The following is a 144,179-nucleotide window of genomic DNA, read 5'->3' as shown; positions in this document are numbered from 1 at the left end:
CTTTAATTCTCTCAAGTGGTCTTTCCTTTCATAGTTACGATTGGACCAGCAAAAAAAAAAAAAAAAAAAAAAAAAAAAAACCTACAACAAGGCTGTCCACTCCAAGACAGATGCGTCTTTATACCCGAGAATCGGAAAGAGACAATCTTGATCGTACTTTTGTGCAGGTATCCTCCAAACGTGTACTCTCTTTTGTGAGAGAAACTGTGAAATATGATTTGTCTGACAACTGTCTTGTACTTATCAATCGACCAGATTTTGTGGTTATGGCACCATTGTAGACGACATTTGGCATTAACATCTGTGACAAGTGGCTGGGGTATTAATACTATGTCGTAAATTTTCTGTTTATGAAGGTGCCTCCTAATTCTAATTATTGACACTGAAGTATCCAGATCCTAATTTAGCTCTGCGATCACTTTAGCTAACGTTAATTTTTAAACGTGACAATCTGCTTCAATGCCCATTGATCTCTTTCACTCAGCTAGCCCTTTCGACCACTATTTTACTTTGCCAAGCTTGTCTTACCCCGTTGTTCGTAAGCTGTCTTGACTTTAGTCATGCAATGACTAAAAGCTGGGGTGTTCCGCTCACAGTTCTCTCACAGTACAGCAGAGAGTTGGGAACTTTTGAGATATAATTTAAAATGATATGAATAGTGTCCTTATAAAAGCATAATGATTAGCTTATAATTTTTCCGAAGAAATATACATTTCTTTTTATGCACTGTATATATCCTGAAAATCCTGGACTGTATATACAACAATCAGTATTACTTATAGTTCAGAAATGCAAGTAGTGAAGTAATTAAAATTTCGTGGGGTAAATAGTTTTTTCTCTCTCTTAATTGTACTTTTAAAAAGTAAAAAATGATTTGCAAATGGTTTGATCCTAAATTTCTCAAATCCTTAAAAGACGTTGGAATTTTTAAAAAATTAGAAAATATAAGAAAAACTAAAATAAATTTAATTAAAATAGTTTTTAAAAATGCACTTTTATTGGCATCTTGAAGTTTATTATTTCTAAAATTCATTAACAGGTAGTGTCAAAGGTAGAAAATCGTTTCAAAATTTTGTTTAATTAATGATTGACTGATAGTTAAGCTCGGAAAACATTAAAATAGTATATTGTCGTATAAAATACACTATTGTACAGAATTTCAAATCTCTAAGAAGTTAATATGCTAGAAAGAGCATGTTGATGTAAAGAAATGTTGATTATAAAATTCCATCGTTATAAAAAGAAAAAGAGAAATAAAATAACAATTTTTAAAGTAGTAAATGTTTCAGAAATAAGTTTAGAAAAATTTAGCAATTCGGCAACCTCAAAGAATGATTTGGAACTAAATAAAAGTGTTATTCTTTGAATAACTAAATGTATGGCTCCTAGAACCATTACCTACGGTAGAAGAGAACTAGGCGCATGTTAGAGATCAGTTTGCTTTGGACAGGTCCGAAGTCAGGAGTGTAAGTACCCTTCTGAAGTTATGCAATTATAATTATTGCGGATGATTTCGAGGCCTATTGCATGCATTAGGACGCCAAAGGTTTATTTACTGCAAGCTTCTTCTTAAATTCAAATGTATTTTACACTTTTATTTTTACTTGTTATGTTACTCTTATTTCTGCCAATGATAAAAGAGAATCTTTGCATGAGTGAAAGTTCGAGAAATTTTAACCACTTGTAAAATAGAATAAAAATTTTAGTAACGTGAACAAAATTAGCAAAAAATAAATTTCCCACTTCCGAGGAATCTAGAATGCATTCTGTTGGTTTAAATGAGATAAAATTTAAGCTACAGATAATTCAAATGATGTATTTGACATTTATTAAATAAAAAATATTTAATGTACTTTATAAATGCTAAATAATATAAAAAAGCAGCATTAAAACTGCTGAATATGTTTCCTTCATGTTCTGCGATTATAATAATGTGTTGTAATCGCAAAATCATATTTTCCACAGCTAATCAAAGTAATGTTGTCTGAATAGCAAAGAAAAAGTGTTTAATGCTGTCCTTCAGATATGGCACAGAAGCTGGCCTTCGATGGTAGATATTATTTTTCAGTTAATTCTATAATCAAAAGTTGCTAGTGTAAATATTCGGCGAACCAGGAGGTCATGTTATTGGAATGGAAAATGATGGCTGATTACCTGTGCGTCTGTGAAATGCTGCTTTAGCAATTGTTTTAGACGACGATCAGTGCTAAGAAATGCGCTATTCTGCAAGAAAACGATATCTTAAAGACATCCATGTTGTTGAAAATGCGGGATAACAAAATCCCTCACATATCACGGTACTGTTATCCTGTGTTGTTCCATTTGCAATTATGTCTCCAAAAAATTACGATCTAAAGATAAAATTAGCGTAAAATCATAACATTCTGTCACGTTTTCAAGATGCAAAGGTTATTCTGTGTATTGTAAGGATTCTCAGCTGTCCAAATTCGACAATTTTGGTGTTACCTCTTCCATCGAGGCAAAAGTGAGCTTTGTCACGCCACAGAATGTTACATGGTCAAGTGACATCAACCATCATTCCAGCAAGAAACAGAAGAGCTAAAGTTTTATGAACTTCTGAATTCCCGCTCTGCAATAGGTGCAGTTTAATTTTGTAAGAATAAAAAAAGCACTGCAATATTTTTCGTAGTCTAATGCGGCATATCCAATACAAGAGAAACTACTGGAACATTTGCACTATCATTCAGCGATTGTCTGTTGATTTCAACGACAGTGGTAACCACATTTTCGCCGCTAGAAGACGGAATTTGATTTCCTCCCCCGCCTGCTTCTTAGATATCATCTTATCTACGGCACATGGAGACACTGAGACGCATCCTCTTCATGTGAGGGAATTCTTTTGCAGCTGCAATGAAGAGCTGCTGATTCTGAGACAACAATTTTGCCAGTAGCGCTTTTTCTTGGATGTTCAGAATAGGGATGACGAATATTTTCAGAGCGGTTATTACGTAACCAATATCAAAAAGTCACAAATACAAGTGATCAATACTTTTCAAAGAGAGGTGTGATTCAAATCCTTGATACGATCTTAATGATGATATTTCGATTACAGGTTTTGGATCACGATAGGAAGTAACAATCGATATCACTGAAATTTGCCGAAGCGGTGACTTCACTGGAAATTAACAATCGATACTATCTCTCCAATGGAAGCTCTCGAAAGAAATCTGTGATTGGATTGAAAAGTGAACGGACCGGTTATTGGAATTATCGTATCGTATCATTGAATTGCATATCACTGAAATTTATCGGAGCGGTGATTTCACCGGAAAGTGCGAAGTCACCGCTCCACTTTACGGGAGTGACCGATATTCGTATTTGATGATGCACTATTCCATACAGATAATTTTTAATTGCTCATGACATGATTGACTTTGATTACATGTACTCTGTTTACTGCTGGCGCCATCTATTGGTAGAATATAGGACTAAAGTAAACATTTTAAAGAAATGACATATATTTTTAACTCATCTTTTCCAGAAATTGGTTCACTCTAATAAATAAATTAAATAAATAGTTTTGAGGGAAAAAAAATTTTAGAAGTAAGCTGAAACAGATAAATTAATTCAATCACACGTTACTTAAATTAGTAAATTAAGTATTAATTACAATTAATAAATTTTATATTTAATATTAAGTAATAATTTTTAATTAATAATATGATTGAAATAACAGATATTTGGAACGCATATTTAAAAATAACAATAGCAATATTATTTGTTATTCAAAAAATCGTGGATTATGCATCTCTAGTTCAGAATCCGTCTTTTTTTAATTCAAAGAATAGTACTGATGCACACTCTGTAAAGAAAATGATATTTCACATTTTCAATATATGTCAATAAATATCATTTATGTTATAGCGGCATCTATTAGTGAATTTTTGGTACTGAAATGTTTTATTTAAAAAATGTCAAGCGCATTATTTCAATTATCTTCAGCTCACATTTTATCTGAAATGAACTGTAGAACGCCGTCTAGAGACTTTTTGAAGTAGGAAATTTCTTTCTTTCTAACTTTGTATATAAAAACTTTTAAAGTGCTATCATTGAATTTTCTGAAAATTTTGACGTCATTGTAGAGTATTAATCTTATTTAAACAGAATTCCATCAGTAGATATTTTTTTTGTTTCAAAACAAATTAAATACAACTGTAGAATTTTTATGCAGAAAAAACCCCCCGTATAAATAGAATATAATAGAACCGAATCAAAGATAAAGAAACTGAACTTGCGTGATTTTGAGTAAATTAATTGCCATCACCTTAAGGGAACAAGCATCGCTTCGTAAATAATTAAATAGCCTTTCTTTCTTAGTATGAAATTTATAAGGGGAGAGTACTGAAATCTTCAAATCATTCAGCTAAATCTTCATTAGGAGAGAGTATCGAAATTGTCCAATCATTCGATTAAAAGACTTAGATGCCTGAAATTAGGTATCCGAGATAAAAAAAAAAAAAAAAAAAATTCCTGACTAATTCAAATCAGACAGATATTAAAAAGGTTTTCAAACTCGCTCTATATTTTAACTTCTAAGAGTATCAATTAAATAGGAAACAAAATTCACATGCAATAAATGAAAATTTAGAAAGTATAAAATCTACAATTATAACAGAATTTAGTAAATGTAATATAAATTTAAATAAATATATATATGTGTATGTACTGACATTTTAAACTCTTAATTTAAACCAAATAAATTTCCAAAGCTTTATCTTAATTTAGCCCATATTAATTTCATTCTCTTATTTCCTGATCCAATTCCACTTTCTGTTCAATTAATTCAACTGAAGCTGTTTAAAAATGATGTGCCATCAGTTCCACGTGCCTAGCAAAAGTGGTCCCTTCGGTGCCCTTATCCAAGGTCAACACGAGTATTAAATTCACACGTGGCCGGAAATCCCATGTTATATAAGACTAGTGATCATTTGTTTTGGCTCTCCCTTATTTTTGCTTTTTTTTCCGTGCTATTGTGGATGTGCTCTGTCCGCGTCTGCTTGTAAATAAATTGCCTTCCAGGTATGGATTAAAATGAATTTTAAAATGTAAAATGTCTATTCCATGTCTTCGAACCTGCATTCTGCTTCAAACAAAATATGCTTACTTATATATATATATATATATATATATATATGTGTGTGTGTGTGTGTGTGTGTGTGTGTGTGTGTGTGTGTGGTGTTTATGTGTGTATCATAATATAGATTTAAGTATAATAATAAATTTTGTTGAGTAAAGTAGGAAATAATAATGCAAAATGCAATATAATAAATGTAATATTAGAAATGAAAATAATGATTCTAAAAATATAGGAGATAAATTTTTAAAAAAATAGATAAAATAAAAATAGAAAAATTGGTATTCGGTCTTAACACTAAAACTGTAGATTTTTTTAAATCAATTTTTCTGAGAAATCCTTCTGCTAGAATGTGTTTATCAACCAGTTTGCCTAAATACATGTAAACACAGTGATAAAAAAAAACAGAGATAGATAGATAAAAGTTAGTATATATTTACACTACAAGAATTGATAATTATGAGGCTATAATACAAATTATATTTAGAGGAGGAAATACTGAAGTTCGCATCGAAGAAAATGAACTTAATCAACGCGATTTGCTATATTTATTTTTATAATAAAATATCTCAGAACACAATTTAAGCAAAAATTAGACGCATTTAGTAGAAAAGTTTTTCAATTTTTTTTTATATATATATTATTTTTTCATATATGAATCAGATATTTATCGTGTATTTGTGAATCTTTTTTCTGAAATGATTATAATTACAGTCATAATTTGATAAAAAAAATAATTGAAATTCGAATGTGATCGTAAGAAGATCAATCATAGTTTTTCAGTTACATGGTTTAGTGTAGTGAATGGATTTTTTTCCCTATAAGCTCTTTACTAATAAAATACTTACTAATGAATACATGTATCTAAAGCAATTGATTTCAGGGCAGTTAAGCATAAAATTATTTGATGCATAAATTCTTTGCAAAAGTAATTTCTCAGTGATTGATTAATTTTTTTTATTTTTAAACAACTAAAAATATCAAAGAAAAAATTTCTTTGTTCAAACAATTTTTTTTTAGTTCTTTCATAATTTCTTCATTGGCGCTCATTAAATCGGTGTGTCCTCAGAAACTTCGTTATTTTAGTTGCAAAACATGTTTTGCATAATCTCCGTTGATCTTTATATATGAGTAAAGTAAAGACACGAATTCAATTTTCCAACAACATTGCGAAACGTTAGGTGTCGCTCCTTGACATACTTCGAGATGAGTAGAGTGGAGATATAAATGCTACGGACGTTTCAGCCACACACTAACAAGAATTGTACTTGACGAGTTTGGCATCACCATTTAGAAGACAAGGTCAAAGGTTGTTTGTTATCATGATGTTATGAGAAGATAAAATTTTTCAAACTGCACTCATGCAAACGTGATCGTTTCTCCCTGTTCGAAACATTTGTTGACAATTTTTTAGCTTGAAAAATAACATTCAAGATGAAGAAGGTTACAATCATCGGTTCCGGCAATTGGTAGGATTGTAGATTTAGTTTCTTTTTTCTGAATTTTTTGGTAGAATTATATTTACTAGAATTTATGAAAAATTCTTGTTTTATTTTTGTCAGCATTCTTCATACTGTCAAGTAATGAAATGCCATATTTTTACTTTTTAAATAATACTGCAATTTGTTTCCAACAAATAACTTAACAAAGTTTTATTGTATTTGCATTATACTACTATTTATTTATTTAATGACGATTAGAATGCATTTTATATTTAATAAGCAGTGTGCTTGAAATTTATATTGCATTATATTTACATTTTTTTTCCAGGGGTACCGCAATTGCAAGAATCGTTGCTAGTAATGTAAAAAATTTCGAAGAATTCGATAACACTGTAAATATGTATGTTTTTGAAGAAATGATTGATGGTAGAAAGTTGAGTGAAATTATCAATACTGAACATGAGAATGTGAAATATTTACCTGGTTTTAAAATTCCTGATAATGTTGTAAGTAGTCTTTCTTTCTTATATTTTGCCTTTTTAATTTGTTTTTTTAAAATTTCTGTTTCTGTACTACAAAGTAATTTTGAGTACATATGATGGTAATAATGAAATTGAATTTATGCATTTTCTACAATATGCTCAACATATATTTTTTGCCTATTTTAAAATAAAATTCAAAATGTGTTACTGTTTTATTATTGAATATATTTCAAAAATTGAGCTCTAAAAAAGGCTTTAAAGAATTTTTCTAGTTATTTTAAGTAGATGACCTAAATAATATTTTAGATCCGACTTATTTTGAAAATTCATTTATTTGTGAGTTATTTTTATATTATATTTTCTTTTCTGTTATTTCTTCATTTAAAATCATGAGTTGAATTTTCAGTGGCAATAAAATTCTTTAAAAGTGTGTTAATATCAACTTTGACATTGAGTTTAAATAATCAGCTTTGGCTTAAATCTAAATAATATTTGCATTTATTATTTTAAACACAAAGGTATTTCATTTAAACTAGTTATATATAGCGAATTAAATTAAATTATTTTGTAAATAAATAATCCCCTATCTTGAAATAGGTATACAATATAAAAATTATAAAGGTAGTTATTCAAGTTTAATTCTTAAAATAGATTTTACAAATTATTAAATGCTTTAATATTATACAATACAGAATATTTTAATTTATTATACTGTATATGATTAATGTTTCATTTGAAAGAGCAGTTTATGAATCCTTAATACATATTTATACTTATTATTAATAATAAATGAATTAACAAATAATATGTTTAAGCTTGTGGAAAATATTAATATTTTGCTTATAACTGACATCTAAATCTATTGTTGCTTATTTTTAGGTTGCTGTACCAGATCCAGTTGAAGCTGCTAGAGATGCTGATATTTTAGTGTGGGTTCTACCTCATAAGTTTGTTAGAGGAGCTGCTGCACCAATGGTTGGCAAAATCAAACCTAATGCTGTTGCTTTATCTTTAATTAAGGTGAGACAGGATATAAATTAACATCTTGACTCATTTTCCTTTCTTAGTGGATCTTAGATGTTATGTAATTCAATAAAGGAAATTATTTAAATTTTACTGTACTTTTTAAAGAATGAGAATTTTTTTTTTTTTTGATTATTCCCATGAAAGTAACATTTTAATTTCAAGTTTGTTTAAATTCATATTCTAGCAAATTTTATAAAATATTCAGTATTTCTTTTATAAATAAAAGAATTATTGAAGTAAAATTGAATATCCATAAAAATGATATTTTTGAAATAGGTATACAAATTTAATTATAAATTTGTCTGATATATAAAAGTTAGTTCCCTCCCTTTTTTTTAGCATAAGTAAAATCTCAGTTGTGATTTTATTTTTATATTGTAATGTTAAAATATAAATTATTTATAATATAAGTGTTATATTATAAATTATTGTAATATGAAATTAAAATTAAAAAATGAAATATTTCTCTGTTGCTTATTTCTGTGTAATATGTTGCTTTATGCTCTTCTATAAAATTTCTGATAGGAAAATGTTTCCAAACTAATAGGATTTTTTAAAAAAAAAATGAAATTGCTGAAATAACTGATATAAAAATGTTTGTTTAAAAGCAGCAGAATAGAGCATCACATTTATGATTGATAAAATAAAACAATGAAGGGACTAAAACTACCCATGTTTCAAATATAGAAAAAATTTAACCATTATTATTTTTATCATTTTTTTTTTCCCTTGATTGGATTCTAGAAGAATTTGCTCTATTGATTTTTGGCATTCTTAAGATAGGTTTGTTGATTTTTCTAGTTCTGATAGCAGTGTACTGATAATGATAAGAAAAAAAGCATTGATATGGAATAAGAATTGATAAGGAATAACAGTATTATAGTTAAAAGCATTCCAAGCCAATATTTTTTTTTATCAGACTTTTAATCTGAAGCTTGTAAAGTTCTTGAAAATAAATAACATTTTTAAAGCAGCTTTATTGTTTTGTATAAAAACAAAGTTTTAAGCAAGAATTTGGGCTGTTTTTTATTTCATGACCAAGCTCATTTATTTGTAGAAATAAATACAATGAATATTTTTAAAATGAAAGGCTTCTCTTAATTTCTGCAATAATTTATTAAAAGAAATTTGAAACAAACTATGTAGAAAATAAGTACATAATATAATGTAGTTCATTATACATTACCATAGTTTCTTAAATTTTTTTCCCCTCTGTACTGTTGAATAAAAAAGCATTATATAAAAATATGCTTTTTTTTTATTTTTATGTTCAGTATATGAAATACATTTTTTAAAATCGAAAAAATAATTTTTATTTTTATTTTTGTATGATGTTGAGAAGTATAATGTCAAAAACAGAACATTGGAATAAATTTCTATTCATTTAAGATTAATATAAAAATGTTAGCAATGATTTCACTATTGAAAATTATGCATTATAAGAAAATAGTTTGGAATGGCATAACTAGAATTTTAAAGGTGAATTGAAATCAGAATTCATTATCAAATATGATTTGTTTCAGAATGAGACCAGATTCAAAGCAAATAAAGGAGTATTAATAGACAATGAAATAAATGTATTCTGAAGGAATTTGATTTGGTAATTTTCAGGATATCATGCAAATAAACAATTAAGCATTCATAAAAGTGATCTTTACACTAATTTACGAATCATTTGGTATGTTTAACATATTTTATATTTTTGGGAGAGGTTCGCATTTTCTTAAAAGATTTTAGTTTGATTGAAAATAACTGTTAAAAGATACTGAGTATTTTAAACATTAGCATTTTTTGAAGAAAAACAAATTAACAATTCAATTTGTTTTATTTAGTTGAACAGTTAGGTTTTGTTTCCATTTGCAAAAAAAAATTAACTGCTTGCAGGGTTTTGATATAATTCCTGGAGGTGGAATTGCTCTCATATCAGATGTGCTACGAGATATGTTGAATATTGAAGTCAGTGTCATGATGGGTGCTAATTTGGCTGGGGAAGTGGCTGCTGGTAAATTCTGTGAATCCACAATAGGTATGATTGAAACAAATTCCAGATAAATTTTTCCTCAAACTTTTATAAATCTTCAATACTAATTTTTTACCAACTAATTTTTCAAATATGTTTTCTTCAAATTTTATGCTTAAAAGTTCAACATTTTTGAAGGGAAAAATAAGAAATGGTGATCCCCCCTAATATGAAATAATTTTTTATTTCTTATTTTCTCAGTTTTAAAATTTTTTATTTATCACTATTATTAAAAAAATATTTTACAAATTTTAACTAAAACACAGTTAAAATTTTTAATTATTAAAATATACAGTTTAAAATTATTAAATATTATTAATTAAAATACAAAATTGTGATTATGGATTAATCTATTGTCAAATTTTAAAATTTGTCAAATAAGTATGTTGGGATTATTCAACTTTTTTAATGGGAAAAACCTATGATGGTATAGGATCAGAGAATGAAAACAATAAAATTTCTATAAATCATTGAAGTCTCTTCAAATGATTTATAGAAATTTATGATTGTTCCATGAATTCATTTTATGAGGATGTAAAAATATTTTATTTGTATGTCAATGGAAAGATGTTGGCAAGTTCCCAAATTTTACCAATAAAATAGAACTTAAAAATTTCAAGCATTGTCTTTGAATTGCCTTTACACGTTGAATGATTACTAAAATATACCAGTTGGGATACCTTAATAATAAAGACTGACAGCAAGTGTCATTTATTTTGATGATGAATCACTCTGTGAAATGATCCTAAGGAATTGTATTAATACTCTTTATTTAAAGCCTTGAAATACAGATATATTTTATTCATTTCTTTTTCTAATAATGGAATGTAAGAGTTCCACATACAAAAAGTTTTCAGTTAAATTTCCTTACTATAGAATGCATTTTATTCTAAATAAAAAATTTTAAACAGTATTTTATTTTGTATAAAAATTTGCAAATGAAATTATTTAAAAAGTCTAAGTTTAAATTCTTTTTATTTGTTTATATGTATGTTTTCTTGTTTGAAATTTTTAGCGGTTTATTTATTGTTGAGTATTAAATATAAATATAAATCTTTAAAATATTCTTAAATTTACCAGAAATAAACTTTAAGCATAAATCTTTAGCATTAAAATTTTTCATTAAAACAATTAATAAGTTAAACTTCTATCTGTACTTTATAATGGGGATACTATTCAACTACAGTATTCTACAATTTACCTTAAAACTATTGGTAATATAATGCAGCGCCTTTAAGTAATCAAACTCTTTGTTCTTCTATCTCATTATTTCAATACGTCTAAAAGCTTTAAAATTTTCTTCTTTTTACACGAAAAGGATCAGATCTGATCTTTTTATTCTGATTTAAAATGCCTTTTTATTTTTATTATAAATATAATAGTTTAATAGCATCTGTTCATGATAAAATTAAAAATTACAATGATCAATATATGGCTTTAAATAATAAAATAATGGTATCAGTAGAAGAAATTTCACACCATATTATTTCGTAAAATTTCTGCTTTTGATTATTTTTTATCAATTGCACATTTTTTTACATTGGACAATTTTTTTTTAATGTTTATCCAAATTCATAGTTTTATTCATTAAAACTAACATTGATATATAATATGTTTTGATATATATTTGTGCATTTATCTCATATAAGTTCTTTCATTCACTATATATTATAATTAATTTAGTTTTATAAGTAAGTTTAGAATTTTTGAAATAAAAATTCTTTTCGTGTAAAGGATAATCATTTAATTCTGTTTTTTTTGTGTGTGTTTTTTTTACAATTTTAGGTTGTAAAAATCCCCAAACAGGACAAATGCTTAAGAATCTGATGCAGACTGATTATTTCAGAATTGCTGTAGTTGAAGATATTCCTACAATTGAAATATGTGGTGCTCTTAAGGTATTATTATTTTTAATTCTTAAGTAGCAGTTTTATTTGTTAGACGCTTAAGATGAATTTCCTTTATTTTCATTAATAAATCGGTTTGAAATGTGTTAGTTACTTCTTTCATTTATTGTTTATTCAGTATTATAATTTAAATCTATTTAAAAAAAGTTTGTTTTGTAAAAATAGAAACAAGTTTATTTTGTAGAATTACTTTACTTATTTTATAAAGATCTTATTTCTCTTTTTGAACTTTATAATTATAGAGAAGGTTTCCATGAAATGGTTTTTAGACAAATTTTTGCAGTACATATATTTTTTTCTGATCTTCATGAATTTATTGTGAATAATTAAAACGTATTTGTCAAAATAAGATAAATTATCTTACTATTTAAAGGAGCATATATATATATATATTGGTAAAAAGCATGAGATTTCAGCACTACACTTTGATTCTTTTTTTCCTCCTGGTGATAATTTTTGCTGCAGAATATAAGTTTGGTTCATAATAAAATTTATACAACTCTGTGTGCATCATGGTTAGCATGAAGAGAAATGTTTTCATAAGAGAGTCATTTAAATATAGTAAACAATAGATATTCCTTTAAAATAAATCTCCTTTGCATTGTGGAAGAAATGGATTATTATTCAAGCTATTATTAATTTCTTGATCATCCTACGAAGGGTTAGTCATTTTATTCATTTATACAATTAGTTGTAATTTATTTTCTCAAAATGTTGATATCATATCAGTTTGAGAAACTTATAATTCAAAATATGATTATTCATGAGAAATACTGTGTCCAATGAAATTTCCATGCAAAAGTATATATGTAGGGATTGTCCTTCATTAATTTGAATGAAAAAAAAACTTATTTATAAGCCTATATGGCTTCCTCTTCAAGATATATTGTCATTTTTTTCTTCTCTTTACTTTCCCACACTTCTCGTATTTCATTTCGGGGAATTTGTTGGGATATTTGTAAGTGTTTGCTATCCTCACTTCTTTGAGGAAATAGCTATCTAATAATTCAATTCATTATCTAAACAGATTTTTGGACAGTCTTTTTCTATACCCTGCATGTTAGTATTTATTTTTAGTTTTAGGGATGAGATGGATCCATTTATTTAAGAAAGATGATGCCCCTCCCCCAGCTGTTTATCAGAATGTATCTATAAATCATAAACTGTCTTGTTTGAAGATAATCAGATAATTTAGTGGAAATCTGACTCTGATTGTAATAATTTTTAAAAGCATTTGACGTAAAATTTTTTACTTCATCATATGTTCTGCAAGTATGTTATTTTATTGTATGATTGACATGCCCTTTTTTTTCATTCTTGGCTTCTTTTTATATATATTATTGAAATGATTAATGGAGAAAATAGTAATCCTAAAGTAGGACAATATAATTATTTCAAGTTTTATTTTGAATGAGTTAATTTTACTTGTTCTCTCTGTACTCCATTTGCACCCTCCTAACACTTTTCATGCATTTTTTGTTTTGTCTCTTGAAAATAGTTTCAGTTATATTGCTTCAAACCAATTATGTTTACAATAAACATGGCATTATGTTACTTTAAATTTTTTTTAGCATATTTATAGATTAATTGACTTTATATCAGAAAACAGTTAGGTATTTAAAAAAGTCGGAGTGGTGGCAGAAACAGTCTCCGAAAAAGTCTTATATTATAAAAGTAAAATTATCTTTACAAGAGTCAAAAGTGTATTTTAAAAAATCGTAATGAAGATGGAATGCAAAAGTTTGTATATATTGAAAATAATTTTCCCTCATAGCAGAAAATTTAAGGTATCTAAATATTCTTTTATATACTTCCTTGCTGCTCATGGTTTTTTAAAATTATGTTCACAGTGCTAAGTGAATAACACAGGGAAAAAAAAGCCCTCGTAGACTTAAAAAAAAATTCCCATTTTCACACACACACACACACACACACAAAAATAACGACTGAAGAGGAAAAGATAAAGCTTTAGTTTTAATTATGTAATTATATATAATAAGATATCCAATTGCCACCATTGTTTTTTTTTCTCTCTTCTCTTTGGTTAAATTGGCTTAACAACATTGTTATTCTGATATTGTTTAAATATGTGAAATCTGCATCTGGTTTTTACTTGTTCTTCATGTCTTTACAGAATATTGTTGCAGTTGCTGCAGGTATTGTGGATGGGCTAGAACTAGGTGATAATAGTAAAGCAGCTGTGATGAGGATTGGATTAATGGAGATGATTAACTATGCTAAAACATTTTACCCTGAATCCCAGCTGACTACTTTCTTTGAAAGCTGTGGAGTGGCTGATCTCATCACCACCTGTTATGGTGGACGGAATAGGAAGATAGCGGAAGCCTTTGTCAGAACTGGAAAGGCAAGCGTTTCAAGATATTCTTTGGAACATAGCATGTTTTATTAAGAAAAATCTTTGTAAGTATGCAGTTGTTATTAAAAGTTATTTATTTATTTTTTTAGAGTATGGAACAATTAGAAAAAGAAATGCTAAATGGTCAACGTATGCAAGGACCTCAAACTGCTGAAGAAGTCTACCTGATGCTTTCAACTAAAGGACTTCTAGAAAAGTGTGTATATTTATAATTGTACTTTATGAAAAAAAAAAAAAAAAAAGTATCATTAGATGTGTATTCAAAATAAGTCAAAAATTTTCAGAAACTTGTGATTTATTACTGTAGATATTTGTTTAATAGTTTGTAAAGCTTCACAATTTAGAGTATATTGAAATTTTTATAAGTGACTTTTATCAGTAGCTCTCTTAAATTCCTCTCTTATTTCTTAAAATGTTAAGGGAAATAAAAATTGCTGTATATGAATTTTTATTTGTTTAATTACAGATCAAGTCAATGAAATATTTTCAGTGTTTTATTGCAAATTTGGCAAACCATTTATGCTAAGAGCTGAATTCTTTTCTAATGCATAATAATTGTTTGTTTAATATATTATAACTTAAAGTTTTCTAACTTTAATAATGACTTCTGCGATGGTTGCGTTCAAATATTTGTAATGACATATTTACACAAGCATGACATCTTTTAACATTTTATTTGCTTTGTATACAGTGGTAACAGAAAACTGAAAGTAGCATTTATTTCTCTATATATTGTACTTACACATATGCTCTCAATTACAAAATTTCATTATACAAAATAGGCAGCTGTGTAAAAACAATTTGGTTTTTATGAAGCTAATAATTAAAAAATTACCATTTTTTTATGATCCTCACATTGAAACAATGTCAATTAATAAATTATTTTTCTTACATTCATCTATGCATACACAAAGTTTCAGCTTCTATCTAAAAAATTCCCAAAGATATATTCATTTTTTAAATTTAAAATGAGTAAATTTAAATGGTAATACTCATTTTAGAAATGCAAACTTATTCAATATTAAAAAAAAATTTCCACTTTTATTGATCCACAATTGCAATTTTCTTTTTATAAATAAAGAGAAATTGTAGAGTTAAGACATTTCAGAGAAGAATGATATCAAAATAAAATTATTTGCTTGTGATTTTGTGCATACTATTAAACTTTTCTAAATGAAGTATTTTGCTGACAAAGGAACACTTTGAAATGCTGATAATTTATATTGTCTGCAGTTATAATGCTGGCTTTGCTGCATAAGAATACTAATGTCATTTTTCAAATTCTCAGCATCCTTCCATGAATTATATTTATGGAATGATTCAGTATTTGCAAACTATAGGATCCTTACTTCCTCAAGGAGGATGTGGAATTATGTAATGATATATTAGAAATTGATATTTTAACTTATGTTACATTTATACTGGTTTGTCTTAATTTCTCTAGAATGAGTTTTTCCTTACAGAATTATTCTAGTTTGCTAACAGTTTGTGTAGAGTTCATTATTCCAATAGAAAATACTCAATGTAGTAATTGGTATTCATATGCTATTAATGGACTCCATAGATGCTACAATAAAAGTAATAACTGACATTTAGCATTTTGAAATTGGGATCTACTCTAAGTAGAATCAAACACTTTTTTTTTCCTATTAAATGTAATTTAGACAAATGAGCACTGCTTTGTTGAGTTGGATGAATCAATCATCAAAGCAACTTTTGAAATGATAAAATTCCATACCTCATATGAAAGGTTCATGATCATTGGCAGTTTTCTATAAATGTGTGGGGGGACATTTTCCAAAACTTATTTTTCAGTCCCATTTTATACAGCAGTATATTTAATTGCAACTGATATTTTTAGTTTGTTTTTAATAGCATCAGGTCTAAACTAATAATTAATACATGTGATTGCTGTTTAGATAGTGTTCGTTGTCGCCACACACCAGTTACAATATGATGACTGATGATGAATTTCCTAATTAATAGATAGGCTAACAAGTTTTTAATTTTCTTCTATATCACCAGTGTATGAAAGGGATTATGTTCAGTGTATAACATGCCTTTTGTAGATGCATTATAGCATATTTTTTTAGACGAATTCAGGAAATTTGTCTTAATATCACAAGTGATGAATTGAATCTCATCTATGAAAATATTGCTATAAGTTTCCAAATTTGTATAAGTGTTGAAGATGCTTAATTGGAATAAGTTTTGTTAACAAATTAATGTATTAGTTTGTCATTTTTAAGAATTAAGAAATGCATTAATTTCTGATTCTGCCCTTTTAATAATTTATTATGATATATATATATTAATTTTTGAATGTACTTCAAAAGATTCATTTAAACAATAATCTGTGAACATTTTTTTTATTGACAGTTTTACATTATGGGGACCATATAGAAATTTAATTTAGTAACATTTTACACTTCTACAAGTATTTTTCATATAATTACCTACTTTATGTAATAAAGTTTTGTTATTGGAAGTATATGTTTTATTGTAAGTCTAAGGAAATAAATGCTTGTTTAAAACTCCTTAAAGCAGTTAATGACTCTCAGCACTTACGTTTTTATGTATTATAAATGAAGTAACTAAAGTTATTTTAATAATTAAAAATTGTAAGTAATGAAGTAAAAGAAAAGAAGTTTGTTTGATTTACTCATTTTTTCAATTTGTGGTTCTTCATAAATTTTTTGTTGTCAAAAGCACTTTTACTCCTACCATTATTTTGAATACAAATTACTTTGATGTCATTGAAAAAGAATTCATATTCAGTATGGATGATGAGAATTTATTATGAGTTATTATTAAATAATTACAATTAGTAGTATTTATCGTGAAAATCAATATGTATATATTAAAAGTTGTAAAAAAATTGAAAATTATTTATTTTTTAATTTTCAATTAATTTATAATATACAAAATCTTCGTTAAAACTTTTTTGATTTATCAAGTGCAATTTGCTTAATCTTCAGACTTGTTTTCTCATTTAATAATACAATTGTCATTATTAAAACAACTCTTACTACTACTTCATTATTGTAATGATTTTTATAGCTGAGTACAAATTAATTTATACTCAGATGAAATATTATGAAAACTGAATATTACTATTGAATTGTTTTAAATGAAATATTATGAAAATTGAATACTACTATTGATAAGTATCTATCTAAATTATTGTAAAAAAAAAAAATTTTATTCTTGCATATTTTTTTCAGATTTCCATTGTTAGTTGCTGTTCATCGTATTTGCATTGGTGAGTTGCCAGCTACACGGCTAATTGATTGTGTCCGTTCCAAACTGTAAAATATTATTCCAGGTTAAAGATCTTGAAACTGTGCAAGATTTCACAAGGAGTCAAATTTATGTTGACATGTTATTTTTGTCTTTTTTAAAAATCATATAAATATTATTTACTAATTCATTTTCAACTTCAAATGACATCTCATTCTGTATCGAGAATGAAAATTTTTTCTTTACCTTTCTAAGACTATTCCTTATTTGTTTTTTTGTGTGTGAGTTCATGGATAGTTTTATTTTTATAATATTTTACTTTAGATGCTATAAAATATTGACCATTCATCCACTGGGCTTTAACCTAGAAATATGGTTTTTAAGTTTGAGTTCAGTGTGAATGTACTTTTTATTGTTTTATTTTTTGCATCACTGAAATATTTAATTCTTCAGTATGTTTAGACAATTACTTTGATGTAAATTATTCTAAGAGAATTTTAATATTGTTGAACATGTATTGTTGCTAAATATTGTAAAATCATAGGTTTATTCTTATTTTAAGCACAAATATTTATCATTGTGTTATGGAATTTGGCATGCTATTTATCTGATGTAAAAGGATTGCTAAGGAACTTTAAGTCATTTTTTTAAAATTAACAGACAAATGGTACTCAGAGTTCCATTTCAGTTTTATGGACTGTTAATTGTTACAATTTACACAAAGGTTTCACATTATAATGGTACCTGTTGTGTGTGAAGCTTTTTGTCTTGTTTAAATAGTTTTATTTTTGTGATCATGGATTCGAGTATTTTTAAATAAGGAAATTTAAAGGAATTTGTTTTAGTTATTGTAAGAGTATTTATTTTATGCTATAATGAATGTGCTTGGTTTATGTGTTGCAGTATTACATATCATTTTAAATTAACATTGTGCAATTTAAACTCTTTTATCGATGTATATTTGAATGTTTCCAATATTTATTAGTAAAACACTTCTTTTACTTGTAATTTTATTAGTGCAGCTTTCTGTATGTCAGTGTAGTCAATTATTTTTATAGGCTAATTAAAATAGATATCTTCATTAAGGGATTTTTTTTTAAAATATTGATATTGGCATAAGCATGAATTTTAACTTACAGCCTGTACCTTTCATTCTTATACCTGAATTATTTTTTAATGCAAATGTGAGAAATTAATTTAGATTCTTATCTGTAATGTTTCCTGTCCAGTATGCAACGAAACCTATTGCAAACCATGTTACTGCATATTGCTCATAGATACCTGTATATTTTCAACATTTTGAATTTTCCAGACTATTTTTCTACCTATTGTCCTTTCATCTCATTTTTTGTTGACTGTATTACGGCTAATAGTGGAAAGTAAATAGTAGATATGAAATATTATGTTCCATCCTAGTGCCATACATGCAATAATTTCATAGATCTCAATAGTCCTTTTGTACGGAATGAAGTTTATCTTGCCTGTTTAAGTAAATTGACGATTTTATGGAAATTAAAGAATAAAATCAGTTCAAAATTGTATTTTCAATTTTGAGTACTTTTTTTAAAAATTTAGAACTTGATTTCAAAATACAATTGGCATTCTTAAGAAAGATCCGATTTAAGATAACCATCCATTCATTCAACAGAAGATTTAAAATAGTGTACAGGGGAAAAAATGTTTATTGTACATTTTATAAAAACTAAGTTTTGTTATTGGTACTTACATATATAACTCTCCAAGGAACTTACATATATATTTCTCCAAGGAATATTTTGCAAATCTAGATTCTCATTATAAGATTAAATACTGTATTCCAATAATAATGGTAAATTTTAGTGTGCAGTTTTTAATTGAGAAATAAAATCCATGTAAAAATGCATTTTCATTGCAGTTGACTTAAAAGGCTAATAGTCTGAAACCTTTTAATTTTATAAATGCCGGAACGTAAGATTGAATAAGTATTGCAGAGTTAATCATCACTTTTTTTTAGAGATAACTCCTAAGCCCAATACTAGAAAATTATTTTTTCTTTGTATTCATATTCAATGATTATTTTCATACCTTTTAACATTCTGAGGTTATCTATATAAATAATATAATTAAAGCTAAAATATAAATATTTGCCTTTATTATAAAAAAGTCATCTAAAATGATGATGGAATTTGTTTTATTACATGAACAATTGCTTACAGACATGGCAATGATTCATACCATTTTTAATTCATTTAAATAATAAAATTTACATTTTTATTTTATAATGCAATTAAATTATAATACATCTATCAATACAGGATATAAAAACTACTTTAATATATCTATTTTGGAAAGCTTGTTTTATTAATAAACTAGTCACCTTTGGTGATCAAATGATTTCCCAGGAATATTTTGTACAAACTATTTCAATAAATCTTTTTTTGTGTAATTTGGTTTTAATAATTCTTCGAACAAAGTTTTTTAATTTTATAGACATGAACTTGTATATTATTTTAGAAACAGATCTTTCATTTGAGCTTTAATTTGAAACAGGAAAAGATTCAAATAACTTGTTTCTGAATTGAAATATGCTCAAAATATACTATAAGAAAAGTCATTCATCCATGAAAATATTTAGCATGGGAAAGTTGTTTTTTTTAATGTGTTTATTACCAAATTTGTTGTTTGATTTTTGTTTACCAGTTCAAAAAAAAAAAAAAAAAAAAAAGGTAAGTACAATAAAAAGCAAAGCTTAAAGAGAAATAATTTTTTTTTTATATCTAATCATATTAGAGAAAAGAATATTAAAATTATATAGGATATTTTGTTGACTGCACAAACACAATTAGTTGCTCATAAAATAATATATATATATTCTTTTTTTATCTGTAAAAACAAAATTGATTACTAATGCTCTGATATGCAGTAGAAATCATGATCTAATTCATACTGAGGTATATTCAGTAAATTATATATATATACTAGCCGCCTTTGGCGACCAGCCGGTTCGCCAATCTTAGTGTTCGTTAAAATTTTAATAATTAAATATTTTATGCAATTCCAACTTCTTTAGCAAAATATTTTATTCTTCAGCAAAATATTTTAAAACTTCAAATTTTGATAGTCATATAATTCACTCATAATATTATAAAGGCTTTCAGTCATAACGTGATATGTATCTCTCTAATTTTCTGTTACCCCTCGTAGAATTTATGCTTTAAATTAAAGTGTAAAGGATTAATCTGCAATTAATATAACAATATTTTTTACTGAAACAAAGCATTTTTTTAATAATATGATTACTGATAATAGAGTCACTGAGCGTTTAAACTTTATGGGCACTAAAGAATATCTTTCTTAATTTATGTAATATCTCAAGCATTTGTCAACAAAATTTTCTCAGATTCATCATGAATGGATCGATTCATTAACAATGTTTCATTTTAAATGCATCAAACACTCGGAAAATAAAATGAATCGTTTAAAATAATCTGTCGAAAACAGGTTTAAAAAAACTACTTAAAAAACGATGTACTTAAAACTATAAGCATATATAAAAAATATATATAACTAACATAAATACAATTTAATTACAAAAGCATGCAACTAACCTAAAAATAATTTAAATCATTGAAAACAGGTTAAAAAAAACTACTTAAAAAACGACGTACTTAAAACTATAAGCATATATAAAAAAAATATATATAACTAACATAAATACAATTTAATTACAAAAGCATGCAACTAACCTAAAAATAATTTAAATCATTGTAAACAGGTTAAAAAAAACTACTTAAAAAACGATGTACTTAAAACTATAAGCATATACAAAAAATATATAACATAAATACAATTTACTTACAAAAGCATACAACTAACCTAAAAGTAATTTAAATCGTCCGTTGATAATGGTTGCCATGCCAACGATCAGAACACAGTGCGCATGCGTGAATTTTCTTCGCCTTTTACGTAACGCAAATGCGTGAATTTTTCTACGCCAGTTGGGGTAACGCTATGAAGATTAGACATTTTTAATTTCCTTTATTCTGTGCTATTTTAATTCAAAAGTACTTCAGAATGAATCTGAAACATGGATTAATTAACAATGTTTAATTTTAAATGCATAAAACATTAAGAAAATAAACAGAATCGTTTGAAATAATCCGCCGAAAAATCTTAACCCTAGCCTCATTACTATTGGGAGAAAAAAAGAACTAAAGCCTAAATCATTTGGCGTTGGGGAAAATTGAAGATTTTTTTGGCGGAAAAGTTGGCGGTGGGGAAAATGGAAGATTTTTTTGGCGGGAAAGTTAGTTTTTAATTAATAATTGACTACCCCTAACATTTAGGGGGATGAAAAATAGATGTTGGCCGATTCTCATAGATACCGGATAAGCACAAAAAATTTCATCAAAATCGGTCAAGCCGTTTCGGAGGAGTATGGCAACGAAAACTGTGACACGAGAATTTTATATATTAGATTTTAATGAAGTGACTTAAAAAAATGTTCAACATTCTTCAATATGAGCCTAATTATTGGATTAAAAAACATTGCAATAATGTTTTCAACTAAGCACTTCTATTTTCTGTATAAAAGCAAGTTATATTAAAATAGAAATAAAAATTCTTGAAAGCAAAAAAGTATCTAATTATAATTTGTTTTTGAATGAAAAATTCATAGATATCTTAATAATAAAGCATTTGCTATATGGTGAAAATTCAGTAGATAATAGGGTCTAAGAATTTATAAAAATTTTTTTTAACTGTTAACTAAATTGAACAAGAACCATTACCTCTGTTTCATCTTAAAAAGTAAGACACATGCTAAAAAATAGTTCGAATGATTTTAAGAAATTCTAAACATATGCATTAAATCCATGCTCATATTCAACATCATAAAAAAAAAGGTTATGATTATAAATTGTGTCATGCACACAAGGAAAAGAAATAATTTACATGATGGTGCATCTTCATTTCCAAACTATGAATATTCCTTGTTGAAATTGAATAGTGTTTTCACTAGCTTACCTGTATATGGTTGTTATTTTTTGAAAGTCTGCATTTAACATTTTTCTTATTATATCCAATTTACTTAAAGCCAATAAACCTGTTTGAAGACTGTAGATTAAGCTTTTCACAATGAAATTTAAAATGTTTATCTAAGTCAGTAGTATTGCAATTCAACTAAAAAATATGAAACAAAATGTCATGTTACAAAAACAAGAATTTACATCAATATTTTTATAAGTTAAATGAACTGTTAAAATATGTAGAAAGATAATTCGTTTTCAGTACAATAATTATTTTAGGCATTTTAATTATAATAACATGCAAAAACATTGAAAGCAGATATGCCTCTGACTTACTGAATATTGTAATTAGTTCGAAATATTAACTACAAAATATATTTTATTATTAACACTTATTTATAAATTTAGAAAGAAATCTTTTTAACTGAGCTTCACCAAGTTTTCCTGACTGATTATTTCTAAGCAAATGTTCACAATACTATATAATTAAAACAAAAGAAAGTCCCAAAAAAAACAAACCACCAAAATTTGAAGAAATTTTGTATCAATGTGAAAGCTTGTGACCTCTAGATATGTCATTCCAAGTAAGTTTGTCAGATTTCTGTTATTCTGCTATTTTGGAGACAAATTTCAAAACATGCTTCAATGTACATTCTGCATGGAAAAAACTTACAGCAGAGTTCCTCAGCTGCAATCACTGAACCAATTTCAATTTTTTTTGTTTCATATGAAAACTCATTATCCCTAGATGCATCACCAAAAGTTGCTTGCAGCCTTTCTCATCATCTTAAAGGATATTGTGAAATAACTTGTGCCCTCAATCTTAATAATTGGCAATTTCTTTGAGGATTAGCTACTATTAATCACTATTATGCAATTCAAAACAATTCTTTTATTGTAGCAAATATAATTCATCAAAGATGATAGACTAAGTTAATCTAATACTAGCCACCTTCGATGGCCATATTAATTAAGGTAGTCATGTTGGCAAATTTTAATGAAATGCATCTTAATAATGGAAAGCAATATTTTCACTTATGATTGCATAATAATGATACTCATATTGTTTGGTTAGTTAATCTTGAAAGTAGTGAAAGAAATGATGGAGATGTTAGGGATGAAAATTGGCTTATTTCAGTTGTTGAGGGCTCTAAATTTTATTTTGCAATATCCCACAAAAATGAAATTCTTGATTGCATATCTAAGTATAATGAATTTTAATATGAAATAATAAAATCACTAAAATAGATACATTATATATTTTATGAAATGGATAAGACTGAAGAGTTCTAGCAATGCTTTTTTCCCTGAAAGAATCTAAAGCGAAGTAGTGTTTTTGAGATTTCTTTCCATTGACAGTAGTCAACAGCAAAAGATCATTATAGACATATCAAAGTGTAATAAACTTTCATGTGAAATAAAAATGGATGAAATCGGTACAGTAGGTATGGAACAGCTTCTTTGAATTTGCTGATAATTTAAATTGAAAGTTGAGCAAACAGCTGAAATAACAGTTAAAATATACACCTTCTTTGAGAGCTTCATGAAATCCCAAGCAAAATCCAAAATTCTCTATACAATTATAGAAATTCTAATTATACCATTTTTTCTTGTTATGCTATCATTATACTTAATAGTCACGCGATGTTTTACAAAGAATTAACTAGATATAACATAGTTAATAGTAAATTTTTAATACAATTTTCCTTTATAGTATTAATTAAAAAATTTAAACATTGAAAGGATCCTATTAAAAACAGACTTTCCCCACACACTACCTTTCCTATAGTACTACTAATTTAGTCTTAATTAAATAAGAAATTTCATATTCATAGATGTTTACCAGACTATTCAATAACACCTAGCCACCTATTAATAAAAAAGTAACATTTTACTTATATGGCTAAATAAATGCATCCACTTTTTCTTTGTATCTACTGGCATATATTTTTGAATAATATATATATAAGCATTAGTCAAATTTTTTAAGTCGAATTGTTCATTTTGAAATTTTTTGCTTCGATTTACTTTTGAGATTATATAAGGTAACTGAAAGCAATCTTCATTTTTTAAAATACATTTTCTAATTATTTTGATACATATTTATACAATAAAACTTAAAATGATTTTTTTTCATCAATGTTTTTAATAGAAATTTTTTAAGACCCTTGAAATAGCTTTCATCCAGTCAGTTTACTATTTTTAGATTAGTTTAAAAGAAAAAATGGAAATCTATCATTTAAATTTAGAGTGTTAAAAGATAAAAAATATTTGATGAAATTTACCCTTTTTGTTTTGTCAATAAGATTTCTTTATCATTTAAAAAATTCTGACTGCTCCCATCATCAATCAAATAAATTTTATTATTTTTTCTTGAATGACTGTTTACAAAAATTACATCACTGAAGTATAGAAACAATCTACAACTACATTACTTCAGTTTTGATAGATATTTCAATATCAATTTAAACTAAAAATGTTGATGCCAAAAAAAAAAAAAAACTTACGCTTGCATAAAGTATTTAACATTCTAATTTTTAAAAAAATATATAATAAAATAAAGGAGCATTTTCAGCAACTTTAATGGTTAGCCCGGCACAACATTTTTAGTTAAAACAAAATATTATAAAACCTTTTCAAGTAATCTTTCCTGATTTTTAAACTTTTGTCATGATTTGTTTAGTATAAGTCTAACTATCTACACTTATCCTGAGTTTTCAAATCATAGAAATCTATGTTGAATTAAATAAAATTAATTTAGTCAATAATTACAAATATTTAATTATTTAAGGAAACAATCATTCTATTGCAAAGAAATGTGAACTAAAAAATGTTATGTTATTGATAAATTGTACATTTTGATACAAAATATATTAGAATATACACAAGCAAATTCTCAGGTTTTTGTTGTTTTTTTACATGTGAATATGCTACGACAAAGAGAAAGATAATATAGTGAGGTACAACATTTTATAGTTGAAGAAAAATCCATAGTTCTTATAAAACAGTAATTTCTTTATATTTGAACAATGACAATGTACAAAGACACATTACATAACACAAAATAAACTAAATGCTTGTGCGGTGAAATGCTGTCCTCAAGAAGAATCTGAACTGTCTGACTGAGATTCAGCTTCTTCAACAGGAAAAGGTCGCTTGTTCTCCAGCTTAGCTTTGATATTATGCAATCTTTGCAGAATAGAGGCATAATCGAATTTGCCTCGCCTCTCACCAAATGGATCCTAAAGAGAGAGTGAGTGAGAGAGAGAGAGAGAGAGAGAGAGAAATTTCCTATTGAAAATCTGATATTACTTTACAAAATAAAAAGTACAGAAATTTGTTTATTATATAGCAAGTTCTTATAAATTTCTAGATAGTAATTTCATTTATGATTACCAGTTTCAATAATATAAATTAATTATTCACTTTAAAATACCTTTAGTTTTTGTAAAATTTACATCAAAAATACTAAGTTTAAAAAAATATTTGTTATTAATTTCTTATTTTAATCTTTAACAGCAGGATAACGATAAATAACAGAAATAAGAAAAATAATAAACATTGGCAAATCATTACATATTGTTTTTCATAGTAGAAATTTCTACAAGATTTTGATTTTGAGAAATGGCAATAGTTTTAAGTTAAATTTTGCCTTTTCTTTTCAGCTTAATGGACTAATTTGTGGTACATTTTGAAATTAGCAATGATAAAAGATAATATACATTTATATATTACAACTCGCATGTCTGCTTTTGATTTAAAATTCTAATATTTATTTATATATTAGTTTGTGAAATGTAACTTGAAACATTTTCAATCCTGTTATGTGAAATATTTTATTTTATCCATTTTAACTGGAAACTAACATTTTGTTGGCATCGAGCACTAGCAAATTCCAACAAACATAGTGATAACGGCAATATTCATTGTTTTTTTTTTTTTTTTTTTTTTTTTTTGTCTAAGAACATTAGGAAATGGAATAAGACTATTGCAAAGTTTGAAGTTCAGTTGATATTTATGATTTTTTAATTGTGTTTTCATATAATAAATATCGGAATCAATACTCACCATCATTGGTTGTTTAGTTAAATGGAGATTAGCCTTGGCACATGATTCATAATAATCATAAAATTCTGGAAATGATTTTTCCATGATATCTCTGAAATATAAAACATCATAATGTATTTTAAATGAAAAAATATTAGTTACAACATTTTATAATAATGAAACATATAAGTGTTTTTTCCCTTGAGAGCTTTTAATATTACTTGAGATTTGATCAAATAATTGTCATAATCAAAAAGCAATTATAAGTATAGTTTTAATAAATTCAAATTCCTTTGTTAATTGGAAAAGGAATGCTTCAAACTTAATATCCTCAACTTTTATTCTTTTAACTATCAGAGTTTTTAGGAATTTCATTAAAACCTATATTTCCCAAATAATATAATTTTTTCTTTCAAATTAGAGAATCCAAACAAATAAATCAATTTAATTAAGATAACTTTTCTTAGAACATATTAAGCCTCACACAAGCAGTTCTATTTACCCAATCAAACTATATTTATAAAATGAATTAAACTTTACAAACTGGCATAAAAAAATTGTAATTTATTTTATATTCTAATAATATTATATAAGTTACTCTCTAAATAATGACAAAAAAATTACAATTTTATCTCATCATTTATGGTTTAAATCAGAATTTCTAACTTTCCAAGTTTAATAACCAGTTCTTAAATACCAGAAAAAGGATTGTAAATCATTTCACATTTATGAGAAAGATAAGTAAACTGATATAAGTTGAATAAAATTAAAATGATAAACAGTAAAAAAACTACTTACATAAATCTTTATACAAAGGGGGGGAAATGAGGAAATTTTCTTGTTTTTATAGTAATGACAAAAGTTTTTGTCATTACTATAAAAACAAGAAAATTTCTAATTACCTGAGTGGTTGGGGACAATTTCTGGAATCCCCAGTATTGCCTTCAAGCATATCGCAAACAGCTACACGCAGTGTTTCATGTTTTATAATTTGATTATACCGTGCACTGTCTCCTGGATTCCTTTCCTACAAAAAGTACAAACTTATTACAATGAAAGAAGGAAATAAAAACTATTAAGTATATCCACACACTTGTTAGTGAAATATTCAAAGGTATTAAAATAAAACTTTTCAAAATTATTTCTACACTGAAAAAGACAGTACAGGTTAGCATTAAATATATGAATTTTATAAAAGTTTTTGCATTATGAAATTCAGTTAAGATTAATTTCTATTATGTCAGTAATGAATGATCGTCCATTTTACTTTTAAAAAGAAAGTAAGAATAACTTCAAAGACACCATAGTTGTAAATTTTCAATGGAAAAATACATAACTCTAATATAAAATTCTGATCTAAGACATTAGATTTCCATAAAATCTCCAAGTAAAAGATTTAAATTAGATTATATTTTAAAATTATGAACTGATGCTTGTACTAACATTCATTTTTCAAACTAACTTAACAAATAAGCAATATCTATTGAACTGAAACACAAATTTTTTATCATTTATACATAAATCATTAACATGTAAGAATTTTTTCAAAAATCTACTATTTTCATTTGATACATCTTGCTAAGAACAATGGAAAATCATATAAATAAGTTTAAAACTGCAGTTTAAAAAAAAAAAGAAATGTAATATTTTTAATTAAGCTAATTAATTATTTTTGTAGCCAAATAATGAAGATTTTATAAGAAGCCACTGTAAAAGTTTTGAAAAGTATTTTAGCATTTCAGTGATTCCACGCTTTAAGAAGTCGTACTCTAAACAAAACCAATATTAGTTACTAGCAGAACCAGAAATTTAGAAGTTATATAGGATAATACAAATATAGCCTGACAAATAGTAAATGATATACATACACTTATCATTGATATTTCTTGATTCAAAGTAACATTAAGAAATAGTAAGAAAAAACATAAGTGCATTATAATATAGCTTTTTTTTTTATGAGGAAATTGATTTACTTTATTGGAAATATATGTTTTAATGTTTCTTTCTAAATGAATTTATTTTCCTTTTAATCACTTATCAAATAATTTCCCTGTTTGCTAAATAATAATAATAATAAAAAAAGATTAAGAATTTATTGTATGCAATATTACAATTTTTTAAATAAAAAATTCAATTTCATATATTTTACTTGGATTCAAAAATTAATATTTTGCCATTTTTCTTATTTGTTAAGCAAATTATTAATTACAATTACTAAAACATTACCTTTTCAAAACCTGGTTCATTAAAATATGGCTTTTCATTCATAAGAGATTGAATAGAGAGTAGGACACTTGATAAACTTTGAGCTGGGCTCCAGGATGGGCCAGACCATGTTCTGTAAGAATTTTTGAAAAGATAACTTTAGACAAATGAATCAAATATATATTTAAAATTATTTTTTTTTTCAAAAAGTTGCAAAATACAGGGGGAAATGACAAGGAGATTCCACTTACCCTAAAATACTTAAGCAGACTTTACCATTTTTATAAAGATTGGGATTGAATCTAACTTTTCCCTCACCAGTGGTCATTATTTTAACCCTTGGTGGTCGTATGGGATAATCTGGAGGGCATCGAATTAATAAATAAAAGAAACCACCTTCATAGGGAGTATCAAAGGAACCTGTCAGTAATGCATGAATCTGCAATTAAATAAAATGCCAATAATTAGTTGCATTTATTAACTTTTTTCAAATTTACTTAAGAGAATCCTAGAAATAATTAATCAATATAAAAAGATTATAAACTCTTTGCAGTTCTTGGAACAGAAGTTAATCTCTTCTTTGATCCATTATTTCAAGCAATTTCATAGACCAAAAATTTACTCCTTTCCATAAAAGCTTACAGTCATTAACACTGTACAAATAAGTATGGCAAATGTAAGCCTTAATATTATTAAAAAAATCATACACTTTTCAATGCAAGTTGAATTTGAGAAAAAAAAAAAAAATGTAAAGTTTAATATTTAATAGATCTTTGGATAAAATCTATCATAGATTTTTTTTTAGACAGATTATTATGCAGTATTCAATCATTTTTAAGGGAAAAAAAAATTCTTAAATATATTTTACTTTTAATTTTAAGTCCCAGTAAGGAGATATGAAAACTCATATTTAGAATTATTCTTGCTGAAGTTTCTTGTTCTAAGATGCCAAGAAAAATATCAATAGCATCTACACATGTAAAAAAGAAAATAATATAAATTTACAAATTTTCTGAAATTTCTAAAAATTTTATGGCAAAACAAACCGAATTGCGATAACAACTGAAAATGTGAAACATTTTGAAGAAGTTAATATGAATGTACAAATATTTAATAAAAAATTTATTATGTCTCATTATAATGTAGCAGTTTTTTTTTTAAATTTTTTAAAAGCATTTTTATCTATTTTACAAAGCAATAATCCAAACATTTTATATCCTAAATTATAAAATACATGGTTGGAACTGCATTTTAAATCATTGCCTAGAATGATTCCCAAAATCATTAGAATGTTATTTTCCCATTTGAAACAGTGAGCTATACGATTGATATGAAGTTCTGAAAGAGAGATTAAGAACACAATAGTGACATCAGAAATGGACATTCAGCACTTGTAACAGCATACTTATTACTTCAATAAAATTTTGTTACCAAGCAGTGACAGAAATTATATTCCATCAAATACTAGCAATGCTTATTCATGGAACCAATTTATTAAAAAAAAAGAAATACTCACAAATGCTAGTACTAAAAAGAGAAAATTGAATTTTGAAATAATAGAAATATATATATGCATTCATATTTTATTTGCAACTGGCAAAGGTACAACTGTAGCTTTACTGTTAAAGAGGAGAGAGAATATTTATATAAGAATGGCAATTGCTACATATTTCAGAACCAAAAACAGTAATACAGCAGAATGCAAGTTATAATGTGTACTTGTTAGATTTGAGTGCAATTTTATTATCTAATAAATATTTTTAAAGCCTTCTAACTGAATGAAACAGCTAAAGTCACAAGAAATCAACATACACGATGAAAATATTCTTATTTACATTAGTTTCTTTAAAATTAAATGATATGTAATTGCATTTGTTACTCAACTGTTTTTTAATCTCGATGAAGCAATTTTGATATCAAAAACAAACTTTGTTCCAAAATGTAATTTAAACAGGAATAATTAAAATGCATTTTATAGAATTATTAAATTAGGACATAAAAAAAATTTCATAAAATAATATAATACTTGCACACATTTAGACTGATACCCCCTTCCCCATCTTCCTCAAAAGCATTAAAAGATTTTCCATAATTTTTATACAGAAACAAACAAGAGATGCATCAAAATTCCATAAATAAAATCAGAAACCTAAATAATAACATACCAAAGTCATATCACTCTCATCAGGTACAATAAACATTCCTGGAGGAGGCTCATTATAAATAGACATCATATCTCTGAAGAGGGGAAAAAATGAGAAAGAAAATCTTAAATATTGCTTGTATATAAGAGATACTATAAAACAAACCATGATACATTTAACAGTATAAGAATAATATTTAAGCATTTGGTAACGAAAATACATCTATTTCATAAAGCTGAATGTTTGCATGCATTTTTACAAAAAAAAAAAAAAAAAAAAAAAAAAGAATCACATTTTTAATTTCAAGATAAAAAAAAAAAATCATTCCATTATAATGTGTAAATTTCAGAATCTAAAATGTTTTCTAAAGGTAACTCCAGTCAACAATAAAAAGAAGGCCATGAGTGAAGGTAAAAATGATTAAATTTCTACACATTTTAGGACTTCAAAATGCCATACAATAAAAATTAAAAAAACTTTTAATACAAAGAATATTCATAATTAATGCTTAAAATAAATATTTTGTTAAAAATTCCTAAATTACAGTAAAATATTTTTTTTAAAAATAGATAAGAATTTTTCAATACAAAGGCAAAGTTCTCACTCATATTCAAGGGGAGAGATGAGAAAGATTCAAGGACCATGAAATTATAAAAAATGCAAATGATAAATTTAAATGAAACATTTTAACTATTAACATTCAAATATGTTATTATTTTCTAACTTATTGTTTTAAATATTTATGTGAGATGTATGAAGATGTTAAGATGTATTGAAAACCTCTGCTCTTCTCTGTCTTTTCAACTATTTTGTCCTCAAAGTTATGTAGATGTTGCTATGTTATGTCCTCAAAGATTTCTTCCATTTTCACACTTTTTTTTATTTTAAACCTTTAAAGTTTACTGGAAAATATTTCTTAACTTTCAAATAATTATCTTTGTTTATCAATGCTTTTAATACATTTAAAACAGACATTTAAATATATATATATATATATAGTCATAGTGCTTCTGTAGCTTGAAAATTTTATGCTCTACAGTATCTTTCAATTCTTTAAAAACCGCATGCTTAGCAATGCAACTTCCTCTTTAAGGCTTTCAGTATTTTTTTAATTATTATTTAAATGAAATACCCTTTCAGAGGATAGTTCCCTTTTCCTGTCACTGGATAGCACCATTATAATTTTAATTAAATCCCCACACTTTTTGATTAGATTTCTGGCCTACAAAATATTTTTATAAAAATATCAGCTTTTCACATTTTAAGCCATATCATTCAAAAATCACTGAATTCAACTAAAATAAGACCATATACTTCTTTTTGCATCACTTGCAATTAGTACAAGCATAAATAATCCTATTATAGCAGGAATAGGTTTGTTTGGCCATTCTCCTAAGCCCAAATAATTTACATATCTGATAACATATAGTTAAAAAGGGACTTAATTAAAACTCTACAAATGTAGATCTAGACAGAGCAGTTTCTCTTGGCTGCTTTTCTGAATGTTTTCCCTCTTTTTCTACTTCTGATTAGGAAGATTTTTAGCATTCTGTCTATATTTTTATCCTAAGCTAAATTGACCAAAGTATAACTGATATTAACAAATAAATTTTTTACGACTCCACAAGCTTTCAAATTATCAGTGAACACTGCTAAAGCAGATAAGATTCTTTAGAAGAATGTTAAAAATAGATGAAATTTTTTTTGTGCATGACAAGAAATATCTCAGTTTGATATGTAGTTTGAAAAATGTTAGAACTTTGCTATCATTTGTAATAAATTTACGATTCAGAATTTTATAAAGGAAACTTCCCCTTTTCAACATAGAATAGTAAGTTATTCCACATTTTAAATGCTTATTAAGCTGCACTCTCTTGGCAGTTGATTATGCAAAAATATTTGGAAAGTTTCACACTCTCTGAAAATCTAAGAAAGTCCTCTGTTCTCATTGGTGAAACACTGAATAAGTAATAAACATCAGATAAGAATAAATAAAATACTGTTACTATTTTGCAACATTTAAATGAATTGCCAACAGATTACAGGCTACAATTATTTATGTTTACTAATAACGCTGAAAACTTTTCTTGTATTTTTTCAATCAAAGAATTTCCAATTTGCTGATGGACTGTTCAGCGTGATCTATACAACTTTTCTAAAATCCAATTTTTCATAGAATTACAAAACTATAAAATATATATATCTTTGGAATAATCCATAAAAATTGAAGCCATGCATCTGGTTTCAACCCCCCTTCCACCCCTCTATTTCAAACACTGAATATGCAATTCCATCTGTTTTATTTCAGGGATTAATTGACTAAAAAAGGGAAAAAAGTAGAAATAAATAAATTGGAATGAAAGAAAAACATGTGAAAAATAGATATTAAATAGTCAATGTACAGAAAAAATTATCAAAATACAGCTCAATTGGCTTTTATATTCATTTCAAAATATTTATGAAAGTAAGAAATCAATAGCATATGATTTTTATAAAGACATGTTAAGATGTATATTGCCAGGGCAAATTTATATATAAAGGGTTAGCAAGAAATAATTTTCTATTTCAGAGTAACTAGAATCCATCATATTGGCCCAAATGGGATAAAATTTGAACTACATATAATTCAAATGAGGTGTTAGACATTTGTTAAAAAAAATATTAGTACAAAAATTCACCATTTGATGGTGCTATACCACAAATGATACATTGAATATGATTAACATAATTTGTGTTTCAACACATGCTTATTAGTTTTATTCTTTGGATAAAAAGAAGGTAGATTCTGCACAAGCATTAGTTAGTTCTCGGAACAATGTGCCTACACTGCAAGAAAAAGCACTACTGGTAAAAATATGCTACCAGATTTTGTGATCTCTGTTAAAGCTCTAAAAGAATTCCATTGTATGAAATGCATAAAAACTTCTTCAAATATAGTAAAACAAGATTTAAGTTTTTAAGAACTAGGAGATCTTATCAGATCACTCACAAAGTCTGTTTTTAATGGATTCTTATGGAATACAATTTTATTAAATGTATTATTAAATGTTCTATTAAATTTCTGTTTTAAAGCACTTTTCTCTAAAGTGCTGTATTGCAATACCCATAATATAAATTCATTTAAGAAGATGTCAAAGCTTTTTTTAATATACTTCCATAAAAATTAATCTCAACTTTTATATTAGAAAACTCTTATTAAAGTGAAATACCATCATGTCATAATAAACTTTAGAATTGAAAGTTTTTTTTAAAAATTGTAGTTAAAAAGCAATTTTATCACTAATCTTTGATTGCTTTTTGATTTTAGCATGAAACGCCTTGTTAAAAAGCTATTATCAGTTGTATTTACATTTAAAATCAAAATACCAATTCATATGAAATTAGAAGTGGAAATAGCAGAGTGAGAGATACATTCTTCTTATATCTATCTTCCAAGGAAAGGAATTATCTTCATTTTCTAAATTTCTGATAGGGATTTCCACTCCCCTCCCATTTTCTTACAGTAAAGATAAATTAATTTTTATTGAAGAAGTTCATACAGAAATGAAGGATATTTTTTTCTTATGCCTCCTTTTACCAGGAAAGAATATTGAATTTACGAATCAATACGCACTTAAATCAATATGTATAATTGTCCATCGTCCGTAATGCCAGAGTGTCCCTGTATATATTTGGTATACATCATTATCAGAAGAAAAAAAATTCAATTTCTGTTTTGATATTAAGGAAATTTGCCATGCCCTTTTTTAAATGTTAAAACTGAGTGGTTTATTTATGTTCAAATAAAGATAAGCATGAATATAAATTAATTATGCAATCATAAAATCCCCATTCTATTTGTACTTTTTAAGCTGAACTTCAGCAAATGTCAACAAACTGAGGTCTGGAATTTTTATTATATTATGCTGCTAAATTATACCTTCATTTCAAAGCCTATTAGTTATTATTTCAAATATTTCCTTTCAGTATTTTTAATTAGTTTGCATTGGGCAATGTCTTTTTTTCTGTTAGTAGATTATGCGATTTTAGTGATTGGTTTTAAATTAAATGTCCATGAAAATTATTTACATAGATTATACTTCAAGAGAAAAAATAGTTGGCAAGAAAGAAAATTGTACAATGAAGGGTAAGACTAAGTCAGATCCGAAGTATTATTCACAGGATAACAGCCTGTCTACACAGACACACTTTCTAATGACATAATGAAACTTAAATAAAATTAGTCAATTGTTATACTTGATCTAAAAACCTATTAAATTTGAGAATTGTCTTTATATCACTATAAAAGGAAATTTGATTTTACATTTCAATGATCATCTTTCAAACTCACATTTTCATGCACTAAGAAATGAAACAATTGTTTCTGTAAAACAAATAACAAAATGAAAAATGATTTTTATTTTCAAATTTCCTATTTTCTAAAGATTTTTGTTTTGATGTCAAAGGAATGACCAAGTTTTTTTTTTCTTTTCTATTTTTAAACTTTAAAAAATCTCTTTAATGCAGAGTTTAAAAAAAGAAATACAGCGACTGATATTTCTTAATTCAGCCTTTAGCTTACGGGCAGTTACAATGGTAATATGAGAATTTTTTTTAACTTTCCTTACAGGTTGGTACAACCTCTGTACCAGCAACGAGTTTGGATTTCATTCCCCCACTTGAATCTTTCCAGCGGAACCCTAATTTCTTTATAAAATCTGTTCCCTATTATGGCATAGACCATAGGATCAGGAGATTTCATCAAGCAGTTGTTATAATGACTGTTGGCACTAATGAGCTTTGTGAACCATGTTTTGGAGACATTTTTTTAAAGTAACATTCCTAGGGGGCTATGGAATGTGTTAGAATAATTTCATTTGTGAGTAGTACTGGATTGAAAATGTTACTGAAATTTTTAATAGGTATTAAAAAAGTTCCTTAATTTTTTAACTTAATAAAATTTGTAACTTTAGTGTAATATTGTTTACAGTTTGGCCCATCTAATTGAATGTTAAATATTTAAATCAAGAATTACTTACAATTTCTTATCTGATGCAATGGTGTCATGAAGGGAATCGACACCCTAGACAAAAGGTTATTTCGCTGCCAGTCCTCATAAATGATGCAGAAAATCTAAATGGTACTTGGGATTGATTTTTTTCGCTCATTCACTATATTTTACATTGAAAAGCACTCTGTTTTGTCTTCATGCTCCCTTCTCATGTCTGGAGCCACAAGCACATATACTTCCCAGCCACTGTGGTACAAGTCTGACACAGTATTAAAGAATTGACTTGTTTGCAATTTTTTCCAGCTTTAAATTTTAATACATGAACTCAATATATTCCTTCTAAAAATACATTTTAGTTTTAATTTTTAAATAAGTTCTCACCTTCATCATTATTTTTCATTATTTATGAAAACGATTTATTTAATAATTTACAATTAATCATTCATCAAAAGTTAGAATTATAATTTTAAAATATTGAAAAAGATTAAAAAATCTATCAAAAATATTTTGTAGTTTTTCTGTGTGTTTAATATCAGAAGAGAAATATTAAAATGTTTATGCCTTCATTTGAGTTCACTGAAAAGTTACTAGACACTCAAATTATTCCGGAAATATTTGTATTGAAATGAAGCAAAACAAACTAGCTGCATAAAAAAGTCGGGAATTCTAGCTTTGAATTCTTCTGATTTTTAACCATTTCTGAAAGATAATCAAACTCATCTGCTAGTAAAAATATTAACATTTAATAATGAATGCTGATCATTTTGAATGTCAACGAAAAAAAAAATGACACTAACACACTTTTTAATGCAATATTGTCGCAATCAAATCTTATGTATCAAATTTTAAGTCAATCATATTTAATCTTACTTTGGTTAAATCGTCTTAAATCTGTCAATTATTTATATATTAGCAACTCTCTTTTCCAGAAAAATAATTTCTTTTTATAATTTAGTTACTGATTGTTTGCAAAAGTGAGTATATTTTTCAAAAATCTACACTAAAACGTGTAACTGAAATTCTCAGCAAAAAATAAGTTTTCAATATAAATTTTAAGCGTGGACAATATAATGGAAAACATTACTAGCAATTTTTACTACAAAAGGTTCAAACTATGTTAGAATAAAAATCATATTTGATTTCTATGTGCACATTATATTAGTATTAAAACTTTCAAAGATGCTTTTACTTCACAAAATATATCAGCACTGTTATCTGTGAGATGCACAAAAGGATGTGAATATTTTTAAAAAGAAAATATAAACAATTAGGATCTTTAGTACATTATATATAAATAGCTACATTTTATCAAAACTGATGAATTAGAAGTATAACAATAAAATAAAGTTTACAATGATGTGTTCAAGCATTATAAGAACTAAATTTACAGTTACAGTAATGCTTGAGAAATTTATTTAACTTTAAATATGATTAAAAAATTGATAAAATTTTGCTTCATGTGCTAAATAACTATACAGCAGATAATACCTATTTGCAATTCATTTAGTATCGTAATATTTAATTCCTTATTTTTCTTCTACAAAATTGGTAGACCAATGCTTCAGGAAAAATCTAAACAAAATTTCGATAAAAAGCTTTTTCTAGAATTCAGACGCTGCGAAATAGCAAAAACGTAACCTGGTTACTATGGGAAGGACAAATGATCCATTAACACTACAGGTGGACGAAGTCGAAGAGGTTATTTTCAACAAACACTTTTAAAAGAAGAGGAAAGCCTTTTCTAGTTTTTCTCACTGAATACACATATATATAGTAACTTTTCAGAATTTGGGTCAAAGCAATCTAATGCTTGCACACTTTTGAAAAAGTAATATTTTCATTTTAATGGTTAGCAACTCATAAGAAAATGCATCATTCAGAATATATAAATTTGAGGCAAATAAAATAGATGCTAGAAAATCTAATTTATCTACAGCCATAAGTTGTTACAAATTTGCTATATTCAATTAAAAAAAATGTCAAAATAATGCTATATTTAATTCATCTGCATTTTTTCAAAGTAGATATAAAAGAAGAAATTCAATTTTATATGATAAAACAAAAGTAATTTTGCATATACATTTAAAAGAAGAAAAATGGATTCAATTAAAAGGTGGTCTAAAATTATTTTTACAAATATTTTTTTAGTAAACATTATTCAACAAATAAATAACATCATATAATACAAAATATTCCACAAACTCTTAAGCAATTAAATCAAATATAAAATGGCACCAATTCTTTTTTGGGTAATCTAAGCATTAAATTTAAAATATCTTTTGAATACTTCAGTTTTCATTGAAATTTTCTTTATGTTTAGAATAACATAACTATGTTATTCTAAACTTAATGAATTCATTTTTTTAATGAACTTTAGAATAACATTCTATGTTATATAACTTATTCAAAAACTATGTAATTCTTAAAAAATGAAAGGTAATAAAAGTAGTTTTTACAAAATTGCTAGTTTATGCGAAATTTTACACATGGAAGTCATTTGAAGGCTTATCAAATTCTTTATTTATTGAAATCGATCACATGCACTATTAAGAAACTAACGTTTTCGCAATGTTTACTTTTGCACGAATATGTTTATCGCAATCACGTTATTTTTGTCTCAGTTTCAGATCATAATATGAACTTTTGAACACTGTACAATTAGGTTATTTATGAAATGACGCGTTAAGTCTGTAGTTAATTCATAAATAGCAATAAGAATGGCTAATCAAATAATATGGATCGCAAGCTAAATTTAAAGATATATTTTAGCAAGCAAAAAATATTAATTTCTAGCAGATAAAATTACCTTTTTATTCGCATCAAACACTGGGGTGATGGGGTTTCTTTCCCCCAGTCAACACTCATAGTTGGGTCCCATCTTATACTCTCTGAAAAACCAAAAGTTGCACTTAGAACAGTGCTTGAAGTTCCTGAAACATTCACTACCATAACATCACCTTCTTCGTTACTTTCGGCCATTTTCAATTTACAGATAGAAAATCGATTTCTAATCTGACATTTACCATCCCCAACTTAAGACAATACAAGAACTACAAACACCATCATAGTTTCCTGAGTTGAGTTGTTGCACCTTAGATTGCACCTTGTTTGCTATATTCGATCTAAAGTCAAAATAAATTTTTTTTCAAAATTCTAGTATTCTACTATCAAAATTATCTATTATTTAAAGAATCCATTTTCAAATAAATATTCAGGGTATCGTTATTCAAAAAATTATGAAAAAAATTATTCCATGTGACTTGACAAACAAAAATGAAGTGAAACAGGTAGTTTATTTATCTCAATTGGTAAACAAAACTTTCGCGGTCAGAGTTTAAATCTACCCAATTCATTGTTTCTTTCTTTGTCCTTTTATATATTTCTTCAAAATGGATGTAGAATCTACAAAAGCGGAAGAGGAAGCGCGAAAAAGGAGAGAACGACTTAAGAATCTTCGAAATAGAATCTCTGAGAATCAGAATGGCGAAGATGAAAATGTGGATGAAGCTCTTCCAAAGTAAATATGAAATTTTATTAACACAAACAAATAAAAAGTTTAATCTTACATTCAACTTACGAAGAAGAGAGCTCACGTATAGATTTAAATAAAAGTATTTTGTACCGAAAATTTTATGAACAATTCATTAAATAACGTGTCATTTTGATAATTTAAGAATTGTGTTGTTTTTGATGGGTGATATATTTGCTATTGGGTTAAATTTCTCAACTAATTTTATATTCTTCGGACAATGCATGTTTGATTATTTAGAATTTATATACAGCAGTTTTTCATGAGTATCAATTTTAACATTGTATAATTCTGAATAATTGATCATAACAAAAATATGTTATTAAGAAATTATTTTGTTTTCAAAAAATGTTTATATGGATTTTATGTATATAAAAATTACAAAGCAGATAATTGTAAATGCTTAATATTTGCTTTATACTAGAATTGTTGGCGATATATTTTGAAATCTGATTGTTCTGTTTTTATTCTTTGAAAAAGATGTCTAAATAAACGGCTCAGATAAGATTTTACTTTTGAGCATGAAAAGTATATTTATTTGAAGTCTGTTTTTAACAACATTTAAGATGAAAATTATTCTTTACAAAAATATTCAATTCAAAAATTGTTGGAATGCAGTAAATTGCCACTGAATGTGATCACATCTGAATTTTTTAAAAATTGATAACATCTAACAATGGATAAAAACAATTGAATTGGGTAAAATCAACTTTATTTATATCACATCAGGAAAAAAAAGCACTTACCTCATAGCTGTCTATAATATATTAAAAAAACAATAAAAAATTTATAGCTTATTGACAATTATTCCTAAACCATCCTTATATATTATTCATATGTGCATAATTAAAAAAAAAATTATTGGATAATGTTACAAGTGAAGTTTTAGAATATCAAGTACTTGACTCACTTTAGCCTTCATTCAAGGGCATTCTTCAAATCATTTATCCCTGTCAAAATCATCACCATTTATTGGTTTGTAATGATCACAAAAAAGTTATGATTCTTCAAAATCTTATAATAAACTGAGACTATGAAATTTTCAACTGGTCCACAATATTCTGTCGACTCATTTTAGGTAGATTTTCATCACTGTGAAGAATGTATGTTTCCATTTTGTATTTGACCTTCAAATCATTTTTTTTCAGTAAATTTTCTTCCATAATTCATTGGTGTATAACAGTGGTTTATGCTTATTTGACAGATTTCAAATCAGACCTGTCTGCATAGTTATGCCCTTAAACTAATCTAGACTACTCTAGGCCAGACAAAAGAATGTAAACCCTATCTTATAGTAAAAAGTTATTCTTAAATGTTTCCTTATAAGTTGAGCAAGAAATTCCATGACCATCAATCATTAAAGCTTGTTGACACCAAATCATTGACCAATTCTCTATAACATTAAATAATATAATGATCACAAAAAATGAAATATTTTGTATACTTTTAAATACATCAGTTCAGGATTAAAGAATTTTGATAATATTAAATGAATGATAACATCATCACTATCACATTATGTAACATCTACTGCATAAAAAAACACAACTAAGCAATATTTCATTTGTTATGAATCAAATCTACAATTCACTTTGGTGGAGGTCTAAATGTCATTTCCTATAAAGGGGAGAAAAAACAATATTTCATTTGCAGCAATTTTTATTTTCTTAAATCTTTAGGATGGAAAAAGTTGTTTTATTTACTAAAGAAATGAAATTATGCGAATAGAATTATGAGGAATCCTAGCTTATATAGCAGAAATATGGATGCAGTGAAACTAACAATTCCTTTTTATTAACAACACTGAAATCATCAATGCTTGTATGCAAGCTAATTGCTTTATCAAAATTTATTTAAATAACAATGTCCCTGAAGGTATCCCATTTTTGTCTTCCTTATAACAGGGGTGTTTGTGCTCCGGGGAAACCCCGGAATTCCGGGGATTTTGAACTTCGATACCCGGAAATTCCGGGGATCGTCGTTCAAAAGGAAGTAGGAATAATAATGAATTATTTATTTTGATCTGGGCGATTTTGTTTGCTTTGAAAGCAGAAAACGCAAGGTCAGCGTGTGTGGTGAAAACTTTTCCTTTCTTTCTCCAAAGGCAGTGATAATGCGTGAAAAGGGGGAAAAAACTTCTTTTTTGTTCTTTCCTTATTGCGAGTTATGACTCATTCCCCCGTTTCTCGGACATTCTCTTCTGGATTCTTTTCGGCAAGTAGGCGCGGCAGAAAAAAAAGGGAGAGACTTCGCGACCAGATGTGCGATCACGTGACTCTGGGTTCAAAGGTCTTATCTCTCCTGGCGTGGCGCCAATAAGTAGAGAAGGGGGATTTTTCGCCGTATTAGCTATTTGTCATTGATCGCTTCGCAACTTTTTTTTTCTCCGCTGTGTAAAATTTTCGTTTCATTTATTGATGCACGTGTAAATTTTTCGTTTCTCTTATTGAAATATTTTTTTATTTATGTACGCAAGAGAATTTTACTTTGAAATTTCAGCATATGAAACAGAAATTACCCCTTAAAAATTCATATCTAATTAGTTTTACAGCATTAGATTCAGAGCTAAGAGGTAAAACCAGTACAATATTAGCTTTTGAAAAATTATCATCTTTTATGTCCCATATTTTTAGTGATAATGAAAAGTCAAAAGTAGAAGCTGAAATAAGGTTATACCAGAGTGATATTGATATCACCAAAGAAATGCTCTACACATCTGATGAAAGTGGAAATCAAGTCAAGTGTACAATTGATAAATATTGGTCTAAAGTTTTTAATTTAAAAGATGATTTCACAAATGATTATAAGTATCCTACATTGGCTAAATTGGTCAAAGCCTGCCTTAGCTGCTTCCATGGCCCATTAGTGGAAAGTGCATTCAACTTAATGGATACACTTGTCACTGACTATAGAACCTCTCTTAAGATTGATTCCCTAGATGCAGTGCAGACTATTAAATATGATTTAATGGCTTCTAAAGAAACCTCATGTGAAAAATATGGCTCAAAAAATCCAATGACTGATCCAATTCACAAAGATCTCTTACTGAATATGAACAGAAGTTGGAAAACATATCAAGAGGACTTAAAAACATGTATTTCAGATGAGTCACCTATAAAAGTCTCTGAAAAACCTTCTACATTAGCAGAAAAGCAAACTGCTTCTACCTCTGCATGTGCAGTTCTCGAGGAAATTTCTTCAACTGTAAATGAGGAAAATAAAAGTCAATCTTCCTGCAATTATGAAGTTCACCACAAAAGAAAGACAAGCCCACAAACATCAGCAAATAAAAAAAAGCAGCAGAAATTAGATAATTTTTTTAAAGAATTAATTCAGGTAATTTAAAATATTTGCATAAAATGTAGTAGTTTATATGTTTGAAAATTTATGGTTATTAATTTTGCAAAAAAAGTAATTCATTGAACTTTTATAATTAGGTCATTCAATATTTCATAATTGTAATTTTTCATTTCTCCCCCCCCCCCTTCTCGAAACTCCAAAATGCCGGTTGTAAGTCCGTAAAAGTTTCAGGGGATTTTTTGGGGTCCCACAAACACCCCTGTTATAAAAAGACCAACATTTAGGATCAGCCATTCTTTTTCTTAGAATGATTGAATTTGACAGCTCTTTCCAAAAAACAGGACATTAAATCTTTGGTCTAGATAATATACCAGCCAAACTTCTTAAATCTTTTTCCTCATACTAAATGTTTCTTTCCTTGATATTTTTATAATTTGTAGGGACAAGACCTTTTTCTTCTAGAATGGCATACAAATAATCCACTTCTAACACCAGGTACACTGAGCTCTTCAGTAAATGCATATTGACAGTTTTAGATAGGATTATGTTTCTGCATTGCTGCACTCTTGCTTTGTTCTGTTTTTGTAAGAATGATTCTACAATCAATTTCTCTCAGCTGTTTCCAAAATAAAACCACTCAAATCATGTAGGTTTATATTGCTGAAAGACTATTACATTTTACAATCTGTTATCTACCACAAAATAATATCTACTTTTGCTAAAGAAGAATTCACCATCATACTAATCTGGAGTATTAAATTACCTTAATAACTTAGTATGGATTGACAGTCTCAGAATAAAAATTGTATCATCTAGGATTTATGGGCAGTACTATCAGAGTATATTTGATTTCATTGCTGTTTGTAATGTTGTAATAAAGTTTATCAAGTAAACTATCAAATAAAGAGGATTCATTCTAAAGATTACTAAAGTGAATGTTCTTCGTGTAGTTGTATTCACTATTATTATATATGAATGATATTTTTAAAATGTTCTCTAGCACGTGCTCTTAGGTTTATATTGATAACATGTTTTTCTTAGTATTAAAGTCAAGCTTTCTGCAATTTATCCTCAAACTTCAAATAATAACTGCAGAAATTGTACAAAGCATGGCACTTTACAGTTTCTCTAGAAAATTCACAGGAAACAATTATTCTATTAGAAAAGAACATTTATTTTACAATTTTGAGTATAACAACATTATTATTTTGCGAAAATCTGTAATAAACTTATTCGGATTGTAACTTTTTACAAACTTCTCCTTCAAACATCACTTCATCAATTTTTCAATCATAGATTCTGAAACAATTAAATGCTATTCCTTGGACCATAGTATCTAGCTGGAGATCTTTTTTGGAAGCTGCCATAGTTTATATATAGCTAATTCAACCATAGAAGCAGACTTGAATTTGGATATCCTGTCTTGAAACCACAAGCCAAACTGTTCAACATGTTCCAAGTATTGTTTAGTTTGCACTCTAACTGGCTACTGGTTTACCTTATTGAGCCACAATTACATTATTATAGAAATGTCTTTTTATAACTATTTTCATCCCCTGTTCAGCAGAATTTTCATTAAGCATATTTTTTTTTGATTATACTCATTTTTAGTTACTTAACTCCATTCAAGAAGCAGCTCTCTACATCTCAAGTATGTCATTTCTCTAAAGTTACAATTTGAAGACTAGCTTCATATAATGAATGTGAAAATATCATTCCAGTTTCTTTTCCAACTACCAATATCATTATGTTTTCTAATTCGCTGGTTTTATTTTCCAAGAAGAAAGTTCTTCTGAATAATGTTATTATAAGCAATTTTTAAGAGCAAAAGGACAGATTTTTGATGGATAAAGTTTAAATGTGTTTCAGTAATGTTATTCAACTTACAGATAAATGTTTATTTGCAACTATATATTTCAAAATAGGAGAAAAAGTTGTAAAAATAAACTTTAGTATGGACATTATCTTCTTATGTGAAGTAATTGCTACTCTTTTAGTTTTTAGCCATTTCTGCAAAATCAAAGAGACTGTTATCCTATAAGATGGTCTTAATTTGTCACTAGAACAACAATCTCAAATTTTCCATATCATTGGCTTACTTTATCATATTTCAAAATAAGTAGTGGGATATTCTCTTTCTATCAATTTTGTAAAAACACTTTTGGCCATAAAAATATTAACGAAAATGAATCAGGTGATTCACTGTTATGAAATAGCCACAACTTGCTGATACTACATTAGATTTCACATGAAGATATAACAATCTCAATATCCAAAACAAACTTTTAAAATAGGATCACAGGAATGATTCTCAAGTCTTTAGTCAATTGTTTGCCATCTTCATTTGCTTCTAACAAAATACTATTTATTCCCAGTAAACAAAAAATTGAATATCATCCTTGCTTATTTCCAAGCAAAAATATTATCTTTAAACTGAAGACAATATAAAACATTACCCAAGTTCTTTTATGTCCCTTCTGTAAGTAGTGTGAAACAGAAGACCACATACTTTAATCCTGTCTCAAGTAGGAAAATCTGAGAAACCAACACTGGGATGAGACAGGAATTATTCCAGTTTCAACTTTTTTGTTTGTTGGCTTTTCAACTAAATTGTGTCTAACAACTACGAATTCAATTCTATGTTGAGCAACTTGAAACATATTTGCAATATTAGAGACAATTATCATATATTCTTTGTCATTAGTTGTCGATACAGAATGACTGAAAATATCATATCTAGACATGACCATTAACATTGCAGAAAGCAGTTAAATTTTTATAGTTTCATATTTCTCTCATTTTAGTGTAGATTTTGTCATTTTATATGTTTTATCAAAACGAATGTAGAATCTATAAAAGCTGTATAGGAAGTGCAAAAATGAAGAGAATCTTCACACTAGAATTTCCAAAAATCATAATTGTGAAGGTGAGAGTGTGCATAAAACTCTCCCAAAACAAATATAAAATCATATTAACACTAATAAATAAAAAGCATAGTCTTATTCTCAACTTATCTTGGAATTTAAATAAATCTATCTTACTTAGAAATTTTATAAACTGTTCATTAAATAAGCAATATTTAGAAACATGATCAGATAGCTAATATGTAATTATATAAATATTAAAAGCAATATTAACCTTTAAAAATTTTTAAGAAACTCTTGTGCAAATAATGGCTAATTCCTATTATTTACCTTAAAATATAATTATTAGTGATATATTAACACATTTTTATGTGTGGTAATCCCATTTTTATTTTTTAATTAGTGTCAAAATAAATTAAACTGATAAATTTCTATTTTGTGCAAGAAGTGGAATTTTATTTATTTGAAGTCTAGAGGCAGCTAATTGAAGTTTTAGAAAGAAAGAAAAAAAATGCTTTATGCTCTGATGCTGTAATTCTGAATCGTTGAGTGGTAAATGTGGTCACCAAAGGGGGAAAAAATTAGAAAACATCAATATCTGCTAATGTTTTCAAGAAGTGGAAATCGACAAATCTGAGCTATGATGTTGGTATTTATAAGAAAATAATTTGTAGTGTTGGAAAAGAAAAACCAGCTATCCATGTAAAAATATCTTCAAAAAAATTAATAAACTTGTTAATTAGTTCAAATCATTTAGTGCAAAAATTAAGTGATGTGAGTGGTATTGTTTTTTTTTTTTTTTTTTTTTTTTTTTTTTTAAATTTGAAAAGCTGTTTGAATATGATTTTTAAAATTTGTAATTAAAAATCAGTCTGAAATATATATATATATATATATATATATATATATATATATATATATATATATATATATATATATATATATATATATATATATATATATATATATATATATATATATATATTTCAGTTTATATATTATTGTTAGAAGCTTTTCTGATAAAATGGCATGTGTCTGAAACAAATCTGTAGAAAATGAATCATTTAGTGAAGTGTACATTTTTGTTGAAATAAACAGGAAAAATATAGGATAAAATGAACAGTTGGGTCAAAAGAACAGTCTACAGAAAAACAGACAGTAACTTTAAAATTTACTATTTTATTGGCAGTCTGATTTTTTTTTCTTGTGTTTTACTTATATAAACAATATTTTTAACTAATTTTTTTTTTTTTGATTTTGTAATATTTTTTTAGTATAAATTGGCATACTGAATTTATGTTTGGCTAAGTCTATGGAACTTGAATGTTTAATTTATTCTACCATTTATGCCATTCAAAATTTTTGAAAATCTGATGACACATTATCTACTCTTATTCCGAAGCAATATATTTCTATATCTAGGTATATTATTTTTATTTTAACTGTTTAAGTAAAATGAGCAGAAGGAATGTAAAATGAACATAGTGTTAGACTTAGCTGCTGGCATCTGCTTAGATAATGGTTAATAATTTTTATGTTATTTTTGAGAAGCAGGGGATATATGTATATATTGTGATAAAATTATGATTTTATTTTCCACATTAAATAAATCTAGTTATCTTATTATCATTTTTACTCAAATATAGGAAGATTTAAACAATATATATATTATGAATTTTAATGAGCAGCAATTTAGCTCAAAAACATAAGTACTTTTCCCAAATTATTTAATTGGGAAATTGGGTATTATACTGTATTATTTTCCTGTCTACAGCTATAATTCAAAAAACTTAATTTTTCTCACAGCATGCATGTATCTCCATTCTAATCTTCTTTATCTTTACTTAATTTATATTCATCACTCTGATGTAATTTTAAAATATATTGCATTTTTCAATTTTGGGGGGAAAAAATGTTGACAGAAATTTCGGAGAAGTGGTTTCATGATAGTAAATTACAGTATGTTTCTAAAACTGTTTTCCCTACCCATTCAAAGCAGATGACTGAAAAATTCTCTTCCAAAATTATATGAAAGATTTTCAAGATTTATCCAGTCAATAAAGCTGATATAGACAATCAAATAGTATTAAAATATTATACAACTTCTTTTAACTTCAAAGGAGATAGTGACAACCTCCTCTGTTTCAAGGGAAGGGAAGTAACTTTTCTGTTGTTTCAAAAGCCCTTGAAAAAATTAAAACTGGCTGTTCTTTCAACATTATCACTTCCTGTACTGAATAGAACAAACATTTCATGGAGGAATTTGAAAGCAAAAAGAAAATATGTACAGGCTAAAGTAAGTGGTTATTGTGTACTAGTGAAGAAATTATGGCAAAAAATGAATCAGAACTTTTTTTGATCTGTCACATATTTAACATTTCAAAAAAGGCATAGATAATGGAAAGAAAAAAATAAAAGAACATAAAATTGGAAGAGGATCGATGCGACAAGATCAATTTCTCTCAATTTCAATACCTCTCATGTACTTTATCTTATCCAAAAGGAAGGCTATGATAAGTTCTTTCATATATTCCTGCTTAAAATTTTATTTTATATAGAACAATTTTTTCTCAAACTATATTTATTAGGAAGTATTTTTTCACCGATTTTTTTTATCATCAATTTAGAAGATACATGAACCGGAAGAGCTATTTGTTATGAGACTGTCTCTATTAAAAATGTAATGTTAAAAATGTACATCATGTACACAGTAAAACTTAAGTGAGGCAATTATAATAACATGTCATTAATGCTGTACAATTTGGTGATATTATGGCTATGAAGTTATATATAAACGGTTTATCGGAACTCAACTATATCCTTGATGAACAGGCTGGTCATTTGAGACGGCTAATAAATTTTTGAATTTTCAGATGATATAATTTTCATTTTTGTGATGTAATATTTTCGGATGTTTTCAACAGAAATTGACATTGTTTAATTTAATTTAAATTTTAAAATAATAATTCAAAACCGCACATTTCTACTTTTTAAAGCATTTCCTTTGTGTCAAATTTCGTGACTCAAGATTCACTGTTCTATCTTGTAGAGTCTCAATATATGTATATTTTTCTTTAATATTAGATTCTATTTATGTAATTATGTAATCCAGTCACTTTGGGCTCTATTCGTTTTTGTTATTGTAATGTCATAATGTTTGAAATAAATTAAGATATATGTTTTGAAAAAAAAAAAAATATCAGTTCAAATATAGTAGTTATGTATGATACAAATCCTGTAAAAAAAGATATATAATTGGGATTTTCTGCTCATATCATTTTGAATATTAAATTAGAAAGAAATCCTATAAAATATTTAGCTTGTTGCATTATTTTGGATGAATATTATTGTTTGGGTTTGTTTTTAAAATATATTTTTAGTTTTATAACATGATATTTTAGATAGTTTTTAAATTTCAAAACATGTGTTACTATAAAAAAATAATTCAATTATCTATTTATACTTATTTCTTATAGACCTGTATTTCGAAATTATACACCATTAGATGAAGATTTACGTCTGAACCAGCTGCCCAAACCGAAACCCGAATCTGGTGATTATAATAATTTTTTTTTAAATCTTTCTTTTCATTATCCTGTAAAACTGGATACCTCTTCTCACCACCATCAATTTACTACACACTAAACCAGTCATATTATATACAATTTGGAAATTAAATATGTCTAACACAAAAGTTCCATATTTGCTATTTAAATTAAGGTTCTATGAGAGATACTTGATTTGCTTATTCAGTGTTATGTTTGGAGGAGATAATTAATAAATGGCTGTTCTATATTTTATCACATCTTTACATTTTTAGTATAAAGAAGTCAAAGGTTTTTATGAAGAAAAAATTGGTTTTTAAAGTTATCCTATAAGTGTTGCTGATCTGATATCTCCGAATATTATTTCATTATTAATTGTTTTAGAATAAATTATTTTAACTCTTATAAAATTTATTTATTTTAAAATATTAATTAATATCAATGTAGGTTGGAAAATGATTTTTTTATATAATATTTTTATAAATTCATCTGATTTAAAAGATTAAAATTTAATTTTTATTACAAAAAAGTAAAACTTTATGAGAAAAATCATATGAAACTTGTTCCAAAACTGATTGTGCACACTGAGCAATAATTTCAAAAATTATCTTTCTAGATATGTAAAAAAAAAAAAAAAAGAATTAAATAATTTTATAATAAAACAAAAGTAAATTTATTTTTTATGTACAAAAAAGTATTAAACCAACTTCTATGTCTCCCTTTTTTTAATATTTTTCTTTCCTTAAATTTATTTGATTTTATAATGTAAAACATCTTTTTTTTAGTATCTCTCTTTTCTCTTCTATTTGCATAAGCATTTTATTTAGTTTTGTTTTGTTATATTCCTTTAAAAAAATATTACCAATTTAATGTGTGATAATTGAAACTCATATTTTTATAAATATGAATTTGAATTTTACATTTTAAAGCATTATACTCATGTAACTGAGTATAATGCTTAAACCGGGTGTATAAATATGTTTTCTCCTTTTTTTTAAGTTAAAAAAAAAAGATACTTGTTTCTTATAAAAATTAAAAACTAATTGATTCAGAATATTTCTCTTCAGAAATTACAGCATTTCTTCATGTTCTGGACAACAAATGAATTCTGCGAAGAAAACTGATTGTTTATATTCTATTCAGCTATCAAGCCAATTTTTAATATCTACTTGGGAATTGAAATTCTCTTCTGAAATGCACTCTACATGGAGGGAAATAAATAATAGTCTGAAGGAGCAACATCTGGTAAATGTAGCAAATAGGTTGACACATCTCGGCAAAATGATTCTAAAATTTCTTTCTGTTAGAAAACTGTCTTGCCATGTCTTTCCTTATATTCTGGACTTTCTCCTTCAATGCTGCATTCAAATTGATCATCTATTGTTTGTATCATTCATTATTGGTGGTTTCATCAAATAATGCTTTCAAATCTGCATATTGGATTGTTTTACTATGTTTGGACTATTTTGGATCTTGGATTGTTTTATCACGTTCTTTACCAGTTGTTTTGAAACGATTTTTAAATAGGCAAAACCACATTTTGTAAGTATTTTTTATGGTGTATGTTCACTATAAATGCCCAAAAGCAAACAATATGTTTCTATTGCAGTTTTCTTTTCATTGAAATAATGTAACATAACTTCCTGCAAATCAGTTTATTTAGCTCAAAATATTTTTTTTTTCTTAGCTTAAATAATATATATTATCTAGAGGCTTGCCGACTATTTTTTAACTGATTTAATAACAACCTTAAGAGGTTGTTATCAAACCTTTGAAATGCTGCTTTTCCAATTTATTTGGGCAAACAATGCTACTATAGTCTGTGTATTTTCTGTAAGCGGTTCAAGGTCACATTTTCAATCGCGTTACTGGTACCAGACAACCAATAGGTGGTTCAAGGTCACATTTTCTACCTCTTTATTGGTTGTCTGGTACCAGTAATGCACTAGAAAATGTGACCTTGAACCACCTACAGAAAATACACAGACATCATCTATTAAAAATACACAGAATTATATTTATACGCCTAATATAATATGAATAAGTGATATCTTTTCATATCTGTTTTTATTCATTAGTGCTAATCTTATAAAAGAAAGCATTTATTTTATGTTATTTATAGTTGAAACTGAAGTACAAGAACAACTGGAAGCAGCAAAGCCAGAACCTTTGATTGAAGAAGTGGTGAGTTATATATATATATTAATAAAATTTTTAGAGTACCACATCTTAAACTGAAATAAATTTATTCTTACTCTTCTTCCATCTGATTACTTCTATTAACAGCTTTAAAGTCTGATAAATTAGTTTTAAAAAAGTGACATTTTTTAATCCAATTTTTGAATCTTAATAATATTTTATTTGTATTAAATTATATGAATAAACAGGAATCACTGATATTTGAAATGAACATAGAAATCAGAAATAGGTTGAAAGTTATAAAATTGTGCATATCATTCATTCTATTTAAATTGGGGCTAATTTCCTAAACATATATCAAAAATACTTTACTTTGTCAGTGCCATATTTTTTATTATTACTTTTAAAACAGATAGCCTTTTAACCATTAATGTTTTCTTAGATACTTTTAAAATAGTCTTAATAAATATGTTTTGACAAACAAAAAAAGAATAAAAAAATGCTGTTTATTTATATTAATGGCTATTGTCAGGATCAGAAAATAAAATAAAAATACTATTTGATTATTATGTACTATTAATAATTTTTTACTCCCCAAAAATTATAATTTGAAAAATTATCTATGTTTTTCTCTTTACAAAATATAATTAAATACTTTGACCCTAAATATGTAAATTTGAAATAAATTCTATATATTTTTATATGTATAATGGGGCAAAAAATACATTTTAGATGGATAGTAGTTGAATATTAAAAATGTTCTAGTGCTATTCAGTTTATAAATATTATGATTAAAATTTTTGAAATATGCCTCAGACACATGAAACATTGTTTCTGTAAAATAATAATTTTCAAAAACATTTGTTATCAAAAATGCTTTGAAATAAAACTGAGTAGTTATGATAAATGAAAACTAAACAGAGAATTATATATTTAATGCTTAAAAAATAAACTATATTCTATGTTTTATAACTGATATATATATTTATTAAAATTAGTAAACATTTAAAAAAAATAAGCCAAATTTGTTGGCAAATAAAATTTTCTAAAGAATTCTGTTTTTAAGGATATGAAATAAACCACTTTTGCATATGTTTATTAATTCAGTTTTTTAGTGATAAATATCACTTTTTATTTTTATTAGCATTATCAGTTCTTATCACTTTACTTCTTGAAGAATATGATATTAAAATTGATAGCTCTAAACAGTTCCAAAATTCGTTTTATAATGAATAAAACTTTTTTAGGAGCCTGAACATGAAATAATATTTCATTTTTTATATAACAATATTTCTTTTGTTAAAATAATGGCAAAAATGGTAATTGTTAAAAAAATACTGATTAATTGAATAACAATTAATCTGGAATAATGTTCAAAAAATTCCAAAATAATATTGCTTTGTTTGTGATGGTATTTATGAAAGTCCACTTTGTGTAATAAATTATATCTTTATCTCAAATTTAAGCTTAAGTTCAATAAAATTGCTGTAAGGGAAGTATGAATGTTATGAAATTTATTTTATCACTATCTCATAAGCATGAATTTATATGAGCTGTATAAAAGTTTAAATTAAATTTTAAAATTTAATAGTAACGTATCATCAGAATATGATCAAAATTTAAAATTTTCTTAAACTGATGAAATTTTTATGTATCTTATTATTTATATATAGGTAGCTGTATATGAAATTGTTAATTTTTATTGTAGGATTTGACGATATTAGCACCCCGTAAACCAGACTGGGATCTCAAAAGGGATGTTGCCAAGAAATTAGAAATATTAGAGAGAAGAACTCAGAAAGCCATTGCAGAGTTAATAAGTAAGTTATAGTATATTATTTATTTTGGATTTATTATTTTTAATAAATTAATAATTTCCTAAGAATATTATAAAGAAATAATGATTAATTATAATAATGGTGCAATAAATATCTCCTGATTAGTTGATTTCTATTTTTTTTAAAGTTTTTCTTGCTTTTTTATTAAAAAAATGTGGCATTTTAAAATTTTCTTTAATAGATTTGTCTAGTTTTAATTTTTGCCAATAAAAAATTGTTTTTAATAACTTACTGGCATAATAAATTGAGCTTACTATTTTTCTGTCATCAATCATTGCGAATGCATTCTACTCACATTTTTTCAAAAGTGTTTAAAAGAAAACAATTTCAATTTGTTGATAGTTGAGAGAAAATTCTGTCTTTCTTTTTTGTAACTTTTAAAGGATTTGACACAAGGGGTATTTTAATTTGTAGTTTGGCAAGATATTGAAGTATTACAAGCACAAGTAATATTATATAGCACAAGCATTATAATGATTTATCTGATATATGCATTAAATAATTAAACTTTTAGTATCTAAATCTGCAATTAAATAAAAGTATAAAATAATTAAAATGTAGATATCACTTCAAAATTTCAAATGTTCTTTGTTATCTTAAGGATTGAAATAACAATAAATGCTCCAAATAGATATGTTATCTAATTAGGATCTTAAATAAATTCATAGTACAAGAAATTAACATTCTTTATTTTGCTTCACTTCAATTCAAATCATTTTGGAATCTCAGAATATTCTGGTTAATATAACATTTGAAATAAATTTTTTATAATCAAAGCAGTTAGATATTAGAGGAATAATACATTTAGGATTTCTAAGTTGCAGTAGAATTCTTCATCCATTCCATCGTTATTATCACTATAATGTATATTACTACTATTATATATTATTTATTTTTTTATTTCAATCAGCTTAAGCTAAATCTTATGCACAAATTGTATAAAACCTATTCTGAACATAAAGTAATCGATAAACAAATTCCGATTGCTAGCTGCCTTTGTTACTAAAAAAGATTTAAAAAATACCTGATGCAGAGCAATAAACTCCAAAATGTGAAATTAATCAATTCTGCCTTAATGATTCAGAATTTATATTAGAAAACAAGTGTTTTTTCTTCTTCAGATAAAAATGAAGGAAATAAATATGAAATCATTATATTACTAAACCTTATAAAATAATTCAGCACTTATATTCAAGTGTATCTGTATGTGCATGTTTCCTTAAATTGTTATTATTTTATATAATTTGCTTTTTTGAAAGTGATAATTTGTTTGATAAAATTGAGGTATCTTATTTTTACTAAATCTGAATTGGATTTTTAATTTATTATATAATTAAAATTTATTCTGTTTTTGAATATATTTGTGTGTTGATTTTTTTTAGGGGAAAAGAATCTATACATGTTTTTTGTGAGGTAAAAAATGTAATAAAAAAGGAATTTTATATAGATTTATTAATATTATATGTCTATAATAAATTCAATTTGTATGCATTTATAAAAATTAGCTATTTTGTAAGTACTAAAATTAAACATTTAGCACCATTTTAATTTCTGAGTAATGGGGTCATTTGATTTTTGTATCTCAGGGTGTAATTTTTGTAAATTTAACTGTCCTTCATTAAACTGCAATATCACATGAAAATAACTTGCTGAAAACATTAGATTTAGATTGCCATATTTTTGTGAAATCTCTTACTTAACCCTCTGACTGCGTAATTTTTTATAATCACTATTATGTTTGCTAATAAGTTCAAATATTTTAAAACAAAGTGAATTGATACTATATGATACACGATAATAATATGATATAATAAAAGTCTATAATTGTAAAAGTAAATACTCTAAACTGCAAAAAACGTAAGATGCAATAGAAAATAGACTGATTGCCAATCTGTGGTAATCACAAGTTATGAAGTTGGAGGATTAAAAGTATATAAGTTCTGAATGCATTCTCATTTTGTTGTCATCTGCTTTTTGCCTCACTATACTCAGTGTGCTACATTTCTACCTTATCTAAATTTAAGCAAAGAATTTTAAAGAACTAAAAGATAAACATGTTGCTGAATATTGAACAAAAAAAAAAAAAAAAAAAAAAAAATTAAAAAATAAATAAATTTTAATTTAAAGGCACTCTTCACCTTGCTGATTATATATTTCATGTATGCAGTAAATAATTCTAAATTATAATATTAAGAAAAGAATGATTGCTCTTTGTAATCTATTTACAAAAATGTACTTGTTAATAGAAAGTCTCCTAATAAATTTTGTATCTTTCAGGAGAAAGATTAAAATCAAGTGAAGATGATTTAGCAGAAGCTGTAAATATTCAAGCTGAAATGGCAAATAAGGATGTAGATTCTGATGAAGATTGATATCTTTGTGTTATTTTTTGTAAATAAATTTTTATTTTAACTAGTTTTTGGTACAAATGTGACAGAGTTGAGGAATTGTTTTGTTGAGAATTCAAGAGGTTTGTTGGATATATGCATTATATTTAAATAATCCATGTAGTGGTTAAAAATGTCACATCTAAAGTGACCATCTGGAAATATGTTAAGCCTCTTCAGTTCTTTCATTTTTCAAAAAACATATTTAAAATTTTACTTATTAGCAATAGTTTATCAATGTCACCAGAAAATTTCTTTTAAGAAATTTCAGAATTGTGCTGTGCATAAATATAAGTATTACATTTATGTGCAATGTAATTATGTATTGCGCATAAATGTAAGTGCTTATTATTTATAATAATTTCAGATAGATGAATCTTAAAATTTTGCACCCTTCCCAGGCAGTTTCCACCTATATCAACCATTTTGCAGTTGATAAGGGGTTCAGAATGATAATTTATATTATATAGATAGAAAGATACAGCAGACAGTAACACAGAATTTATTCAAACATGAATAATGAAATCCCTATAAGTCTTTTTGTCTGTGCATGATGTTAAAAAAGTTGTACACAGGTATTTGTTATCAATTTATCAGACTTTGAAAAAAAAATATTCATAAAAGGAGTTATTTCCAAGGATGTAATCCAAAACAACAACAAAACATTTTTGTAGGCTTATTGGTGAACTTTAGTTATGAGGAGAAAGGTGCAAGAATGTGTGGTAATAGAAATATATTAGAGAATTGTATTTTTAAAATATGATACTGCAAATGAGAAATAGTATCATTTTTTCCAAAGGGAAACTTAAAGAAAAGAGAGAGAGAAAAAAGAGAAAAGGTATTAAAACACCTTGAAATAATTAATAACATTGACAGTAAAATGTTTTTATTTCTTAATGAAGTTCATAAGCAACAGCTCACATTCACTTAAATAAATAGAATGACAACAGGTTGATGGATTTGGCCCAAAAATTGATGCTGATGCTCATATTTGGTGATAAAACTATACATCAAATTTCATCTATCTAGCTTGTGTGTTTCTGAACTATATTTTCATAAAAATGGATAGGTAAACTTTTATTTACATATTTTACTAAAATTTGGTAGAAATGAATAATTTTAAAGTAAAAACTGCATACTAAATTTCATCGATCTAGTTTAGCACTATCTTATTTCTAGATAGAATTTCTAAAATGGTTTTCTTGGACCAAGGGAGATCTAAAATTGGACATGTATCAAAATCTTTAGGCTAAATATTTTCATGATTATAATACATTCTCTTTGTTTATTAGAAAATAAAAAGCATAAATGTATATTTTCAAATAACATTAAAATTGATTTCATTAATTATTAATTTGAAGAGAAATTGATGACTGAATAGGTGTACTCCGTTGTTCAGTATGAATGAAATATTCCCACAAAGAATTTTTAAACTTAAGGATTAAGGAAAGATTTAATGGTTTTTTATAAATAAGTTATTTTTTCCTTTAGTTTTAAAATTTTCAAAATGATTTACTGAGCATTGAATGAAATGTCACAGATTGTACGAAGAAATGAGTTTAAAAACCCTATGTTACTCAGTTAATCTAAAAGCCTTTAAAAACATTAAATAAATATATACAAAGGTATAATTTTTGTAAAGAATAAGAAAATGATATATACGTATTAATTTAAAGTAAACATTTTGTATTAATGTTGATTTAATGAAATTGACCTTGTCTCCAAGATTTAAAATTAAGTATATTGATCAGATATTTGACTAAAAAAATAAATTTAAAAAATGCGATAATAGTTAAAAAAAACTTGTACAACTTTTTGAATCATTTAGATAAAATTAAAAAAAAAAAAATGAAAGTATACAGCAGTATGAATTATAGAAACTCATTTTTCAAATTTGTTTAATAATTTCAAATGGAATAAAACTATTGAAAAAAATATGGGAAACTGAACTTTTCTTGCAAACAAATATTTAAAATTCAATAAAATGAATAATTTAACTTATCTTTTATTAATGATACTGTTTGAAAAATCAATTTTATGTCGATTCATCACAGTGAGAGAGAAGAACTCAAATTCAGGTTATTAATAAGCATAGTTTGGCAGTATTTTAATATCTGATGAGCAAAAACTTTGTGATAATTGTAGTGTAATAATTATATGGCATTAGTTGAAAGAATGTGATTATAAATTGACCAAAATTAATGTTTGCTGAATGTAGAATTAATTCTATCAAAACATTACTTTAAGATATTACTGTTTGAGAAAATATCGATAAATAAATGTAATTAAACCATCAAAGAACAATGAAAAAGAAAATCATTCCCACCATTTCTTAAATTATCCCATTGTTTTAAGAGCAAAGGTATCTTAGAGTAAAAGTGGAGCATGTTTAAAAACTAATTTAGAAGAATGAGATTTTTTTTTTACAAAATAATAATTACAATTCAGTTAGTGTAATAATATCTTAAGGAATACATGAAGATATTAAATAATTAAAATTATTTTATATAAATTTAATATTTCTTTTACAAAAATAAATTTTTAATAATTTAATAAAGAATTGTTTCAAAAACTTATAAAATACAATTTGATATGTAAATTACTTGAATAAGATTATAATATATTATTTTTGTTACTTTTTTGATATCATCATCATATTACAGAATTTTTTTCTGTCAAATTTGAATCTGAGAGATATGTCTAAAGAAGTAGATTCTAGATTCGAAATTTTTATTATTTTTAATCGGAAATAATCTTTCAGCAGATTCAACGGTAAGACTAATAATGTTTTCAGAAAACAGTATTAGTACAATCCAAATAAATAATTTTATAAGCATATTGTGATTTTGGCAAGTGAAACTTGATGACAAACTTTGATTTCATTAAATAAATAAATGTCTTAATAACATGTGACAAAATTACTTGAATAAGATTATAATATATTATTTTTATTACTTTTTTGATATCATCATCATAATACAGAATTTTTTTTCTGTCAAATTTGAATCTGAGAGATATAATGCAGGGGTGTTTGTGGGACCCCAAAAAATCCCCTGAAACTTTTACGGACTTACTACCGACATTTTGGAGTTTCGAGAGGGGGGGGGGGGATGAAAAATTACAATTATGAAGTATTGAATGATCTAATTATAAAAGTTCAATGAATTACTTTTTTTGCAAAATTAAGACCTTTGAACCCAGGTCACGTGATCGCACATCTGGTCGAACGAAGTCTCTCCCTTTTTTTTCTGCCGCGCCTACTTACCGAAAAGAATCCAGAAGAGAATGTCCGAGAACCGGGGGAATGAGTAATAACTCGCAATAAGGAAAGAACAAAAAAGAAGTTTTTCCCCCCTTTTCACGCATTATCACTGCCTTTGGAGAAAGAAAGGAAAAGTTTTCGCCACACACACTGACCTTGCGTTTTCTGCTTTCAAAGCAAACAAAATTACCCAGATCAAAATAAATAATTCATTATTATTTCTACTTCCTTTTGAACGACGATCCCCGGAATTTCCGGGTATCGAAGTTCAAAATCCCCGGAATTCCGGGGTTTCCCCGGAGCACAAACACCCCTGATAATGTCTAAAGAAATAGATTCTAGATACATAATTTTTATTATTTTCAATCATAAATAATCTTTCAGCAGATTCAACGGTAAGACTAATAATGTTTTCAGAAAACAGTATTAGTACAATCCAAATAAATAATTTTATATGCATATTGTGATTTTAGCTAGTGAAACTTGATGACAAACTTTGATTTTATTAAATAAATAAATGTCTTCTAAACTTATATTTATGTCTTAATAACATGTGACAAAATTGTCTTCTATCAGTTTGTAATTACTATTTAACCCTTTAAAGGGCCATTTTTTTCTAGTCATATTATGTTAAAATATTTTTAGGCTTGAAATTAGAATAAGGAAAAAGATTCATTTAGCTTATTAGATAAATTTAATTTGATTAATTAATTAATTTGGTTAATTAATAATTAACTAACAAATCAAGACACATCATTTTGTTTAAGACAAAGAACTGAAGCCTTTAAGTTTCTGTCTTTCTTAAAAAAATTTGGTGGGAAGCATACTTCCCACGGCCCTAGAAAGGGTTAAATTATATTTAAAAAATCAATATCTCAACTTTGAAATACATTTTGAATCTTTTCTTAAAAGAAATAATGGCACTTACAGTTAAAATTAGAACTATGAAGTAAATATTAGTTATTAACCATTACAGTAAGACTCAAAGCACTTAAACTCGCTTTGAATTGATGTCCATTTGCTGCCTGATATTCTCTGAATGTATGTATATTCAGATAAAAATATCTGAAGGCATTTTCTTTCACAAAATAATAATGATAAAAACAAAATAAAGAGGGTCAGTAATATGAGACCCTAAAAAATATCAGAACTTTTGTCTGTGCACTATTTACAACTTTCTTGTTCTACATAGTAAAAATGTTAATTTAAAATTGTTTACTAGTTTTAGAGTGATGTTTTATTAAAACTGTAGAAATTAATGATTTTTAGAAAATAACTAGTTAAAAATCCTATGTTATACAAAGCTCAATCTTTGTGACTAAAATTATGCTTTTTTTAAAGTAAGTGAAGAAAAAGGTAATTTTTTGGAATGTATGGCTCTGAGGAGATAGAGAAATCAAAATAAATGAACATGATATTGACCCATTGAATTTTCAATTTTTAATAGTTCATATAGATTCTACAATTGTATTATAATATTTATGATTTTTTTGGATTAAATAAACATTTTATTTCATAAAAGTTTTTAAATTAAATAAAAATTCATTCTATATTTTATACCAAAATATTTTACTGTAATTTACATCTCAATTTTTCTTAGTAAAAAAAAAAATCTGAGTAATTTTTAATAAATTATTGCCTGACAGTTAGAATGTTTTATTAAATTGTTTCTACAATTAACAAGAATTTGTTGCTTGAATGTAGTTCAGTTCAGTTCAATCTATGTATGTTGACATAAACAATGAAACACACTATACATATATTTAATCTTTGTTTACAAATAATCAAGATTAATGAAAAGCATATATATATACTAATTATTATCTGTTACAAATATTTGTCAATATAATTAAGAATTAATATATTTGATATTGCTCAGGATAAAAATATTTCCATGTTTTTTGACCAATTGAAAATAACTATTTAATTGTTATGAAACATGCTTCAGTATTTAATAGAAATTTTTTAAGTAGTTATAAAATAATAAAAATTACGTTCATCACATATCAAATCATTTTTTTTTACATTTAAGTGTTATAGATGTCATATGCAAGATAATAAAATGTTTAACATTAGTATTAAATGCAATAGCAATATCTAAACAAGTAAATATATGTATATTTACAAAACTATATGTTTTTAAAGCACTAAATATTCTTATCAACTGCAACTTTATTTTTAGCTTCAATTAAGGTAAGCAATTTATAAATCTAATAATTTAAAAAAAAAAACTGTCTAAAGTTATTAATAAATTTTAAAGAATGATAAAAAAAAATTCATTAAAATATTACATCACGGAAGCAAATAAATATATTGCCCTATCTATATATTTGCAATATTTTCATTCAATAGAATGCTAATAATAAAATCTTTACTATATAAGGAAACATAGCTTTTGAATTAATAAAAAATAATAATTAATCATCATAAGTTCTTTCTTTTTCTATATAAACTTTCTGAGAAAAATTTGAAAAAAAAAAAAAGTTCAGTCTGAATTTTGTAGCATACAAATTATATATATATATTACTGCATAATCCTACAAAAATAAATAAGAGAGAAAGAGTAGTTTGAAAATTAATGGCTATTTTACCTAGCAATTTATTTTGAATACATTTTAGACAAGTGCCTCAAAAAGTAAATTAATGACTAGTTTAAAATTTTTCCTACTTCAAATTCAAAATAAATTCTAGCAAATTTAATAAGTATATGTTTGCAATTAATAAAACAATTTTTCTAGTTAAAAATAACTTTTATTTATGCATACAGAAATATACATTTTGCAGTCTTAGCAAAAAATTCAATACAAAAGCATTTTCTTTCAATATATACTATACAACTAAAATGGTATACATAAAAGTATACCATTATGACTGTTTGCAAATCAATTACATTAAAACTATAAAAATATCCCACAACATACAGCAATATTTCTGAATGATTATGATCTACTGATATTCAAAAATTATTAACTTACAGAAAACAAAGGTAATTGCAAACAAGCATAAAAGCGAATTATTTTTTTTCTGACAACTCTTTTACAACTTTGGAAAGATAACTCATTCTTCTGGGAGTTAGAATTTGCATCTGTGCCATAACATTATTTAAATCATTTGATTTTGTAAAGTCTGCTTCTTTGGGATTGGATTCTTCTTCAAGATAAGGATGATTTAACAGTTCTTCCACAGAAGCCCGCTCTTTGGGGTTACGTTTTAAGCATTTTTTCAGTACATCAACAATCAATTTATCAGGTAATGGCCTGAACTCTATTTCATAATTTGGGTTAGTAATGGCATTTATTTTCTGCATTAAAGTTTTAAAATTATGGAAAGGTGTCACACCATAAACTAAATTGTAAAGAATACAACCTAATGACCATACATCAGATTTTACACCAACTTTAAAGCGGATTTTTTCATTATCTGACATTTGAGTTATAGCTTCAGGTGACATGTAGTTCAAAGTACCTACCTGAGTATCTCTGAAGGTACTAGTTTTATCATCAGGAACAGAAGTTGCAATGCCAAAGTCAATTAATTTTAGATTTCCAGCAACAAGCAAAAAATTAGCAGGCTTCAAATCTGAATGAACAATTCCATATTTGTGAATATCGGCTACAGCTTCCAGCATTTGAGCCCAGTAGAATTTTATCATCAGAGGAGATAGGCGTTTCAGTTTTGCTTCATTGGATATATATTTAGCAAAATCCACTTCACCTCTTTCTAGGACTATAAACAATTCATTCTTTCGATACTCATAGTCATACATTTTAATAACTCTGCTTGAATGTTGGAGTTTTTGCAAATATTCAATTTCTTTTTTGTATCCTTCTCGAATAGAAGGGTCTGTATTTTTCAGATCAACACATTTTATAGCAACAAGAGACTTCTTTTCTAAATCAAAGACAGAATATACTTTGCATGAACCACCAGATCCCAGAAGGGACAGAACACTATATGATTTCCGATTTACTTCTATTATATCATCTGTCAAGGGAGATGTTTTCTTAAGAGGCATGTTGGATGCAAGCGGTTTCTCCAAAGGAACTTTAAACTCTGGCTGCGACATTAAGTCCATTTTTATTTTAGGCTGTCTTTCTGCAAGAGCATTTGGTTTTCTAATTTTATATTCACTCTGAGGCATAAAATTTTGCATACTCAAGCGATTCCTTTGAATGTTATTAGGTTTCTGAACAGAATAATATTGTTGATTAAAGGGATTGAAATTGGGAGGAGCAATCTGGTTCTTTTTGGATGACGTTGAAAACTGCTCAAATTTAGATAGCAATTCATGAGTTCTTGGTCTAAATTCGGGCGTTTTCTCCACTTCAGGTTCTTTGTTTTCATTTCCGCTTTCTTCAACAGGTTCATCCTCGTCTTCATCCTCACTGAATTCTACACTGGGATCGAGACGAGTAGGTAAACGACAAAGTACATCGTTTCCGCTTCTAATTCTTTTAAACAAATCATCAATGTTTCTGGCTCGAACAGACGGATGGGTTACAGCGGATTTAAAATTAGTTTCTATTGCTTCGTTGCTTTTATGGGAGTAAGTAGGCATGGATTCATGTTTCGGTACATTTACATTATTTTCCATATTGAAGTAGGCATCGAAAGTCAAATATGTTAAAATAACAAACAAACAATGTAACCACTTATTTCAAAACTCCCGGAAAGTCTTGTTGCCAGTTTGGCTTAAAAAATATTTTGAAAGTGATGGGATACCTGATTTTTTTTTATAGTTTAATTCGGTACAGCTTAAAAATGTTATTGCTGTATTTGTTTGATTCGAAATTTCGTTAAATACCATTATTTACGATTAATGAATATAGTATCAAAATTAACGTTTATTTTTCGAAATAATCTTAAATCGAGTCGCAAACTTGAATGGATCCAAACCGGAAGTAAGCAGTTAGATTTTTTTCTCTTTTTGGACAGCTGATTTTTCCATGAACTAATGACAGAATTTTCAAACCACGGGCTATTTTAAAACAGCTATTCATAATTGTTAAACATTTCATCACAATTTAAGAATTATTTAATAGAGGAAAAGCTTGTTTTGTGTAAATTTGATTTTTTAATGAAATTTTGTTTTGAAACTTATGTGATTATTACCGAGGTAAAAATCTATTCATTTAGATAACTAAAAAGAAAGAGTTTATATATTGCCATTGTAGCAAAAGAAACTATTCTTTGAAATATTTCCAACGAATATTTTTTAAAATTTAGTATTATAATTGAAATGACAAAATTTAATATCATGCATTGATTTGTTTTTTATATTTACTGCAAAATGCTTTTGTTTGCTTGTTTTGTTTGTGTTAAAAATCATTGACTACACATGTAATACATTCTAACAATACATGTTTCGAAACCTGTGTATTAATTTTATAACATTGGCGAACATAGTTATTAGACTAACATAATATCTATGGCGGTTTATCAGTGGCATACTGTTAATGCACAAGTACCTATGTTTCATAAGAAATGAATAACAATAAAAAGGTGAACCAGAAATTAAATTTATTTAAAATTTGATACCTATACATTCAGAAAGAAAAAATCAATTAATTCCTTGAAAATATTCTTTAAGGTGAATGAATAAATGCAAATATTTGTTAATTATGAGATTATTTTTTCAAGTGCTTAGAGACTGTATTTGGTAACAAAAAATTGGAACAAGAAAACGAGAGCTACAAAAAAATTTTAGATGTTAGAACTATAATGTACAGCTGTTATTAAATTTTCCATCAACTAATCAATCAAGTTTTTAAATAGTCAGCTCTTAAAAATCTTACTGTATTCTTTTCTTATTGATTAGTTTTTTTTATTCCAATTTATTCTCATCTTTAATATCTTTCATTTTACTTTTTGCATCTATTCCAATAAAGTGGTAAATTTTCCAAATAATCTCAAATATTGACAACACATATTTTTTTAGCTTTGAAAAAAAAATTAGAAATTCTTTGGGTATGGGAATAGATTTTCCACAGGATTTTTTATAAACATTTTGTTAATGAAAAAAAATTGTATTTGGCATTATTTATTTATGTAAAGCCATATTTTATTGTTAAGCAAATTACGGTAAATACATTAACTGCATGTCAATTGATGGTAAACTTAGTTCGCTATCAACTCCAAAGTCTCTGGTGATTTTTTTTAGGCATTTAGCTCTTTTACTGTGTAATTTTCTCTCTATCAAATTAGATTACATCTGTGGGTTTTGGAAAGATATCGACTCAATTAAGAATCTGGAACGCTTAAAACAATTCAGATGTTTATAGATTCTATCTAATTATAACATCTGAATAACTTAATGTTTGCTCATTACTTGAAAAACATGGTTATTTAAGGCAAAAACACTCTTGGACACAAAAGTTAAGTAGCTATTTTTGGCATTTGTTTTCTATGCAAGTATCTAAATTATCAATTGGAAAATAAAAAGATTTAATCAATCTTATAATTAAAATTTTAAAATTCATAAAAGTAAATAAAATAGAAAAAAAGGGCACTTTTCTGTTTTGTTGAAGCAAATCTCAACAAGCAGACTTTATTGCCGACAACATACATACACATAAAAAAATGTTATAAGTAAAAATATTCTGTTTGGCATTGTTTGTCTAAGTTTTGGCAGTTTTATTGTCTGTGCTGGTAAAATGAAAAAGTACCCAAAAAAATCTTAAAATAAGAAATAAGCTTATAATGGATATTCCATGACTATTCATTATTCTGTGTGCATAATTGTAGGGATACCATTTACACCCCATTCAAGGATGACTCTCTCGTACCCATAATTAAACTTTTTACTACTGACAAAATCTTATTGTATTTATTTGTTGTTTCAATTAATATCATATATTCAAAAAAAAAGAAAAAAAAATCTTCAAATTTCTTATTGCTACTCTGAGTACTGCATCATTTCTACTCTAATGCATGGACAAATCCTAAGTGATCACCTGTTCCAAGATTATTTTGTTGATTTTTAAAGCAGTGGCATATTTATAAGGCTAGAAACTAATTTTAGAGACAAATATTTTGTAGTTTTCCCAGGTCATCTATGTCCTTCCACTAGGTAAATGTTAATGCCAATAACTCTCGAGGAACGAATAAATGGCTCATTGTAATTAATACAAGAGTGTTTAAAGTTAAGCTTATGTTCAGTTGTAAATGAGAATGCTAATATAATATTTTCAAAATGATCTGTGATAATTATTGACTTATTATTAATTAGAACTTTTTATACCTTTTCCACATAAGATTCCTTTCTAAGTGAAAATGATTTCTCAGCCTGATTTTCATTAGAAGAATTTTGCAAGAATTCTAAAATTGGAAAATAAATAATAAAACTTTGATTAATGATATCAAAGAAGTAACTCATTTAGTTTTGTGAAGATATTTCTAATGAAATCCTTTAAATAAAGATTTTTTTCCTTAATTATTTTTGCTTATAAATGTTAAAAGAGTTTGAATATGCAAGGTGCATTGAAAAATTTTGTAGCTGTAATCTATTTTTTCATGAGCCTACAATTTAAGAAAATCTCATTTAAATTTAATATGCAAAAAGATTGATATTCTGAACAGTTACATTTTTAATAGCTTTATCAGTCTTGCAATTGCACTCCATAAATAAGAATTATGGGTATAATGAACAGAATAGATACAAGACCATTAAAACAATTATGGCTTTATCATAATTTAACACCTAAAAGTACTTTGTGGAAAAAATCATGAATATCATGTTATATGTGTGTGTAAGAAATTTAATTTATTTTTGGTAAATGACCTGTCTTTAAATGTGACTAGTTGAGGAATATAAAAATATCTAAGAGAAACTTTATAGTTTTGAATTGCAATAAAATGAGGAGAACAATACTTGAGCCAGCACTCCAATCTCCAAATTTTAATATCAAACTTACAATATGATAGATCTCTGAACTATGCCTTGATCCCATTATCACTTTCAACGCTATCAATGAGATATCTCGTCTTTCAGATACTTCCAGTTACAGGTTTCTGTGGCCTAAAATTTGTCTTATGTTTGAAAAAAGTAAAGGTATTCAGATATGTATTAGAAAGTTTAACCTCTCTAAACTGGCATAAGAGACAAATTTTAGCCAACAGAAATCTGTAATTGAAAGTATCTGAAGGATGAGATATTTCGTCGGTAGCATTGAAAGTGCTATCCTAAGTTCTAATGAAAAGAGACCCTGCAGTCCTTTTAGTTTGTAATAATCTTATATCATCTGTTAGTATTTCTGAAAATTAATATTATTGATAAATTTAATACATTTATGGAAAATATATTTTATTACTTATGTATTATAGCAACCCCTTTAGTGATCCTAGGATTATACCAAGTACTAAATTCCAATATGCATAATTCAACTATTTTAGTCACATGTCTCTGTTGCTTGGTTATTGAATTGTAAGCAAAGGGTGGGCTGCTATAATACATAAATATTTGTATTTTTACAAAAGCAAATTAATAGTGCCTTGACTATATGTTTTAATGCCAAACATGAAGAAGGAGAATCCTAAGCCCCTAAAAAATCTTCAGTATTATCACCTTTTGCTTAGATTTTTGTCAAAGTACAATCATTGGTGTCTATGGTGCCAAAGCTTTCAACAATGAATTCTAAGTACAATTGAACCATTCTTTATCTCTTACTACTTCAGTGGTTTTAATTATTTATCTAACATCTAAAATCTATTTTCTAATTTTCAACAGTCAAATTAAACACAGAATGGTATTTATTGATGCCTATGAACATAAAGATATTCACAGTCACATCTTTAATTAGGCTTACAAAATCTGAATAGCTAAGCAAATAATAATAATAATAATAAAATAAAAAAAACTGAATCAAACTTCTAAAAAAATTGCACATTAAGGTGTTCTTATGACAGAATAGTCATTTTGAGATTTATTTTTTTTGGCATTACTTAGGTTTATTTTTTTATATAATGCAGGAAATAATCTTTATTTTTTAAAAATATTTTACTTTATTAAATTTTTAACAAATATCTATAAAAATTTTTAAAAAGATTTTTTTTGTTATGTTTTTTAAAATTTCTTGCTTTAACAAATTAATATTTTCTATGCCACTGAATACCAGCAATTTAGCATATAAAATTGCACCTATTCATCTATAAAAATTTCTTGCAAAACTGATAACCCTGACTTGAGGATTGATGTATTTGAGATATTGAGTTTTATGGTATAAGAGCCAGTTTTGGCTGTACTGCAACTAACATATGGTAAAAAGATACATTTTGAAAAAGCTGTGTATAAATTTATGATATATTGCCATTTTAAATTACATCATCTAATATCTGCGACAACTAAAATGATTTATTTTTAAATTTCATAATTCCATATTTCATTACTGACTTTATATTATTTTACATATACTTTTTTCTTTATTGCAGAACTTTGATCAAATATGGCTGAAGGTCTTGTTCAGTGTTCTCTGTGTTCAAAAACATATCTTATGAATAAAAACTTATATCAACATATGCGAACTGTACACAATGTTTCTCCTCAGTTGAAAGGGAAGATTCTATGTCCGTTGAATTGTGAAGAGAGTTTTAGGTCTCACAAAGATTTTCGTAAACACTTAGAAACCTTTCACAAATACATGCTAGAAAATGAAATGCAAGATTTTGCCAATTTGGAAAGTAAGATTTATATCTTAAAAGTAATTTCTTAATAGCTTTTTATATCTTTTTATCAATAATAAATTCAGTTTTGACCTTTTTAAAAAATTAGTATGTATTTGTATATATATGTGTGTATGTATATATATATTTGAGCAGTTTCATGGTTGAAAAGAGAGAAGTCACTTTGAATTTTTAAACTTCATTTTTAAAACTATGCCTCCTATCCTGGGAGGCATAATTTATATATAAGAATCAACAAGGTACGTCAATCTACAGCATGACACAAGAGCAAGAGAGCGAAAGAGGATGAAATATTTTCCCTTGGTGATTATATAATATGAGATTCCGGTAGGGTCCTCCCCACACATGTCAGTCCAGATAAGGGGAACATAGGTATCTTTTAGAAGAATTTGTTTAGCTTGACAGATTTCTATCCTCTCTGTTGATGGAACTTGCCGATTTCAGCAATTTTACAGCGCTCATGTAGCATTAATTAAATAATAAAGGCAGAAATGGATTAGAAAATAAGAGAACACCTTAGAATTAAGTGTAATTCTTTTTCTGTTTCTACTCCCATTCAGGAATATTTATTTCTAAAGAAAAGAACAAAATATCTGGGATAAAAATAGAAAGAGATAGAAAATAATTGGGAAGTTGATCCTAAACTCGAATCTCAATAAGACTGTTATGTTTTATTGCTGTTTCTTGTATTGTTATATTGTAATGCAACTGTGGAAGCTGGATTTAGTATCAACAAGGATATACTTTTTGAAAATTTGACAGAAGGTTCTTTAATTGGTCTAAGAACTGTATATGATGCTGTAAACTTTTATGGAAGTGCTTTAAATAAGATTTGCTTCAGTATGTAAATTTAGTGCATGTGATGCATTATGAAATTTTAGAAAAGCAGAAAAAGAAAAGACTTTAAGATGAAGGATTGTGACTTTAACATTAAGAGTTTTCAACAATCTCTAAAAAAAAAAAAAAAATGTGTGAGATTTACATTTAATTTGTTAATTTTGCATTTCTAATTGGAGAAATCAAATGATTTTTTTTCTTTTATTCTCTTATATATTCAGAAATGTAATTTTAATGTCTCTTAAATTTATGAAGAGTTTATTTCAATTAAGTATTGACATTATTTCTACAAGTTCATTTCTAAAATGAAGGACATGCCTCTGTATTTCATTTCAAAACTTATAAAAAACTACAAATGAAATTTTTATTTGGAAATGTTGTATAATAATGTCATAAACATACAATAGAGAAGAATATTATTCTATAAATTATACTGAAATTTGGCTTTTTCTGAATTGAAATTTAATACATTAAATTTTATTCTACTTTGAAAACTTGTTTGTGAATGGTTTTAACTATATTGAATGGTTGTCACATTTCTTTAAAATGTGTGAATCATGAAAAGTTGAGAGAAAAGGAACAGTAATTAACAAAAATTGGTAATCTTGTCATTTCTTATTTAGTTTAGTAAAGCAATAAATCCAATAAATTAAATCGATTAGTACTTAAGCTGATTATTAGAAAAAAAGCATTTAAAGGTAAAGTATTAAAAATTTAATTAACTAATTTCAATAAAAAATAACTGAATAAAGAGAAAAGAAGAATCTTTTAAAATTCTCTTTTTGAAGAAATTATAAATTTTTTATATCATTTGTATAAAAAAACAATTACAACAACAACAGCAACAAAAAAAAAGAACTAACTTATAGTAATTGGGAAAAAAAAAATATATATAAAAAAATGGAATTCTTTCCTTAGATTTTTTCTTTACTGATAAATAGTGTTTCATTTTCTTAGTTATTGCCTTCTGTCTTCTCTATCTTGTTTCCTGTAGAATGATATAAAAAATCAATCACTGTTAGGGTGCTTGTATCCCATTAGATGGTGATGAATGGCCTTTCATCCCTAAATTTCATTTAGTTTGAAAGTTCCTGAGTCAAAGCATTGCTAAATGGGGCGATCTGGAGTGAATTCAGGCTCATTCTGTTAACATAAGGAAATATTATAATTACTAGTATGTTATACATAGATTATTATGTTATGTTTTTGTGAAACTGTATTAATTAAAATTAGTTAATTTTTATTGATTGTAATTTAGTTATTTGGTGAGATTTCATTGTAATTGGACTGGTATTTATAATTTTTTTACATTATGGTTTGTTACTTATTGCAGTGTTTGAAACCTGGAAGAAGAGCTATGAGGAAACATCAGGATACAAATATGTATGTCACTCTTCTGAAAAAATTTTGAAAACTGGTGAAGGAAAAACATATTTTTTCTGTCATCGATCTGGAGTCTCCAAAAGTGATACAACGGGTCTGAAGTCCCCAAGAAGATGTCTGTCTCAGAAGATTGGGAAAACATGTCCATCAGCTATGGAAGTTTCACGCTCACTAGCAGATGGAACAGTCAAAGTTGATTTTTGGAAAACACATATTGGCCATACTGCTGAACCCGAATTTGCAACTCCTTGCAAGAAAAGCAAAACCAAAAAATTAGGTTAAGTCTTATTTTTACACCTTTTTGCTTAAGAGCATAGAAAGAAAAAAATAGTGCTATCATTAAAAAATTGAACCTTGAGATCTTGCTTGATATATTTCCTTGTATAGACATCCTTGCTGAGGGGAGACATTTTTGAAATCGAATCAGTTATTTTGGAGACACCATAAATCATTGATTGTTATTTGTCAGGAAATAAAAAAAAATTCCCATCAATTCTATTGTTGATGAAAATTTCATTTCGGATTTAACTTTTTATATGCATATCTAATCTTTATTCCTGCATATGCTCCATATTTACTCAAATGATTATAAAAGACCATTGACTTATGAAGTTTTTACAATTTACAAATTAAAGAATACTACTATAAGAACAAAATTATAGTAAAGCAACTTTTAAAATAAAAAAAAGGGCTTTTTTTAAAAAATTTTAAGAATAAAATGAAGACATCAGTTATCAGTAATTAAATAAAACAGTTTTATTAATTGTTTTGGTATAGGGCTTTGGGATAAAAAAAAAACATCAAACCCTCTTGAAATTTATCTTCAGTGTTATTTAACTAGACACTACTAATTTATTTTTGTTTATTAAAGGAACCTATTTCTGTAGACTAATACACCAGAGAGTTCATTTGATTTCTTTCTGTTCTTGGAAAATTGGAGCACAAATTTCTGATTCCTTGGTATTGCACTTTCAGAGACTGCTTCATTAAAAAAAATAATAATGTTAGAGCTTTCAATTTGTGCAGTATTTTATAATCATGAATATTCAAACTTCCAAGCTAGTACATGTGATTTTGAACATTAAGATGATTTCCTTTTGATAAGAAGAAAGCCAGTCTTAAGTTTAGTAGGATACTATAAATCCCTATTAGCTATCAAGGGACTAATTACTTTAGTTGTTGATTTTTTTTTTTTTTTTTTTGATTATCCATTACTGATTGTTTTGGAGCAAACTGGGAATATGTTGCATTTTAAAATGAGAAGTACAGCACTAAAAATGCATAGGGTTATAAGTCAAAGCATTCTTCAGACACACACACACACATAAAAAATGGTGAATTTAGTAGATTCGGCAAGTAGAATTATAATTCATTAATTACATTTCTTATAAAGCAATGTTAATGGTATGTATTAGATTTAAAATCAACTTTTATGTCTAATGTATATTTTTATACTAAAATGTACTTGTGTGCATTGGCAAGAAGTTAAAAATTATTTTAACTCTATTCAATTGATCTATGTATTAAAGGATTATGAAAAAAAATTAGTTCTGTAGAAAAAAATGGTGATTGCATATTTTCAGATTTCTTTTACTGATGGGGATTTTTTTAAAAAAATTATGACTAGCTTACATTAGATCATCATCAGGTTAAAATATTATATATTATTAGCAAAAATAATATTTTTTCTACAAAAAAAATAACATTTATACTATGTAAGATGTTGCATTTTGTTCTGTACATCATATTATAGATGAACTTTGAAGTTATATACTAAGAGAATTTTTCTTTGCTTTTAAAATGTTTCTAAAACTTTACTAATTCCATATAAAAAAATTTCAAACAATTTTTTCTCTTATTAAAATGGTCTTGATTATGATGCATTATAATCTTTAATCAATGTTTTTGCTTATTTATTTACAGAAAAGATAGATTTTGAAGTTTGTGCAATATTGCCTGCAGCTGGTTCTGGAGAGCGTATGGGCTTAGACACACCCAAACAATATATTTCTATTCATCAAAAGCCAATAATCTGTCATACTGTTGATGCATTTTTAAGGTTTGTTTCTGTATTTGAAAAGAATACTATATCTTTACTACTACTTGAATCTAATTTTATAAATAATAGTCATTTAATTAATTAATTTCTAAGAATTTGGTTTGCAAATTAGGAAATCTTGCATTTATTTTATTTGTTTGCATGTAATAAGAATTTCCTTTTTTTAAGATGGTTGTAGAATTTTTTATTAGCTTTTAATTTTGACATACATAAATTTCTAAATGTAAGTTAATCCATGTATAAACCAAAAGTGGTTTTAATTTTTATTAAAAATCTTTCCTAAAATTCAAAATTTTTATATAATCCAAAAGGGGAGGGAAGTCTTTGAACTTCTAAAGTTGGGGCTAAGAGGATGAAAATATTACCAACCAGATAAAATGGTGGAATATTTTCAAACCAAGTTGCTATAAAATAAGACACCAGACACCCACAACGATAGTTTGGCTAGCATCTCCTCCATTCATGTGCTGTTCTTGTATATGATGCATTATATAACTACTAATCTTATTTTCATTTTTGGGGCCTTTTTATTTGTTATTTGAAAGATGACTGCAAAAAGAAATTTGTATACAGCAGATTTCACACTATAGGTGATTGTGTTTGTGGTAGATTTTAGAAACTAGCAATGATATACAACTTCAAATATAATACAACTCATTTTCACACATGCATGCACATATGCACTCACAGCATTTTATTTTAAATCTTTACTACTATTATAAATGTGAAAGTTTCGATGGATGGATGTTTGTTAGTCAGAACGGCTGAACGGAATTGGATGAAATTTAACACAGAGGTAGATTATAGTCAGGAATAGAACATAGGCTACTATTTACTCCGGTTAATTGAGTGGTTAGTTTTTTATTAATTAAAAACTAACTTTCTGGACAAACATCTGAGGCCAAATCCTGCCAAAAATGAATAAGGTTTCAGTTTTTTCCCCTCCACGCTAACGAGATTAGACGTAACATGTTTTCGACCGAATATTTCAAACGATTCTATTTATTTTCTTAGTGTTTGATGCATTTAAAATTAAACATTCTTAATTAATAGATCTTTCGGATTCATTCTGAAGTACTTTTAAATTAAAATAAAACATGAATATAGGAAATTGAAAATTTCTAATCTGCATTGTGTTACCTCAACACGCAGTGAAAATTCACGCATGTGCAGTGTGTTACGATTGTTGACAACTATTGCCGCTTAATCTTGCAAGTGAAGATAACCCAACATGTAACGTAAGCAAAAACAGCGGCCAGGGAGTCCTTTTGCAGCAGTGCAAGTTAATAGTATGGGGTGAGTGCACAATGGCGCACAAGCATGCATTAGAGGCGTTCAACTGCAGCATGTAGAGCATCCGCGGCAACCAGACAGTGATGGGCGGCGTTGTCGTTTTGTTCGCAGGCGATTTTAGACAGACAGTGACCAGACTGTCAGTTCTCATATATACACATCAAAATTTCCACGCAAACGAAGTTGCGGGTAATAGCTAGTAAATTTATAAAATACAAGCTGTAGAAATAAAAAGTGCAATATTTAGTGGTAGTACTGTGACACCTTTCTAACAAAAATGTTTTTTGTGACAAAGGTTTTATATATAAGACGACCCCTGCTGTTTAATTTAAGAAAAGTTCCAAAAATTCTTGATTTATACATGGAAATATGTGGTATTTAAATTCTGTTACTCCTACCTTAATGCATTTTCTTATACATGTTGAAACCAGCTTATACTTAATGAGTTGAAACAAAAATGATATGATGATACTTTTCTCAAATCCCTCTTGTAAAGAAAGGAATTGTTAATATTTCTTAGTGATATTTAAGTGTAAAAACTATGAGAATTATTTTTAAAATTGTAACTAATTAGAATTATTTAATGCATCATATTTTGAAATAAGTATTGTCTCAAAAAGAAAAGTGTAGATACAGTTCTGATTTGATGATATTAAAAGTTGTCCTCTTGACCAACTTTTAATTTAAACCATCGAATTTAGTAAATTTAAAAAAAAAATTATATTAAGAGCACCAAGATTAAGATAAAAAAAATAAATCGAGGGAAAATTATTAAATAACAAATGTAGACATGTTTTTTAACTTTTTTTTATTTGTTGGAAACTTGTTTAACAATCAATAAGAAGTCATTTTAAAAAAATTGTTGATATGAATGTGATGATTCCTAAAATATAATGAAATATTAATAAATAAAGATTGTTTTAACAAATTTTTCATCATTTTGAAAATGAGTGAAAGTAAAGGGGGGGGAATCAAAATGATGACACTTAAGCTTCAAAATTTAGCAAATGGGGAATATATCCTTATAAAATTTATTTAGAAATTTGGGAATGCATATTGAATTTAGAGAAAATGTGTGTGTGTGTGGGGGGGGTTCCAAACAATGGAATCTGTTTGGTTTTATTATTGAAACTAAATGCAACAGTTCTGTAAGTAGGTTGTCTGGCATTAATGGATTAAATTTCTATGAACTTATTGCACAAAGTAAAATGAATTTTTTGTTATTATTATTATTTTTTTTATTTATGTAATCACTCAATTATTGAATGATTTATGCAAACTTATTGCTTATAAATCTTCTCATAGTACTTTTATCTTTATTAGAATCTGACCTGTTACAGGATACCCTTTTTTAAAAAAGTTATTGTGGTAGCTGCTCCTGATTGTGTGGATGTGATGCTCCAAACATTGAGTGAAATGTGCAAGTTAGAAGGAGACAAGCTGATGATTACAGAAGGTTCAAATGCCAGGCATCTCTCTATTCTATCAGGACTAAAAGCATTAAAATCTTATTGTGAGAAGAATGATATTTTTTCCCTTTTCCATGTTTATAATTTACTGAATTTAAAGATGATTTTCGAAAATTTTCTTTTTCGATTTGGTGCTGAATGTATTATTAAAAAATCTATGATAGGATTATACATTACTTGTCAAAAATAAAGTACAATGATAGATGTAAAACTTAACTGTTACTTATTAAAAATTATTCAAAACGTTATTTAAGATAAATTATCTAGTTTTCAAATTGATGAATTTATGAATGGATTTTTTTTAAATCTGTTTTGCAATAAATCTTTCTACAATATATTGTGTTACCATCTCTGACCGACTCATATTCTTGAAACCATAGAATTTAATAAGCCAGTCTTATGAAATTTAACAGTACTGCTATTGAAACTACACTTTCTTATTCTTAAAATATCCTAGATTTTTTAGATAAAAGTGTAGTTTCTGTTCCTAAAAGAGGGAAATATTCAATTTTTGATTTGACATGAAACATACTAATTTTAGTTCAGTTTGGGCTAAATTTTTTGTGTGATAACTTTACTCCCAGTATCCAGACATTTGAGAGGATCAATATGTTGAAGCATTGTTTTATCTTGATTGAAAATTTGGATAAACAGTAACCTCCCAAAAGCTTTACTTATGATATCTGTAAATCCTACCAGCTAAGAACTTTAATCAAAGTTGTATAAACTTATGCTGCAATTTTCATTGATTCACCCAACATTGTGATATTCTTTCAATGAAAGTTGAATTTTTCATTACCAATGAAGGTAATTTTGCCCACTTTACATCTTTCACATCAAACGAATCTATAAATACAATTGAGTCTATATTTGTGTTTTTTAGTAACTATTGCAAACTTTTTGTTTTCATTGAATATAATGATGACAACTGCTAAAAGCATCCGAGTAAGGAGTAGAAACACATATCATTGATTATCTTGCATAACTTACAAAATTGCATATCAATAAAAAGTGACTAAAACTAATTCCCATTGCAATCTTGAAGTTAATTTTAGATTCTTTTTGAGCTAAGAGTGTCAAAAAATGTGTTTTAGATATAATTATTGCTCTTGATCAAGCTGTTAATAGCTGATTTTATTATTTAAATGCAGCTGCAAGTCTGTCCTATTTCAAGAGTATTCAGATTTTGGGAGACCTTCCTTTGTATGATTCCCTCCTCTCTCCCATTCCCTAGTTGACCAATCATGCCCTTAAAATTATTTTTGCCCTTTGCTGAAATAAAATTTTGATATATTATTAATATCTTCCAGAAATTACATTTCCAGTTTATTTAAACAATATTGTACTTCTGAATTCCACCATGCCTTTATTGTGCAATTTTTTATCAGTTGCTTAATTTGCATGTTTCACTTGCTAACATACACACAATTCAGTTTGTGTTAAGCTGCAGATTATTAAGATAAATTATCACATTATGAAGCAGTTATTGTAAAGTAATAAATTAGTTTAATATTCCAAAATGCACTGTAATTTTGATGTATATATTTGATTTTAATATGGTGCTATTTTGTTTCATGCAACTACATTATGATGTGGATTATCTTATTATTTAATTTAAATTACTCTTATTTTAATTACTCTAATGAAATATTAAAAACTATATTTCAGTATTTACTAATAACTTCTTGATTAACTTGGTAGATTTTTCAAAATTAAAATATTATATTTTTTAGGTGAAGTACAACCAGAGGTTGTTGTTGTGCATGATGGCGTTCGTCCCTTTTTTCCTGAAGATATAGTCAGTAAAGTTGTTCATGCGGCCAAAGAATATGGGGTAAAAAAATTTACAAATAAATTATATTAATATATATTTCAATTTCACTTCTTTATAAGTTAGGGAAATGTTAATTTTTCAGAATAAATTGCTGTATCATATTAACAAAGATTTTATTTTTAATTTTTTTAATATTTAATTTAATTAGTTCTTTTACAAATATTTATTAAATTTTTTATATTTTAATTTTAATGTACAGTTTTGTTTATTGAGACAAAAAAAAAACCTATTTAAAAGTATGTATAAAACCTTTTTTCTTAAAAAAAGAAACAAATAAGTAATTATTATTTTGATTATAGAATGATTAATTATAATTTTAAATTTCATTTGAATATTTTTTTTGTAATATTTTATAAATCATGATTTTTTTAAGCAAATACATTTTTTTTACTGAAGGCACATTTCTACATCTGTGAATGATAATAATTTGAATATTTGAGAATCCAATAAAAAGGTTTGACCCAAGTTACTCTTATTGTATTTTATTTTTTATTATTATTGTCAGTATTGCATTAGTGCAAATTGTAATACTGCATTATTTCTTACTGTTGCTCTCTTCATACTTAATAATTATTTCTTCTGAGTTATTTGCAAGTTTTCTTTAGTAATATTTTTTTTGTTCATTAAGTATTTATTCATTATATGCAACATTATTCATAATCCTCTATGAGTTCAAATTTTTCCAAATTAAATTTTTTTTCTCACTTTTTGTCAATAAACTTTTTATTTGAAATAACACGTGTCTAATTATAAAAGTATACAAAACCTTTGAGGAATTATTATAAAATGTCTTTGTATTCATAAAAGTCAAAAATCATGATTGATAATTGTAAATTCATTCATAATTATTCGACTATAATTTTATAAGCTCCATTTCAGATATATTAGAATACGAAGATAAATTTTTTGCATTATCATGGATATCAATAGTTGATTTTTGAATTTATTATTATGTAAATTATATATTATGCAAGTGCTTTACTGTTGTTTATAAAAATTTCTAAAAATATAGAGCTCAAAAACAAACCAAAATTATATATATATCTATACACACACACACACTAATAATAGAGAAACTTTAAAATAATATGAATATTGTGAATGTGGTGGAAAATCTGCAAGAAGAGCATTTGTCCTAGAACTACCAAACTTGACATTCTGTCATTGCTTCGTTATCCTCCCGACGACTCGTTTCATGACTACAACTCTGACGATTTCCTACAGCTTGAGACTGCTGTCCTTTTATAGTTCCCGGGAGGGGAGGGGCCCGAAAAACTTCTGGGCCAATCAAGCGTATCTCAGTTTCTATTGGATGGATCATTAAAATTCTCAGTTTCCATCATTATCTACCTTGTCACCAAATGGTCGGCAAGCTCTGGGATTACTGGCTCCGCACCCGAGCAGATCTAATATAGATGATTATAAATCAACCTTTCCGGTGATAGAACAAACCCTGCTGGAAAGCAGCATTACAGGTTTGTAACAATATGTAAGGCAATTAAAATGACGTGGCTGACAATTTGATAGAAATATAGAGATGAAAATATATCTAAATGATTTATCTGAAAGTTAATAAGTATATCCGGCAACCAGCTGATCGCCAAAGACCAACTGGTAAGAAGCATCACCATGTAATAAATTTCTTTGAAGAACTCTTTGTCATATTAACATTTACAAATAATTTTTAGTGTGTGTTATGAAGGATAATACATTTACAAATAATTTTTAGTACATGTTATTTCATGCATGAATGCTAGAATGGGTAGAATTAATTAATTTATCTTGAAAACTTTTGTTAGCTCATTTTGATCAGGACTGCTGCATAATGGAGCAACAAAATCATTTATTGCTCCAATGGAAAATGTAGCTTTATATTTGGAATCCTGGCTGGTTTTCAACTATGTGCTTTCTTAATATGTAGAAATATTCTGACGGTGTATTATATGTCTTATACAATGCGTTAAGCTATTCTGTTTGTTTATTTCTTTAGAGTCTTCTAAAAGCTTTGGTACATTACTTGCCTACCAATACTGTTTACATAAATAATATCCTAGTGTGCAGTGATTTCTTATTCACTAGGAATCTTTAATAATATTTATTATCCATTTCGAAACCTAATAATATCAGGTATCAGCATGCATTATAGCATTGAATATCATCTGTAACTTCTGTACATTTTGCAAATTTTCATATTTTTTTTAATAAGCATATATTATTTATTCATTTATATGATTATTCATTTCTTCAGTTTTTTTATGGTAGGATGTCATGAGATTGTTGATTCTGCATTAGTATTAAATTTTAATTAATCTGTGAGTATTCTGCTCTCTTCGAAAGTTTATTTATCTGTTAATAAAACATTACTTATATTTCATTTACACGTGCATCTTCCATTCTTATATATAATTTATTGCTATTAATCAATAATACTCATTCTTGGCTTATTATTTTTAAAGGCTGCAGGTGTCACTTGTCCATTAGTTTCAACTGTTATATCTGTGGATGATAAAGGCTTTTTGGACACTTCTTTGGATCGGAATAAATTTAGGGCTAGTGAAATGCCACAAGCTTTCCAATTTGATGTACTTAACAAGGCATATACAGAAGTAAATAATGCCACTGAATGTTTTAATTTATCTTGAGTAAAAATGAGATTTTTTTGTGTTATATTTTTAACAACTATGTGTGATGGGGGAATCGACCAATATTATTTTTGCATTGCTATTGCTATTTAATCAGTTTTGGTATACACCTGAATTTTAATGTTATTAATATATTACCCTTATTAGAAAAAAACAATTATAACAGTGTTATTAAGAGAACAATGTTTAGAAAGAAGGAATTTATTTGTTTAGAGATTTTAAACTCTGAATTAAAATACTAATGTTAAATGTTAAAAATATCTTGCTAAATAAATTCATTTGCATAAAAGTAAATTTTTTGGTTATGCATCTTACTTGATTTAATTTTTTTTAAGCTATGGTAATCCTACAATATCTGGTTTTCAATACATTGTAAAATTAAAAAAAAAAAATTCGTTCTTCTTTAATTTTTGGTTAAACTTAAAAAATAAAAATCTTAAATTTTACATAAATTTTTATGGATATAAAAATTCATGGTAATTTGATAAGCAAATAATAATCCATTATTATATTTAGTGGTTGTCTCCTTGCACAATTACACGTTTAAATATTGAAAATATGTAGATGTTTGGATTAATTGTTATAGATCTTGTAACATTTTATTTATAATAGGGTGCGTAACGTCATAAAAAATGCTTAAATTTGAAAACCATTTTTAAGCATCTTAAAAGTGCTTGATTTAAAAAAAAAAGTCCTTAAAAAGTGCTTGATTTTCTCGAGAATTGCAAGGACAGCATTTTATTCGCTTTGTTTCCCCAAATGTTGAATACAAAAATTTTAAAGCATAAGCATATCAAATGTATAAAGAAAAAAAAATGAAGAAAAAAGAAGAATTTGACAAAAAATCCAGGTATAAATAGATCCAGTGGTGCCAACACGTATTATGATAACACTCATAAGACTTTTTTTCAGCTCCCTCTTTCTACAATATTGTGCGTTGCCATTTATTGAAATACTGGAATAGGCACAATTCAGAATGAAATACCGGAAGGGGCAGTATGAAACACCTACTGTGCCATTCTAGTTGCGGCTCGAAAAACATTCGCTTTTTTTTAACATTAACATTAAAATAAATTTTAATATTTGAGATGTTGAAGAATTTATTTAAGTTATGCCTAGTTAGTGTATGTTTAACCTTTTATGTGTCGTTAAAGAATACACAGATTGGTAGGATCAACGGAACACAAAAATACGCCAGGATGATGATTCATTGAGTCACGTTATTTTACCACTGTTAAAGCGTGATAAAAAATGCTCTACTTGCTTGAATTTAAACTTAGTTAACACTTTCAAGCAATTCATTGAATAATTTTATTTATTTTTATATCGAAAACCTTTATTTTTTAAGATTTGGATTCTATAATTCTATAATGATTATTGTTTTTTCTTCCTTTTTTATAAAAATTTTGTTACCAATAAAGTTTCTCTTTACGTATAAATGTTTGTTAAGTATAAATGTTTTAGTTACGTATAAATGTTTGTTTGTAATTTTAAGGAATATTTATAAAAATGAAATTTTTAAAAAATCTTTTTTGTTTTTGCCAAAAAAAAAAGCATGTTTTTCAATAGAAGATGTTGTGCAAATATTGCTCAAATTCAGAAATAAATATTAAAGTTTAAAGAATACACATTTAAAATTAATTTTTAAAAATTCGCTAAAAGCTTGCTTTATTATAAAACAGAAATTATCATATGCTTTAAAAATACGCAGGCTTACATATGTATACATGTGCAAAGGTGCTTAATTTTTTGCTAAGGTGCTTAAAAATTACTTAAAAGTACTTAATTTTTCCAGCAGTTTCTCATTACATATCCTTATTAAATGCAATTAAAAATAGTATTTAATTATTTAACTTTTTGTCAATATTTATTAATTTTAAAGTTTTTAAATTTGGCCTGTTAATGAATTTTCATGTTTTATAAGTATGTATACTTCAGAGAACTTATTTTCTTCATCTCGTTAAATTTTTCTTTATCTTATTTTGTACATTTTTATTTAATCTGAAGTTTTACACACGCACGCACGCGTGCACACACTATTTCATATTACTAGTATCAAAAATCATACTAGTAAGCAAATAATTAAAAAAATTAATTTCTTTTTCTTTAAATGAAATAAGTTTGAAAATGAAACATTAAAAATAGGGTATGTGCAATGTCTTCAATATTTTTTCTAATATTGGTGTTGGGCATATGTTAATTAAATCTTTATTGTTTAATGTTTCTCCTTGGGAATTTAGTGCATGCAAATTAATAAAAGTGCATTTTTAACATTGTATTTATTTTAGACTTCGTATAACGCTTTTATTAATATTTCCAAGATATTCTTCTTCTTTTTTTTTCTTTCCAGTTTCATTTTATGTGAAAGTGTTTTAAACTCTTTATTCATTTTGGATTTTTAGAAATACTGCTAAATTTTATGAATTATTATTTAATACATATTTCTTCTTCAAATAACTAAGAAAAATTCTGTCCTTTAGAGTACCGCTAATGATTTGGAGCATGGTACAGAATGTCTTCATCTTGTGCAAAAATACGCTAATGTCAGAGCTAAACTTTTACCAGTTTCATCTCATTTATGGAAAGTAAGAAATAAGAATTTTATATGTGTGTAATTGAAAATGATAAAATGTATTATGAAAGCAAATTTTAGTATAAGAAGTGAAAACAAGTATGAGTTTTCTACCAGCATGGTATGGTGTTAAAAATAAGTGTATAATACTAACATGTTTTATTTCATATATGAAAAAAAAATATCTTATTTTTATAATGTTTTAATAAAATAATATTTATAATGTTGAAATTGATTCCAAAAAGAACATTAATTTTCCTGGAACCAAATTCATTAAAATGTTTATTTATTTATTTTTTATAATATTTTTATAACCCTCTAATGTATATATTAAATATGAAAAAATGTAATGAAGTATTAATGTACAATAAGCCAAAGAAATTTGTAAAATTTTAATAAAATGTTCTAAATCGATATGATTTAATGAATTTTTGCTTATTTAATGAAATTATGAAAGGCTAATTTTCTATGCTTTTGGGGAGCACACTATTAATGTATCCTATTTTGCATATAGTAGAGGGCTATATTTTTTTAAGTATAGTCATGACTTAAAAAATGCTTTTTTATTTAAAATTTAATTTGATTTTTTTATCTTGTTAATTTAGACAATTTAGAATTTGTTAATATGTTTTTGGAATTGTTGTGGACTTGTTCTATAACAAATAAAGAAAGCATATTCAAATATAAATTCTTTTATCAATAGAAATTTGTTGTAAAGAATTTTGATTTGTTTAATTTTATCATTAAAAAACATTGCTATTATGTGTGTGTTTTCCTAAATTTTTTTTAACTGGAATATATAATCATTAATATGGTTTTGAAGTTAAAATATCAGTAGTTTGAAATTTTTTGTTTATTGTTTTTATTTACTCTGGGGATAATGGAGTCAATTAATAAGTGACTTAATTTTTTAAATATTTTATTATTAATTTTTTAAATATTTATGTATAAAAAATGTTTATAATCATTTTTTTTTTGCTGTTTTCTCATTAATTTTCCTAAAAAAATATAAATAAATGAAAACTAAAACAAAATAAACAAATAACCAGAATTTTATTTTATTTTATAGTTATTTTAATCTTTATATTCTTAAGGTGATGTAAAAGAAATTTGATGAAATCTGTGCTTCAAGTAAAGTTGGGTATTAATGAAGTCTTCATAATGAATGATTATTTTTGTAATAAACTGCACAACATTTATTTCATCATTTAATCAAAATATTCTCTTTTAGGTAACACATCACAAAGATATATATACAGCTGCAGGTGTTTTAAAAGGTACAAGTCTTACTCCCCCGCCCCCTTTTTTAAATTGTGTTTAATAATATATTTATTTTTCTGTTAAATAAAATTGCAATTCTATTGCAGTTACTTTATATTTTAAAACAAATTTTAGTGTTCTTTTGTATTTGGTTTTCATTGATTTTGAATCCATTCTTAACATCCCTTGTGGAGCCTTGAAATAATTGGTATTAATATCTTATTTAAATGTGTGGTGGCAGATTCATATGACTAACTAATGAAGTTTTGTATAGAATATTACTAAGATTTTTCAGATAATTTTAAATTTGCATTCAATAGTTGTTGACATATTTTGTGGAATTCTATATAAAAAAATTCTTCGTATTATTTAGGATATGCTAAATATTCATTGAAAATATGCTCACCTGGCTTTCTTTCTCATATTAAAAGAAGAGAGATTGAAAAATCAATTTATCATTCTCATATCCCTTTTTTTTTTTTTTTTTTTCCCTGGAGGATTTAAAAAAAACACAATTAACATCTTTTATTCTTCTGTAAATTAATCTATTTCAAAATATTTTTTCAGTGTACTTTTTTATTTATTATTAAAATGCTTGAATATTTTTTTTTCTTGTGATCCAAAGATAGAAATCTTTTGTTTGTTTTGGTGAAGATAATACACATGATTTTTATGCAGTTTTTTTTATTTGCAGAATCTCAGACTGTTGCTGTTATTTGTAAAGAACAAACTTCAGAATTTGTGACATTGTTGAAAAATGTTTTAGGCAAAACATTCAAATTTGTATGTTGCAATTTTTCTTTTCTGTCTGGGAAATAATCAGAAATTTGTAAATTATATTGAACTTATTGAATTATAAATGATCGGGAGTGATTTCCCCAAAACTTTCTTGTATAATCTCTAACAAAAATGTTATTCTAGAGAATACCTTGTATGTCATTGATATGCAATAGTTTGGCATACACATATACCTTTGGCCTGGATTAACATTTTTTTTTTTTTTTTTTTTTTGAATCTATGATCCTTTGCATGTTTTTTGGCTATTAATTTCTGTAATGCACTTAATGGTATTCGAAAATCGAATTTGTATTTTAGACAAACATTTCCCAACTGATTGAAACCAAAATTTGATTCTGAACTACATTTGTTCTCACAAAATCATGTAACGAATTTGATATATTTAAATCACTGCATTTTTGAATTATTGCATTTACATGTTTCTAAAAGTGCAGGCCAACAGATGATCAATCTCTTGTTAAATTTGGCTAACAATTTGGTAGGTTTCTATTCTACACTTCATACATAAAATTCTATGTGATGAATTTTATCTATCTACCTTTCTTTATTTTATAATAATTGCATTATATTTGACTGCTGCTAGATAGACAGATTTCCTCCAAACGGATTTTGCTCAAAATTTATTAGAAATTTATAAATTTAGTGTAAAACATGTATACTAAATTTCATCCATCTAGCTTAAAGCATTTTTTAGTTATTTTTGTGACAGGCAGACGTGCGGGCATTTACCATAAATGCGTTTTTCGAATTCAAGGCGATCTAAACTAGGAGATTCATCAAAATCTCGACTTTTTTGCAATTACAATACTTTGGCTATATGAGAAAGTAAAAATGCTAGTTTTTTTTTAAAATTATATTGTTCATGTTTTTGTCATATGATTTAATTGTTAAAATAAAATTTGCTCATTTCTACAATTGATTTGAAACAAATGCCATATGATTATCAAGCTGTTTGTTCAATTCTCATTTTAATAAAATAACTCGCAAAAGCTTTTATTAGTAAATATAAAATTTAATGATATTTGAATTGGAAAATTTTTTATATAAATTTTTTTTTTAATTGAAAAAGATTTTTTTTGTCCTCTTGTTTTTGTTTTCACTAACCATTTTTGTTTTGGCGATTCTTATGTATCACATGCATATAGCAGTATGAATTGTACTTAGAGTTTAGAGTACTTATTGTTTTAATCTAAAATTTTCATCAAGAATAAATATTTCTAAACTGTATATTTTATACTTCATATTTATCAATAAATTATTATAAGGTTTGATAATTTTAAGTGGTAACTTTTCTTTCCCCTTCAAATTTCTGCCTTACTCTTCAATCAAAAATTATTATTATTCTAAGTTTTCTTTTAATTTATGTCAGCCATGAAGTAATGTTTGGCTATATGATGGCAGAAGCTTATATCAAAAGTAAATAATTACTGTGAATGTAAAATGTTGTTGAATCTCCACTTAATGGAGTCTCACTGTTCCGCTTAAAAATTTCAGTATAAGGAAAATTCTTTAAATAGAAATTTGTGAATTACATTATGAAAATGTAAAAAAAATTGAAACTTGCTAGATATTTCATTAAATTTAATTCTTTTTTTTTGCTTTTTAAAAACGTTTATAATTCTGTTTTGAACATGTTTAATAAAATAAATACATTTTTAAAAAATAATTTCATATTTTTATAAATATTGAAACACAATATATGTAACGTTTTCTTGAAATTGTGTTCCATTTCATACTGTTCAAATACTATTAGCATTCCTGCATGTAGAAGTACTTTTTTATTCTGAATCTTTTTTGTTATCATCTTCATCTTTCACTGTGTATCTTCATTACTTATCATAACACTTTACAACATGCTCTGCTCCATAAAATATATTCAGCAATTGCATTGTCTTTCTAATTGTGTAGAAAGTTAGAAAGTTCTTATCTGGTATTTTTATTATTTTGTTATTATTATTTTTTTTGGAACTTCCACAGAGGTGAAGTCACAGAATATTTAGAACCTATTAAGGCAAGAAGATTCATTAAAATAAAAATATTTTTCTTCATGTGGGGTGAATGATATAAAACTGTTGTTCAGATTCGAGGCTCTGTAGAAAATTTCATTAAATAAGTAACTTTATTAAAGTTTCCTGAAAGGAAATTTTACTGTAATTAAAGTGAAAAAAAATGTTGGAAGAGAAATTAAAATGTTTTCAAGATGCATAAAAATGTATGCTTTTACTTATAACTTGTTTTAGATATATCAATTAAAATAATATGTATTGTTATTAAATTTTGGTATGCATATATATATTTTGGAGATCAGCTTATTTATTTATTTATTTACCAATAGGTTCACTCTGTTGCAAAATTTAATGTATCTATTCTGGGAAAATTTCCAAACATTGTCCAAGTGCATGAGACGGAGAATCCGTACTGTGTGATTGAAAAAATGAGCAGCTTTCAAAAAGTTTCTGATTTGACTTCCATTGTTCATGTTTTCATCAATAGTTTTGACCCAACTATCAACTTTTTAGAATTTCAAAAGCAAGCAAAGATTAGTGCCAAAGTTTTAAAATTAGCTAATATATTAGTATATTTTATTGTAAGGGAAGAGGTAAGTTACAGTTTTGACATGCTTAAAATTATTTAAATTTTTTGTTATACTAATTAGTTTCTGCTGTATTATTTTTTTGATAAAATTAAATAGCAAATTTTAAAATGTGCACCTTTTATTTTAATAACAGTAATAATTATTATTTAAATCATTTAGTTTTATTTTCTGTGAAAGAAGAAATTAATGAAATCTTTTAATTAAATTTTAGTTGTTAAAGTTTCAAAAAAATTCTGCTATCTAATTTTGTAAATCTAATCTAATCTGATTGTAAATCTACCCTGCTTTTATATTTTTCAAGGTTGCCAGAGGAATAAATGGTGTAAAACATTTATTTAGGTAAAAATACTGAAGGAAAAATGAGATAAATGTTTCACAAATTATTAATATTAAAGACATTGCACATTATTATGTATATTCTCATTTCCACTACTTGCTTTAAATAAATATCTGTAATTTAAAAATGAAAATTATAGTAATAATTATAAATTAAATGTTGGTACTTCTTAGCTACCATAATTCTGTTTGTATACAGTGAAGAGAAATACCAGAATATATTCTTTTAATTTGATTATCTTTCATGGAATTAGGATGGAATAATCTAAAATACAATATAGGCTCATTTTCAGCATGAAATATTTAAATGCTTTAATAATTGTATTGTTTTTGTAATATTAAGAAACATTTATCCTGAACATAAAACCCTATGAAAGTTGTCTGTTAAAATATCTGTCCATAATGCATTTCCATTTCCTTCTATTACATTTTATGATCTTTATTTGTCTTTCAATCTTTTTGAAATTATTTGCTCCTTCCTCCACATATGTCTCTAATGTGTTTGTGATAGCTTGCAATGCCAAATTTCTTCAATTTTTTTTTCTCCATTAAAATTTTTTGTCATTGTATAAAAAGTAATGGCAGAAATGTAAAATATATAAAAGAACTTAACTGTGATTAATATAATAATTAAATTATTATTATAAAAATGTTGATAATCACATGTAACTTGTAGATTCTTCAGTCGGATAAACATTTTTATCATCAGATTGAATTATTTTTTGATATGTATAACACTTGAAGTTACACTATGAGTTAAATGTCCTTTTATATCATTATTGAAATTTTGTGAGATAATTAGAGGGACTCCTCAGTTGATATATTAAAGAATTTTCTTCAAATTAGCATTTAATGTAAATTTTGTAGTAAGTCTTTTATAAACTGATACTTGAACTCTGAGGTCTTCAATGAAAATACAAGACAACTCTACCAGATTTCACAACCCTTACTGTTATCCACAGATCACATTGATAGTTTTAGAAACTGTTGATGGCAACTTGATAATAAATATAAACAAATATAAACACATTTTTTATATATTGATATATTTAAGTCAATATTCATATTTAAAAGTTTTATATATTTTTTCTTGCAGACTGAGCCAATGGATTCTATCGAAGAAATGGTTGACTTGGTGAAATCGCTTTTATTTGAGAGTAACCCACATGCTAGTGGGAATGTCTTTCTTTCCTAGGTTCAGTTACAAAGCAGAAACCATGCCAAAGAAAAAAATTTCTCACTAATGTTATAACATTGGATGACTTTGATGTGATATTTTTTAGAAAGTTTATTTACAAAGTTGATGACAGATTTCTTTGGTATTGTATTTAGATTTCAAAAACTAATGCAGTACCAAAATTTTGCATCAATTTCTACAAACCAATACCAAATGATACTTATTTAAGGAATGAACAAAAAATGAATTATAAATAGTGTTATCTGTCATTTACTAACAAATTATTTTGTATAAAAAAAGCATCAATGACTAAAACCATCTGATGGTGACCTGATGCGACAGCTGAAAAAAATATTTGTAAATGCACAAATTCATTGACTGTTTTCATTTATTAATACTCTGATTCATTGTTGAAAAATATTTGTGAATCATTTTTACTATTTATTAAACACTCACTTTTTTAAATATAAAATTTCATAAAATCATAAATCATTTCAATGATGATACTGGAATTTATAAAATTGTTGAATTGATTCTATAGCATTGTTTAAGCCAAAATGTGTGAATTCTGAATATAGATGCAATGCATTTCTCTAATGTTAATGATGCAGTTAAATAGTTCAAAATTATAAGAAATAAAATAAAGTTAAAAATTCGACTAATCATTGGATTAAATACATATTTTTAAAAATTAATTTAAAAATAAATTATTGTAAATATACATTTTGTTAGACATTGAATTTTAAGTTATTTCTGAAAGAAATGGCCTTTAAATCATTGTTCTTTCTTGAAGGAAAGTTTTCCAAATGTCGATTTCATTAACAATGTTATACAAAATAATGACTTTAAATAATACAGATTTATATAGTACTCTGTTTGGGCATGAAATGCAGATAAATTATTGATCGAATATCAATTAAAAGATTAAAAAAATGATTTCTTTTCCATTAAAGAGATAGAATTTAAATTATCTTATTTGTAATTAAAGGACAAAAGTGCAATTAATTATTTTATTTATTATTATTGTTTGAGAATAATTTGTAAATAAATATAATATATATTTATATCACATTTGTTAAAAAAATTGTAAATAATGTAAATAAAAATGATCAGTTTCTTTTTGTCACAAAATGTTATTTAAAAAAATACACACATCTTAATTTCTGTGAATTTATTTCAGTGTTTGTTGAGTTTAAGTTTGTAGAACTAGTATCCTGAAAGAAATATTCTATTTAGTAATTAAACTACAAAGTAAATTAATTACTCTGTAGTTGTGGCATAATAATTGGAGGGACAAGGGAAAATGTAGATGCTCTATGTGCCATTTTAGGAGGTAGTGTGGAGACAAAACATTACTGCATTTTAATCCATTTTTAAAGCAAAATATCACAGAGAAAAAAAAATGGCTGAGTACAAGTTATATTTGCTAAACTATTATTTGTATGAAGGGAAAAATATTCATATTATGCCACATAAGCCAGTTGCTATGCCACTGTCTTTAGAAAAATACTTAAAAAATTATTTTTGTCAGTTTTTTTTATTAATTTATCAATAATTAAAATAATAACCATTTTTAAAAGATTTTCTTCTGTGTATAATATCTATTGTGTGAAGATGAAAGTTACTGTATTTACTTCTTTGAAATTTATATTGCTAGATTTATCTTGAAATTTAAAAATAAACTTAGGAAATCAATGAAATTTATTTTTAAAAAATATTATTAATTAATTTATAATCGATATTTGAAATATTTTGTGCTCCTTTTTTTGAAGTTGGAAGATATATTTTGTTTCTAATACATAATTAATAATAATTATTATAAGCATTTTTGTTCAGAGCTAAGACAAGATTATTAAAAGATAATTTAATATATTTAATTGTTGGATTTTCACTATTCATCATCTTTTAACATATAAAATCATCTTTTGTTTTTTTAGTAAAAAGTAAATATTACAAATAAAAAACTTGAAATGGTATAAATGAATTATATTCAATAAAATAAAAATGTTTCTTCTAGTGGTTTGAATTTTTTTTTTTTTTCAAAATTGGGTAATAATATTAAATGAATAAATTAATATAGAATAAAAATTATTAGAAACATTGATCTGTTTACCACTTGTAGCATAGAATAGGCAACTCATGAGTAAACACTAGGAAACTATATGTTTCTGAATATACAAGTTTATTTACAAAATAAAACATAACCAATAACAATGGTAGTAACAATATAATATAATATTAAAATGCAACATATCACTTCTTTTGCAATGAATTGTACTGTTCATTTCCTGTCATTATTGAAATGAAGTACAAAACTGATTCAAAGATATCCATTTTTTCTATTAAATATTTACAGGCTTGTTGAGTGTATTGTAAAAAGAAATTGGATTTGTATTAAATTTATTTATTTCAATAATTCTAAAGTGGTAACTCATAAATACCAAAATACTATTCTAGTCATTTCACTTCTCTTCAAGTCCAGCTAGATATGTTGGCATAAAAATTATCTGATTACAAAAATAAAGTAACAGAGAAAAATATATTTGTTTTCATAATGGGACATTCTATGATGTTTTCATTTTTATGTTAAACTAAGTAATTTTATTTTATATAAACAGAATGCAACAGAAACTAATAATAAATGAAGTAATATCATAGTAATTTATTTTACTAAAAAAGAAATAAATTTGATTTTTATTTGAATAAAATATTAAGGTGAAATTTTGTGTTTACAAAAATTTAGCTGCAATTTTTTAAAAGTGTTTCTGCTAATGCCTTTCAAGGTTATATTTATTTTACTAGATTTAAAAGGAGTATTTAATATGTGATACATTAATCATTTGAAAATTATTTTGAAGTAAAAACGCATTTAAATAATTTGTCTTTTTTAAGTTATAAATTCAAATGTCTCTAGTTCCTTTTTTTTACAGAATTGATAAAATTTTTTAATATTTAGATATTTGGTTTAGATAGGAATTTAAATGAGAAATTTTTTAAAAAATTATTTTTATTTCACATATATTTTTGATTGTATTCATTATAATTTGCATATTTTGTGCTCCCACAAAAGTTTCTTAAAAGAAAAAAATAGAAGTTAAAAAAATCTATCTTTCTATTTTAAGGAATCGTTTTTGTTTTATTTGACACAATAAAACCCAAAAAAAAAAATTTTTTTTTTGGACTCTTTAAAGCAACTATGGAAAAGCTGCTATATTTAAAAAAAAACTTTAAGTAACGTGATAGAAAAATTCATCTGATTTACCAAAATATGCATTGATTTCGATAAATAATCATCGATTATTATATTATAAGACTCTATATGACAAAAAAAAAAGTGAAAAGAAAAGAATTTAAAATGAAAATCTTGCTGTCAAGCTACTAAATTATTTGGTAAAAGACATGGCCTTTTATCCTGATCTATCAAAAGAGACGAACTGTTCCTATATTCTCGCACACTGATAAAATAAATAGCATAGATAAAGAAATATATCAGCTGCATAAAATCAAGAAGGAAACAAAAATCATTTTTAGACTCAATACATATTTATATTTATCACTATTGAATAGGTCTGAAAATTCTTCACGTGAGCTGTTATTCGCTCTCGTCTCCGTCTTTGAACCCTTCCTTCGGTTCATACATTTTTGTACTCTAAAAGAAATAAGAAAATAAAATACATGAAAATAAGAAAAGCTGAAAGGACACTTAAAAAAATAGCAAAGAATTGGTTCACGTTATAATGTTATTGAGCCGTTTATGCTATATTGTGTTATTTTATTGTCAGAATCTCGGTATAAACTAAGATTACAAATGTATCTTTTTCCAATATTTCTTGGTTAATTTTCTATTACCCATTTCTCTTTTTATCTCTAAAAAAGACGCACTAAAAAGATATATGAAACTGGAATGGTGTAGCTAATGGTCAGAAACTGGCTTATATACGCTTATCAAATCAATATTTGGATAAATAACTACTGTAGTATTTCATCTTCGAATTGGAGTTTCATGGATTAGATAACCGATATTTCATGAAGGATCTGACTTGTATGTGGACCCGATATATTTGTTAAATCTCGTATCAGTATATAATACGAAATGAAAATTCTAGAAGAAAGTTGGTGTAAATCGGGTAGAGTTCTCCAGATTTAATATAACATATTCGTAAACAGTTTTTTTTTTTTTTTTTTAAAGATCGTTGTAGCATTTTTAAATGAGTTAGTTCAAAATACTTAGATGAGAAGTAGAAAACTCGCTGATCGGTAAATAGGGATTGCAATACCGAATACCGGTATTTTGAGCCATTTGTACAATTTTGTAATACCGGTATTCACAAGTTTAAATACCGGTATTCACAAGTTTAAATACCGGTTTTTCGGTATTTACTAGAAATTTTTAAAATTGTCTCCATTATATGTTCAAGTATCGCGAACATAGCAAAATAATATACGTTTTTGTTTTTATGTCACCCTAACGGGCGAAATTAATTAGCTAATTAATGGCTTAATTAATTGCTTAAATCTAAGTTAACAAAACATGGATTATCCCTGAAAGAAAATTTTGTATCCATAACGACTGATGGAGCAACAATTATAAAAAAAAGTCGGAAAGTTGATTGGTTCAAATCAGCAGTTGTGCTATGCACATGGAATTCAATTAGGAGTAATAGATGTATTATACCAAAAAAAATAAAGAACAGAAGAGTCCAAATACTGTGGATATAGAAACTTCGGATTTCAACTTTGAAAAGAGTAAGAGTGAGAGTGATATTGACAATGAATATAATGACAATGTAATTGTTGAAGAAGATATTGCTAATGAGGATGAAATATTAACCTATCAAGAATTGCTTCCTATAATTTATAAAGTTTGAAAAATTGTTAAGATATTCAAACGTTCCCCTATGAAAAGGATATATTACTTAAATATATACTAACTGAAAATAAAACAGAATATATGTTAATATTAGATTCTAAAACACGTTGGAACAGTTTACTCCTAATGATGGAACGATTTTTTAAACTGAGAAATCCAATCCAAAAAGCAATAATCGACTTAAACCTGTAAATTAATTTTTTAGATAGTGAATTCGACTTAATATCCAGAACTATATCAGCTCTACTTCCAATAAAACTGACTATTGAGGCATTATGTCGTAGAGATTCTAATTTATTAACAGCTAATGCAACAATAAATTTCATGTTGCAGTCACTGAAAGAACAGCACACATCACTATCTGAAGAATTATATATTACATTGAAAAACCGCACAGAAGAAAGGCATACCGAAATAGAAAATGTCTTATGGTATTTACATAATTATAGTTATTTTAAAAAAGAAAATGAAAAAGAAGAAAAAAAAATAATGAATTCAAATCTGATTAAGTTTAGAGTAAATTTTCTTAAAATTTTTTACCCACAAACCTATCCACATTCAGAAAAATTCGGTTCAATTATCGAAGATTATGATGTCGATAGTGAAAAGGAATTGTCTCTTGAATAAAAATTAGAATTAGCGATAAATAAAAAAAATCCACAAACCAAAATACAATACCGAAATCAGCTATATCCAAAACCATCCGACGAGAAATCGATTTATTTGAAGACGAGGGATTTAGAGGTAAATACTTGGAAAAAGTATATCGCGCATTGCTAACAGTACCACCAACCAACGTAAATGCCGAAAGAACGTTTCCGACAGCTGGTAATTTTTACACAAAATTATTTTTCAGGCTTAATGACAGTACAATTGATTGCATTATGTTTTTTAAGATCACATTTGAAAAATTTGTAATAGTACCACAGACTGAATAGTGATATTTACACTTTTTTTGTGATTTAAATAAATAAGATGTTTCTTTACTTTTTTAGTGATTATATACTGTTATAATTTATAAGTTACAAATTATTTTTTGTGATATTTACACTCACTAACAAAACTGGCAAATAAAACAAAGAAACAACTGTGTTTTCTTTCTTTTTCTAAAATTTCTAATACCGGTATTAAAACCGGTATCAAGGTATTAAGATTTAAAAAATACCGAATACCGATATTGAAATTTTGGTCCGGTATTGCAATCCCTATCGGTAAAGATTCTGTTGGTTAAATGATAAACTACTCTAACGAGAATAACTGATTTATGATTTTTCTTTTATTCTCTTATTATTAGAAAATGACAAATATTTTTAACATGCCTCTAATTTACAGATTTTTAAAATATTTTTTTTTGTAATAAACTTATATTTTCAACATAAACCATCAGAAAATAATCATGCATATTTGTTAATATATTTTTGTGCTAAAATTAATTTAAGATTGTTAAAAGATTTTTGTAATTTTTTTTTATAAATTTAATAATTTTAATTTATTTGCGTCTTTATCAGAACTAACGGCCCGACATTTATTTGAAAGTATTGTAGGGGGAAGGAATAGTATTTGTTTTCTCGTGTACGAAAAGAAAGCCATCAAAATCGTCAAAAAATTGACGTATCTCTGCATTTCAAACTTTCCTAAGACCGATTTTATTTTTCCTTTTTAGGAATTATGTTTGTCTGCAAAATGCTTTGAGCCAGATGATGGAAATTCGGTGTATGGTTTTTACACTAAATTTGTAGATTTCTATAATATTTCGTGCGAAATCCACGAAAAAAAATGTGGCTTGCCGGAAACAGGTGAACACGATAATTGCAATTCGTAAAGAATTAAAAGTATAAAATTTTTATACAGATTTAAACATCTAAAGTGCAGATATTTATCAGATTTGGAACCAAATCTATTAAAGAGCTGACCGTCTGTCGGCGTGTATTTTCATAAGATTGTGAACGTGAGAACTCAAAACCGCAATGATTTAAATATATGCAATGTGATATGTGATCTTGTGACTTTACTTATAGTTATGTGCCTTAGTAGTCTAGTAAATTTTGGTTTCTATTGGTTAATAAAAAAACACGATTTTCTGGTAAATATGTATTAACCGCTTCCTAACAATTAATTGCCTCCCCCTCCCCCAAAAAAAACAATTCGCCGAAGATTGCATGCTGTTAAGCTCTTTCGTAACTATTAATCGACAATGGAAATGCCACAGTTAATAGCATACAAATACATTTATTAGAGAGTATGCAAAAAAGTTGGATGGCCACTACCACTGGTTTTATATTGTATAACAATTGGTGTATAGAAAGTAGGATATATTTTATGTTGAAATATGTACCTCTTTACTACTAGATTGCCGTTCGTTGTTTTTTGATTAGAAATTCTTTTTCCCTTTTTTGGCCTTTTTTTCCCTCTTTTGGGCCGTATATTTCCCAAAAGGGAAATATACGGCAAATCCCTTTTGCCGTATATTTCTGGACCCGTCAGATGTTGCACCCCTCTTATAGGTTTTTTTTTTAATTTTTATTTTTAAATCCATTATTATAGAATTTACATTTTAGTAAGTAGTGGTAACAATATTTAAATATATTATTATATTTTGAAATATGTATCGCATTGTTATTAGATTGTCTCTTCTTTCACTTTAATCTCAATTTTTGTTTTTTAATTAAGAATCTCTACTTTGTTCCTCAGGTAGTTCCACTCGTAGTAATTTTTTTATGGCAAGTTTCAGGAGAATTGAATTCCTAGTATTTCATTTTATAAACATCATTTAATAGGAAATTTTATTTAACATTGTTCAAATATAATACTTATTTTTAATTTTAAAAAAATTCCACATACCGTTCCACCCATGCATACTGGAAGTTGATCTTCAGGTATGAAATCCCTCAGACCATTTGCATCCACAAAGGTGATTTTTGACACATGCCTCTGAGGTATCCATTGCTTGATAATTCTCCACACAGCTATTAATAATATTAAAACATAAAAATTTCAATAGTGCATATTCAAAGAAATGAAATTATGTCATTTTACTTATCACATGTGTTTAGACATTTTCCTTTTGGAATGCACTTAGCATTTTATGAGAAGGAAATAGTGACTTGGCGATTGAGAGCAAGCGTGCATATATGTGTGTGTTTGTGCGAGAGGGTATATCCGCCATTCTTTGGCAGTGTTATAAAGGGAAAATGCCAGTTTTTACAGCAATAGTTTTTATAGCTTAATGCCAGTTTTTATAGCAAAATAAGATTAAAAGGTGATTAATAAATCTAATCAAGGACACAATTTACCTTTGCTCGAACTGATGACTGCTAAAAATGAAACAATTAAATTATAGCAAGTTGCCATTTACTTTCACTAAATCATTAGAAAAGAAACAGCATGGTTAGGGATTGCAATACCGGGATACTGAATACCGGTATTTTGAGCCATTTGTACAATTTTGTAATGCCGGTATTCACAAGTTTAAATTTCGGTATTTACTAGAAATTTTTTTTAAATTGTCTCCACTATATGTTCAGGGATCGCCAACATAGCAAAATAGTATACGTTTTTGTTTTTTATGTCTCCCTAACGGGCGAAATTAATTAGACTATGAATACAAAGTTGCATTGTACAATCAAGAGAACTGATAAAATACTGTTTGACAAAATCCTCCGCGCTTTTGAGCATGCGTTAGGAGGGTTCAATTCGCCAAAATAAGGGTGAGAGAAAAGATGAAAGGAGGAGATGTTTACATTTCACAATGAAGACTCGCAATTTTATGAGACGTAAACATTACAAATAATTAGTAATACAGAATGTCTTACGGTATTTACATAATTATAATGATTTTAAAAATGACAATGAAAAAGAAGGAAAGAAACTAACCAATTTAAATCTGATCAAGTTTATAGTAAATTTTTTACCCACAAACCTATCCACATTCAGAAGAATTCCGTATAGTTATCGAAGATTATGGTGACAGTGAAAAGGAATTGCCTCTTGAACAAAAATTAGAATTAGCGATAAATAAAAAAATAACAAACCAAAATACAATACAGAAATCAGCTATATCCAAAACCATCCGACGAGAAATCGATTTATTTGAAGATGAGTGATTTAGAGGTAAATACTTGGAAAAAGTATTCGCGCATTGCCAACAGTACACCCAACTAGCGTAGATGCCGAAACAGCGTTTTCGACAGCTGGTAATTTTTGCACAAAATTACATTCCAGGCTTAATGACAGTACAATTGATGCATTATGTTTTTTAAAATCACATTTCAAAAGTTTGTAATAGTACCACAGTCTGAATAGTGATATTTACACTTTTTTTTGTGATTTAAATAAATAAGACGTTCATTTACTTTTTTGCGATTCTTTATATACTATTAAAATATATAAGTTACAATTTTTTTGTGATATTTACACTCTCTAATAAAACAAAGAAACATCTCTGTTTCCTTTCTTTTTCTAAAATTTCTAATACCGGTATTAAAACCGGTATCCCGGTATTAAGATCTAAAAAATACCGAATACCAGTATTGAACTTTTGATCCGATATTGCAATCCCTAAGCATGGTATTAGAGTATAATGAAAGATATCGTGTTTTAGAATCGATCCCATTTTTGATTCGATATTTATGAACTGAAAAGTAATTATTTTAAATTGAGGCAGAATAGTATTTCATTTTAATACATGGTGGCCATCATTTCTCTTGTTAGATTTTCTCTGACTTTTCTCTGATATTTCCAGGTTTTATATCAAATTTCCCTTCTTTTTTCCGGATGCATCAAGTATATCCAAAATGATGTTGCTTTCTTTTATTTTCTTTATTTATAGCACATTATATTCTTAACTATGTGCGAAAAATCGAACTAAAATCAATGTGAAATAAAATTAAATGTTCAGAAAATAAAATGTAAAACATCAATTTGGATTTCAGATAAGCTTCAATTATGTAAACATTTTCTTTTTATTGTTAATATATAATGGATGACCTAAAAGATGTATGTCCATCTAGATCGACTTTTGGCAAATCACTCATATCTTAAAACTATTTGTCAGATTGGCTCACAAAAGATGCAGTACAAATACAAATGCACATTGGCAGAGTGCTTGAGAGTGAAATGATTTGTTTTATTTTGGTGGGGCCTCTCTTATTCATACTGTTTATCAACACACAAATCTGAACTGAAAAATAATTATGTTGACAGAAGAAAAAAATCATTAATAAACACAAAATGAAAATGCTGCATCAAAATAAGAAAAATCATTCAATGATAACAAAATTTCATTAATTTTTAACCCACCAACTATAGTAAAAAATCACTTGTTCACTAGTAGAATGCTTAAGCTGTAATACAGAAAAAAGTGGGAAATTGTTTCTTATCATCATTTTCTTTTGTTTGTAGAATAAAAAGAAAATTGGTTTAGAGGTATTTTAGAGGCAGTAAATTAAAAAAAAAGATAGAATTAATGAATTTTTCAAATTTTTGTGGCAATCGGTTTCATATGCATCAAAGCATATAAGAAAATATTGCTCTTTTCTTTTTAAAATTTCTTTTGGGGAAATTACGGGAGAAATATATACCTATAATGCATCAAACAATTTAATTTTATATTTATATGGAATTTTATAAATTGCGAAAAACGAGTGTTAATCTTGGATTCAAGTTAGTATCCATCTTTACTACTAATAAAGATAAATTGTGTTAGTGTTGATACTAGGTCGTTTTACCTATAGGTATCAAATTTCGCACGAGCACACACACACACACACACACACACACACACACACACACACACACACACACACACACACACACACACACACACACACACACACACACACACACACACACACACACACACACACACACACACACACACACACACACCTTGGAAGATAGAAATGTGGAATTTTGGAAGATTTATTTGAAATATAAATTAGAAATTAAACAAAATTTTAGTGATTTCCGCGATAACTTCCAAAAATATCATCGTGCAAAAAATTTTATACCATTGTAAAATTTTAAAAATTATCTTTTTATTGATATTAATTTCATAATCGTACAAATTTTTCTTGATTTGGCAGTTTTTTAATTTTTTTTGTTTAATTTATAACAATAACTAGTTGACCCGGCAAACGTTGTTCTGCCATATAAATTATTTCTAGTGACTATTTTGGTTGTTAAGTAAAAAATTACGAATGAATTTAAGTGTGTAGGGATGGGATCTATGGCAGAAAGAGGAATAGAGCGCTGTAGGCGATGATCGCTGATAAAAAAAAAAAAAAAAAAAAAAAAACACTAACTATTCATTTTCTCAATACAATGTATTTCATTAACGTAACGAGCATATACATTGTTTGATCGCTCAAAAGTTAAAATTAAAGTGAAAAAAGTAATATATTTTTTATCCTAAAGTATAAAAATGAAATAAAGAAAATCAATATCCATTTCGAAGAGCAATTGAGTATACGATATTTTTTGTCAGTCCGTCTTTAGCCAATACAAATAAGCTCGATGGTTTGCCCACGCGAAAACATGCCACGTATAATTTTCCTTGTGAAAAACATGGTGTGTCCAAATCTAAACCGTAAACAGACATTTTTTGGCCTTGCCACTTATTGATTGTCATTGCGAATGCCAATCTAATAGGAAATTGAACGCTTTTGAATTCAATTGGCATGTCTGTGAGAATCATTGGAATTCGTGGCCGCAAAACATTTTCTGCTCGGAATTTGCCATTCAAAATGGTGGCTTCGATAACGTTTTTCATCAATTTTTTAATGACCAATCGCGTGCCATTGCACAGCCGTGGTGGGTTCAAATTCCGAAGTAAAATAACCGGAGCTCCAACTTTCAGTCGAAGAAGGTGTGGTAACATGCCTGGCAAATCCAGTGAGTTCAAAAACTGTGTTGGATAATTTACAGCTTCGTTAGCATCGCAAATTTATGATACCAAGACACCTGGCAACGACTGCTGTATCTTGAAGTTTTAATCGCCACATTTTTTTGCTGCCAAAATGGCTCTTTCTGCTAGCCACGCATGATTCATGTATTGTGTGCGTGCATCGAGAAATATACGGTCAATGAGAGCATTTTGCGAATCAACGATAGTGCAGAAATTAGTGGTCAATTTTATGCATTCAGTATTTTCATAGACAACAACTTTGCCATCGCCGATATCTAACAATTGGTCTGAGAATGTGTCAACAGATGGATCTTGTAGCATTTGGACGCGCATGTTTATTTTTAGCTGGACTTTTTCAACATTACGCCACAGTGGCGATGATTTCAAGCAAGCGTTGATCTCATCAGCGTACTTGAACGTGAAATGACGGGATAGGGACACCCTAATTACCTAGCGTTATGAAATATACTTTACAACCTAATTTTATATCTACCAAATACACATAAAAAATTTCAGAAAAATTGGTTGAGCCGTTTCGGAGGAGTACGAACCCAAACACCATGACACGAGATTTTTATATATTCGATTAATATTGCTGTCCTGAAATTCAAATTGTTTACATTGTTTATCAAACATTTAATCGCTTTATTTTCTTCCGTTATTAAAAGCTAAAAAAGAAGGATTCTGTTTAATATCTGTATATTTTACCAGAAGGAAAAAAAATGAAGTTGTGGTGCTCAAAAATTAGAAGACTTAAAAGAAGACACCAAACATTTACATTACATCTATGCTGTCATGGGAGTTATCTTCATTCATGTATGCAATAAACAGAACATATGTAAGACAATTAAAATAACGCGAATTTAATGTCTGATAGTTTGACAGAATCATATCCATGAAGTTATATTTAAACAATTTAAATGAAGTCAAATGTAACCACTTTCTCTGGCGAACTAGTTAGTCCCTAAAGACGACTAGTAAAGAAATAATTAGAAACTGCTTGCTTATATTAAAAAGAATATTAATTGTTTTGCCATTTCTCAAATATATACTTTTCATTTATCCACTTGCTTCTGGGTAAATTATTGATTATCATTAAGCAATTATTATCAATTTTCTTTTTACTTAAAAAAAAAACGTTCCCCATTTTAATGAATGATAAATACAGATTGAAGACGGAAATTAATGTCTTAATGCAACAAAGTAATCATTAAAATTTATTATTAGAAAAATCCAAAGGCATGTATTAAATGTTTGAGAGGACATCATTGGAATATTTATTTATTTAATATTTTACCGAAAGAAAATACTCCAGTCACGTGCCTTAACTCGAGTTTCGAGAACAATCTTTCTGGCAAGGACAGCACTCAGAACCGGATTTTTATTAACGTGTATTGACCCTGGCTTTTTTTTCTGAAATAACTTCGATGGGAAAGTTTTGAATTCGCTTCTCTATAAAGCAAACACATTTTTACAAGAGTTTGGATCCGAAGGTGCTTGCCTGAGGCCAAAATTCGAAATAACAACAGACACGACTGTTAAGTGGTCGTTCGACAAACACGAACAGTCTACAAGCTTAAACTCTTGTCTGTTTAAATGACAAAGAGCCCTCGATCATGCGGCCGAGTAGAGAAATGAGTTCTGTTAAACCGTTATGAAGCTTTGTCTTTTCTTTTTTTCTTTTTATTTTTTTTCCCGGGCAAAAGCTATTAACAAATGCATTTGAGAAAAGTTTTTAGGCACCGAAAGAGTTTATTTTGTCTGTAAAAATAAAGAAAGAATTAAAAAAATGTTCTTTAAATTCCAAACATCTTTTTGAATAGCTCAGTTCTTTATTTTGTTTAGAAAATGATGAAAAAGAATTCCTTTGTAAATCGTAGTCGTCACAATTTCAAGAAATACCTATGAATATGAAAAGAATGTGAAGGAAAAATTGAAATCCTTTTATATAGATTTCAAGAATTAAACTATTTTAATATGAAGCTGAACTATAATAGTCCACATTAAATAGTCCAATTTTACTATTCTGAGGAGGAAAAACATGAAAAAAATGTAATAAATTCCTATCATGTAAATATTTTTTCGTATACGCAATGTATAGAAAGTATAGTAATCATAAAAAAAAATATCGAACTCCAGATTTGATAAATCTTCACTTTTTAGACTTTCTTGAGTTCGAAAAACACATTTTTGGAAAATGTCCGTCTATATGTCTGTGATAAAGGGAACTCAAAAACGCTTTAAAATGAGCTCAAAAACGCCGTATTGAAATTTAATATACTGTCTTTACACCAGATTTGCAGATTTCTATCATATTTTGAGTAAAATCTCAGAGGAAGTCCGTCTGTCTGGTTGTTCGAATATAATAGCACGATAGTTACAAAACAAAGAGATTAGATAAAATTCGGTATACAAATTTAACATCTATAGAGTAGAGGCAGAGGTAGAGTAGAGGCTTGTCAAATTTTGAGCCAAATCCAACTACGAGTTGATTGTCTGTCTGTCTGTACGCTCAGAAACATGCAAATGCGATAATTCAAAAACGCAATGATTTAAATATATCAAATGTGGTGTGTGATTTTGTGACTACAAGTGCAGTTTTAGGTGAAATCTTTGTTTCAATCGTTGAGAAAAATGTGTCTAAAGTAAAAATTCAATTTTCGGATGTTATTAACGGCAGGCCAAGGATTAATCGCCAAATAATTCGACACGATAGATTCATTAAAAATGCTAAATTCACCCCAAAAGCCAATTTTTCGTAATAACAATTGTGCGCCCATGCCATACAAAGCGTTCTCTGGCATTATCAGAGAATATGCGAGGCAATTTTGGAGAGATCAACCCTGCTAGTTTTTATATGCATAAACTGTACTATTTTAAGCTTTTTTTTAAAAATAAATGTTTATTTACTACAGACGCTAACAATCCAGTAATAGTAAAAAAAAGTTTTTAGAAAATTAAATTGTTGTTTAATTTTAATCTTGTCCAGTATTCTTTAATGATGATTTAAATTATTAGTGGAATTGCTCATTTACATTTGAAAGAAAACTTAAAATGCAAAATTTCAGTAATCTTGCAGATATTGTTCGTTTCAGTATTCTTAGACGACCACTTTTCGACGATTCTATCTCATTAAGGGGAGAGACGCAGAAGGAAAGAGCCCATTTCCAGAATTCGTCATTCTTTCACCTTAATTCTCGCCTTAATTAGACTTTTTTGTACAATTTTTTTTCACGTGCATGGGAATATCGTGTCGTTTTAGACTGTATTATTTTAATTCAGTCAGTGAATAATTCGATTTTATTTTATTACTACCCGCCTTTGGCGACCAGCCGGTTCGGCAATCTTAATGCTCGTTAAAATTTTAATAATTGAATATTTTATGTAACTCCTATTTTAATAGCTTTTCATCAAAATATTTTAAGGCTTCAAATTTTGATAGTCATATAATTCACTCATAATATTATAAAGGCCTTCAGCCATAACGTAATATGTATCACTCTAATTTTCTGCTCGCTCCCATAGAATTTATGCTTTAAATTAAAGTGGAAATGATTAAACAGCAATTAATATAAGAACATTTTTTATTGAAACAAAGCATTTTTTTAGTATGAGTACTAAAAACAGAGTCGCTGAGCATTTAAATCTTATGGGCACTAAAGAAAATTTATGTAATATCTCAAGAATTTTTCAACAAAATTTTCTCAGATTCATCATGAACAGATCGATTAATCAACAATGTTTAATTCAATCACTAAGAAAAAAGCGGAATCGTTTGAAATAATCGGTCGAATACATGTTAAGCCTAACCTCGTTAGCGTGGGAAAAAATTACTTAAAAAACGATGTACTTTAAACTATAAGCATATACGAAAAATATATAATTAACATAAATAAAATTTATCTACAAAAGCACACAACTAACCTAAAAATAATTTATTTACAGAGTGTATCTGAAATAAAACAAAACAGCAAACCAATTAATCAGAATCAGTCCATATTTGTTGAAAATGCAGTTGTCAGTAATCAGAACACACTGCGCATGCTTGAATTTTCAACGCCAGTTGGGTTAACGCTATGCAGATTAGAAATTTTTAATTTCCTTTATTCTTTTTTATTTTAATCCAAAAGTACTTCAGAATGAATCCGAAAGATCGATTAATTAACAATGTTTAGTTTTAAATGCCTCAAACATTAAGAAAATAAACAGAACCGTTTGAAATAATTGGTCGAAAACATACTAATCCTGACCTCGTGGGGGAAAACTAAAGCCTTATTCATTTGGCGGTGGGGAAATGAAAAGATTTTTTGGCGAGAAAGTTAGATTTTAATTAATAAAAAATTAACCACTCAATTAATGGGATAAATAGTAGCCTATACCCTATTCCAGATAATAATCTATATCTGTGCCAAATTTCATCCAATTCCGTTCAGCAGTTCTGCCGTGATGGAGTAACAAACATCTATTCATCCATCCAAACTTTCACATTTATAATAGTAGTATAGATTATTTAAAAATTCATTAAAAACAGAAATTTAATTAGTTGGTTAAAATGTTAGTATCATTGAAAAGATTATTTTTTGATCTTCAACGTGATGTAAAGATCAATTTTGTGCTCTAATATTTTCGGAAGTTATAGCGGGAAAACGCCACAATTTTGCTTAATTTTTAATTAATTAAAATTCTAATTAAAAATTCAGAAAAAGGGGCGAGGTGCACATTCCCCACCTCCAAGGTATACATGTACAAATTTGGTAGCTGTAAGTCAAACGGTCTGGCCTGTAGAGCGCCAACACACACACACACACACACACACACACACACACACACACACACACACACACACACACACACACACACACACACACACACACACACACACACACACACACACACACACACACACACACATTGAGCTTTATTATAAGTATAGATACAGATATAGATTAAATGAAAATACCCCCTCCTTTCATCTTTCCTCTCACCTTTATTTTGAAGAATTAAATCCATCCTAACACATGCGCAAAAGCACGGAGGATTTTAGAATCCGCTGTCAAACAATAGCAAATCAGATGACTACCGGTTAAACAAGAACATAGGATAAGAGAAAATTAATTAGAAAAATACAATTTAATAGCAAAACTATGTTTACTGCACAAAATTTCTCAAATAAAACAGAAAATTAAACTATGTATAATAAGTAATATGAAATCTGAACTGCAGTCTATTGTCTACGTCGCGTAGAGGTATCTGAAATTCTCAGGTAATGATTTGCTTCTCTTTTTAAAGTTGCCTTCCCCCCTCCCCAACTGAAACCACACGATTAAAGGGTTTCGATACTGAGAGACTACTGTTAATCTCTCTCTTTTTTAATGTTTCTGAAATGTTTTTCTATGTATAAAATAATGTCACTTTCTGAATCCTACAGATCAAAGATTTCTAACAAGGAAATAATAACAATAAAAGTTCCTTTTCTGAAAAAAAAAAACATTTTAATTTATGTGTTTCACATCATAATTAACTGTTCCGCCTTTTAAAATGCCTAATAATTTTTTTTCAAGTGATTATTCGATCACACGTACTTAATGGGCCTGTTTTTCTGAAAAGAAAATCCAACGTCAATAAAATACATTGAGTAAACATACCTGACAGGTACCATGGCATATTGTATACCATAAAATAACCTGAAAAAAAGAAGAAAAGAAAAGGGTTTAATGAGAGATATATACGGATCATTCAAGGACGAATCTCCTAATGAGGTAACTACTTTCGCCATCTATTTCTAACTTCAAGAGGCGGGGGCTGTTGGGGGGGGTATATCTCAATAATCAACACACAATAGAAAGATGAAGCATTCAGACTAATTTTCTTTAATCATAATGTACTTTAAAACCTTAAGCATTGCTAATTTTAAGATTACATATAATATTATACAAGGTAAATTGACATAAGACCATTAAACGAAATGATTAATGGTCGTAAAATTTCCTGTTAAAAGATCAACTGGGCAATAAAATGAGTATAAATTAGATATTTAAACACAAAGGACTTTTCAAGATGAAAGACTATTGTTATTAGCACTAGATGTATGATAAGAATTTTTATTTTAATATTATAAATAGAAAATGGCAGTTTTCTAATTTTTTTTCCTTGCACAACTGAAGTCCTCTTTTATAATAAAAATTAACTATATATGATAATATTTCTTTTTGAATAATTCTAAATTACAGGCTTATTTGTATGTAGCTCATAACAGTTGCCATTTAGAGTCTGAATAAATTCCCCAATAGCCTTCAAAATAACCTTCATTAAACGGCAAGATTCAGAAAATCTAGAAAGCATTAAATATGTAAGGACTGATAAAGAGATAAAAACCATAATTTTTTTCGACAAAGGTAGAATTTGTAGAATTTCTTTTATATACATAGAGCAACTAGTAGATAGGTAAAGGTTCTTTTAATTCCTATTCTTTTTGCCAGAAATAATTTTTATTTAATTTTAATTATTTAATTCGAAGAGCTGGAAATTACAGAGATTATCTTCATCTGTCTTTTTGATGCTGTTCCCGAAATCTTTCTCATTATTTAATTTTCACATCTAATTTCAAGAAATAGATTTCAATGAAACATATAACTCAGGAAAAAACAAATCTTTGAAAATAATAATAAGAATGTCAGAAATATAAAAGATATCTGCGTTTCATTGGCATGCTGATTTCTTCTCTTACATCGCAATTAAATAAAACAGAGTTAAGATGGCGTTTGAAATGCGAAACATTTTCATTTCTCTTATTTTGGAAAGTTTCTTACTATGAAAATTTTTAGAAATCTCTCTAATATCTAAGTAGAACGAGATATTCAACATTATTGTCTGATATTTTTGTAATGTTTTATAATAATGTGAATACTACGTCATTTAATATATTTATGCTACTAATAAAAGATGCACAAATTAGCACAGATATATTATATAACAATTATGCGATATGATCAGTATTCTCAATGCTCTGCAAAGATTTTGTAATAATATGGCAGAGCATTTTGCATTATTAGGAAATGACAGATATTTTTGATAATCTTCACTAAGACAGATGTGGTTGTGTTGATTTTTATTTCTATCTTCAGTATACGCATGCATGCCTCTAACTCAGTTTATTTCCCGACTTTGGGATTAAGAGTGATCAAAATTTTGATCCTGAATTTTATTCTTGCTTTATAAAGTTTTCTATTACAAATGGAAAATATCTGATTTCGGTTAATTTTTCTAAATTAACAAATATGATGGGAAAATGTAGAAATTTTAATGAGGGGTATTCGAAAAATTTATGCCGTAAATAAAATAAAATAAATATTTAGAATGAATGATAGATTCAGCCTTTTTACATCGAGTACAATTCGAATAAGCCTGTTCTCAGTGTAAAGAAGATGCTTCAGTAGATAGATATGTAATAGATTTGAAATAAATTGCAGAAACTATTTATAGTATTCAGGATAAAAATAGCATTAGTAAAAATGGCTGAAAAATGTTTCTTTGGTGTTTATAAAGACAAAGAAGCATTAAGATTTCTCTAAATAAAAACAAAGGTAGTAATTTTAATTTATGAATAAGACATCGTATTTTATATTTATTAATAAGATAAAATATTCTACTTACTTAAACACCATGGATAATATTTCTTAAAAGTTTCAAACAAATGACGCATCATATCTAGATCCTGAAAGGATGAAATAAAAAAAATTATTAATAATAAGAGCAAATGTGTATATGGTGTTCCTTTGCTTTCAAAGAAGATTATCTCTATACTTACCACATTGCCCACCCCCGAATCTGTACAATCAAACAGAACACTGACGGCTCCCCAATCTGCAGACCTCACAGCTTTTTCTATCCAGTAAAGCATATACTGCAACTGTTGTCTCCGAGTCTCCTCTTTTTTTACGTGAGTTTTACAGCGAACAACCACTGAAAAAAAATATATATAAGTTTTTAACTCACAAAATGCTATTCACAGAACTACCTTTATTTATCCGTACTTATATATATGAGCAAAAAAAAAGGGGGGGGACTGCCGCTCAAGTTTCATACATTTATAATGAAACAATGCCAATTCCGTTTTTAAAAATGAATTTTGACATCTAAACATTTATAGGTGAGATAGATGATTATAGATCAATAATTCATGCGATGGCAGCAATAACAAATATTAAGGCGCATGTCATGCGCCAATGTAATTCATTGTTATTTTGCATTCTACAATATGCATGTGCCTCTCATTAACATCTTATACTGTGTTTACATTTTGTTGAATCGTTTTAATACGTTATTCACTAGCTTTTGGCTCTAACAATGTGAAAGTCGAAAAGGAATATCAATGAATTGGGGAAATACGAAAGGAAATTTTATGCTTACAGTATATTGCGATCTGTATATGCGTTTAGAAATATGCGATTTGTATATTCATTACTGCATGCGTTTAGAAATAGAGGTTTGCAAAGACACATTTTTATAGTTCATGAACGATTCTAATCGACCGAACAGAAAACAATATTAAATAGACAAGATGAAACTTAAGAATAAATTTTTAAAAACGTAATTGGAATTCTTATATAAGAATGGGAATTAAATTAATAAAAAAAATGTAAAGCAAAAATTTTTATTCAAAAAGTAAAATTTGTATTTCAAACATCAAAAGAAATAATTTAATGTCAACGAGCAGAAATTCAAACTTGAATTAGCTCAGCGTGCCTTTTATGTATTATATGAGCATAAATTGACTCCATTATGATATGAAATCTTTTGAAGATATAGCATTACCCCTCTTTTACATTTTTTGAAGGGATCAGAGGAATGATGTTGGAGCACGCGGGGGGGGGGGGTAAAAGGCAACAAATTACTTAAATTAATTTCTAGTACCCAATCTTATTCATTGGGGGTCAATAAAATGGGAAGTGCATGACGGGAATCTAAAGGAAAAATATTGCTGTTACATATAAAAAAATGCCCACTCTTAATATTAGGCATTTTAAATTAAAAATCTTTTTTGATTAACCACGTTATATCATTTTAGTTTGAAATTACATGCGTAGTAAAATTTCGGCATTTCTATAAGTGAAATAAATTTATAAAATAAATAAATAAATAAAATTATTTATTATTAAAATAAAATTATTTAGATTTAATAAAAAAACAGAAGGCCTAATGTAATTTCTATCTTTGACTATAATTTGAAATTTGAGCGAAAATTGTGCATTAAGATGCTTTTTTTTTTCGATTGTTCATGATGAAAGCATGAAGTTATGGCGCATTTTTAAATTAAGTTTAGTATAATGGTTTCTGTTTAAAGTATGCTTTTAGTGTAAGTTTCGAATTTATTGTATTTGCAGTTAATATTTACCTTCATAAGTAAGCAATTAATTTTTTTTAATATGCTACCACTTTTAAACATCGCTGCGCTGTAATGCAATATAACTGGAAGCATAAAATATATTATTATTTTTATTGCTAATTTTTGAATTTTTTTTTGTTGAATCAGAGAAATTACTTCAAAATTATGAAAATAATAAGCATAAACCTTCAATTCTGAATGATTCTACTGTCTATTCTGATATTTTAAATAAAAAATCTTTAGTTCCATCAAGAATTTTTTTTTTTTTTTGCATTAGTTTAAACATTTTCATTTTTCAAATTAAAGTTCCCATTTTAAGTGAAATTACAGAAAGATAATTAAGGAGATAGACTGAATAACGAACGAAATGGTGTAATACTTCCAAAATAGTAGGTGTTACAAGTCTATTATATATTTAACAAAAAAAAAAGTGCTTTGTTGATAAAGTTATTAAGAGCAAGACACATAAAGCATTTTAATTAAAAATTTTTGCAGTCATTCATTCTGACGAATGGGTCGCCAAAGGAAGCTAGTAAATAAATGAATTCTGGAATCCAATATAGTAAAATCATATCTTGTGGGCCTCTAAAGTCGAGGAGCCCAAAGCAGAAACGCAGAAAGGCCGCCTATTTTACCTATTTGATAACTTGATTTTGTGTCTAAGTATAATAACTTTTGCATAATAAAGTTTTTATTTAACAAAAGCCTGTGCTCATCTTTTGACATGGCAAATTTAAATACATATCTCAGTATAAAAAATAAACAAAACTAAAGATACCATCTCTCCTGCGCTTTAATAAATCGAGTATTTGCACTTTCAATCAAATAATTCAAATCATTTTTTTTAAACCTTCGATTTAATTGTTTTCTATTACTATGCAACGGAGAAGCAAGACCATTACATGAACTCGTTTCCGTATCTTTTACCTCAATGGCTTGTAGGATTATACTAATTAGTCAAGTTTCGAACTTCTTAAACATGTCTTTAAAGGAATCAAATTAAATTTCCAAACAACTTGTGGAAGTTCATATTAGTTTGCTAAGCTAATATCACTCACTGAGACAAGCATTTTCCATATTAATGAGATTCCTAATTATTATTGCATAGTTTAATCGTATCAGAATGTTTAATATAGTTAGCCACGAGGCTTTCTTTGAAAGTCTTCAAAACTGATTTTCTTCGTTTTTATTGCAAACAAGATAAGAAACGCAGTTAGCACAAATACATAAAACCAAATGTGCTTTGAGGGCACTTTAATTCTTATTTCATACTAGCCGCCTTTGGCGACCAGCCGGTTCGCCAATCTTAATGTTCGTTAAAATTTTAATAATTAAATATTTTATGCAATTCCAACTTTAATAGATTCTTCAGCAAAATATTTTAAAACTTCAAATTTTGATAGTCATATTATTCACTCATAATATTATAAAGGCCTTCAGTCATAACGTGATATGTATCTCTCTCATTTTCTGTTACCCCTCGTAGAATTTATGCTTTAAATTAAAGTGTAAATGATGAATCTGCAATTAATATAATAATATTTTTTACTGAAACAAAGCATTTTTTTAATAATATGATTACTGATAATAGAGTCACTCAGCGTTTAAACTTTATGGGCACTAAAGAATATCTTTCTTAATTTAGGCATTATCTCAAGAATTTGTCAACAAAATTTTCTCAGATTCATCATGAACAGATCGATTAATGAACAATGTTTCATTTTAAATGCATTAAACACTAAGAAAATAAAATGAATCGTTTAAAATAATCCGCCGAAAAATATTAACCCTAGCCTCATTACTGTTGGGAGAAAAAAGAAACTGAAGCCTTACTCATTTGGCGGTGGGGAAAATGGAAGATTTTTTTTTGGCGGAAAAGTTGGCGGTGGGGAAAAATGGAAGATTTTTTGGTGGGAAAGTTAGTTTTTAATTAATAATTAATATTCTAATTAAAATTTCAAAAAAAGGGACCCCAGGTGCACCTTCCCGACCTCTAAGGTATACATGTACCAAATTTGATAGCTGTATGTCAAATGACCTGGCCTGTAGAGCGCCAACACACACACACACACACATTGAGCTTTATTATAAGTATAGATTTGTATGAAGGGGAGTTTTGAATAATTTTAGTATTCGTAATGCAAGAAGAAAGTGCGGTCATCATTAAAACATTCGAGTTTGAGATATTGACGAATGTCCACATTTTAGTCTATCAGTTTTTTTCTGAACACGATCGCTTGAAAATGCAACGAACGAGATGAATGAAATTCGTTACACGATGTTCAATTAACATTGTAGATTTCTATAACATGTTGGATGAAATCTCTCAACAGGAACTCTAATTGTGTTCGACATGTGAGTGCGATCATGGATAAGTAGAATTTGGACATAAAAGCAGCGGGTGTTGTCTCGCCAAAGTTTCTTGTATACTATCTAATAAAAGTGTTATTCCCGTTCTCCCTAATTAAATTGTGGACCTTGGGCAAGGCCGTGACTGGCTTACATGATGTAAGAGAATAATAATTAAGAAATTTTGATTTTTTGGCGAACAATCTCTGGCAAACGGCTAATACACAATTACTCTAAAATCGAATTTCTATTTTCGATGCTTTCTTTCTGACCGATTGAACCTGAAATTTGATATAAGACTACAATTGTAATTAAAAGATTATGTATAAAATTTCATATGTTTAAGTCATTGCAGTTTTGAATTATTTTGTTAACATTCATGCGAAAGTATCTGCCGACAGACGATCAATCCTTCGAAGCTGCTTGATTTTATTTTTTTCATTGTAGGAATTCTTTTGTTGGCAGTCCAATGCCAGATTGAATTGTGAAATTCTATCAAAGCATATGCTTAAAATTCGTGGCAATTGATGCAAAAGAGTTTTCAATCTAAGCTGAACCTTCTTCTAATAAAAAAGTAAAATTCTGTGAATTTTAAGAATGTGAAAAGATGAAGATGAGAAGTTTTTCCAAATAATGTAGATAAAGAAATGATAATAGTATTGGGAAAAATGCAAATATTGAGAATTCGAATATTTTAAAGGTATATGATAAACATAATATAACTGCATTGTGATTGCATTGGAGCTTATTCTTTAATAAGTAAATGACGATGAGCATATCCAGAATGCAATAAATGTAGTCGAGTTTAAAAAAAAACATTGACTTTTCTGTTGTAAGCTGGAATTCTACTGAAGATTTAAATGTGAGGAGTTTTTTTCCAGTCTCTAATACGTTGAAGCGTTATTTGTTGCTAAATAAAAATACGACTTCTGCTAAGGATAAGTACTAGAAAAATTGATATAAAATATTTTAAATAAAGAACATTTTCTTAGTAAGAAATCGGAAGAGCTTATTGAACAAGTTTTCATGACTACAGTACTATCTTTCACCTCATGCGCTTTGTAAAATTATTCATTTCATTACTTTTATATGAAATCTACAATTCCTCTTGCTCGTGGAATAGTTGCTTGATAAATAAGAAGTGACTTACCTACTGGATGATCTCTCTTGTCCTTGTTGTAAATGAAGATGGCTCTTGCATCGAAATATTCTTTAGGGAGATCCTTCTTCCTCAAGGCTGAAAAATAGAAGAAAAAAAAGTTTCTACCTTTGTATTTTTTTTAAAATTTCATAGTGAGAAGTTAAAAAGTTCGCGAATAGTATTGAATCATGGTTAAATAACAAATTTTTAAGCCTCTAGAATTTGGAATAAACTTCCAATCGGAGAAATGTTCTAAATGACGTGAAGATTTATAATTTATGTCAACTGAGTCAATAAATATACTGCTTAAAAATTAAGCTACCTGAACTTTTATATAGTATTTTTGTCCTATTAGTCATGATTATATCGATATATTTTTTTTAAAGTGCCCTTTCTTCTATGTTTGATCGATTTATGAAATTTTGAATACCACTATTTTAGATGATTTTTAAATCATTTCCATGAACACGTGGAATAAGATCCCCCAATTAAAGGGCAACACTTACTAAAGGTGATAACTGATTCGTTTAAAATCAAGAAATGTGAAACTTCTTTTTGTTTAAAATAAACTTAATATAAAATAAATAAACTTTTTTGTTTAAAATATTAATATCTCAGAACTATTTTACTAATAAGGCCGGGGGACTGAATAAAGGAAATAAGATTTTATAATTCTTCTAATAATACATTTATTGACTCCAACTGCATAAAATATAATTATTTACGTCAGATTATTTAAGTAATTACAACATTTATTCCATTCGGAAATGTTTGCCTATCGCTAACATTTAGAAATTAGCCTTTAGGCCTCTATTAGAATAGATACTCTGTATAATTGGATAATAAATATTTAATGTAGTTGCTGAAGGGGGAAATAATTAAGGTCTGGTTGTTTTGATTTAGTTTGAGCGGTGATAGGATTGTAGTCATTTCTACTACTAATAAAATGGAATGTGTATGTACGTCATTCTATTGGTGTTTTATAGCGCAGACTATAGGATCCAGAACAGCCAGATTAGGTGCAAATATACGTTAGAGAATAGAAATGTGCACTTCGGAAATATTTCTTTAGATTTGAATTAAATAACGATTAAGCAATGTTTTGGAGTTTTTATTTAGTAATTACAGCATGAAAAAGATTTATTTTTCATAGAATCTAAAAATTTAAAAAAATATCTTTAATGATGTCAATTTATTTGCTACACATTTTTTTTTCATTTTAAATAAAAATATAAAAATATTTATTAAATTTTAATTAAAATATTTTGACATTATTGGAGTAACGGAATTCAAATTGTTTGAATTATTGTAATTAATATATTATCCTGGATTGTCCTTTCATTTTCTCTCTTTTTCTTCGCATACAGAGATACTGATTTGAAGATGTGATTTTAATAAAATGTTTAGAATTTTTACTGCTTTATAGTAATTACAATTAAGGTGGATTTTCAGATACAAGAAAAAAATTCATCCAGTCCTTAAGATTGCTACTAGTTACTTTAATATATATGGATATATAAAAACATATCACCAATATTTTGCCTGATTGTTCTGCAGCTAGGTTACGTAGAGGCGTTACGTTTTGCATTGAGCTTTTTATTGGATTTGTGAACAAAATCTTCTAAAATATCATGTAAATTTTTAAATATAATCAATAGTGCAATTAACACTTCTATAATGAATTATTCTACTATCTATCCGTATATTTTAATAAACATGTTCCTATGTAGCAAATAAGTTATTGGTTTTATTGAAGTTTAAATATCTCCTGTTTTAAAGTTCAAATTTTAAAAGGGATGATTCATTATGTTTCATTGAGATGACTCGTAAAACATATTCAAAATACTTTTATGAATTTTTGTTGTTACACACTTTGATAGTATTTACACATCACTCAAAGCAATTTTTTCAAATAAAGTTTACATAAGTTTATAAAATAGGAGTGTCATAAGCTTCAGAGACGGAAATTGTGATGCTGATAAGTTAGGATGAAACTTACTGTTAATCTCATATTCTTTCCGGTACTTGAGGGACTCAGTCAGCATGTTAAATGCTTTTTCTACATCCTTTTCCATGTGCAGAAGGTATCTGCCAATGAACCAATCGTTATCCTTCACTCGCTCAATATCATCCGGATGGTAAAGATTTTCATCTGAAAAAAGAAAAGAAGTATAATTACCTTCCCAACATATCTTTCTAATTATTTTTCTTTTTATAGAGCACTGTTGCCGAGATAATGCAATTGTGACGAAAACACGCAGGTTGTAAACAGAGAGATGGGTTCGTAACGATGTGATAAATCATCATTGTTTAGTTATTTCTTTATTAACATCTGAAGGCTTAAGATAAGTCGCAAAACCAAAGAACTAGTCCCCCTGTCCCAACTAACATATCAATTTCGGCATTTTTAAATTAATATGAAAGCTTATGACATCAAGATACAGCACCAATGACCATTTGCTCCTACACAATTTTCGAGAGATTTCACAAAATAAATTTTTATGAGAGTTACTCACTTTCAGCAATTGGACTGATTTTGCTAATTTTTTTTCACTTTATAGTTCGAGGGGGCATTAAAATTAAGCTTTAATTATATAAAATATTTTAATGAATATTTATATATGAACAATTTTAGTCAACAATCTGGTCACTAAAGGCGGTTGCTAGCTAAATAGGCGGTTGCAAATTATAATAATTAGTTAAAATCTATTATTATAATAAATATTGTTTATAAATTGCTAAATTACACGAAAAATTGCGAAATATATTATTCTAATATCATTAAATGGTGTCCAATTTCACCCAAGTGTAAGATTATTAATATGCAGTCAGTGATGCTAATAAATTTGAAACAATCCTACTTAACTAAATTATAAAAATCATTTGTAAAAACCTATTAATTCCGCTTAGCGACATGAAAAAGTAAACTGCAATTGTTCCTTCAAATGATGATTCCCCATAAAAATTCAAATTAATTTCAATGAAACTGAAATAAAATATATAACAAATATAAAATGATATCAAAACAAATCACATCAATATTTTATGTCAGAAATTAACATTTGAATGATATCGAGTAAGTGATATTAGATTGATGGAGGAAAAGTAAAGTCCCAATGGCAGTTTGAATAAAACCGAAATTGGATGGAAGTGATAAATTTGAAGTTTCACATGAAGAATTGTTAATTTTTATGTGAGAGCTCATTTCTTTTCATGAGTCATTCATTAAACAATTTGAGAAGGCTATATCACTTAGAATATTAGATATTTTATAAAGAATGAAACAATAAATATCTATGTAAATAAGGTCACTCCCAAACACTGAGTAATCAATACAATTGAAAAAAAAACCTTTTTTTGTACGCCATAGATGTCCAAATAATTGAATAAATTTTCTTCAGATTTTGCAAATAAATAATATGAAGTATGAGGAAGGTTTACGTGATGGTTTTTCGATATGTGATTAAGAAGTTCAGTTTTATTTTTTTAATGAATTACGTTTGCATCGAGCATGCGCATTTCAAGCTCTTCTGCTGATACTTGTATCATAAGCAATAATGTGATAAGGCTTAAACTAAAAACAGTTGTATGCTGTGGAAGTTATATTTGGTGGTGAATCTGTATTTGATTTTTGAAGAAAAAGTTGTTTAGTAATAAACAGAAGTGCAGTAAAGCAATCATAGTTTAAGAATTCTATTTAAGAAGTAGTTTAAGTTTCTATATAACTCTGATGAGTCACTTACTAAGCGTTGATACAAATTATATCAATTAAATTACCTTTAAAAATTCTAAATTTTTGAAAAGAAAAAAATACACGAGAAACAATTATGAAATTAGAAGATAATTTTTCCACGTTATAAAAATCTACATTCTTCAGTATGATTCTCACGTATTTAATTTATTGCACTGTCTGTTAAAAAAATTCTTTTTACCATCTCAAGGACAATGATAATGGTGACTTTTAAAATCTACTAGCTCTACTGACTATTTTCCTTATGAAAGTCCCCGTCACCTTCACCATCGGTCAGTGCCTTCTCTTCTTCATTGAGGTTAAAAAAGTGCCCAGTCAAGGTTAAAATGGATACCTCTTCATTACTGCCAAATGAGAAATGTTTGTCTAAAATAGGGTTTCTTAAGTAATGTGTATCGCATAAAGAATACGAGACGCTGCAAAATTTATAATGCACCTTGTTGTTTAAACTTTTTAAGCACTGATATGAGAAAGTTGTTGAGAAAATAATTTTGATGACAATTTTTATTGAAATCTGTTGATTAACCATTCGAATTCGAAAATATTCTTTCAACCATCATGAATCAGTGATCCATATATTTATTATTTTATTTTTATATCGCAATAAAATACAGCGAAACTATATTCTTGAAGAATACAGTTTCTGAAAAAGGAAACTTTTCTTCTGATTTCTTTTGTAAAGATCTTTTGCTTTGATTCTGATCTTTCCAATTCATTTCTACGGTAAGAATAATCGTCTATCTTCGCATTATTGAAAATATAATGCCTAATCTGAACTTCGAACGCAACGATCTTTCCAATTTGAGCTGAAATAAAAACAGTTTTATTTTCTTTCTCACAAAATAGAGTCATTCAAGGAGATATATATTTTATCATGATGGAAAAGACCGGTAATATTTGATAATCAGCATTAATTGTAAAATGTATCGTTGCCTTTATTACATAAAAAAGGAGCAAAATTGAACATTCAACTGAGAATGCTTTGTCTAAAATATGAATAATATGAGAAAATAAATGATATTCCTATTTTTTTGATTATGCATTAAAAAAGCTTTAAAGCACTGACAAATATCAATACCTTATGACACCGAATAGAAACATTTTAAGAATGTAATTTCAATTAATAATAATTTAATTAGAAATCGAAATCAAATAATATGACTTCAAACCAATAGAAAGCTTTTCATAGAAAAATAAAATTCGAGATTTTTTTAAATCAAATTTCTTTGAAAACTAATAAAAAGATCTAAGAACTTTTGCCATATCGGTAGTTATTTTATATTTTATCTGTTACAATAAATCGATTTTAAATATTTTTACGGATTTCGCAGCTGGATTTCCACACAACACTGGCACTCCGCCGTTGCTTCGCTATCTTCTCGAAGACTCGTTACTTGTCTACGATTCCGACTACGACTTCTTGCAGCTTGAAACTGCCGGCCTTTTATAGTTCCCTGGAGTTGGGCCGAGAATCTTCTAGGCTAATCATACGTATCTCCGTTCCTAATGGATGGATCATTAAAATTCTTGAAGTTTCCAGCATTATCTATTTTGTAACCGAAGTCGCCAAATTCGTCGCCAAGTTGCCAAATGGTTGCCAAGCTCTGGGATCACTGGCTCGGCATCCGGCAACATCCAATACAGATGACTGTAAATTAATCTTTTTTATGATGACACTATTCATGATGGAAAGCAAACTTACACGTTTGTAACAATATAGAGCGACATTTCCAGTACTGAAAATTAAATTTAATGGGTTTGGTTCTATGAGAAAAATACTGTAGTCATATCGTTTCTCTTCAATTTAAAGCGATCGTATGACTACAGAAAGAGGCCTGAGCTTCTTTGAATGTATGTAATTATTTTCTGCCGGTCTCATTAAACAATGATTTTTTCCATTCATAAGAATGTTTTTAATTACCTCAGGTGTTCTTATTTACCTCAGATGCAATTGGGGAGTGGAAGCAAATATAACTTTGACTGTGACATGATGATTTTTAGCAAAATTAAAAACAAGAAAAACTTAAAGGAATCAAAACGAAGGAAAAAAAATTAATACAGCTTGGTTTTAAATTCAATTCATAATTAAAATTGCATTTTTTAAAAATGCATTAATTAAAATTGCATCATTTTTATTTAACTATATAATTAAAAAAAGTTTTATTGTCCGAGATTTTTTACCAATGTAAACACGTAAATAATCCAAACTTTCGAGCTGTTGTCAAAAGGCGATTAAGAAATTCGTCAAGATTTTGCGTTCACATAAACGTTTCTTACAGATAAATTTTCATGACTTCTGGTTTCCTGCTATGGTAACATTACAAATAATGAAGAAACAAAACATCGCTAGGGGGAATTTTTTTTTCTTCATTCACTGGATCACCGAAAAAATCTTTGAATTCTTCTGAAAAACAATTGATTAAAAAATCAATGAAAAATGCACTTTGATCGTCCTTATTTTAAATTAGGAAGAAATGCTCGAATAGTCATTTCAAAATATTTACGAAAGATGACTGAATTCTCGGATGCAAAAGCTTTGGTTTCAGTTTTTAACATCTGTCAGGAAAAGACTAATAATATTTAAACATTTCTCAAAATTCAGAAAATTATATCAGAGGTACAAACATAACTTTTTAATAGCAACAATAACATATTTTTGCAATTTTTGAAGACGGATTTTTTTCTACAATCATTAGAAACTATACGAGGAGTAAATACGTGCGAAAATCCCCCAGAAAAACATAAAACATTAAATAAATATTTTCTGAATTAAGTTTTGAAATTCGATTTACGAAGTACATTGAATCACTATTATGACAAGAAATGTGTCATATTTCATGGCTATTAGCACGAAAGATTTCTCTGAATATCGTCGACACATACATAGAAAGACAGACTTATATTTGCACAAACACGTCTTTTTAAAAGTATAGGTGATGAGAAATTGCAATACATTGCATCAGAATGCATTTTACAGCTTGTTGCTAACTGTTCCTTTTTTTATTATTATTATTTTTCGATAAGATACTTTCTATTTCATGACATATCGCATATACACTGAGTAACCAAATTAGTAGGACCACTTCCTCAATACAATGTTGGACCACATTTTGTGCTTAGTACTTCATGGATTCTTCTTGGCACGGATCCTATGAGATGTTGGTCGGTGGTATTAGGAATTTGAGACCATATCTGATGAACTGTATTTTCCAATTCCTTAAGATTTGGTGGTACTGAATCCAAATATCTGATGCTCCATTTGTTCTCCTCCCTCAGATTGTCAGTTGGATTGAGATCTGGTGATTGTGCAGACCCACAAAGTCAGGTAAAGCCTTTGTCATGCTTTTCGAACTGCGGGCAATGTTAGCTTTATGACAAAGAGCTTTATCTTGCTGAAAGTATCCATCCCCAGCAGAGTGCATCGTTAACAGGATGTACTTGATCTGCAATAATACTTAAATAGTCTTGAGTATTCAGATGCATTCCACAGTCATCAAAAGACTCATATAATGGCAAGGAAACCTCCCCCAAACCATAATATTGCCTCTACCAGCTTGAAATATTGTGGTAATGCAATAGGGGGTCTATGCTTTCATATTATTTTCTCCATATTCGCACTATGCCATCTGCATGGTGTAATTGAAAATACGATTCATCGCACAACATGACTTTTTTCCAGTCACTGACTATGCAATCCTTGCACTCCTTTGCAAACTAGAGATGCTTGCTTTTGTTCCAGATGGACAGCAGTGGCTGTAGAACAGGTCGCCGATTTTCATCGCCTATACTGAGTAAAGTGCGGCGAGCAATTCATTCGGAGACCTTCGCTGTTGCACCTTGATTAAGATTCAAAGCAGTTTGACGTACTGTAATTCTTCTGTTCTACTGGACAACTCAGCTAGGTCTCTTTTTAAATCGAGCATTCAGTAGTTGTTACGGACTCAAGACTGACGTTGTGACCTGATTTTCTGCTTAATAGTCCTTTCTCTGCAAACTTGAATAACTTTTGCTCTCGAACACTTCACAAGTGCAGCCTTTTGGTTGATACTGATTCAGACACTTGAAGCGCCTAAAATCGTCACTCGTTCAGACTCGGTTAAATAATGGTTTTTGCACTTTTCTTCGCAAGCAACACATCGCAATAGTAGTTTCACTTATCCTGCATTTTTTGACGTTTATATTACCTGAAGAAATGCTTTTAATTACAGGAAAAAATCTACTCCACCGATAAAGTCTGGAAGTATAACTTTTATCTGACTCTGGGGAAATGCGAAACGATTACTAACCATCAAAACAAATTTTGATAGAGCCAAATTAGGGCCCTTCAAATTTGTAACGTCTAGTTCACGACAATTTTGTCAGTCCTAAAGTCATATGAATAATGGGTCTTCGTTCTGGAATTTTCAGTACTATCGATCAAAATTTACATATTTGAGGAAAAATAAGACATGGGCGATTTCGTATATGGTTTTTTCCTCTATCTATGCAGTCTCCTTATTGAAAAGAGTCAAAATCCTCATCATCAGATTCTTCCTTGTCATCAGTTTCCTTGTTTTCTTCTATAGTTGACATCAAACGACTTCAAATTATTCTTAGCAGCCAAATTTCGTACTCAAAAAAATTGACATATATGTAGATTAAATGGTAGAATTCTTTTAAATGTCAATTTAATTTGGCAATAAAGAATAAATTTTATAGGAATGATATTGCTCTCTTGCATTTTATATTATTTCTTATCATATGATAAAATATTCTATAAAAAAGGTAAGTTTTTATTTATTAAAAACAGTTCTCCACAATTTCAATATAAAATTATCTTGGATAATCCAACAATCCAGCTTGTTCCTAAAGAAAAAAAAAATTAAAGCAAAAATTGAAGCTTTCTCATAATCGCCAAATCCTATAAATTCAAGAAATATATTTATTAGCAGCTTATCATAAAACTGGCGCAGGGAATGAATGATGAAGCTTACGAAAGCTACGATTCCATTTTTTTTCTAATACAGTTGCAACTGTTGCAAAGTAAATGAAATATTAGAAAATGGCACTGTTTACAACAAATGTTAGAAAGCGGGAGAGTGTCAGTCTTCTTTCTTAAGTGACATATTTCCAATTAGACAGCTACGCAGAGATAGGGACGCAAGTAGATTGATTAAAAATTTTTTTTCCTAGTTGCCAAATAAATGAATTTGAAAACTATACAAATTCAATCGATTATTAAATATTAGTACACTATTAACACTTTACCAAGCATAATAGGATTCAGAGTTACAATTTCAGTAATAAGAGAACGTAACGAATTTTATTATCTAAGTCATTCCATTTTTGTGCTATTGAGTTTACATACCTGAGATTATACAGGCCATTAGATGATTAACTTTTGAATGATTTGATAGAGAATTTGATAAAAATCTACACTTTAAATGATAAAACTGTATACCAAAGTTCATTTATCTACGTTGTTTTGTTTTTGAGTTATCATGCATGTGAAAGTACAGACAGACAATCAATTCTTTGCTTTGATTTGGTTCAAATTTTGAAATGGATCTATATTTTAGATGTTTAATTTGTGAATCAAATTTTATTTATCTTTTTATTTAAATTTTATAGTTGTTCACTTTATATACAAGAAATTAATAACATCAAGAAATTTTAAAGCAAAAATTTACATTGCATTCTATTTTGCGCTTTAAAAAAATCTTTCAAAATTCTCTATTTGTGTTAATGTTTTGGCATTTTAAAGAGTACTTTTCAAGAATGAGATACTTAACTCAGCACTCGAGTAAAGTTTATAAAAAATCCTTAGCGTTTGCCCATGACTTCGCCTTTTATCAACCCAATATATTTCAATGCCACACATTGCGACACAGCTGACTGGTTCTACTTCTATTCTTAAGTCTTTCATGTGTTTTCACTTAGCTCTGGGCAAAATGTATTTATTTCTTTTTTACTGATAATTTTTTTCTTATTTTTTTCTTTGTATGATACAGACAACAATGAATTAAAATAAAAACACCTCGAAATAAAAGCACAAATACGATGGAACGCTGGCGTTTAGTTTTATCTGTACTAATTATAAAGGAGAATAACGTGCATATTGTTGCTCTCTATAGACCAGATATAATAATGTGCATATTGTTGCTCTCTATAGACCAGACAGTTAGATTTCCAAACTACCTTATTTGGCACATATACACTATAGAGAATGAAAATGTTCATCCAGGAACTTTTTTAAAAAAATTTTAATTAATAAAACATGAATGAAATTTTGGCATTTTACCGCCATGATTTCAGAAATATTAATAGTTTTAAAGAGGTTGTTGCTCTCTCATTATTATTTGAATACCGAATCATTATGTAGATATGATATATCTAATATTAAGGAAACTGCAACCTTTAGTGGATTTTTTTCTATGCCAATAATCTCTAGGATTACTTAAAAGGATTCACCAGGGGAGTGGTTGGTCGAAGCTTGGCATAGCCGAGGAGTACAATTCAGAGGAAGAGCTTCCATCCTCCGATTGTGCTCTTAATCAACATTATTCAGAATGGCAGGTCGACTCTTTAGAAACGATTTACGATCTGTGGTTGCTGGAAATTTTTATCCAATGAAATACGAATGCGTACCAATTTCCCCCGAAAGTCTTCCATTAAAACAACCTATCCACATATATTGGAGCTTTCATGAACTTTTAGCTACGCACTCCACTATCGATTTGCCCAATAGAAAATTTCACAATTCTCTTATATATCACGAACTTTTGACTCAGGACTCGATATGTTAGAACCCAGTGGGATTAGAATTCACATCTACTATTCAATTGGATGATCTCTTTTCCGCTACAGATAAGTGATAGCATAGAAGTGCATCATCTAATCAAAAGATGGTTTGAATCAAAAGCATAAGTCACGGCAGTGAACTTGTCAAGTAGAAGCTAAGTGTTTATATGAATTGTAATAATTATGCGAACGTAATGAAATAGATAAGAACCTGCCTAGTTATATTTGGCAATAATATTTTACAAAAAGTTATAGCCAATATTTTATATTCTTAAACTCATATTTCACATGTTTAATAATTTGCAATATTATAAAAATTAATAATTCATAGAGAAATATTTCATATATTAAAAAAAAGGATATTATTTTAGTACTAACGGCCTTTGACAATAATTTAGTTGAATAATTAATTGACTTTTTAGGCTGTTAAATGATTATTTTGTTATTTGATTGATTGAAAAACATGAAAGCAGTTGAATCAGTTAACTGCAAATTAAAAAGTATACACATCACAAAATAAAAGCGGAAGTGAAAATCCTACTACTGTGTTACTGATTGGTAAAAGCACACGATTGAAGTTTTGGTAGATGAATGCGAATTCTTTTATAGAATTTAAAAACATTGTTTTAGAAAGTATATCAAATTAAATTCAAAATACTTTTTAAATAAAGGGAAACATTTTACAGAACTGAAATTAACATCATTAAAAAGGTGATTTTTCTGAGTTTTAAAACCATTTTTTTAGATAATTGTTTTGGAAGATATGAATATCTGTTTATGTAGGCAAGTCATAACGATTACGGTTTGGAAGTTTGATGATGGTCGCCAAAATTGAAATATTTGTAAGCGATTTATAGCAATTTCTATTGTAATCGCTAAAAGAGTTTGTTACCATTTCTAGTATCCGTCCAGGATGGTAGACTTTCGGGAAGTTTTTGAAGAATTGTAACGATTTTTACTTGTTTGGACAGAAGTTGTAAATTATTCATAAACCTTACCTCGATTATTTATCTGTTGATGATTAAGCTTATTTTTGCATTCGGTTAAACTTTTTGCTTGAAGTTTATTTCTTTTATATCCTCTTTTCTTGGACTGAATATACTTTTTTGCTGACACAACGAACCAACTCCAGAACATTTCCAATAATATTTTGTAGTTCCATGAATTAATTGAGTAAAGCGTTGGATTAAATGCACCTGCAAAAACTTTCACTGAATGAGGTGTCTAAAATTCTTATGATGGTTTGTTTATATTCGATTGTTGCCATTCTACAATCTATACTTATAATAAAGCTCAATGTGTGTGTGTGTGTGTGTGTGTGTGTTGGCGCTCTACAGGCCAGACCGTTTGACATACAGCTACCAAATTTGGTACATGTATACCTTGGAGGTTGGGAATGTGCACCTGGGGTTTCTTTTTTCGAATTTTTAATTAGAATTTTAATTATTAATTAAAAACTAACTTTCCCGCCAAAGAAATCTTCCATTTTCCCCACCGCCAACTTTCAGTTATTTTTTTCTCCCAACAGAATTGAGGCTAGGGTTAACATTTTTCGGCGGATTATTTCAATCGGTTCTGTTTATTTTCTTAATGTTTGATGCATTTAAAATTAAACATTGTTAATGAATCAATCTTTCAGATTCATTCTGAAGTACTTTTGAATTAAAATAAAACAGAATAAAGGAAATTAAAAATTTCTAATCCGCATAGCGTTACCCCAACTGGCGTAGAAAAAATCACGTATTTGCGTTACGTAACCGGCGAAGAAATTTCACGCATGCGCATTCTGTTCTGATTGTTGCCATGACAACGTTATCAATGGATGGTTTAAATTATTTTTGGGTTAGTTGCATGCTTTTGTAAGTAAATTGTATTTATGTTAGTTATATTTTTTTTGTATATGCTTATAGTTTTAAGTACATCGTTTTTTAAGTAGTTTTTTTAAAATCTGTTTTCAACCGTTTATTTTAAACGATTCGTTTTATTTTCTTAGTGTTTGATGCATTTAAATTTAAACATTGTTCATTAATCGATCTGCTCATAATGAATCTAAGAAAATTTTGTTGACCAACTCTTGAGATATTACATAAATTTAAAAAGATATTCTTTAGTGCCCGTAAAGTTTAAACGCTGAGTGACTCTATTTTCAGTAATCAGATTATAAAAAAATGCTTTGTTTCAGTAAAAAATATTATTATATTAATTGAAGATAAATTCTTTCCACTTTAATTTAAAGCATAAATTCTACGGGTGCTAACAGAAAATGAGAGAGATACATATTACGTTATGACTGAAGGCCTTTATAATATTATGAATGAATTATATGATAATCAAAATTTGAAGTTTTTAAATATTTTGATGAAGAATCTATTAAAGTAGAAATTGCATAAAATATTTAATTATTAAAATTTTAACGAACATTAAGATTGGCGAACTGGCTGGTCGCCAAAGGCGGCTAGTAAGGAATAAACTCAATTTCTATGCCACGTACGTTGGCGTTTTATAAATATAGATTTTTTTTTACTCATAAAATTTGTATATTATACAAATTTATCTGTAAACAGACTAATAATACTTTTTTAATCACCTTATTAGCAGACTTCTTCAATCCAACGGCTCTTGGTGCTGTCTAATATGCATAGACCACTGCTCATTATACAGACATACACAAAAACAAAAGGACAGAATTGTTGTCAAGATGCATTTTGAGAATCTGCTGTAATTAAATAATATCTTTCATTCTTTCATCACTTTCTTTTTCGACTTCTCCCCCCATTTGTGCCTTAATAAGTCCCTTTCTACCCAAACATTCATTTAAGTTTCCCCTATGATTTCAGATTCACCCAATGATAGTGAAGCGTTTAAAAAGACCAAGGAGATAACACTCCTTCTTTTCGTATTTACTTTTATCTTAATAATTCGATGCAATAATAATGTAAGCTATATGTGTTTTTTTCTATGCTGAATTAGTATTTGGAGATGTTTTTTCAAGTTAAAAATGTAAGCAAATATGAGGATTATTCGAAGTGCAATAAGGATTATTCCAGTAAGCCTGTCAACAAAACTCTTGTAATCTCCGTCTGTTACATCAAAGAGTGAGAACATTTCTACCACGTGTTTTCCAGATAGAGCAAGCAATCGTATGCTCTCGAAAGTGAAAGTTACTCATCTGGGTCAAGGTGCAGCCCGAAACCCGTTTTAGATCTTCATAGAAATAAGATTTCATATTGACAAGGAAACTGCCGTTCCGCTATCAACATTTACAGTTTTCTAGAATGGTAGCTGCCTTTTTCGCTTCATTCATTAAACTTCGTTAATATTTTTTTGTATTTAAAAGAGATAAATTGTTATTTATGTGAGTCCTTTCTTTTCATAATAAGGAAAATTAAACGCCTCATTTGGAAGGTTTATTGAGATGTAACATTAACGGAGTTAATGTTTTGATATGCCCTTTGTAAGGAATATTGCAAGGTATTTCCTTTAAATTTTTATTGGTTTGATTCAGTATTGTCGGAGATTTGTCGTTCAATGGCACTAATGAAAGCGTTAATGATGCAAAAGCTTTTGAATTCAATATATTAAGGTTTTAAATGTAAAAAGATTTTGACGAAGCATTGTATGCACGAATATTAAATAATTATTATAGATAGAATTACAGCTGATTAAAAAAAATTTAAAATCATTTTCTCGTTTACGGAATATGTAACAAGAAAAAAAAAAAAATCAAACTTGAGATTTGATGAATCTTCTCACATTTTAGACCACCGTGATTCCCCTTTTATTCCTTCTCCCTCCAAAAAATAATTTTTAGCCTAATATCTCTAATAACTGAAAAAAAAAAAACCTGCTATAAGGGGAAGAAATTTCCGGATTTATATCAAATTGTCGATTTAGAACTCTGTTCATGGGAAGTTTGTCTCTCTATCAAGCATTTATGAAGACGTTAACTCGAAAGCGCAACAAACAAGATAAATGCAATTTAGCTGATAGTTTTTACATAAAAAAAATGTAGTATCAATTTTATACATAATAGATCAATGGAAAAAGCTCTAAAATGCAGTCCTTCTATGAAGCCGAATGCAAAATATGTAATTTATTAGTGCACAAAAAACTCCAGGGGAATAACTTTCTCTGGTTTATTATTTTTGAAATTCTCATCCAATTGAGTCAAAAGCAGGAAATATTAGTCATAGAAGAAAACGTTATTAAATCGATTAAACCTTTGAATTCCGTCAGTGAAGTTTTGAATTTTATAAAGACTTGATAAAAAAATAGTCGAAACAAATACTAAATCATGTATAATGACTGATTAAAGTAGATAATAGTAAGCGAATAGTAATGAATAAATCACATTTGATAATTTAAATATAATTTTTTTTTTTGTATTTATCTGCAGATTATAAGTTTAGATACAATTCAATGAACCAGTTCTTTATTGTGAAACGGCTCTTTTTTGTAATTTTTATTAAGAATATTATTCGTTCAGTCATTTGCTCCAATCTCGGAAACATATGAATTTGGGTCTTTAAAAGTTTTAAAGGGAACTTAATTTAAGTTCTATTAAGAATTGAAATGCATTATTAAAAGGAAGGTATAAAAGGAAATCAAAGGTTGTTCAGCATACAATCGAATTCCTGGTTGAAATCTTAGTTTAAAAGAGATGTAAATGCTTGCATCTAGCTTCAAGTTTACTGCCTCATAAAGTATCATTTACAATTAAGATATCACATTTATGGAAATATTACTTTTACTTTAACCCTTTAAAGGGCCATTTTTTTTCTAGTCATATTATGTTAAAATAATTTTAGGCTTGAAATTAGAATAAGAAAAGGGATTTATTTAGCTTATTAGATAAATTTAATTTGATTAATTAATTAATTAATTTAGTTAATTAATAATTAAGTAACAAATCAAGACACATCATTTTGATTGAGATAAAGAACTAAAGCATCCAAATTTCTGTCTTTCTAAAAAAAATTGTCAGAACTTATGCCAACCTACAAAATTTCATACAAAGATTGATAAATTTGGTGGGAAACATACTTCCCACGGCCTTAGAAAGTATTAAACCCTTATATGCAACTGAGAAAGGATACAAAAATAAAAATGAAGTAAAAAATTGAAAACAGAAAGAGAGCTTTACATCTCAAGAAATAAAAAAAAATATTGCTGATATAGCTGTAACGGATATTCTCAATAAAGTGAAAGTCATCTTCCTGAATATTTCTTGTACACTTTCTAACAGTGTCATGATCGCCTCCCGTATAAAATTTTGGAATTCAAGCAAAGTCGTAGACCTTAAGCTATGAATGCTGAGATTTTTATTTTTAGAATCTCGCATGTTCTGTGTCTCTTAGTGAAGAAAATCGAGCATGCATTTTGCACACCTTTTTTCGGAGCTAATTAAGCCAAAATTTGGCACAAAATCATAATTTTAGTCATACTATCACATACCAAATTTTATTGATATAAATCATTGGCATTGAGAAGTTATAACGTTTACATGCATGTGAAAATGCAGATTAACAAACGGTGAACCTCTTATTGAATTTGGTTCAAAATTTGAGGATGATTTATATTTTAGGGGCTAAATCTGTGCAACAAATTTTATCCGTATAGTCTTTACGGTTTATTGTTATCTTATTCACTTGTTTTTGAATAACTAAGTAGACAGATTTTGTATGAATGTATTTCGTTCAAAATTTCAAATTTGGCAATCTTCAAACCTTGGTATGTTGGTAAAAGAAATCTTCAACTTTGGTATAAGACCTCATTCCAAATTTCATCATCTATCTTTTTTAAGTCAGAATATTTCACAGATTGACAAATAGATATAATTCTAATAATGCAGAGTTTCTGAAAATTTTTGAATCTTAAGCTTTTGATGATTACAAACTTGTTCTTTGTATACTTAATGTGCGAAAAAGCAATTATAAAAATGCAATTAATGGTAATGACTGCATAAACATTATAAGTCATCGGCATACATAGTCGCTATTCATTATCAAAGAATCGTATATCCGATATCAGTTGTATAAGACATACTATCTTTTGCATTTTGAGTGACGAGATATTGCTTAAGTAATAATAAAAGCAAATTTAAAAAGTGAAATTCAATGAATTATTTTTATAAATTAATACTGCGTTCTTATTTACCATTTTAATTCAACTAACAAGGACATTTTTTAAAAATTTCCTTTTAATTTATAGAAGTTGCATTTATTTTACAAGATTTCTAGCACTTTTATAGAAATAACCTGGGAAGTGTTAAATTTTGTTGAATAAATTTTAATTAAATTGTACTCTTTAAAAAAAAATCAATCTCCAATTCTCCTTTATTTTTTCGTGTTGTACAGTAACATATTAATAATAAAAAGGACTTACTTTATGTAAGTAAAAGTGAACTTGTACGTAACATACAAGATTTTTTAGCAGCTTTTTTTATGAATAGATTTATTCATGTAATAGTTAATATATTAGAATCCGAATTTCTCAAATATTCTTTTGCGTGTTTTCGTCCTTTTTTTTTTCTTCTTTAGTTGATTTTTCTCCACGTTATTGTTCAACTCGACAGTCCTTCCTTTTTTTTTTTTTTGTATTGCTTTGTTTCGGAGAATTTTCACAGCTTATTACTTCCGGAAACCCAATGGAGGAGATTTGGGAATGTCCACCTGTTTGTGGCACACTTTGTTAAGACCTACTTCCACCCCCGGTGACCACTCTTTATTCGGCCGTTTCATTAGCAAGTGATACGAGTACATTGTTTCACTTCCTTTATTTGAACGACCGGACAATTGTTCGCGGAATGAACGAGAATTTCACTTCCCCATCTTAAAGAGAACTATCTTGCTTACACGCAATTGGTTAATATTTCTAATAAGAGTTGGACCATTGTGTTTATTAAAAGTACAATGATATCACAGTTTCATTTATTGGAGACGACAGTAAGTAGTTTAGTCACAAACTTAAACAACAACTTGGGAATCTTGCAGGGAATTCGTTAAATACTTGGGATGAATCTCATGGCTAAATCGTGCGGATAATTCACTAAATATTTGTGATGAATCACATCAATAAATCTTAAAGTAGGCGTTAAAGGAATGAAACTAGATTCAAACTTGGTGTCTATTGAAATCTCTCTAAAGCAATAGAACTCGGAAAATGACAGCATTTTAATTCCATTACTATCTTTACTTCACCGATTGGATCTTTCTTTATCTTTATCATCTATTTTTATTCCATCGATTGTGTACATCAAGAATCTTTTGATAATGAGAAAATGATATGGTACATATTACTCATCGGAAAGTGGTGTAAATTTTGATGAGCAAAAAAAAAAAAAAAAAAAAAAAATCACTTTAATGCATTAATTACTATATGAAACAAACATGTCTCGGGAGTATTTTCCTGTCGGTTCGTATGAATCACATAAGCTTCACATGCTTGTATTTATAATGAGTGAATTTCTCCCCATGGCCCATCAGCTTCAAATAATATTTTGTGCTGTGGCCATTAACATAATAAATAGCACACCATTTCAAGTAATGTAAATATTATGACCCAGTATCTCGCATTAGTAGTATAGTATTTTTATTTTTTGGCTCGAAATTGTATTTCTTTTACAATATTCTTTTTCATCTTTATAATCAGTGTATAGCTTATATAAAAAATTTAAAAAAAGATTAACTAACTGAACTTTAAGAATTTAGTTTCTCAAAATCTTGAGCTTTTCTGTTTTGCACTACTCATAGATTATGATCTTTCAGTTTTAGTAAATAATAGCAATTCATTATAGGTACTGCCTTGAAAATTATTAACTGTAGGCACGTGCTACCATTAGAGGATTAACCAGAACAGTTCCGGTTTGCAAATTTTGGCTTCAGCTTAGTCCTTATGCCACACCTCCAATACTTAGAGCGTCCGGCGTTGAGTTTAGATATGAAGGTTTAATTTAGTTACACATAAATGAAAACAGCAATAGCTACAAAAGTGCAACATTAGCACTTACAAGAATTTTGCCTTCAAGGACAAAAAAATTATTTTGGTTCCGGTTTGATCAGAATATTAAGTACTTATGGCTCAATTTTTCTGAGAAAAATGAAGCATTTAACGTCCATTATATAAATTGAAGCTCCTCAGCAATTTCTTTCAATGGAAATCATTTTGAAAAAAAAAGCAACAACAGAAAACAAATTATTATATTTAATCAAAAAAGAATTTTAAAAGAGAAAATTCAATTTTTTTCTCTCTTCCACCATTTTAAAAATGATGTCTGTGAGATTATCTGTCAACTTAACACCTAGCTGTTACAGACGTTCATGAAAAGGTTGCTCCCATGTAGATATTAAATATATTTATTCGTTATAAAACCTAAAGCTAAAATAAATTTTAGAATGTTAAAGAAATAAGAGTAAAAAATAGCAAGGTGGTTGAATTTTCATAGTTGAGGAGATATTTTTTGAATTTAAAGATTTCTTATTTTTTTAGAGGGGGATGATAAAAATTTTGATGTTTTAGTTGGAAAACATCAAAATTATGAAATAATAACAGCGACAAAGGACAATGAAAAATTTTTTTAAATACATTTTTGAGGTTTGCACCTAATACTAATCAAAAATATTTTGTTGCATAATGCTTCGAAATAAAACTTTCTTACGCTTTCTTATAAGTGAAATTCTGAAAGAATAATTTGTATGGAAAAATATGAATGAGTCAAAAGAAAAAAAAAAGATTTTTTTTTAATGTTATGCTTCGTATAACGAAAAAAGCATGTTGAGATAAAATGCTTCTTCCTATTGATTTTGATCTAAAATAAGCACGATTAAATATGGATAAATAATCAAATTTATGGATAAATAACAAAAATTTATTTTTCTGACTTCAGAAATTCTTAAATGCTGATATTTATCAAAATCTTGAGGACGAATTTTACGATTTTTGAACACTTTGCATTTATTTTAGTAATAAAAATGGCATAAGCAATTGTTTTATCATAATCTTAAATAGTATTCTTTAATTTTTCAGATTTCAAGGAATATTGATGAAGAAGCATTATTCAACGAAAACGACTGAATATTTGCATTGAAGTGAGAGACAAAGTTTTACACTTATAGTTAAAAAAAAATAAAGATTGAAATTTATGTCAAAGATCTTACTAATCATTCAAAATGCAGTAAACCAGAATTTATTACGTAAGTGTAAATTTGTGGCAAACAAATGTAATTACATTTTATACAACTATTCGACATCTGTTACTTCTTTGAAGTAAAATTTGTTTCTTAGTTGGTATCAAAACAAGCACTTATTTTAGATATGTCCATCCACTTAATTAAAGAAATGATCTTCTATATACTACTAACTGCTTTCTGCAACAAGCTAATTCGGTTGGAATATTAGTTGCATTTCGTATCAATCAAACCTTCTGCACTGTTTTTAGCACGATAATGTTTATAGGCAAACTATTAATAAATTGACAAAATAACGAAAAAACTCGATTAAAGCATTTTATAGGATAGACATTCGAGCCTACTCGAGCAAATTTAGCCCGTAATGATTTCTTAAATCGTAGATGTTCACTAAAAAATGTTTTTTTTTTTATATTAACTAGATTTTTAGTTATAAATTAATCGAAATGTTAATGATTTCCCTCAAAACTTTCGAAGTTTATTATTGCACGAAAATTATCCCTACAGTACTTGAAAAAATTAACGATGCCAATTTTATTTTCAAATAATTTTTTAAATTTAATTTTCAATAACTGTTAAGAATATTTTTCAACATTTAACATTACAGTTCTCGCATTTATATGTACGTACGTTGTGAAGGCATTAAACACACTTCTTTTATGTACTCAATATGGCTTTAGAAGTAAGAGAAAATTTAAAAAATAAATTGAAAATAGATGGATTAGGGCTAGAAATTATCATGCTACGTGTTTCAAGCTAGAAGCTTTAAATTTTTTTCTCTTTAATTTACCTTTAATGAGGAGTTTAAAATAGATTTTAACTCATATAATTTTAAGAGCGTCATCCCAGTTTTGCTTCTTGCCCCCCCCCTCTAATGTTTTACTTTGTAATCATTCATTAAGTTTGAATTTTAATGCAAAAGAAAAATGATCTGAAATGATATAAAATAATATCCAGTGTTCAGAGAGGAAACATTATCATGATATTAATAAAAACTAGAAAGAAATTTCTCTTAACTTATCTGTTCCCTAAAATTTGTTTTGTTTTCCTATCCCCATCATAAAAAAATGTGATTGTGAATTTTAAAAATTCCTAGTCACGAATATTCAGAACAATTTGTATAGGGTAGAATAAATTATTTTAATCTTTTAATCACTTTACAAAACGTGGTATATTATTTTTTTAAATAATTATTTCGATTTTTAATTTTGTGTGCTTGAAATCTTGTAATCGATTTTAAACTAACTTCTCGATGAGTTAATGACCTGGCATGGCGGCAGTGAAAGTTTTTAGTCTATTACAAAATTTGTACTGAACAAACAAACAAATAGGTAGATAAGAAAACGAGCCAGTATTGCTTTGCTATCCAGTTCTGAACTAAATTTAAATTTTAAAATGTTCAGCTCATTGCGAAGTTGGTTTAAAACTGATTGAAAAATTTGTGCTGAACATACAAAGATATAAAGCAGAAAGCGAGTTAATAAAAACGTGTTGAATTTGTAAAGCTTAAGAAAGGCTGAGAACGCTCTGAGTGTTCAGATTTTAATTTAGAGAGTAGAGCACATGAGCTTTTCTTTCTTCGTAATAATGAAGAAGACCAAGAATACAATTTGATCATTTTCTTTTCGTCCAATTGGAAGTAAAATTTGACACAAAACTGCAATTTTGGTAACAAGATCACACATCATATTGCATTTATCTAAGCCTATGTTTTTGAACTATCGCTTTCAAATGCTCAGACCGATGGACAGCCAACCGCTGGATGGATTTAGTTTAAAACTTGATACAAGCCTACATTCCAAATACTAAAATTGTATTTTAAATTTATTTAGGGTTTCTTTTTTTGTGTGTGTATTTTCGAGTTACCATGTTCAATTGCAATCGGACAGCTAAACAGACAAATTCCTACGAATGGATTTCTTTCACAATTTGGCATAAAAACAATATATAAAATTTCACCTCAGCTATAAACGTTTATGAATATATTTTTAGGATTCAGGATGGTAAGATTCATGGTTCATAAAGCTTAGTCGTTATCTTGAGTTCAATTTTTTTAACATTGCAATATTTTCTTTTTTGTATGCTTCATGTACGAGAAATAAAAAAAAAGAAAGAAATTCTAACCTTTTATCTGAAGCGCTGTAGAATATTAATATTATCATGTTAAAAAGCAATATTTATTTAATCGGCTAACTTTCTATAAATGCAGTTTTTCCCGTTTCTAAATAGGTTTACAAATTCATAAAATCGTATAAAAGCAAAATATTATGCGAGATATTATCTTAAATTTGAGGGAAATTATTTAAACATATATTGGCAATTAAAGGTTTTTTTAATGTATTTTTACCTTTTTAGTTAAATTAAAAGTTATATTGTCAAAGCCGATTCCATATTTAAACAGACAGTAGTGAATTTCTGTAACGACTGAATGGTAAAAAATCTTGTGCATATGCTTTTGTATAAAAAATTTCGAAATATTTATCACTAATTAATTAAAAATTCAATGGAAATAAAAATTGTTCGCTTACATTTTTTCAAATGAATGGTAAAAATCTGCTGTACCAACCATTTAAATTTTGAAGAATTTATTAACATTAAAGAAAAAATTGTATGGTGCTGAAATTTATACAATTAAAAAATCAATTTGAATTTGGCACAGGCGTAAAAAAATTATCTTTTTGCCCTAATATGCTCTGTAGTTTTTAAGGAAAAACGTTGAAATTTCTATTCATTTTTAACATTAAAAATTAAATAAATATTGTAAAAATTTATTTCATAATATCTACTAACCCAAGATGTCAATATGTACCATATTTCATAGTTCAAACAAATTTTTGGTAGCTCTTTAGTATATCCAATAGTCATAGCATTCAGTTTACAGATATTGTATCACACTAAAATGTTATCTTACTAATAGTGCATGCACCAGATGTGGTTCATAATTTTTATTACAATCTTCATTTTATAGCAAAATTAGTAGCAGATTACAATACATAATGCGCTAGTTAGTCATTGACGGTTAAAGAGTTAATTTTTAAAAATTTCTCACCTGATCTGAGCTCATCGAAGAATCTGCTCCTCAGCTGCGTGATGAGTTCATCGGGCACTTCCCATTTATTTTTGAATAGCGGCATGGTGAAAGAAAGGCAGAAAGTGAACCGCACGTGATTAAGACGGGTGAATGTGGACGAATGTTGAGGATGGTGGACTCGATGCGTTTGGATCGGTAATGATTCGAAACTAGTTTCTCAACCTCACTTTCATCACTCCCTTGGTAGGGGGACCACGTTTCTACCTCGAAGTTTTCACCTAGGTGCTTTTGTTTGTTTATTTACTTTCGCTCAGTTTTGATACGTCAGATGTGACGTCAAGGTCAAGATTCGTAGATTTTATCAATTGACAGTGGAACAATTAGTTTGTAAACAACGACTCGATTAGAGAGCTGCGGACAGTGTGGCAAAGATAACCGGTTGCAGGCTTTTCTTTTCTTTCTTAGGTTTTATTTAACCTTCTTAGATTTTAAATGATAAACTCATGCTGAACTTGATATGGAGAGCTCGTGTCAGATTGTGCGAGGGACAAAAAATGAGTAAATCAAAATAATGTTTTAAATTAAAAGATTTGCATTTTTAAGACGTCACGTGAGTTTTTTTTAATGGCGCCTAGGAAATGTTTTTGCTAAACATTGTAGCAACACGAGAAATATTCAGAGGCAATTATTTAGACAAAAATAAGTAAATAAAAATATATTTTATACCATACGCTTAGATTAACAAATTTTAAGTTTGTTTGGGTTTTGGTGTAAGAGACATACTTATTTTTCCGTAAGCAGAATATAATTTTAAATTAAAAATTGATCAACAATCGATTAAAAAAAATTAAGGGGAATTCGGGTCCATAATTTGAAATATAGTAGCATGATAATGTTTCGAGCCTGTTTTATCTATCTTTATTTATTTTTAAAATTATATCTTTATTATATAGTAGTAATAATATGTCCAGAAAAAATATATTTTATATCGTATCGCACTGATATACATAGATCCGGTTTCTGAAACGATGAAAAGCATACTTAAAATAAAATTTTTAATAAAATAAACTTAAAATAATTTTAAAATTTATTAAATTTTGAAGAGAAAAATTTTATGACAATAAAATTGAAATTCATAAAAAGTTAATTTAAAGTGGCGTAAAAGTGATTTTTCATTGATAATATGCTCTGAATTGACTAAGACAAAGTCTTTCAATTTCTATTAACTTTTTGTTTAAAGATTAATTAAAATTTTAAAATAGGACAATTCTTTTTTCATATTTTTGAAAATTTTGGGAAGTTACATACATATCTATCACGATATTAAAGTTCTTGTTGCGACCATAGTTACAGGAGTAATATTTTATAGCATATTTTTTTAAGATTTGGGAACACTTTTTTCGTATTTTGTTTTAGAGTTCATATGAACATTTTTTAACGATTAATATTATTATTAGATGAAGAATAGTTTTTGAGAGCTATTAGAAATCATCTGAATGTGCTAATTTTTATAAAGTTTTTCTGCAGATGATTGTATTACGGTTTTCCATTTTCTACATTGTCAATGGAATATACCCTTCAGACCTATGAGAAAAAAAAAGTTACTTCTATTTATTCCAAACCGAAGTTCAGAAAAAAAATTATATGTATCAAAAATATTTATCCCTATTTGGATGGGCAACCGTAAAAAGAGGATAAAATACTTCCGACAAGGTGGTTAGTTCTCGCTTTCTGGGCGGATAAAGTCACAGTGTGGAGTTCGTCTTTTCCTTACCGAAGATGAGACATACTTCCTGTGGGAGACGTTGTAAAATGTATAGTGGTAGTCATTAGGATTATCATATTTCCAGACAGAATGCTAGCGAGACGATGCGGGCCGTTCAGTTTACCCCGAAAACTATAGCAGGGCGGTTATTAAGAAAATTCTTTAATTTTTATTATTACTTAATATAAAGCGTAAAGACTTTAAATTTTTTAATGCCGGACTCATTTAGATAAGTGTAAAGACTGAAAAAAATTACCGTAACTTTATTCATTTAAATAATAGGAGAGGAAAAAGGTTTTATTTAGGGTAAAATAATGAAAGGCAGCAAAGGTACTATATATATTTTTATCCCTTTAATGTGTATTGACTAAAAGACAGTGTATATATTTTGTAGCCAGTAAAGATTTTCTTCATAAAACTATTAAAGGAAAATAAACGTTATCCAGTTGATAAATAATAATATAAAAACTGACTTCAAATGAAATATATGCACTGAAGGACGAATATTTGAAGGTAAGTTTAGACGTAAAATTTAAAGCACAGAAAGTGTATTTTGTGTTAGTCTTTTATCATCAATTAAGTTTTTCTAGAAATAATTTCGCGCCAGTGGCCTCACAGTACTAAAATCCGTTATTGCTCCGATGATAACAGAATGCAGATAATTGATTGCATTTAATCATTCCCTATAATCAAACAAACCATCTTTATCAGGAATTCAAATATTGACCTAAGACGAATTGTCTTAAGAGATAAAAAGTATCTTCATATGGGAATTATTTATGCATAACTACCATTTGTAAAAGATTTTTATATATTAAAATTTTTAGAAAAACAATTGCGATCGTTCCTTTTGAAATAGTATAGAATGGTTTACTTTTAACTGATAGTTCTCTTTTACTTAACCCGAATTTCATTACTTCATGAACTGTGGATGAAAACTTCAATATCTATTTAATAGTTTAGAATTACAAAAAAATTTGAACTTTGTATTGTTGTTTACCGTGAAGTTTGCAGAAATAGAATTAATTTATCTATATCATTATCAAAATGCAGAATGGTTTAGGACTTGGCATGCATTCGTTAACGATATGAAGGAAAACTATTTAATAAGTTTCAATCAAATGGAATTATCCTTACCCTGTGACCAACGTTTCGCATGCAAATAGAAATAATAAGGAACAAAAGAAACATAGGAAAATTATTTCATATTCTTAACCCAGTGTAGCCAAAGAATATTTTCACTATCAGAGTATGCTCAGTTCTTTTTAATTTCTCGTATACATAGTAAGAGAAAGTATGACAATCGTAAAATAAATAAATAAAAAAAATCGTATTTGAGATTTCTACGAGACGAATTTCTACGTTTTAGATCTCCCTGAACTCGAAAAGCACAGTTTGTCCAAAATGTCAGTTTGGCTGCCTTTCTATGACAAAGATAACTCAAAAACGCTTTGAGATAGATTGATGAAATTTGGTATACAGTCTTTATATTAAATTTGTCAATTTCTTTCAAATTTTGAGCAAATTCCGTTCAGATGAAGTCTGTCTGTCCGGCTATTCGAATATAATTTAACTCAATAACTACAAAACGAAGAGAGCTAGATGAATAAAATTCAGTGCACAGATTTAACATCTATAGTATAGACACCTGTCAAATTTTGAGCCAAATCCAACAAACATGTACTCTGACCGTTTGTTCACAGAGCATGAAACTCGGTATGCGATTTTGCTTGTGCAATTGCAGTTTCATGTCAATTTTTTTTTATGTCAATCGGTTGAGAAAAACCTGTCTGGAATGCAAATTCGATTTTCGGATACTATTAACCACATGCCAGCAACTAATCTCCAAATAACTCGCCAAGGATAACACAATAGATTTAGTAAAAATACTAAATTCACGCCAAAAATTAATATTTCGTAACTATTGTACGCCAATGCCGTACAAAGGCTTCTCTAGAATAACGGCGTTATTAAAGAGTATGAAAGAAAGTTTTGGTGAAAACGCTCCCACTGGTTAAATTTATGGGTCTTGCTGATCTAGAGTTCGAATACCATCTTCTGAATTAGAAGATTGCAGATTTGAAGCCCTAATCTACCCAGGATCAGTAATCTTTATGTAAGTAGTACGTGTTAAATCCATCGCCGTCTGTGGGATTGGTAAGTAGTAGATGTTTATAGTTTGAATTACTGCCTCAAGTGTCATCCTCTTTAACTGAACCAACTTTGTTTCATAAAATGTATTCACAGAAACTATCGAGATATGGAGCATTAACCGAAAAAACTAATAAACTGTTTATTTAGGTCATTTTCTGATAAAGAATATTTCTTAGTATTGTTTGTCTTTATAAATAAAATAAGCAAAATAGGCCATTGGTATTGAAATTTCAATTGAACTTGAACTAGCATAGAATTAACATACAAGCTAGTATAATTGGAAAAGGCAATAAATATGTTTACTCTTTTTTATCTTACACATTAAAAAAAAAAAAAAAAAAAAACCGTTTTGGAAGAAATTTGACTACCAAATTTTTGAGGAGTATTTTCTATCAATTAAGGACCTCATATAAGTTGTTAAAGTGGCAATTTTCTCCTTAAACCTCTTTTTTTAAATTTGCATATTCAGTTTTGGCATTTAAAACAGGTCCATAATGTTTATTTTGTCAAGGAAATGGAGTTTTTATAGAATAAGACAAACAGCATTTTTTTTACCTACTTATGATTAATTTTCTTAGTACTTCGCATCAATTATAACTTTTTTAAATGCTCGAAATTCTTGAAATATTTTTGGATTGGTTTATTTTGATATATTCCTACTGAAATTAAATTAAGTTTTCAATTTTTTTAGATATATTTTAAGAATATAACGAATAAAGTTTCTACTAATTGTTTATTTTGAGTTTATTATCTTAAAATTAAATTAAATTTCACATTTTTAAAATATAATTTAAGATAATGTAACGAATAAGGTTTCTAATAATGAAATAATTCTGCATAAACAAAATTTAAAATTTTCAGTGGACGAGCAAAATAACAACAACAACAAAAAATAATAACGTAGAAAATATGCTTCGAAACTTTAAAACTCTATGTATTATAGATGTAACGGAGCATCCCGATTATTTATTTATTATATATCGAAACCAAGTAGTTGGAAATTGGATCTTCGCTATGTTAAAATGAAAGTAAACGGTGAATGATTTGGTGCTGCCATCTGTTGAGTATCCACTGCTTGAAAATTTATTGCTTTCAAAAATAATTTTTTGGGACAGAAATTTAAATAATTATATTAATTAAGAAATTAGATACATTTATGTTTGTTATGTATGTGTCGTTATGTTCAAAATAAATCTATAATTTTGAAATTCAGTTCCTATATTTGAAGTATTTATGAATGAAAAATGATACGTAGCTTCACATTTTTGACTTTAAATAAATGAGCAGGAAAAATATAATAAAAATTAAATTTATTTGAATGATACTTAGTGATTTCATTAACTTTTTACGAGAATCGAGATAAATCTATTGATCTAGCATTGTTGATTACTATTCATATAGAGATCGTGCTGCCATCTTTAGAAAAAGAAAGATTTTTTTTTAAATAAAAATTTTAGGCCATAACAAATCACAGGATAATTAAATAGTTGTGTCAATGAATGGGAAAATTAATAGTTAATATTTTTTTATTTCAAGTGAGAAAAATTTCGACACTAAATTTTAGAAATCATAAAATGTTAATAGTTTTGAGATGGAAAAACAAAATCTTATGTTTATTAGTTTTTCAAACTTTTGATCTCATAATTTTTATCATTTTTTCAAAGATCATGTTTAATTTAGTAAAAATTGTAAAGAACGATAAGAGGAATGACGAATTTAAGAAAGCCTTTAATTGCGTATGGTTAGATGCGCTTAGCCAAATACATGAATGCCTTAAAAGATCCATTTTAGAAAAGCATAAAAATCCCCCTTTTTTTTTCTTTTTTTTTTTTTTTTTCTTCTCACTATATTCATTTCATTAAATAATGACCTTGAAGTTGAATGTTCGAAATTTATAATAAAAAGAATATTCTTAGAGAAAAGTTGATTGAGGGAAGAAGAAGTCGCGGTGAATATAGAAGTATCTGGGACTGATCTACGTTAAATGGTATCAATTAGAAAATTCGATCTTTGAGCGCTCAATCAAAATGGCAATAAGTGAGGGAAATTCAAGTAAGTTAGATATTCAACTTTCCTCTCTCCACCATTCCAATTTTGACTAGGTTCCGCATTGACAATCGGTTTTGTCATGGCGTATTTGGATTTGTGTGGCGTAGAGTGACTGTTACTGATTGTCTTAAAAGAAATTGTGAATTAGGAATTTCAGTTGAAATATTTCGAATATATCCAAAGGTTTGTATGCAAGTAGCAAATAAATAAATAAAATAATAAAAAATAAAAAAAAACATGGTTCATAATTTTTGAGATGATTTAGTACACATTCTATTCTTCATATTGTTGAAGAAAAGCCACGACCAACTTATTGAGGGTTTTTAAGTAAATGATATACTTTATATTTATAACATGTATAATTTTTTTAGTTATACTAATGGCTTTTTTATAGCATTTCTTTAAGAAACGTTTTGTAGCTATCAACATATTAGTAGAAAATATATTCATGATTGTAAAAAATATGAGGTAAAAAGTTAGAAAGAGGAAATTGTATGTTCTGAAATAATTTAAAGACCATACCTGTCCGATAATATGGATGTAGCATTTTTTTTTTCACTTTCGTGGAACAATTTTTTTTAAAAATAAATAACTGAGATTATTGAAAAATAGCAATATGTTGTATGTGTACTATAAAGTACATTTTTTAAATTGTGATTGTGAGAAAAATGTGATTTTGATTTATCAGAGAAAATAATGATAATGGAATCAAATGCGCTCTTTTTTTTAAAAATTTTTGTTTGATTTTTAAATGGTACGTTACAAAAATATACAAACACTTACAATTACATTTCATTTCTTCAAGGATAGTGAGCTGGTAGATAAGACGGATGATGTACATAATGAATTATTTCATTTAAAATATTAAAATCCTGGTATGAAAAAATAAATTTTATGTAAGATGGCATCTGCATTATAAAAAACAGTATATGCTTTTGATTACAAAGACTATTGTATGCCTTTCACCCCCCCCCCAAAAAAAAAGAAATACCAATGTTCATATGACATAAGGGTACCAAAAAACTTGTTTGAACACGAAACATAATAAACAGCAACACACACACACACACACACACACACACACACACACACACACACACACACACACACACACACACACACACACACACACACACACACACACACACACACACACACACACACACACACAAGGCAATATCAAAGTGTTTTGGTTGCATACAGTTCAATTTTCTGTCGCTTCTAATTACGACTCGTTGCGATATGTGTCCACAAGCGGTGTTCCAATCACAGGATCATTAATCACTTTCACTGCTGTGCTCAAGAATCATCCACAATGTCCCTCGGCGGGGGTAAGGGAAGGGGGCGTGGCCGCTCCACCCTAGCGTGTAATGGGAGGGCGGAGGAGTGGGTTTTAATGACCGTGAGGTTTAATAGGCAATAAAAATCGCACCACGCCTCTGGAGGCGCCCCCTCTCCGGATTGAGCGTGCATTGGAAATTTATTATCTTTTGCCACGTCATACTGCATGAAAGAGCTATTCACTAATTTCGTCTCCAAATAACGAACAATGGAAAGGTCTTCAGGGAAGAAATCAGGTTTCAAGACAAGAAATCACCTTTTTGAAAGATTTTTTTTTTTTTTTTCGCAGCCGAACAAAAGATCTATACGCATTTCAAAAGAATGGAGACACTGAAATATAAACGTCCCTAAGTCAGATATAATACAAATTACTCGGCAGTAAATATTTCTTTTAAGGTTAAAAGAATTCTGAGAGTTAGAGAGGTGTTGGTAAATGAAACCCTTGCTTTTACGAATTAAATGCAACAAATCAAAGCTAGACAAATGGAAGAAAAGATTCAGATTGCCAAAACTTATTTTTTAGAATTCAGAAAATTGTTGTTCTTATTTTCTTTCTTTTCATGGCAATAGTAAAAAAATAAAAATAAAATAATAATAATAATAATTAAAAAAATAGCAATACTGAAAAATGGCAGTTTTCGTGAAACGAAGTGCTGTACATTTAGTTGTGGAGCTTCTAATCTTAATCGATCTTG

General features: G+C 27.4%; 6 protein-coding genes across 7 annotated transcripts; 3 read left to right on the top strand and 3 right to left on the bottom strand.

The window, feature by feature from the left end:
- The first annotated feature begins 6,376 nt into the window (after positions 1 to 6,376).
- Positions 6,377 to 19,130, top strand: LOC129963982 (glycerol-3-phosphate dehydrogenase [NAD(+)], cytoplasmic-like). The gene is made up of 8 exons (XM_056078628.1): positions 6,377 to 6,564; positions 6,866 to 7,043; positions 7,899 to 8,039; positions 9,930 to 10,071; positions 11,851 to 11,963; positions 14,107 to 14,337; positions 14,439 to 14,545; positions 17,574 to 19,130. Exons 1-8 carry the CDS (start codon positions 6,530 to 6,532, stop codon positions 17,659 to 17,661), a joined length of 1,035 nt encoding a protein of 344 aa, XP_055934603.1. The 5' UTR covers positions 6,377 to 6,529; the 3' UTR covers positions 17,662 to 19,130.
- A 6,418-nt stretch (positions 19,131 to 25,548) lies between these two features.
- Positions 25,549 to 39,063, bottom strand: LOC129978327 (ubiquitin-conjugating enzyme E2 Z-like). Its single transcript, XM_056090625.1, has 7 exons — positions 38,788 to 39,063; positions 31,013 to 31,085; positions 29,099 to 29,286; positions 28,869 to 28,980; positions 27,545 to 27,669; positions 26,664 to 26,754; positions 25,549 to 25,837 (listed from the first exon to the last, which is right to left on the bottom strand). The coding sequence occupies exons 1-7, from the start codon at positions 38,958 to 38,960 to the stop codon at positions 25,694 to 25,696; spliced, it is 906 nt and encodes a 301-aa protein (XP_055946600.1). The 5' UTR covers positions 38,961 to 39,063; the 3' UTR covers positions 25,549 to 25,693.
- Positions 39,064 to 39,267: 204 nt separating this feature from the next.
- Positions 39,268 to 55,611, top strand: LOC129967339 (coiled-coil domain-containing protein 12-like). Its single transcript, XM_056081880.1, has 5 exons — positions 39,268 to 39,498; positions 49,151 to 49,227; positions 51,342 to 51,403; positions 53,067 to 53,178; positions 55,474 to 55,611. The coding sequence occupies exons 1-5, from the start codon at positions 39,371 to 39,373 to the stop codon at positions 55,566 to 55,568; spliced, it is 474 nt and encodes a 157-aa protein (XP_055937855.1). The 5' UTR covers positions 39,268 to 39,370; the 3' UTR covers positions 55,569 to 55,611.
- A 6,025-nt stretch (positions 55,612 to 61,636) lies between these two features.
- LOC129965987 (dual specificity protein kinase Ttk-like) lies at positions 61,637 to 63,579 on the bottom strand. Its single transcript, XM_056080316.1, has one exon. It carries the CDS (start codon positions 63,437 to 63,439, stop codon positions 61,859 to 61,861), a length of 1,581 nt encoding a protein of 526 aa, XP_055936291.1. The 5' UTR covers positions 63,440 to 63,579; the 3' UTR covers positions 61,637 to 61,858.
- Positions 63,580 to 63,660: 81 nt separating this feature from the next.
- On the top strand, positions 63,661 to 90,418 carry LOC129978432 (D-ribitol-5-phosphate cytidylyltransferase-like). 2 transcript variants are annotated; one of them, XM_056090635.1, is made up of 12 exons: positions 63,661 to 63,746; positions 68,272 to 68,520; positions 70,694 to 71,020; positions 72,667 to 72,802; positions 75,436 to 75,608; positions 77,298 to 77,398; positions 79,855 to 80,004; positions 82,521 to 82,625; positions 83,844 to 83,889; positions 84,567 to 84,655; positions 87,006 to 87,269; positions 88,699 to 90,418. In XM_056090635.1, exons 2-12 carry the CDS (start codon positions 68,286 to 68,288, stop codon positions 88,795 to 88,797), a joined length of 1,725 nt encoding a protein of 574 aa, XP_055946610.1. In that variant the 5' UTR covers positions 63,661 to 63,746; positions 68,272 to 68,285; the 3' UTR covers positions 88,798 to 90,418. The 2 variants fall into 2 exon arrangements, with proteins under 2 accessions (XP_055946610.1, XP_055946609.1); XM_056090634.1 differs by lacking the exon at positions 63,661 to 63,746 and adding an exon at positions 63,786 to 63,961 and having other exon boundaries at positions 88,699 to 90,417.
- A 522-nt stretch (positions 90,419 to 90,940) lies between these two features.
- LOC129978116 (motile sperm domain-containing protein 2-like) lies at positions 90,941 to 136,518 on the bottom strand. Its single transcript, XM_056090610.1, has 8 exons — positions 136,194 to 136,518; positions 115,428 to 115,580; positions 113,438 to 113,524; positions 108,361 to 108,515; positions 108,207 to 108,267; positions 106,199 to 106,237; positions 96,491 to 96,615; positions 90,941 to 92,428 (listed from the first exon to the last, which is right to left on the bottom strand). The coding sequence occupies exons 1-8, from the start codon at positions 136,276 to 136,278 to the stop codon at positions 92,372 to 92,374; spliced, it is 762 nt and encodes a 253-aa protein (XP_055946585.1). The 5' UTR covers positions 136,279 to 136,518; the 3' UTR covers positions 90,941 to 92,371.
- Positions 136,519 to 144,179: the final 7,661 nt, after the last annotated feature.

The sequence above is a fragment of the Argiope bruennichi genome, chromosome 1 (genome assembly GCF_947563725.1).
Source record: "Argiope bruennichi chromosome 1, qqArgBrue1.1, whole genome shotgun sequence".
Classification (NCBI taxonomy): domain Eukaryota; kingdom Metazoa; phylum Arthropoda; class Arachnida; order Araneae; family Araneidae; genus Argiope; species Argiope bruennichi.
Note: the sequence above shows the minus strand (reverse complement) of the source record. Positions and strands in the feature narration are given on the sequence as shown.

What these genes read in the sequence shown, in the direction of transcription:
- LOC129967339 (XM_056081880.1), top strand. Translation starts at nt 39,371, where the DNA reads ATGGATGTAGAATCTACAAAAGCGGAAGAGGAAGCGCGAAAAAGGAGA. An exon ending in GTGGATGAAGCTCTTCCAAA is followed by an intron (nt 39,499 to 49,150) that starts GTAAATATGAAA and finishes TATTTCTTATAG; the next exon opens with ACCTGTATTTCGAAATTATA. An exon ending in AACCTTTGATTGAAGAAGTG is followed by an intron (nt 51,404 to 53,066) that starts GTGAGTTATATA and finishes TTTTTATTGTAG; the next exon opens with GATTTGACGATATTAGCACC.
- LOC129978116 (XM_056090610.1), bottom strand. Translation starts at nt 136,278, where the DNA reads ATGCCGCTATTCAAAAATAAATGGGAAGTGCCCGATGAACTCATCACG. An exon ending in CTTCGATGAGCTCAGATCAG is followed by an intron (nt 115,581 to 136,193) that starts GTGAGAAATTTT and finishes TTCTTTTTTCAG; the next exon opens with ATGAAAATCTTTACCATCCG. An exon ending in TATGCCATGGTACCTGTCAG is followed by an intron (nt 96,616 to 106,198) that starts GTATGTTTACTC and finishes TATTATTAATAG; the next exon opens with CTGTGTGGAGAATTATCAAG.
- LOC129965987 (XM_056080316.1), bottom strand. Translation starts at nt 63,439, where the DNA reads ATGGAAAATAATGTAAATGTACCGAAACATGAATCCATGCCTACTTAC.
- LOC129963982 (XM_056078628.1), top strand. Translation starts at nt 6,530, where the DNA reads ATGAAGAAGGTTACAATCATCGGTTCCGGCAATTG. An exon ending in TTAAAATTCCTGATAATGTT is followed by an intron (nt 7,044 to 7,898) that starts GTAAGTAGTCTT and finishes GCTTATTTTTAG; the next exon opens with GTTGCTGTACCAGATCCAGT. An exon ending in AAATATGTGGTGCTCTTAAG is followed by an intron (nt 11,964 to 14,106) that starts GTATTATTATTT and finishes ATGTCTTTACAG; the next exon opens with AATATTGTTGCAGTTGCTGC.
- LOC129978327 (XM_056090625.1), bottom strand. Translation starts at nt 38,960, where the DNA reads ATGGCCGAAAGTAACGAAGAAGGTGATGTTATGGTAGTGAATGTTTCA. An exon ending in TGTTTGATGCGAATAAAAAG is followed by an intron (nt 31,086 to 38,787) that starts GTAATTTTATCT and finishes TCCCCTCTTCAG; the next exon opens with AGATATGATGTCTATTTATA. An exon ending in AATTGTCCCCAACCACTCAG is followed by an intron (nt 26,755 to 27,544) that starts GTAATTAGAAAT and finishes TTTATATTTCAG; the next exon opens with AGATATCATGGAAAAATCAT.
- LOC129978432 (XM_056090635.1), top strand. Translation starts at nt 68,286, where the DNA reads ATGGCTGAAGGTCTTGTTCAGTGTTCTCTGTGTTCAAAAACATATCTT. An exon ending in AGATTTTGCCAATTTGGAAA is followed by an intron (nt 68,521 to 70,693) that starts GTAAGATTTATA and finishes TACTTATTGCAG; the next exon opens with TGTTTGAAACCTGGAAGAAG. An exon ending in ATTTTATTGTAAGGGAAGAG is followed by an intron (nt 87,270 to 88,698) that starts GTAAGTTACAGT and finishes TTTTTCTTGCAG; the next exon opens with ACTGAGCCAATGGATTCTAT.